Source organism: Hordeum vulgare, chromosome 5H, assembly GCF_904849725.1.
Source record: "Hordeum vulgare subsp. vulgare chromosome 5H, MorexV3_pseudomolecules_assembly, whole genome shotgun sequence".
NCBI lineage: Eukaryota > Viridiplantae > Streptophyta > Magnoliopsida > Poales > Poaceae > Hordeum > Hordeum vulgare.
The window spans coordinates 76,546,909-76,691,087 of NC_058522.1; the positions used below are offsets into that span (position 1 = coordinate 76,546,909).

Consider the following 144,179-nt stretch of genomic DNA (forward strand, 5'->3'; position numbering starts at 1 on the left):
TGTTGGGCCTCCAAGTGTAGAGGTTTGTAGGACAGTAGCAATTTTCCCTCAAGTGGATGACCTAAGGTTTATAAATCCACGGGAGGCGTAGGATGAAGATGGTCTCTCTCAAGCAACCCTGCAACCAAATAACAAAGAGTCTCTTGTGTCCCCAACACACCCAATACAATGGTAAGTTGTATAGGTGCACTAGTTCGGCGAAATACAAGTGCAATATGGATGGTAGATATTGGTTTTTGTAATCTGAAATTACAAAAACAGCAAGGTAACTAGTAACAGAAGTGAGCACGAACGGTATTGCAATGCATGGAAACAAGGCCTAGGGTTCATACTTTCACTAGTGAAGTTCTCTCAACAATGATAACATAATTGGATCATATAACTAGCCCTCAACATGCAACAAAGAGTCACTCCAAAGTCACTAATAGCGGAGAACAAACGAAGAGATTATTGTCGGGTACGAAACCACCACAAAGTTATTCTTTCTAATCGATCCATTCAAGAGTCCGTAGTAAAATAACACGAAGCTATTCTTTCCGTTCAATCCATCATAGAGTTCGTACTACAATAACACGTTAAGATACATATCAACCAAGACCCTAATGTCACCTAGACACTCCATTGTCACCTCAAGTATCCGTGGGCATGATTATGCGACATGGATCACACAATCTCAGAATCATCTATTCAACCAACACATAGAACTTCAAAAAGTGCCCCAAAGTTTCTACCGGAGAGTCAAAACGTGTGCCAACCAATATGCATAGGTTCCCAATGTCACGAAACCCGCAAGTTGATCACCAAAACATACATCAAGTACTCACATGAATATCCAAACGTGTGCCAGCCCATATGCATAGGTTCCCAATGTCACAAACCCGCAAGTTGATCACCACAAATAGACACGTGCAAGACATACATCAAGTGTTCTCAAAGACTCAATCTGATAAGACAACTTCAAAGGGGAAACTCAATTCATTACAAGAAGGGAGAGGGGGAAGAACATCATAAGATCCAACTATAGTAGCAAAGCCCGCGGTACGTCGAGATCAAGACATCTCAAGAACACGAGAGAGGGAGATCAAGCACATAGCTATTGGTACATACCCTCAGCCCCGAGGGAGAACTACTCCCTCCTCGTCATGGAGATCGCCGGGATGATGAAGATGGCCACCGGAGATGGATTCCCTCTCCGGCAGGGTGCCGGAACGGGCTCCAGATTGGTTTTTGGTGGCTACAGAGGCTTGCGGCGGTGGAACTCCCGATCTAGGTTTCTTTTTGGGAGTTTTTGAATTTATAGGAATTTATGATGGTGGAATTACGTCGGTTGGTACCACAAGGAGGTCACAAGCCTGGTAGGTGCGGCCTAGGGGGGGGTCGCCCCTCCCGGGCTTGTGACTCCCTCGTGGCTCTTCTGGCCTTCTTCCAAACCTTGGGGGTCCCTTTTGGTCCAAAAAAATAATCGCAAAGTTTTATTCCATTTGGACTCTGTCTGAAAAAGGGTCAAAAACACACAAAAAAACAGAAACTGGCACTTGGCACTGAGTGAATAGGTTAGTCCAAAAAAAGATATGAAATAGCATATTCATGCATATAAAACATCCAAAGTTGACAAGATAATAGCATGGAACCATCAAAAATTATAGATACGTTGGAGACGTATCAAATATCAATTGTTGGTGGTTAGTAAAACCACTGGTTCCGAGAAGGGCAAAGGGTGAGAAGGGATACTTCATGAATATCAAATTAGTTGCTGCTCTAGTGAAGAAACCCGATGTTGAACCCAAACCTGAGACTAAGTGCTTCTATTATGAAGGGGACAATCACTGAAGCGAAACTACCCTAGATACTATGGTAGATAAGAAGGCTGGCAATGTCAATAGTAATATATTTGACATTCGTGTTATTGATGTGTACCTTACTAGTAATCCTAGTAGCACTTGGGTATTAGATACCGGTTCAGTTGCTAAGTGTTAGTAACTCGAAATAAAAGCTACGGATTGGACGGATACTAGCTAATGGCGAGGTGACGATGTGTGTTGGATGTGATTCCAGGGTTGATGTGATCGACATCGCACGCTCCCTCTACGTGATTAGTGTTGAACTAGAATAAAAGTTATTTGGTGTGTCCATTGAGAGTAAGCATGATTAGATCATGTTTATTGCAAAACGATTGTTCATTTAAGTCAAGAGAATAAATGTTATTCTTTTTTACATGAATAATACCTTCAATGGTCATGCACCCAATGTGAATGGTTTATTGAATCTCTATCATAGTGATACACATATTTATAATATTGATGTCAAAGGATGCAAAGTTAATAATGATAGTACCACATACTTTTGGCACTGCTGCTAAAAGGTCATAGTGGTGTAAAGAGCATGAAGAAGTTCCATGCTGATGGATTTTTGGAATCACTTGATTTTGAATCACGTGATACATGCGGACCATGTCTATTGGTGTAAAACACATGAAGAAACTCCATACTGATGGATCTTTGGGCTCACTTGATTTTGACTCATGTCAGACATGTGAACAATGCCTCACACGCAAGATGACTGAAAGCCTCGTTCCTTCAGTAAGATGAAATGGGCAAGTGACTTATTGGAAATAATATATGTTGATGTATGCAGTCCAATAGGTGTTGTAGCACGCGGTGGATATTTTTATTTTCTAAACTTTCACTAATGATTTGAGTTAATATTAGGATGTTTACTTAATGAATTACTAGTCTGAAAAATGTTTGAAAAGTTCAAAGCAAATTTCAGAGTGAAGTTGAAAGTCGTCATAACAAGAAGATAAAGTTTCTACGATGTGATCGCGGGACTCTATGTCTGAGTTATGAGTTTGGCACTCATTTAAGACATTGTGGAAATTGTTTCACAACTCATGCCACCTGGAACACCATAGTGTGATGGTGTGTCTGTACGTCATAGTCGTGCCCGATTGGTTATGATGCGTACTCTGATGTCTCTTATTGATTTGCCAATATAGTTTTGGGGTTATGCATTGGAGAGAACCACATTCAATTTAAATAGGGCACCATCAATTTCCGTTGAGATGACACCGTATGAACTATGGTTTCACAAGAAACCTAAGCTGTTGTTTCTTAAAGTTTGGGGCTGCGATGCTCGTGTGAAAAAGGTTTCAACCCGATAAGCTCGAACCCAAAGCGGATAAAATGCATCTTCATAGGATACCCAAAAGAGACAGTTGGGTGTTCCTCCTATCTCAAATCCAAAGGCAAAGTGTTTGTTCCTAGGAACGGGTCGTTTCTCGAGAAAAGGTTTCTCTCGAAACAATTGAGTTGGAGGATGGTGGAACTTGATGAGGTTATTGAACCGTCACTTCAACCAGTGTGTGGCAAGGCGCAAAAAGTTGTTCCTGTGGCGCCTACACCAATTGAAGTGGAAGTTGATGATAGTGATCATAATGCTTCAAATCAAGTTACTACAAAACTCATGGGACGACAAGGTCACGTACTACTGCAGAGTGGTACGGTAACCCTGTCTTGATGGTCATGTTGTTGGACAACAATGAACCTACGAGCTATGAAAAGGCAATGGTGGGCCCGGATTCGGACAAATGGCTGGAGGCCATAAAATCCGAGAGAGAATCCATGTATGAGAACAAAGTTTGGACTTTGGAAGAACTACTTGATGGCCGTAAGAATGTTAAGTACAGATGGGCATTTTAAAAGGAAGATGGACGATGATGGTAAAATGTCACCATTAAGATAGCTCGACTTGTCGCAAAAAATGTTTCCGACAAAGTTCAAAGAGTTGACTACGATGAGACTTTCTCACCCGTAGTGATGCTAAAGTCTGTTGGAATTATGTTGACAGTTGCTTCATTCTTAATTATGAAATATTGCAGATGGATGTGAAAACATTGTTTCCTCGACCGTTTCCTTGAGGAAAGGCTGTATGTGATACAACTAGAAGGTTTTGTCGATCCTAAGGATGCTAACAAGTATGCAAACTCTAGCAATCCTTCTTAAGGACTGGAGCAAGCATCTCGGAGTTGGAATAGGTACTTTGATGAATGATCAAAGCTCTTGGGTTTATACAAAGTTTATGAGAAACTTGTATTTCCAAGAAAGTGAGTGGGAGCACTATAGAAGTTCTGATAAGTATATGTGGTTGACATATTGCTGATCGGAAATGATATAGAATTTCTGGAAAGCATAAGGGTTGGTTTGAAAGGAGTTTTTCAAAGGAAAACCTGGATTGAGCTACTTGAACATTGAGCATCAAGATCTATAGAGATAGATCAAGACGCTTGATTGAACTTTCAAATGAATACATACCTTGACAAGATTTTGAAAGAGTTCAAATGGATTAGTCAAAGAAGGAGTTCTTGACTGTATTGTAAAGGTGTGAAATTGAGTAAGACTCAAAGCCCGACCACGGCAGAAGAAAGAGAAAGGACGAAGGTCGCCCCTTATGAATTAGCCATAGGCTCTATAGTGTGCCATGCTGTGTACCGCACCTGATGTGTGCCTTGCCATGAATCACTCAAGGGGTACAGAAGTGATCCAGGAATGGATCACTAAACAACGGTCAATGTTATCCTTAGTAACCAGTGGACTAAGGAATATTTCTTGATTATGGAGGTGATGAAAGGGTTCGTCATAAAGAGTTACGTCGATGCTAGCTTTGGCACTAGTCCGGATGACTATGAGTAGTAAGCCGGATTCGTATAGTGGGGCAGCCACTTAGAATTGTTCTAAGTGGAGCGTAGTAGCAACGTCTTTAGTATGACATAGAGATTTGTAAAATGCACACAGATCTGAATATTTCAGACTCGTTGACTAAAACCTCTCTTACAAGCAAGATATGATCAAACCCCATAACTCTATGGGTGTTAGATTCGTTGCAATCACATAGTGATGTGAACTAGATTATTGACTCTAGTTCAAGTGGGAGACTCTTGTAAATATGCCCTAGAGGCAATAATAAAATGGTTATTATTATATTTCCTTGTTCATGATAATTATCTATTGTTCATGCTATAATTGTATTAACCGGAAACAGTAATACATGTGTGAATATATAGATCATAATGTGTCCCTAGTGAGCCTCTAGTTGGCTAGCTCGTTGATCAATAGATGATCATGGTTTCCTGATCATGGACATTGGATGTTATTGATAACAGGATCACATTATTAGGAGAATGATGTGATGGACAAGACCCAATTCTAAGCATATCACTAGATCGTGTTGTTCGTCTGCTAAAGCTTTTCTAATATCAAATATCGTTTCCTTAGACCATGAGATTGTGCAACTCCCGGTTGCCGTAGGAATGCTTGGGGTGCATCAAACATCACAATGTAACGGAGTGGCTATAAAGGTGTACTGCGAGTATCTCTAAAAAAGTCTGTTGGGTTGGCACGAATCATGACTGGGATTTGTCACTCCGTATGATGGAAAGGTATCTGAGGGCCCACTCGGTAGAACATCATCATAATGAGCTCAATGTGACTAAGAAGTTAGCCACGGGATGATGTGCTATAGAATGAGTAAAGAGATTTGCCAGTAACGAGATTGAACAAGGTATGGGGATACCGACGATCGAATCTCGGGCAAGTTATATACCGGTAGACAAAGGGAATTGCATACGGGATTAAGTGAATCCTTGACATCGTGGTTCATCCGATGAAATCATCATGGATCACGTGGGAACCAACATGGATATCCAGACCCGATTGTTGGTTATTTACCGGAGAGGTGTCTCGGTCATGTCTGCATGCTTACCGAACCCATAGGGTCTACACACTTAAGGTTCGATGATGCTAGGGTTATATGGGAATAGTGTACGTGGTTACCCAAGGTTGTTCGGAGTCCCGGATGAGATCCCAGGCATCATGAGGAGCTCCGGAATGGTCCGAAGGTAAAGACTGATATATAGGAAGTCCTGTTTTCGTCACCGGAAAAGTTTCGGGCTCATCGATAGTGTACCGAGAGTGCCGGGAGGGTGCCGGAGGACCCCCGGGAAGGGTGTGACGACCAAAGGACCTCATGGGATGTTAGAGGAGGTGAACCAACCCTTATTGGTCTGGACAAGGCCTTCCCTAAAGGCCCATGCGGCTAGGTATAATAGATAAGGCAAAAGGGAAGTTTAAAAGGAAGGGATCCACCTCCCTTGTGGGAGGTGGACTCCTCCCTAGCTTCGGCCGAACCTCTCCTCCTTGGAGGAGGGGCCAAGGCAGCCCTCCCTCTCCCTCCTCCTATAAACACTTGAGGTTTTGGGATTTTTGAGAGACAATTATCTCTCTCCCACGGCGCAGCCCTACCCCTCTCTTCTTCCTCCTCCGCAGCGCTTGGCGAAGCCGTGTCGGAGAACCACGTAGCTCCACTGCGACCACACCGTCGTGCTGCTACAGCTCTCCCTCAACCTCTCCTCCATCCTTGCTGGTTCAAGGCGTTGGAGACATCATCGGGCTGCATGTGTGTTGAACGCGGTGGTGCCGTTGTTCGGCACATAGATCGGAATCCACCGCGATCTGAATTGCTGCGAGTACGACGCCATCAACCACATTCATAGCAGCGCTTCCGCTTAGCGATCTTCAAAGGTATGAAGATTCTCTACCCCATCACTCGTTGCTGGTTTCTCCATAGATAGATCCTTGCATGGCGTAGGATTTTTTTTGAAATTACTACGTTCCCCAACAAAATTATCCAAAGGTGAATGAAAAACGTGGCAAATAATCTAATCGCATGTAAAGTGTGCTAAATTATCAAATGCCCAAATAACAAGTTCATCTTTCTTTGGCAGCAGATGGAAAGGCAAAGGAGGGGAATTTTTGGAAGCTGGGTGTATAACATTTTACATAAAAAAAATAACAATTTAATAAAAAAAGTCCAAAATTCTGAAAATATTTCTAAAATAAATTTGACCTTCCATTATACTCATTCTGTTCCTAAATATAAATCTTTTTAGTGGTTCCACTAGGGGACTACACATGGATGTATATAACCATATTTTAGAGTGTATATTCAATCATTTTGCTTCGTATCTAGTCCCCTAGTGAAATATCTAAAAAGACTTATATTTAGGAAAGGAGGGAGTACTTGTTAAAAAAAATCCATAAAAAGAAAATTATACTTTGACCTCTTTTGAAAAAAGATAAATTTTCCGGCAAAATAGTGTGAATAGTGACATATAATAGCAAATAATGTTTTTTTGTTTAGAAGTAAATGTTGACTTTTTTCCATGAAAAGTTATATACTAGTGCAAAACAAAGCCAAATTTAATCTAAAAATACTTCGGAACTATTTTAAATTTTTAATTAATTATTAAAAATTATTCTTTATATAGGGTGCATATACAACGAGGAACCAAAGTTTAATTTTCGAAAGGCAACATCCAATCGCAAGCGAGGCCATGGATCCCTCCCATGGATCAAATCATGACCGTCCACTCCTACTATATCCTCGCTCCAATACACTTCCCACATCCAACACCTATCTCTCTCTTTTCTTCTATTTTTCTCAAAAGTCTTGCACCAAAAACATATTTTTTGCATTGTGTCGTTATATGTGACCAAGTTATCAGGATAAAAAAACTTGAAATACAACAATTATATAAAAAAATGTTCTTAAAATTGAGCTATCATGTGTGAAGATTCATGGCTTTCAAGCCAAATCAGCAATCTTATGGACACATTCATGGCATAGTTTGTTCAAATGATCAAATATTGTGCAAAAGGGTGCATCTTGGACTGGCAAACAATGTTGCCTAAGGAAGTTTTCATTTTATTTGCACAAGAAATTAAATTTCCATTTTTTGAGTGCCTAAAATGAGTTTTTTGTGAAGGATCTACCATATATTTGTTGCAAAATTGGACAAAATCAATTTTATAAACCATGAGGCCATATTTGATGTACGATTAACCAAATAGTTGAGTGTCAAAAGCTTTGATCCACCTCTCGTGAAAAAGACAAATTTCCAATGATTGAGTAGGAAGTGGGTCAAGTTTGAACTACAACTGCTTCATAGTTTGCTGTTGTTTTTTGCAAAAATAATGTATAGGTACAAAAGTATCTATTTAATTAGAGAAACACCAAAAAATTTCCAAGATTCAACCACTAGGTAGAAACGATCATGCCAGACGTTTTGACTACATTTTCAAATGGGCATGAAAAAATTAAAACAAAGCAAACAATTGAAAACCTTCGCATTGTGTCATTATATGTGACAAAGTTACGAGAAAAAAATAATAAACTTGTAATATGGTCGATATTTTAAAAATTATTTTCACAAATGAGCTATCATGTGTGAAGATTCATGGCTTTTCAAGTTAAATGATCAATCTTATAGCCACATTCATGACATAGTTTGTTCAAATGATCTAATATTGTACACAAGGGTGCATCTTCGAATGAAAAACAATACTTCCGACGGAAGTTTTCATTTTCTTTGAAAAAAATCATTTTCCATTTTTTGAGTGCACAAAATGGGTTTTTTTGTGAAGGACCTACCATATATTTGTTGAAAACTTGGAAAAATTATAAAATATTAGGTCATATTTAATGTACAATTGACCAAATTGTTGGATGTAAAAAAGCTTCGGTCCACCTCTCGTCAAAAAGACAAATTTTCACCAATTGAGTAGGAAGTGGGTCAAGTTTGAACTACACATACCTCATAATTTGCTAATGATACAAAAGTATCTATTTAGTTAGAGAAAGACCAAAACTTTTTCAAGTTCAACCACTAGCTAGGAATTGTCATGCTCGCCATTTTGATCGCATTTTGAAATGGGCATGAAAAATTGAAAAAAACAAAAAAATGGAAATACTTTGCATTGTGTCATTATACGTGACCAAGTTACGAGGAAAAATAATAAACTTTTAATATGGTAATTATTTTTAATATATGTTTTGAGAAATGAGTTGTCATGTGTGAAGATTCATGTATTTCAAACTAAATGATCAATTTTATGACCACTTTCATGTCATAGTTTGCTCAAATGATCAAATAGTGTGCACAAGGGTGCATCTTGGAATGGAAAACAAGGTTGCCTAAGGAAGTTTTCATTTTCTTTGGACGAAAAATTCATTTTCCAATTTTCTAGTGCTCAACATGAGTTTTTTTTGCGAAGGACCTACCATATATTTGTTGCAAATTTGGACAAATAAATTTTATAAAACATTAGGTTATATTTAGTGTATGATTGACCAAATGATTGGGTGTCAAAAGTTTTGATCCACCTCTCATGAAAAAGACAAATTTCCTTTGATTTGTAGGAAGTGGGTCAAGTTTGAACTAGTGGTGCCTCATAGTTTGCTCATGATTTTTTGCAAAAATCATTTATAGACATAAAAGTATCTATTTAATTCCTAATATTTAATAAAATGTGAAAAATTAATATAAAATAAACTCTAAGTCATATGAAAATATTTAGAACATCAAAGTTGATCAGTAGAACGAGACGAACCCGGATACGTTGTCCATTTGTTTGTCATGCGTCCCTAGCATAGAAAACGTGGAACTTTTCCATCGTTTTCGTCTCACCGGTAGTAGCCACACACCCGGGAAATATCATCTGATATTTTCCCGACCCGTCTATGACGGATAACACTGTGTTAGCTCATGCCTAACCCTGCTTTGACATGTCATGCTTAGTGTTTGCATTTGTGTTTATATTTGTTGTTTCTTCCCCCCTCTTTTTATCGGTAGACCCCGAGAGTGACGCTCCTGCCAGGTACATATACCCTCCTCACGACTTTGCCGCAGAGCAGCAAGGCAAGCAAACCCCCCTTGATCATCCCTATATCGCCCAATTTTTTCTCCCTCCTTCTTGCATTAGAATTTTTCTACTGTTGTAGATAACTCCTATATCTCATGCATAGCCTGATTTTGATGAACTCCCACTTTCGAGTAACACAATCTTTAAACTTCTTAGTATAGGTGGCTCAACCATTCCCTCTAACCTCTTAGACCACTTGCCCCCGCTTTATCGTGAAGTCTCGATCTTCTCACCGACGAGCCAAGAATCGACACCGCACTTGCACCCCCTTAGTTGTATGACGCTGCAGGGCTACTATTGGGTACCTAGGGTGACACCTCGTTACATACCTCGATGTTAGCATTGTAGTGAAGTTGACCGACGGTGGTTCTCAAGGGTGATTTCTCGTGCCCCACCTCCGATAACGACTCTGTCGTACAACCCTTCAAGATGGTTCAGCGAGGGTGATTCCTCCCTGACCACCTTGACGGTTACATCATACGGCATCCATCGAGGCTGATACCTCGGATCCCTCTGATGTTACAACCACATCGTTACTTGACCGTGCTACTCGGAACATTGATGAACAATGTTTGGCGGGTGGATTCCCGCGTGAATGTGATGAGGCGTGGATGGGCATTCCGGTCCTTGCTACACACCCTTGAGTTTATTTAAAATGCTAATGGATTTGGGTATTTGATCTCAGTTGGTCGGGAGACCTTTTTGCACTAACCTTCACGTGGGAGAAGTTATGGGTACTCGACGTCGTGGTATCAGCCAAATCTCTTCAGACGAAAGCAATGGAGCGGCGCGCGCCCGAGTGGTCTGGATATGCATCACGCTTGTATAAGGGGTGCTAGGACTGACCTCGGCCGCCCATGCATCATCCAGGAGCGTAGAGGGCAACTGGGCCCACGAGGCCTTTGTGCTTAAGATTTAGACGGGTGGGATGGCCTCTGTGTTGAGCTTAGGTGGGGATTGCGATGTGTTGATGTTTCGAGGCCCTACATGACCCAAGAAAGTATGTCTGGCCAGAGTTTATCAAGCATGTTGGGTACTGTGGTGCACCCATGCAGGGAAGAAATAAACTATTCAGATAGTCGTGTCCACGGTTACATGACGATTTGGAGTTGTGCCCCGATCTTATAAAACTACAACTATTACTTAACTGGAATGTTTGCTCCAGGATTGCTTCCTCACAAGGAGTCGAGGGAGGATCTTGATACGTTTCCAACGTATCTATAATTTTTTATGGTTCCATGCCATTATCTTGTCAAACTTTGGATGTTTTGTATGCCTTTTGTATTTTTTTGGGACTAACTTATTAACTCAGTGCCAAGTGCCAGTTCCTGTTTTTTCCGTGTTTTGACCCTTTTAAGAGGAGAATATTAAACGGAGTCCAGACGGAATAAAACTTCCGAAAAGATTTTTTCCGGAACAGAAGATACGCAGGGGGCATGAGAACCAAGGCAGAGGCCACCTTAGGAGGCCACAAGCCCCCTAGGCGCGGCCAGGGGGCGCCTAGCAGGCGTTTGGGCCCCCTGTGGCTCGTCTGCCCTACTTCTCCGCCTATAAATCCCCGAAAAATCCAAAACTACAAGAGAGATCCACGAAAATACTTTTCCGCCGCCGCAAGCTTCTGTCTCCGCAAGATCCCATCTGGGGCACGTTCTGGTGCCCTACGGGAGGGGGGATTCGGATACGGAGGGCTTCTTCATCAACACCATTGCCTCTCCGATGATGCGTGAGTAGTTCACCATAGACCTTCAGGTCCATAGCTAGTAGCTAGATGGCTTCTTCTCTCTCTTGGATCTTCAATACAAATTTCTCCATGATCTTCATGGAGATCTATCCGATGTAATCTTCTTTTGCGGTGTGTTTGTCGAGATCCGATGAATTGTGGATTTATGATCAGATTATCTATGAATCTTATTTGAGTTTCTTTAGATCTCTTTTATGCATGATTTCATATCCTTGTAATTCTCTTCGAGTTGTGGGTTTTGTTTGGCCAACTTGATCTATGATTCTTGCAATGGGAGAAGTGCTTGGTTTTGGGTTCATACCGCGCGGTGACCTCACGAAGTGACAGAAGGGGTAGCGAGCCACGTATCGTTTTGTTGCCATCAAGGGTAAAAAGATGGGGTTTACATCATTGGTTTGAGTTTATCCCTCTACATCATGTCATCTTGCTTAAGGCGTTACTCTGTTCGTCATGAACTCAATACACTAGATGATGCTACATAGCGGTCGATGTGTGGAGTAATAGTAGTAGATGCAGAAAGTATCGGTCTACTTGTCTCGGACGTCATGCCTATATGTATGATCATTGCCTTATATATCGTCATGACTTTGCACGGTTCTATCAATTGCTCGACAGTAACTTGTTCACCCACCGTAATATTTGCTATCTTGAGAGAATCCTCTAGTGAACACTATGGCCCCCGGGTCTACTTCAGATCATATTTTCAGCCTTACACTTTAAATTTGTTGCACTTTCCGCCTTCAGATTTCACTTTGCAATCAATCTTGAAGGGATAGACAACCCCTTTATAGCGTTGGGTGCAAGCTCGTTTGTGTTTGCGCAGGTACTCTCGACACTTGGATTGATTCTCCTACTGGTTGATACATTGGTTCTAAAACAGAGGGAAATACTTACTGCTACTGTGCTGCATCACCCTTTCCTCTTCAAGGGAAAAACCAACGCAAGCTCAAGAGGTAGCAAGAAGGATTTCTGGCGCCGTTGCCGGGGAGGATCAAGTCAAGAATAGTCTCCCGTCAACGTGTCAATTTCTGGCACCGGGGATTATTCTAAGTGGAGCTTATCCAACTAAGTGTCGTAAAGTCATCTCTTGCATTTACTTTTTTGCCTCTCGTTTTCCGCTCCCCCACTTTTGAAAAACAAAATTTTACAAAAATATTTGCCCTTTTCGTTCGCCCTTTTCTTTCCCTTGCTTTCTGTTCACTTGTGTGCTTGTCTGCTTGCTGAAGTCACCATGACTGAAAACACCAAACTTTGTGACTTCTCGAATACTAATAACAATGATTTTATTAGTACTCCGATTGCTCCCGCCACTAGTGCGTAATCGTACGAAATCAATGCTGCTTTGCTAAATCTTGTTATGAAAGAGCAATTATCCGGCCTTCCTAGTGAATATGCCGCATCCCATCTTAATACCTTCATTGAGCTTTGCGATATGCAAAAGAAGAAAGATGTGAATAATGATGTGATTAAATTGAAGCGATTTCCGTTCTCGTTGCGAGATCGAGCAAAAACTTGGTTTTCATCTTTGCCCAAAAATAGTATTGATTATTGGAACAAGTGCAAAGATGCTTATATATCCAAGTATTTTCCGCCGGCTATGATTATCTCTCTCCGTAATGATATCATGAATTTTAAGCAACTTGATCATGAACATGTTGCACAATCTTGGGAGAGAATGAAATTGATGATTAGAAATTGTCCCGCTCATGGCTCGAGTCTTTGGATGATTATACAAATCTTCTACGCTGGTTTGAATTTCGCTTCTAGAAATATCTTGGACTCCGCCTCCGGTGGAACGTTCATGGAAATCACATTAGGAGAAACCACAAAACTCCTAGCCAACATCATGACAAACTATTCTCAGTGGCACACTGAAAGGTAACCTACTAGTAAAAAGGTACACGCTATAGAAGAAATTAACTCGTTAAGTGCTAAGATGGATGAGTTAATGAAATTGTTTGCTAGTAAAGGTGCTCCGTTAGATCCAAGTGATATGCCCTTGTCTTCCTTGATTGAGAGTAGCAATGAGAGTTTGGACGTTAATTTTGTTGGTAGGAATAATTTTGGCAACAACAATGCTTTTAGAGGAAACTATATTCCTAGGCCTTTTCCTAGTAATCCCTCTAATAACTTTGGCAACTCCTACAACAATGTTCATGGAAATTAATATAAATTAGCCTCTGATCTAGAGAGTAATATCGAAGAGTTTATCAACTCGCAAAAGATTTTCAATGCGTCCATAGAATAAAAACTACTCAAAATTGATGATTTGGCTAGGAGCATTGATAGAATGTCTATTGATATTGATGCTTTAAAAGCTATATGTGCTCCTCCCAAGATCAATATGGATGAAACTTTGAAAGCTATGCGTGTTTCCATGAATGAGAGTAAAGAAAGAACCGCCCAAATTCGTGCTAGACATGAATGACTTAAAAAGGCGTGTTCTCATGATAAGAATCACGAAGATCTTAAAGTGCTTGGTGTGACTCCCATTGAATCCTTGTTTTCTAGTGTCAAACCTAATGATGATGGGGCTGGATATGAATCCACCTTGTTTGAAAAACGTCCCAATGATTTGAAGTCTATCTATCTTGATGCTAAAAGCATTGAAAGTGGAGTAGAGGATATCAAAACTTTGAGTAGTAATGAAACTACTACTTTGGATTTCAAGGAATTCAATTATGATAGTTTCTCTTTGATTGAATGTGTTTCTTTGATGCAATCCATGCTAAACTCTCCACATGCTTATAGCCAAAAGAAGGCCTTTACCGATCATATCGTCGATGCTATGATAAAATCTCTTGAAGAGTAACTTGAGTTGGAAGTGTCTATTCCTAGAAAGCTTCATGATGAGTGGGAACCTACTGTCAAAATCAAGATCAAAAACTATGAATGCAACGCTTTGTGTGATTTGGGTGCTAGTGTTTCCGTGATTCCAAAGTCTTTATGTGATGTTCTAGGCTTTAATGAGATTGAGGAGTGCTCTCTTAATTTGCATCTTGCGGATTCTATTGGCAAGAAACCCATGGGAAGGATCAATGATGTTCTTATTATTGCAAATAGGAACTATGTACCCGTGGATTTCATTGTGCTTGATATTGATTGCAATCCTACATGTCCAATCATTCTTGGTAGACCTTTCCTAAGGACTATTGGTGCTATCATTGATATGAAGGAAGGGAATATTAGATTTCAATTTCCTTTAAAGAAGGGCATGGAGCATTTTCCTAGACAGAAAATAAGATTGCCTTATGAATCCATGATGAGGGCTACTTATGGTTTGAGCACCAAAGACGGCGATACGTGATTCTATCACCTTATGCCTAGCTAAGGGCGTTAAACAATAGCGCTTGTTGGGAGGTAACCCAATGAATTTATCTTTGCTTTTTTGCTTTCTGTTTTTTTGCGTCTACACCATCATAATTCTGTTATGATTGTGCCTTTTGTGTTTGAGCCAAGTAAAACCTTTATGACTAGTTTGGTGATGGTTGTTTGATCGTGCTGGAAAAAGACAGAAACTTTTCGCTCACGAAATTATTTTTCATTTTTATCCAGAAAGAGTGTTTGAGTTGATTCGTTTTGCTGCTGGTTGATATGCCAGTTTCCCAAACTGTCGAAATTTTTCATAATTTTTGAGATACTAGAAGTATACGAAGTATACAGATTGCTACAGACTAGTCTGTTTTTGACAGATTCTGTTTTTGTTGTGTTGGTTGCTTGTTTTGATTAAACTATGGATAGTATCGGGGGGTAATAGCCATGGAAAAGTGAGAATACAGTAATCCAACACCAATATAAATAGAAATCAAGTTTGTTACAGTACCTAAAGAGGTAGTAGTTTGTTTTCTTCTGCTAATTATATCACGAGTTTCTGTTTAAGTTTTGTGTTGCGAAGTTTTGAAGTTTTGGATGATGTTCTCATGGACAAAGGGATAAAGAGTGGAAAGAGCTCAAGCTTGGGTATGCCCAAGGCATCCCAAGCCAAATTCAAGGACACCAAAAAGCCTAAGCTTGGGGATGCCCCGGGAAGGCATCCCCTCTTTCGTCTTCAATCCATCAGTAACATTACTTGGAGCTATAATTTTATTCAACACATGATATGTGTTTTGCTTGGAGCGTCTTGTATCATAGGAGTATTTTCTTTTTTTGTGTCACAATAATCCTTGCTGCACACCTTTTGAGAGAGACATGCACTCATTGTGAATTTGCTAGAATACTCTTTGAGCTTCGCTTATATCTTTTGAGTTAGGCAATTTAGCTCACTTGTGCTTCACTTAGATCTTTTAGAGCAAGGCGGTGTCATATTTTGAAGAAATAAGAACTCTCGATCTTCACTTATATCTTTTTGAGAGTGATCTCTCTGAGTAACTTGGTAGTTGGCTTGTGCTATGGAAGTGGTCCCAAAGGTGATAGGCACCCAAAGAGGATACAATGAAACTTCCATCTTCTTGTGCATTGATTAGAAAGAGAAGTTTGATTCCTCTCAATTAGTTTGAGACATGGATTTTGTGATATTAAGAGTTATGTTAGTAGGGTGTTGTGAATCTAGAAATACTTGTGTTGAAGTTATGATTCCCGTGACATGCATGTATGGTGAACCGCTATGTTAGGAAGTCGGAGCATAATTGATCTATTGATTGTCATCCTTTGTGTTGCGGTCGGGATCACGCGATGGTTAACACCTACCAATCCTTCCCCTAGGAGTATGCGTTTAGCACTTTGTTTCGATTACTAATAAAAACTTTTGCAATAAGTATGTGAGTTCTTCATGACTAATGTGAGTCCTTGGTATATATGCACTTTCACCTTCCACCATTGCTAGCCTCTCTAGTGCCGCGCAACTTTCGCCGGTGCACAAACCCACCATATGCCTTCCTCAAAATAGCCACCATACCTACCTACTATGGTATTTTCATAGCCATTCCGAGATATATTGCCATGCAACTCCCACCGTTCCGTCTCATGACTTGTGCCGTCACTCTCATATTGCCATTGGATGATCGTAAGATCACTAGCGAGTCATACGCCAAGCTAGATCGTTGCACATCCCGGTACACTGCCGGAGGCATTTCCTATAGAGTCATCATTGTTCTAGCAGTGAACTTTGAGTAAATTAAAGTGTGATGATCATCATTATTAGAGCATTGTCCCATGTGAGGAAATAAAAGAAAAGAGGCCAAAGTTGCCCACACAAAAAAGAGATATGGAAAGAGGCCAAAGAGCCCAAACAAAAAAAAGAGAGATAAAGAGAGAAGGGACAATGCTACTATCTTTTCCACACTTGTGCTTCATAATAGCACCATGTTCTTCATGATTGAGAGTCTCTTGATTTGTCACCCCATATGCTAGTGGGAATCTTCATTAGATAACTTGGCTTGTCCATTCCAATGATGGGCTTCCTCAAAATTGCCCTAGGTCTTCGTGAGCAAGCAAGTTGGATGCACACCCACTAGTTCTCCTTTGAGCTTTCACATAATTATAGCTCTAGGTGCATCCATTGCATGGTAATCCCTACTATTTTAATGGGCATCTCCATAGTCCTTGATACGCTGAGTCAATGTGACCATCTCCTCCTTTTTGTCTCACAACCTCCACCACACTCTATTCCACCTATAGTGCTATATCCATGGCTCACGCATGTATTGCGTGAGAGTTGAAAAAGGTTTGAGAAAGTAAGAGTGTGAAAACAATTACTTGGCCAATACCGGGGTTGTGCATGATTTAAATTAGTTGTGTGGGGATGATGGAGCATAGCCAGACTATATGATTTTGTAGGGATAACTTTCTTTGGCCTTGTTATTTCGAAAGTTCATGATTACCTTGCTAGTTTGCTTGAAGTATTATTGTTTCCATGTCAATAGCAAACTATTGTTTTGAATCTTACGGATCTAAACATTCATGTCACATGAAAGAAGTTACAAAGGACAAATATGCTAGGTAGCATTCCACATCAAAAATTCATTCTTTATCACTTCCCTACTCGAGGACGAGCAGGAGTTAAGCTTGGGGATGCTTGAAACATCTCCAACGTATCTATAATTTTTGATGGTTCCATGCTATTATTTTGTCAAACTTTGGATGTTTTGTATGCCTTTTATATCTTTTTTGGGACTAACTTATTAACTCAGTGCCAAGTGCCAATTCCTGTTTTTTCCATGTCTTTGACCCTTTTCAGAGGAGAATATTAAACGGAGTCCAAACGGAATAAAACTTCCGAAAATATTTTTTCCGGAATAGAAGATACGCAGGGGGCGTGAGAACCAAGGCAGAGGCCACCACGGGAGGCCACAAGCTCCCTAGGCGTGGCCAGGGGGGCCCACGCCTAGCAGGCTTGTGGGCCCCCTGTGGATCGTCTGCCCTACTTCTTCCGCCTATAAATCCCCGAAAAATCCAAAACCACGACAGAGATCCACGAAAATACTTTTCCGCCGCCGCAAGCTTCTGTCTCCGCAAGATCCCATCTGGGCACGTTCTGGTGCCTTGCCGGAGGGGGGGATTCGGATACGGAGGACTTCTTCATCAACACCATTTCCTCTCCGATGATGCGTGAGTAGTTCACCATGGACCTTCAGGTCCATAACTAGTAGCTAGATGGCTTCTTCTCTCTCTAGGATCTTCAATACAAAGTTCTCCATGATCTTCATGGAGATCTATCCGTTGTAATCTTCTTTTGCGGTGTGTTTGTCGAGATCCGATGAATTGTGGATTTATGATCAGATTATCTATGAATCTTATTTGAGTTTCTTCTGATCTCTTTTATGCATGTTTTCATATCCTTGTAATTCTCTTCGAGTTGTGGGTTTTGTTTGGCCAACTTGATCTATGATTCTTGCAATGGGAGAAGTGCTTGGTTTTGTGTTCATACCGTGCGGTGACCTCACCCAGTGACAGAAGGGGTAGCGAGGCACGTATCGTGTTGTTGCCATCAAGGGTAAAAAGATGGGGTTTACATCATTGGTTTGAGTTTATCCCTCTACATCATGTCATCTTGCTTAAGGTGTTACTCTGTTCGTCATGAACTCAATACACTAGATGCATGCTGGATAGCGGTCGATGTGTGGAGTAATAGTAGTAGATGCAGAAAGTATCGGTCTAGTTGTCTCGGACGTGATGCCAATATGTATGATCATTGCCTTAGATATTGTCATGACTTTGCGCGGTTCTATCAATTGCTCGACAGTAATTTGTTCACCCACCGCAATATTTGCTATCCTGAGAGAAGCCTCTAGTGAACACTATGGCCCCCGGGTCTAATTCACATCATATTTTTAGCGTTACACTTTTATTTCGTTGCACTTTCCTCCTTCAGATCTCACTTTGCAATCAATCTTGAAGGGATTGACAACCCCTTTGTAGCGTTGGGTGCAAGCTCATTTGTGTTTGCGCAGGTACTCTGGACACTTGGCTTGATTCTCCTACTAGATTTATACCTTGGTTCTCAAACTGATGGAAATACTTACTGCTACTGTGCTGCATCACCCTTTCCTCTTCAAGTTAAAAACCAACGCAAGCTCAAGATGTAGAAGATCTCCAGGCATGACCGCATATTAATATTGCTGCAACAATATTACTATTATTGTGTTACCCCTGTTCTACTCTCGTCTATTGCTGCAAGACACGTGAAGATGCTAGTCTTCGATAGGACTAGACTTCTCTCTCTATTCCCACACTGCTGTAGTTAGTCCACATAAACCCTTTCTTTTGATACTGATGCATACTTAGCTTAGTTGTGATGTAAGTCTTGGGAGTACTTTTGATGAGTACTCACCGTTGCTTTGCTCCCCCTTTTCCCCTTGATCCGTTGTTGCGACCAGATGATGGAGCTCAGGAGATGGCATACCCCGCCGATGACGTCGGTTACCTCGACGGTGCCTACTACTACGTGGAGGCCGCTGAAGACCAGAAGTAGTTAGGAGGTTCCCAGGAAGGAGGCCTCACCTCGTTCGATTGTTGTATCTTTGTGCTAGCCTTCTCTAAGGCACCCCATGTTTAATGTATATATTCAGATATTGTTGCTTCCGCTGACTCGTATATTTGTCGAGCTTCCGTATTCTAGCCCTCGAGGCCCCTGGCTTGTAATATGAAGCTTGTTTGTTTTATTTGTGTCTAGTGTTGTGATATCTTCCCGTGAGTCCTTGAGCTTGGTCGTACGCATTTGCGTGTATGATTAGCGTACAATCAAAGAGGGCATCACAAGTTGGTAGCAGAGCCGACTGCCTATAGGTAGGACCCTTTCCAACTCCTTGGACGAAGTTGAGTCTTGTATTTGAAAAACTTACTAACCTTGATGTTGTGGCTTACGTCCCCACATCTCAATCGGGTGGTATTAGTATCTTTTACTCCTTTCCTATACTCTCGGTTCTACTCTGTCTTCTATTTCGGGTTAAAGATTTTGCTAACTCTAAACTTAGGTTCTCGTAAATACTTCCTCCCGGAGAGCCCCGTATTCGAGACGATGGCTTGATTCGTTAGAAGACTAAGAAGATACTCTCCCATGTTCTCTCGAGAACTTGTGCTCATCTCTTTTGTGATTCCCTTCCTCTATCAACCCCTATGGACGACTACATACAAATATCGTTCATATTTTCTTTCGAGTTGCTCTAGTTATACAAGTTACAACGAATTATCTTATTGGGGATTTGTTCGTCCTTAGTTGTCATGGGTTTCGTAACTCCTTTGGATTGTTATTTGATCTTCCGAAATCCTGTGTAGCCTATTGCGCTTGACCTTTCTCACCTGCTTGTATTATGGTTAAATCCATATGTCTACCAGCATTCGTTTTTTTCCTTTGTGATTGTCCTTTGATCTTATTGATTCAACCTTTGTGTGATTGCACACAATCATCAGTTGATTCTTATAAATTATCTTTTTGGCTCAGACGTCCTTCTAGACAGGAGTTGGTTCTCGGCAAATCAACTTTGATTGATTGTCCATCTGAGTCCATTCAAGATACTTGTATTTGATCGGAGCATCTGATTCAAATACACCAACCTAGAAATAATAATAACTTTGGTATTTAATTATCGATATTTTTAAATGTTATATAATCACATGCCTTGCATTCTATCTTCCTTTGACTGAGTACCGATACTCACACCAGGTCCCTTGTGGACCGTCAGACCCATTGTTGGGTTGTTATCCGACGGCATCCCTTACATCCAAAATTCTTGTGATATTGTTCCCCTGATACATAATGCCATTGGTAAATTGTGTCTTCTTCCTTAGATAAGTTGTTTCCTATGCTTTTGACTGTCATGCTCTATTGTCAAGCATGTGTTAATTACTCTCAAAGTTTGTGGTATATGTTCCTAAGATGCCCTGATGGGATGAACCTATGCTTTCCAATCAGCTCGCACTTCCCTCAACTGGCAGTGGCAACAACTAGAACCGCAACAACAATGCCAAACCTTCTTACGTTCGTGGTCACGCCAACAACATTGATATGGGTCAAGCTCAGAACCAGCCTGCTACCATGATGGGTACACTTCTCGTTAACTCAATACCTGCTTATGTATTGTTTGATACAGGAGCATCGCATTCCTTTATGTCACAAAATTTTGCATGCATGCATGACATTAGGAGCGAAGAGATGAACATCCCGATAGTGGTAAACACCCCGGGGGAGAATGCCGAACCTCTATGGTTTGCCCCAATGTTCCTGTTGAAATTGAAGGATTAGAATTCCTTGCCATCCCCATCTTACTAAGGACGTCCAACATTGACCTTATACTGGAATGGACTGGCTAAAGGCTCATACGGCTTCGATCGTTTGTGTCACCAAGACCATCCACCTCTTACACTTGTCAGATGAGTTGCTAAGCTACCAGGATCATCTCGTTCGAGATGCTGAGGCACAGCTATATGCCTTGAATGCATTAAATGCATCGCCTCTTGAAGGGATCGAAAACATTCCAATTGTCCGGGAATTCCAAGATGTCTTTCCAAAAGAACAAGGATGGAACGAATCGTTTGGTTCAAGACTACCGTCCTATCAATCAGGCCACTATGCAAAACAAACATCCTCTTCCTCGGATAAATGATATGTATGATCAACTTGCTGGTTCCTCAGTCTTCTCTAAGCTTGACTTGAGGTTAGGTTACCACCAGATCTGTGTTCGCAAGGAGGATATCCCAAAGACCGCCTTTGTTACTCGCTATGGATCATACGAGTACACCGTCATGTCCTTCGGCTTAACCAATGCCCCAACAACCTTCTCTCGATTAATCAACTATATATTCTTGGACTACCTCGACAAGTTCGTCATGGTATATCTGGATGATATTCTGGTGTTTTCAAAGAATAAAGAAGAACATGCCAAACATCTTCGTCTTGTACTGGATAAGCTTCGGGAGCATAAACTCTATGCAAATATTCCAAATGTGAATTATGGCCGGACGAAGTGACATAGCTTGGTCATGTGATCTCGAAGGATTGTATTGCAGTAAATCCCGAACGAGTTCAAGCTATTCTTGACTGGACTCCCCCGAAGAATGTCAAGCAAGTCAGAAGTTTTCTCGGACTCGCCACCTATTGCTGTCGATTTGTCGAGAACTTCTCCAAGATTGCAAAGCCCTTAAACAATCTGCTACACAAAGGTGTTCAGTATGAGTTGACCGATAAATGTCAGGAAAGTTTCCAAGCACTCAAGGACAAACTGACTTCCGCTCCAGTACTTGCCCCTCCGGATACAAAACGGGATTTTGTCATATATTGTGACGCTTCTCATCAAGGAATAGGCTGTATCCTTATGCAAGATCGCAAAGTGATTGCTTATGCCTCACGTTAGCTGCGTGCTCATGAATAGAACTATGCAGTTCATGATCTCGAACTTGCTGTAGTTGTACATTCACTAAAAGAGTGGCAACAATACCTTCTGAGTAATCAATGTGAGATCTACACCGACCATCAAAGCCTGAAGTACCTATTCACTCAGCCGGATCTGAACATCTGTTAGCAGAGATTGATGGAGCGCATAGCAGATTTTGACTGTGCTATATCATATACCCCCAGCAAGGCTAACGTAATGGCTGATGCCTTCAGTCGCAAGTTACACAGCAACCACCTCCAGGTTCATAAGGTTCACGATCGTCTGCAAGAGGAGTTCCATAAGGTGAACCTCCATATTGTTCCTTAGGGTTACCTTGTTCCCCCTCCTGAGGAGTTTCACAAGATGAATCTTTGTGTTGTAAATCAGCGATCCCTCACTAACCTGGTTGTTGAACCAGATCTCGTGGGCATCATCAAGACTATTCAACTTTGTGATGATGACGTCAAAAGAATTAAGCGTTATCTTACACAGAGTAAACTCTCTTGCTTCACTATGGCTGATGATGGAGCCTTGTACTTCAAAGGTCGCCTATTCGTACCAAATAAAAATGAAAACCTCAGAATGACTCGACGGGTGATGAAAGAAGCTCATGATACCCCGCTGTCTATACATCCGGGCAGTACCAAGACGTACCAAGATATCCGCCAAAGATTCTGGTGGACAAATATGAAGCAATACATTGCCCGATATGTTGCAGAATGTGATATTTGTCGACGAATCAAAGCAGAACATCAAAGGCCTGCTAGAACTCTGCAACCTATCTCTATTCCAGAGTGGAAATGGGACCATGTATAAATGGACTTTGTCACTAGTTTTCCCAAATCTTAGATGGGTAATGATGCCATTCTTGTCGTCATTGACCGACTGTCCAAAGTTGCACATTTCTAGCCGTCAAAGAAACAATTAATGCTAGCCAACCGACAGATCTTTATATGTCAAGAATTGTTTCACTTCACGGTATTCCGTTGGTAATTAGCTTGGACCGTGGCAGCTTGTTCACGTAAAAATTCTGGGAAAGTTTTTAGAAGGCTATGGGGACTCATCTGTCCTTCAGCACCGCGTTTCACCCTCAATCCCAGGGACAAGTTGAACAAGTTAACCAAATTCTCGAGGACATGCTTCGAGCTTGTGTCATTTCCTTCGGTAAGAAATGGGAGGAATCTCTCCTGTATGCCGAGTTCTCCTACAGCAATAGCTATCAAGCTAGTCTCAAGATGGCCCCTTTCGCAGTATTGTATGGACGAAGATGTCGAACTCCTCTGAATTGGTCAGAAACCGGGAACGATCACTCTTTTGTCCGGATATTATCCAACATGCCGAAGATCAAGTCCGCGTTATTCATGAGAATATGAAGGCTGCTCAGTCTCATCAAAAGAGTCAGTATGACCGTCTTCATCAAGATATGGTCTATCAACCCAGTGAAAAGGCTTATCTTCGTGTCACACCAATGAGAGGTGCACACCGTTTTGGGATCAAGGGCAAGTTAGCTCCTCGCTATATTGGTCATTTCACTGTTCTTGAAAGGCGTGGAAGAGTAGCTTATCAATTGGAATTGTCGGTAAACCTTTCTAAGGTTCACGATGTCTTCCATGTGTCTCAGCTCCGCCGCTGCTTCAAAGATCCTATTCGAGCAGTGGATCATGATATGCTTGAACTGCAACAAGACCTCTCTTACAAAGAGCATCCGGTCCGCATTCTTGATCAGGCTGAACGTCAGACTCGGCGCAAAGTCACCAAGTTCCTTAAAGTCCAGTGGTCAAATAATTCTGAAGATGAAGCCACTTGGGAACGCGAGGATCATCTTCGTGATGAATACCCCGTGCTCTTTCCTTCTACCTCTTAATTCTCGAGACAGGAATTCATATTAGTAGGGGAGAGTTGTGACATCCTCAGCTTTTGCTAGAGAGATCTCTGTATTTAAGCTATAGTAATCCTATGCTAATGATGCCGTGTCACTGTGATTACTATTTTAATCTCGCGTTAGTTCAAAACCGTTTCAAATTAAAATTCTAAAATAAAGTAAAACATAAAAGTTCCCAAATATCAAAACTAAAATGTTCAAGTTGTAGCAAATAAATAATGATTAATATTTTCTAAAGCTAAAATGCAGTGAAGTGTAAAATAAGTAAATAAACAAAAAGGTTAAAATAAAACAAAAGGAAAAATAAATAAATAACGAGAAAAGAACACAAAAAACCCTAGCCAACTAGGCAAACCGGCCTAGCCGGCCAGCCCAACTAGCCCCACCGGCCCACCTTATCCCCCCGGGGTATATAAGTCCCACAGAACCCTAGCCCACCAACCATCCCTCCCACTTCTCCCTCCCCCAACCGCCACTCACCCACAGGAGGGGACTGATACGTCGCCAACATATCTATAACTTTTGATGGTTCCATGCTATTATCTTGTCAAACTTTGGATGTTTTGTTTGCATTTTATATATTTTTTGGGACTAACTTACTAACTCAGTGCCAAGTGCCAGTTCCTGTCTTTTCAGTGTTTTTGACCTTTTTCAGAGGAGAATATCAAACGGAGTCTAAACGGAATAAAACCTCCGAAAAGATTTTTTCCGGAACAGAAGATACGCAGGGAGCTTGAGAACCAAGGCAAAGGGTCCCGGGGGAGGCCACAAGCCCCCTAGCCGCGGCCTGGGGGGGGGCGCCTAGTAGGCTTGTGGGCCCCCCGTGGCTCCTTTGCCCTACTTCTTCCGTCTATAAATCCCCCAAAAATCTGAAACCACGGGAGAGAGCCACGAAAATACTTTTCCGCCGCTGCAAACTTCTGTCTCCGCAAGATCCCATCTGGGCACGTTCTGGTGCCCTGCCGGAGGGGGGATTCAGACACGAAGGGCTTCTTCATCAACACCATTGCCTCTCGGATGATGCGTGAGTAGTTCACCACAGACCTTCGGGTCCATAGCTAGTAGCTAGATGGCTTCTTCTCTCTCTTGGATCTTCAATACAAAGTTCTCCATGATCTTCATGGAGATCTATCCGATGTAATCCTCTTTTGCGGTGTGTTTGTCGAGATCCGATGAATTATGGATTTATGATCAGATTATCTATGAATCTTATTTGAGTTTCTTCTGATCTCTTTTATGCATGATTTCATATCCTTGTAATTCTCTTCGAGTTGTGGGTTTCGTTTGGCCAACTTGACCTACATTTCTTGCAATGGGAGAAGTGCTTGGTTTTGGGTTCATACCGTGCGGTGTCGTCACCCAGTGACAGAAGGGGTAGCGAGGCACGCATCGTGTTGTTGCCATCAAGGGGAAAAAGATGGGGTTTATATATATTGCATGAATTTGCCCCTCTACATCATGTCATCTTGCTTAAGGCGTTACTCTGTTTGTTATGAACTCAATACACTACATGCATGCTGGATAGCGGTTGATGTGTGGAGGAATAGTACTAGATGCAGAAAGTATCGGTCTACTTGTCTCAGACGTGATGCCTATATGTATGATCATTGCCATAGATTTCGTCATGACTTTGCGCGGTTCTATTAATTACTCGACAGTAATTCGTTCACCCACCGTAATATTTGCTATCATGAGAGAAGCCTCTAGTGAACAGTATGGCCCCAGGGTCTACTTCACATCATATTTTCAGCCTTACACTTTTACTTTGTTGCACTTTCCGCCTTCAGATCTCACCTTGCAATCAATCGTCAAGGGATTGACAACCCCTTTGTAGAGTTTGGTGCAAGTTTTCTGTTTTTGCGCAGGTACTTTGGAGACTTGCCTTGATACTCCTACTGGATTGATATCTTGGTTCTCAAACTGAGGGAAATACTTACTGCTACTGTGCTGCATCACCCTTTCCTCTTCAAGGGAAAAACCAACACAAGCTCAAGAGGTAGTAAGAAGAATTTCTGTCGCCGTTGCCGGGGAGCATCAAGTCAAGAATAGTCTTCCTCCAACGTGTCAATTTCTAGCACCGGGGATTATTCTAAGTGATGCTTATCCAAGTAACTGCCACAAACTCATCTCTTGCATTTACTTTTTTGCCTCTCGTTTTCCTCTCCCCCACTTCTGAAAAACAAAATTTTACAAAAATATTTGCCTTTTTCGTTCGCCCTTTTCTTTCGCTTGCTTTCTGTTCGCTTGTGTGCTTGTCTGCTTGCTGAAGTCACTATGACTGAAAACACCAAACTTTGTGACTTCTCGAATACTAATAATAATGATTTTATTAGTACTCCGATTGTTCCTGCCACTAGTGCGGAATCATATGAAATCAATGCTGCTTTGCTGAATCTTGTTATGAAAGAGCAATTTTCCGGCCTTCCTAGTGAAGATGCCGCATCCCATCTTAATACCTTCATCGAGTTATGCGATATGAAAAAGAAGAAAGATGTGGATAATGATGTGATAAAATTGAAGCTATTTCCGTTCTCATTGCGAGATCGAGCAAAAACTTGGTTTTCATCTTTGCCCAAAAATAGTATTGATTATTGGAATAAGTGCAAAGATGCTTATATATCCAAGTATTTTCCACCAGCTAAGATTATCTCTCTCCGTAATGATATCATGAATTTTAAGCAACTAGATCATGAACATGTTGCACAATCTTGGGAGAGAATTAAATTGATGATTAGAAATTGTCCCGCTCATGGCTTGAGTCTTTGGATGATTATACAAATCTTCTATGCTGGTTTGAATTTTGCTTCTAGAAATATCCTTGATTCCGCCTCCGGTGGAACTTTCACGGAAATCACATCAGGAGAAGCCACAAAACTCCTAGACAATATCATGACAAACTATTCTCAATGGCACACTGAAAGGTCACCTACTAGTAAGGAAGTGCACGCTATAGAAGAAATTAACTCTTTGAGTGCTAAGATGGATGAGTTAATGAAATTGTTTGCTAGTAAAGGTGCTCCTTTAGATCCAAATGATATGCCCTTGTCTTCCTTGATTGAGAGTAGCAACGAGAGCTTGGATGTTAATTTTGTTGGTAGGAGTAATTTTGGCCTCAACAATGCTTTTAGAGGTAACTATATTCCTAGGCCTTTTCCTAGTAATCCCTCTAATAACTTTGGCAATTCCTACAACAATTCTCGTGGAAATTACAATAAATTACCCTCTGATCTAGAGAGTAATATTAAAGAGTTTATCAACTCGCAAAAGATTTTCAATGCGTCCATAGAAGAAAAAGTGCTCAAAATTGATGACTTGGCTAGGACCGTTGATAGAATGTCTCTTGATATTGATGCTTTGAAATTGAGATGTGCTCCTCCCAAGATCAATATGGATGAAACTTTGAAAGCTATGCGTGTTTCCATGAATGAGAGTAAAGAAAGAACCGCCCAAATTTGTGCTAGTCATGAATGGCTGAAAAAGGCGTGTTCTCGTGATGAGAATCACAAAGATCTTAAAGTACTTGGTGTGACTCCCGTTGAATCCTTGTTTTCTAGTGTCAAACCTAATGATGATGGGGTTGGATATGAATCCACTTTGGTTGAAAAATGCCCCAATGATTCGGAGTCTATCTATCTTGATGCTAAAGGCATTGAAAGTGGAGTTGAGGATATCAAAACTTTGAGTAGTAATGAAATTACTACTTTGGGTTTCAAGGAATTCAATTATGATAGTTGCTCTTTGATTGAATGTATTTCCTTGATGCAATCCATGCTAAACTCTCCACACGCTTATAGCCAAAACAAGGCCTTTCCTGATCATATCGTCGATGCTATGATGAAATATCTTGAAGAGAAACTTGATTTGGAAGTTTCTATTCCTAGAAAACTTCATGATTAGTGGGAACCTATTATCAAAATCAAGATCAAAAACTATGAATGCAATGCTTTCTGTGATTTGGGTGCTAGTGTTTCCGTGATTCGAAAGTATTTATGTGATGTTCTAGGCTTCAATGAGATTGATGAGTGCTCTCTTAATTTGCATCTTGCGGATTCTACTCTTTAGAAACCCATGGGAAGGATCAATGATGTTCTTACTATTGCAAATAGGAACTATGTACCCATGGATTTCATTGTGCTTGATATTGATTGCAATCAGACATGTCCTATCATTCTTGGTAGACCTTTCCTAAGGACTATTGGTGCTGTCATCGATATGAAGGAAGGGAATATTAGATTTCAATTTCCATTAAAAAGGGCATGGTACATTTTCCTAGAAAGAAAATAATATTGCCTTATGAATCCATGATGAGGGCTACTGTGATTCTATCGCCTTATGCCTAGCTAAGGGCGTTAAACAATAGCGCTTGTTGGGAGGCAACCCAATGAATTTATCTTTGCTTTTTGCTTTCTATTTTGTTGCGTCCACACCATCATAATTCTATTATGATTGTGTTTTTTGTGTTTCTTTTTGTGTTTGTGCCAAGTAAAACCTTTATGACTAGTTTGGTGATGGTTGTTTGATCTTGCAGAAAAAGACAGAAACTTTTCCCTCATGAAATTATTTTTCATTTTTATCCAAAAAGAGCTTTTGAGTTGATTCTTTTTGCTGCGGGTTGATATGCCAATTGCCCAAATTTTGATACTGGTTTAGAATGTTTGAGATACCATAAGTATACGAAGTATACAGATTGCTACAGACTGGTCTGTTTTTGACAGATTCCGTTTTTGTTGTGTTGATTGATTATTTTGATGGAACTATGGATAGTGTCGGGGGGTACTAGCCATGGAAAAGTGAGAATACAGCAATATAAATAGAAATCAAGTTTGCTACAGTACCTAAAGAGGTGGTAGTTTGTTTTCTTGTGCTAATGATATGACGAGTTTCTGTTTAAGTTTTGTGTTGTGAAGTTTTCAAGTTTTGGGTGATGTTCTCATGGACGATGGGATAAAGAGTGGAAAGATCTCAAGCTTGGGGATGCCCAAGGCATCCCAAGCCAAATTCAAGGACACCAAAAAGCCTAAGCTAGGGGATGCCCCGGGAAGGCATCCCCTCTTTTGTCTTCAATCCCTCGGCAACGTTACTTGGAGCTATATTTTGATTCACCACATGATATGTGTTTTGGTTGGAGTGTCGTGTATTATAGGAGTCTTTTCTTTTTGTTGTGTCACAATCATCCTTGCTGCACACCTTTTTGAGAGAGACATGCACTCATCGTGAATTTGCTAGAATACTCATTGAGCTTCGCTTATATCTTTTGAGTTAGGCAATTTAGCACACATGTGCTTCACTTATATCTTTTGAGCTAGATAACTTTGCTCTAGTGCTTCACTTAGATCTTTTTAGAGCACGGCGGTGTCATATTTTGGAGAAATAAGAACTCTCTATCTTCACTTATATCTTTTTGACGGTGCTCTCTTTGAGTGACTAGGTAATTGGCTTGTGCTATGAAAGTAGTCCTGAAGACGATAGGCATCCAAAGAGGATACAATAAAACTTCCATATTCATGTGCATTGATTAGAAAGAGAAGTTTGATTCCTCTCAATTAGTTTTGAGACATGGATATGGTAATATTAGAGTCATGCTAGTAGGGTGTTGTGAATCTAGAAATACTTGTGTTGAAGTTAGTGATCCCCGTAACATGCACGTATGGTGAACCACTATGTTAGGAAGTCGGAGCATAATTGATTTATTGATTGTCATCCTTTGTGTTGCGGTCGGGATTGCGCGATGTTTAACACCTACCAACCCTTCCCCTAGGAGTATGCGTTTAGCACTTTATTTCGATTACTAATAAAACTTTCGCAATAAGTATATGAGTTCTTCATGACTAATGTGAGTCCATGGTATAGATGCACTTTCACCTTCCACCATTGCTAGCCTCTCTAGTGCCGCGAAACTTTCGCCGATACAGAAAACCACCATATACCTTCCTCAAAACAGCCACCATACCTACCTATTATGGCATTTTCATAGCCATTCCGAGATATATTGCCATGCAACTCCCACCGTCCCGTCTCATGGCTTGTGCCATCACTTTTAGATTGACATTGCATGATCGTAAGATAGCTAGCGAGATGTTTCAACGTCATACACTAAGCTAGATCGTTGCAAATCCCGGTACACTGCCGGAGACATTTCCTATAGAGTCATCATTGTTCTAAGCATTGAGCTGTGAGTAAATAAAAGTGTGATGATCATCATTATTAGAGCATTGTCCCATGTGAGGAAAAATGAAAAGAGGCCAAAGTTTAACACAAAAAAAATGAAAAAAAGAGGCCAAAGAGCCCAATCAAAAAAATGAGAGAAAAATAGAGAAGTGACAATGCTACTATCCTTTTCCACACTTGTGCTTCATAATAGCACCATGTTCTTCATGATTGAGAGTCTCTTGTTTTGTCACCACCTCATATTAGTGGGAATCTTCATTATATAACTTGGATTGTCTATTCCAATGATGGGCTTCCTCAAAATTGCCCTAGGTCTTCGTGAGCAAGCAAGTTGGATGCACACCCACTAGTTCTCCTTTTGAGCTTTCATAGATTCATAGCTCTAAGTGCATCTGTTGCTTGGTAATCCCTACTCATTCACATTGATATCTATTGATGGGCATCTCCATAGTCCGTTGATACGCCGAGTCAATGTGACCATCTCCTCCTTTTTGCCTCACAACCTCCACCACACTCTATTCCACCTATAGTGCTATATCCATGGCTCACGCTCATGTATTGCGTGAGAGTTGAAAAAGTTTGAGAAAGTAAGAGTGTGAAAACAATTACTTCGCCAATACCGGGGTTGTGCATAATTTAAATTCGTTGTGTGGGAATGATGGAGCATAGCTCGACTATATGATTTTGTAGGGATAACTTTCTTTGGCCTTGTTATTTCGAAAGTTCATGATTACCTTGCTAGTTTGCTTTAAGTATTATTGTTTTCATGTCAATAACAAACTATTGTTTTGAATCTTACGGATCTGAAAATTCATGTCACATGAAAGAAGTTACAAAGGACAAATATGCTAGGTAGCATTCCACATCAAAAATTCAGTCTCTATCACTTCCCTACTCGAGGACGAGCAGGAGTTAAGCTTGGGGATGCTTGATACGTCTCCAACGTATCTATAATTTTTGATGGTTCCATGCAATTATCTTGTAAAACTTTGGATGTTTTGTATGCATTATATATATTTTTTGGGACTAACTTATTAACTCAGTGCCAATTGCGAGTTCCTGTTTTTTCCGTGATTTTGACCTTTTTCAGAGGAGAATATCAAACGGAGTCCAAACGGAATAAAACCTCCAAAACGATTTTTTCCAGAACAGAAGATACGCAGGGAGCTTGAGACCAAGGCAAAGGGTCCCGGGGGAGGCCACAAGCCCCCTAGGCGCAGCCTTGTGGGGGGGGGGGGCGCCTAGCAGGCTTGTGGGCCCCCCGTGTCTCCTTTGACCTACTTCTTCCGCCTATAAATCCCCTAAAAATCTGAAACCATGGGAGAGAGCCACGAAAATACTTTTCCGCTGCCGCAAGCTTCTGTCTCTGCAAGATCCCATCTGGGGCACGTTCTGGTGTCCTGCCGGGTCCATAGCTAGTAGCTAGATGGCTACCTCTCTCTCTTGGATCTTCAATACAAAGTTCTCCATGACCTTCGTGGAGATCTATCCGATGTAATCCTCTTTTGCGGTGTGTTTGTCGAGATCCAATGAATTTTGGATTTATGATCGGATTATCTATGAATCTTATTTGAGTTTCTTCTGATCTCTTTTATGCATGATTTCATATCCTTGTAATTCTCTTCGAGTTGTGGGTTTCGTTTGGCCAACTTGATCTACAGTTCTTGCAATGGGAGAAGTGCTTGGTTTTGGGTTCATACCGTGTGGTGTCCTCACCCAGTGACAGAAGGGGTAGCGAGGCATGCATCATGTTGTTGCCATCAAGGGTAAAAAGATGGGGTTTATATCTATTGCATGAATTTATCCCTCTACATCATGTCATCTTGCTTAAGGCGTTACTCTGTTTGTTATGAACTCAATACACTACATGCATGCTGGATAGCGGTCGATGTGTGGAGTAATAGTAGTAGATGCAGAAAGTATCGGTCTACTTGTCTCGGACGTGATGCCTATATGTATGATCATTGCCTTAGATATCGTCATGACTTTGCGCGGTTCTATCAATTTCTCGGCTGAAATTCGTTCACCCACCATAATATTTGCTATCATGAGAGAAGCCTCTAGTGAACACTATGGCCCCCGGGTCTACTTCACATCATATTTTCAGCCTTACACTTTTACATTGTTGCACTTTCCGCCTTCAGATCTCACCTTGCAATCAATCGCGAAGGGATTGACAACCCCTTTGTAGCGTTGGGTGCAAGTTTGCTGTTTTTGCGCAGGTACTTTGGAGACTTGCCTTGATACTCCTACTTGATTGATACCTTGGTTCTCAAACTGAGGGAAATACTTACTGCTACTGTGCTGCATCACCCTTTCCTCTTCAAGGGAAAAACCAACGCAAGCTCAAGAGGTAGCAGGGACCGAGCCCCCTCAACCCCCACCTCGCTCGCACCTGCCCTCTCCCTCCCAGTGCGGCAACCACCAGCCCCTCACCGCCAGTCCGAGCCCCAGCGCCACCAGGGGGCTCGTGCGCCCCTTCCCGGTCGGCGCTGGCCCTCCTCGCCCCCGGCTGCCTCCGCTCCGCACCGACCCTTTCCCCCCACCGGCCGGCCTCTACCTTGCCACCACCTCGCCGGCCACCTTGGCGCCCCCCGGCCTCCTCCTTGCCCCGGCCACCTCGCCGGCCACCTCGATGCCTCCCCCAGCCTTCTCCTCACCCCGGCCACCTCGCCACCACCCGCCGCCCCCAAGGCTGCCCCGCGCGAGCCCCTCACCGGATCCGGACGCCTCCTCCCCGACCTTCCCCGAGCCTCTGCATCCTCTACAAGCACGGTGAGCACCCTTTGGATTTTCCCCTCGCCCTCTAGTCGTGCTCCGGCGTGGCCAGCAATGCCCCGACTCGCCCCTGGCCTCACCCTCCCCACCATGGCTCCAGCCGCCATGCCCCTGCAACCCCACACCCCACCCAATGACAGGGGCGCTGACAGGTGTATGCACCTGCATGGAGTGAATACCCATGAGTTTGACAAAGCCTTGGAGTTTCTTGGTAGATCAGTGAAAGTTTTAGAAAAACACCAAGGATTTTGGCAGAATGAATACCCAGGTTCAAAACGAATACATACCACTTGAAGTATATGTATGTGCAGATGCATGTATGTATGCAAAAATGAATGTATGAATGTATATAAGTATGTAAATATGTGTGTATGAATATATATGTTTGTACATAATGTGTGTGTATATAGTGTATGTGTGTGCTCGTTGTCCCAATGACATGCGAGACCCACGCCCCTAAAAGCAAAAATTAGAATAAGTAAAAAATAGTTTATAAATATTTAATATTAATTAATTAATTAATTGGATTAGTTATTTAGTTAAAACAGTAATTACTATTTTGGATAATTAGGATTTAATAATAATAATAATAAATAAATAAGTATCTAGTTAATTATAATGATTAAGATTAGGTAAGTTAATTAAATAAACTCTTAGCTAAATCTGTTAATTATAAGTGTATGACAGGTGGGTCCCATCCCACTCATTAACTTGATTAAGTACTTATTTAACCTTAATAATAAATGTGCCTATGACACATGGGACCCACTCGTCATATTTGACTAGTCAAAGCCCCGTTGACTAGTGATGTCATGGTGACATAACAATGATGTCATATTAAATTACTGAATTATTTAATTCTGTTTAATTCCTAATATTTAATAAAACTTTAAAAATTAATATAAAATAAACCATAAGTCGGATGAAAATATTTAGAATATAAAAGTTGATTAGCAAAACGAGATGAACTCGGATACGTTACCCATTTGTTTGTCACGCGTCCCTAGCATAGAGAACGTGAAATTTTTCCACCATTTTCGTTTGACCGGTAGTAGCCACAGACCCAGGGAATATCATGTGATATTTTCCCGACCTGTCTACGGATAACATTGTGTTAGCTCATGCTTAACCCTGCTTTGACATGTCATGCTTAATGTTTGCATCTGTGTTTATATTTATTGTTTCTTGCCCCTCTTCTTACCGGTAGACCCCCAGACTGACGCTGTTGCCGGGTACATCTACCCTCCTGACGACTAACCCTTTGCCGTAGAGCAGCAAGGCAAGCAACCCCCCTTGATCATCCCTATTTTGCATATTTCTTTCTCCCTCCTGCTTGCATTAGAATTTTGCTACTCTAGTAAATAGCTCCTATATCTGATCCATAGCCTAACTTTGATGAGCTGTTACTTTCTAGTAACGCAATCTTTAAACTACTGAGTATAGGTGGCTTAGCCATCCCCTCTGAGCCCTTAGACTAGTTGCCCCCGCTTTACCATCAAGTTTTGATCTTCTGATCAACGAGCCAAGACCCGAGACCACACTTACACCCCCTTAGTTGTACGACACTTTAGGGCTACTATCGGATACCGAGGGTGACACCTCGTTACGTACCTTCATGTATAGTGAAGTTGACCGGCGGTGGTTCTCGGAGAGTGATTCCTCGTGCCCCACCTCCGATAACGACTTTGTCATACAACCCTTCAAGCTGGCCAAGTGAGGGTGATTCCTCCCTGGCCACCTTGACGGTTACATTGTACGACATCCATCGAGGGTGATACCTCGGATCCCTCTGATGTTACAACCACACCGTTACTTGATTGTGCTACTGGGAACATTGATGAACAATGTTTGGTGGGTGGATTCCCGCGTCAATGTGACGAAGCATGGCTGGGCATTCCGGTCCTTGCCAGACATCATCGAGTTTATTTAAAATGCTAATGGATTTGGGTATTTGATCTGAGTTGGTCGGGAGACCTTTTCGCACTAACCTTTACGTGGGAGAAGTTATGGGTACTCGACGTCGTGGTATCAGCTGAATCTCTTCAGACGTCAGCAATGGAGCAGCGCGCGCCCGAGTGGTATGCATATGCATCACGCTTGTATAAGGGGTGCTAGGACTGACCTCGGCCGCCCACGCATCATGCAGGAGCGCAAAGGGCAAGTGGGCCCACGACCCCTTTGTGCTTAGGATTTATACCGGCGGTCTCTGTTGATCTTAGGTGGGGCTGCGCCGTGTTGATGTTCCGAGGCCGGGCATGACCCAGGAAAGTATGTCCGGCCAGAGTTTATCAAGCATGTTGGGTACTGTGGTGCACCCCTGCACGGAACAAGTAAAATATTCGGATAGTCGTGTCCACGGTTACAGGACGATTTGGAGTTGTGTCCCGGTCTTATACAACTACAACTATTACTTAACTGGAATGTTTGCTCCGCGATTGCTTCCTCGCAGGGAGTCGAGGGAGGATCTTCGGGCGTGACCTCATATTAATATTGCTGCAAAAATATGACTATTATTGTGTTACCCCTGTTCTACTCTCGTCTATTGCTGTGAGACCCCTGAAGATGTTAGTCTTCGATAGGACTAGACTTCTCTCTTTATTCTCGCATTGCTGCAGTCAGTCCACATAAACCCCTTCTTTTGATACTGATGCATACTTAGCTTAGTTCTGATGCAATTCTTGCGAGTACTTTGGATGAGTACTCACCGTTGCTTTGCTCCCCCTTTTCCCCTTGATCCGTTGCTGCGACCATATGACGAAGCCGGGAGATGGCGTACCCCCCCTGACGATGCCGGCTACCCCGACGCTGCCTACTACTACGTGGAGGCCGCTGTAGACTAGGAGTAGTTAGGAGGTTTCCAGGCAGGAGACCTCGCCTCGTTCGATCGTTGTATCTTTGTGCTAACCTTCTCTGAGGCACACCATGTTTAATGTTTGTATTCAGATATTGTTGCTTCCGCTGACTCGTGTGTTTTTCGAGCTTCTGTATTCTAGCCCTCGAGGCCCCTGGCTTGTAATATGAAGCTTGTTTGTTTTATTTGTGTCTAGTCTTATGTTGTGTCTAGTCTTGTGTTGTGATATCTTCCTGTGAGCCCTTGAGCTTGGTCGTACGCATTTGCACGTATGACTAACGTACGATCAAATTGAGGGCGTCACAACATGGCAGAAGGTTCTCCAGTTGTATGTTAATGCAGTTCGTGGGCGCGCGGACATTAGAAGCAAATTCAATGCTCATGTGGATTGGGGGCCTTTGCAATTTAAAATATGCACAAGACAAAAAATATGAACGTTGTTTATTTTTACAGCATTTTCTTAGTGGAGTTAACTGTTTGTTGTTTCTGTGTTTACTTTGTTGTTGTATTGCGGAAGACAAGCAACAAAAAGCACAAACTTAAAATGTACCTCACGAAAGAAAAATCTTAAGAAATCATGCAGTTGATCTTTACTGTTTAATGCAGTATAGTTTTTTATTTGAAGCACTGCAGTCGACTGTCTAATGTTGTTCATCTCATGCAATAAGTTGTTAGGGAAACGATAAAAAAATGGTTAGCTTTCCGATATTGTTGAGGTTCACTTACGCCTAACGTGAAGTGAGGTCCACTTCCACGTCTTCAAAAACTTACGCTTGACAAAAATAAAATCATGAAGTTCACTTGCCCGTCCGATGAAGTGCGTTTTTTAGTATGACACAATGTGTTTTCTGTCCGATGTAGTTTACTCGTCTATTTTGGGGTCATACAAAGCACAATGTCCGCATTTTAGTAAAATCAAAGCTGCTCCTAAACCTTAAGGAATGAGAGAGAGTGTTCTAAATAAAAAAGTTGCGTCTCATCGATATCTTTCCAACACCGTATCATTTGCATCGTGTCGAGCGGGCGGTTTGATAAATTTTACGAAAATACGCTCGATGCCACTCGTAGCACTCCCATCGTTTTTAAAATTCATTTAAAACCGTGAGGAATCTCAACAAATGACCAACATATGAAAGTTGCGCCTATTCCATAGATTTCCAACACCATATCACACACATCCTTCCAACAAACCCTTAAAAAACTGCTGCGAAAACCGCACCTAAATAAATAAAAAAATTGAAAAACAGAATTTCACATTTCGGTAAATTGAAAAGTGCTCTTAAATCATAAGGAATTAGAGAGTGCAATCCGCATGAAAAATGTGCTCCTCAACGATATCTTTGCAACGCCATATCGTTTGCTTTAGTCCGACGAGTGGCTAAGAAAAAATCGCGAAAATACGCTCGCTGCCACCCGTAAGGCGTCCACCATTTTTGAATCTGCTCTTAAACCGCGAGGAATCTCGAAAAGTGTTCAACATGATGAAGTTGAGTTTTTTTCATAGCTATCCAACGGTATATTATATGTCTCGTTCCGACAAAACGTCTAGAAATGGAGTGAAAACAATGCAAAAAATGCAGTTTTTTCTGCTCACATTGCAGTGCTGGTTCGATAGGGACGCAGTGCACTCGTGTTAACCATGCAGCTCGAAAGTGATGTGAGAATAGTTATTGTGCACCCGGGTCGGAATAGACGGTCTATAATGTTGTGATGAAATTAAATTGTACAGTTAAAACGCCATTTACCTGAAGGCTTCACGTGTCTCATTTTATTTATTTATTTTAAAACCTATTAAATTCTCCACTTTGATTCCTACCCAATTATGGGTAAGTTTATGCAAATTTAATATTCATGTTTTGTAGCTTGGTTTATTTAAAATTTAAAATTTCCTTTTATTATGTGAGTTTATGAGTAAATTTGCTTCTATTATTACCTATCATTTTATTGTCAAAATGAATGGGTGCGGCAGCACATGCCATCAATGATCTAGTCTATTTGTATATTTTGGTTGAAATATTAGAGAAAATCTTATGTATGAATTCGCCTTCACAAGTACATACTTTGCATCTTTCCATATCAATGGTGATACACACTTTGCATCTTTCCATATCAATGCATAGTCGGTTGATGCACTCCATGTGGCTAATAGCAAGAAAGTGAAGAAAGGACGATCGTTAAAAAAAACCCAGAAGCGTAGGTTGCATCAAGCCCAACCAAACTCTCGCTGGTTAAAGTATTGAGTTGTATGGTTGTATGACTTGCATGTAAAAACAGACTCGTATGAAACTTCAAGCGCTCTTAATCAGGCCCGCCAGGAATGCTTAGATCGATCGTGTTTCCAGATGCAAGCTCGGCCTAGTCCAATTTACACTACGTAGATGTTGCGAGCTGACATAAATATATGCGACCAACGACATGCAAAACATGGCCCACCATAGGTATATCCTTAAAGAGGCTCCAATCGACCAACCTGCATCGAGAATGTAACCAAACAACGTCCTTAATGTCTATTCTATTTGTGTATTTTGGTTGAAAGATTAAAAAAACCTTATGTATGAATTTATCTTTATAAGTACTTTTCAGAGAAATTTTTTTTGCGGGATTTTTAAAATATTATAATCGTGTTAGGTTTTGTACATATGTTGCAACAAAAACTAGTGGTTAAATTACATTTTTAAGATGGTGCCAATATTGAAATCATCATTTATTTGTGAACATAGAAGTATGAGTCTGCAACAATGACCAACACAACTTGCAACATAGTACTCCCTCCATTCCTAAATATAAGACCTTTTAGATATTGCACTATGAACTACATACGGATGTACATAGACATATTTTAGAATGTAGATTCACTCATTTTGCTCCGTATGTAGTCTCCTAGTGTAATCTTTAAAAGGTCTTATATTTTGAAACGGAGGGAGTACAAGTTTTCTTAACGCAAAAATACAGTGTAAACACACCCGGTTTCGTAAAATGTAATCACACAATGACACAACAGCACACCCCTGTCAAGCACAGGTACAACCTCGTTGTAGGACGAACAGCAGAACATAATACAGCTTCACACAATCACACATCCGTCTTGACGTAGAGGTCCAACTTTAAGACAGCAGTGCTCGACGTGGCGCCGAACTTGCTCATCAGGCTGTACCCCCTCGCCAGCCGGAACCTTCCCGTACCACCGACCACGGCCCGCTCCGCTGCCGCCTTCCCGTCTGGGCCGAAGTCGACGCGGCCGTTCAGCACCAGCGTGCTGCCTTTGTAGTCCCCGTTCGTGAACACCACGGTGAGGAGCGTGGAGAACACCCCGGAACTCTGCAGGTCGGTCTGCATTGTGATCCCCTGTGCGCGGCCGACGAGCTGCGACGCCGCGTCGGACCCTTGACGGAGCTCGTCGTCGAAGACGCTGAGCGTGCCGTACGTGGAGTTGCCCCCGAGCGGGGAGGCCGTGACATGGACCGCGGTGGCGTTGGCGCCAGAGAACGTCTCGTGGATGTAGAGGTGGAGGTGCGTCGTGCCGTCGTCCCCGGCGCCGGCAGCCAGCGTCCCGGTGGTGGCAGCGAGAATAGCGGCGAGAAGGCAGAATGTGGTCGCCGTCATGGTGATAGCTAATGATGTGAGGTTTGGATTTAGCATGGATTTATCTACGTGGGTCTTGCATATGCATGCTCTGCATATATATACACACACAAAAGAGGTAAGTCCTGTGTTGGCAGTTGTTGGTGGTTTAGGTATCGCTAGCGGATGCTGCTGCACGTGGTACGGTAGGTGCAGTGGCATCAGCGAACACCAAACAGCGAAAGTGGGTGATTTGTAGCAGCTCGAGTAATCGTCCCGCATTGTCCTCCTTTTGACGCCAAATAGTGGACACCAACAATGATAGGCCACCAGCAGTCCTACGTACACCTTTCGACACAATAGTGCAGGGTTAATTTCTGTAAAGAGGAGAAATCGATACGTGATCTAAATTTGAAAAACGCCACTTCATTGTGATGAGCATGGCTATATTCTTGTTGGGGTTTCTTTCGGTAGACCCTCCCCTTCATAAAACGTAGAAGGAGAAACGTATTGTACACTACAGACCGTTATACGTATACCCAACTCATATTGTATATTATAGATCATCATCATACATTTTTTATGAAGGGATATCGTGCAATCTCAGCCACCTTTCTATGTTTTCTAAGGGGAGGGAGGTCTATCAAAGTAAAAGTGATTTTTTATTTTGCGGCTAGAGCATGACTATAATCTGGAGACCTATAAATCTAGGGGGCACTATAATAAAAAGTATGGGAATCGGTCCTATATCAATCAATTTAAAATTATCTAATTTCAAATAAGCGAGACATGAAAATGTTAGTATTACATTTAAGTAGTATTCTATCACTATCATGCCGTTTACCGTGATGTTACAAATTATTTCAATATCATGTCGGCCAATAATTCCTGTAGCTATAATATAAGCGTGAAAATAAAGGACATAGCTACACAACACCCAATCACTCGTTGTCATTGGACGCCGCGAGCAGACCTATAGGAAAATAAAGTCCTGACTTTATTTTGAAAAAAGCACATGATCTACGTCTCTCATTGCTTGCTTACTCTGCAGATTCCAACCAAGATAGGGAAAAAATCTTGTCCCATGTGCATTTGATTCGAGCATCAAAATTCAAAATGCAAATCCGTTTTCACCAACTCTGCAGATTCCAGCCGAGAAAGGATAAGGTCTTGTCCCATCTGCGTTTGATTGGAGCATCAAAATTCAAAACTCAGATTCATTTTCACTGTCAGGTTTATTTCGACAAACTCTTCAAAGTTAGCCATCATGACTACCGAGTTGACTAGTTTCACCTCTAAGTTTTCTACTATAATTAGCGAGTATCCTAACACTGTGCTTCCGAGATAGATGAATTAAACAACAATGATAGAAAACTAATCATGGTATTGTAGGAAACTAACTAATGATGACATGTAACTGGGAATCATCGGTAGTCAACTGTAGAAATGCCGATCAACACATAGTACCCACAATAAGAAACTAACTAGCAATAAAAACACCACAACATCAATAGTAGATGACTTTACATTGTTATAAGAAATTTAGAAGCAACGTCATACAAACACTAAAGGTAGGAAACTTAGAAGTACCAGTGATAAAGTTAGGAGAGTGTTAAACAAAGTTAGCTATGACACAAAACATGATGAAGTTGCCTATTCGTAGCACTAAAGTTGTCTCTCGTAGAAGGAAAGTTGCTTATGAAAAGTGATGTGATGTTACATAGCACTATTTCGAAGTTGTTCACTTTTGCTAATTAGTTGCATATCATTGCTAATTAGTTGATTTTAAATGGAGTGAAGTTACCCACCTTACGTTTTCTCACATTAATCATAATTTAGTCCACATATGCTATCGACAACTTTATAACCATGGTAGACAACTTAGGAGAAATATTTATCATGCATTTACAAAACATAGATATACGATTATATGATTGTGTATGCATAATGTATGTTGTATGCACCATAACACAAGTTGCCTCCTTTAGTGCTGAAAGTTGCCTCGATGTAATCCCAAAGTTTCATACCGATAATGCTTAGTTGCCTATATACGATCGCGATGACAAGTTGTCTACCCCGGTTTTAAAGTTTTCCAAAATATACTTGCCAACACTACTAGAAAAAATATTATAGGTAGAATATTACCAGTAGCAATGGAAGTACGACCAGCGCTACTATTACTTAGTAGTAGCGCTGGGCAGCAACACGCACTACGCGTAAGTTGTAGCAGTAGCGCACTCCCTTTTATCCAGCGCTACTAATATTTGAGGCACACCATACGCACAACGGCTAGCCACAGTAGCAGCACGGGCCCATGACTAGCACTACTGTTAATCGTGTTAGCAGTAGCAGTGGTCATGGGCCAACGTTGATACCGTGGCTAGCCGAGACCCACATCTCCCTTGCCCAACTTAGCAATAACACATGTTGCCAACACGCACTACTACTAAGTCGTATCTCATCCACTCACCTTCTTCTTCCACATGTCCCTCTCACTCTCTCCTCACTTTCTCACTTTGCACTCTCCCCTCTCCACTTCTCCCGCATGCCCCGCCCCATGCTCATCGGCCCGCCCCCGCATGCTCGACCTCCCTCCCCCGCGTAGCCACCCTCCCCTGTCCCCGCCCTCCCAGCACAGTGACCCTTCCCCGTCCCGGCCATCCACCGTCATCGTAGGTATCCTCCCGTCCGCTGCAGGTAGTCTCCTGTCCTCTATCACTCTTCTTATTTGTTTTAATCGGTAGAACTTGCACTAGTAGAAAAAGGGCCTTTTGTCCCGGTTCGTAAGGGCCTTCTGTCCCGGTTTTCGAACCGGGACTAAAAGGTCGTTACTAATGCCCTCGGCCTCTAGTCCCGGTTCTTACACCAACCGGGACAGATGGGCCTCCACGTGGCCGCTGCGGCCAGGCCAGGCAGGGGGGCCTTTAGTCCCGGTTGGTAACACCAACCAGGACCAAAAGGCATCCACGCGTCAGCACCTGGTTGAAGCTGAGTTTTTTTTGATAGGGGCTGGTTTAGGGGTTAATTTAGGTTGTTATATACATCAACCAAGGAGCATCCATGAGCAAGCACAAAAATAAATAATTTTATCTTTCATCAATGAGCATCCATGAGCATGCACAAAATTTCATCAGGCACACCACCATCATACTTAAAAGTGCAGTACCAGTTCAACATTATCGTACTTAAAAGGTTTACACTATAAAGATTAAAGCTCCATCAGGTTCTTAAGATCTTCACTCCTGCTTCTTCACCTTCTCCTTCATCATCCTGATGCGCTTAGAGCGGCGAAGCCCCAGGCCAGGCTGTGGGATGTACTCCTCGACCAGAATTGGTATGGCCCTGTCGCCCAGCTGTGGGATCACCATCGCGAGGCCATCGTCGCTGCTACTTTTGCTATAGCCAAAGTCGCAGCTACTTTTGCTATAGCGAGAGTTGCTGCTGCCGTAGACATAGCACCTGTCGCAGTACTCGCTACTCGTGCTCCCATTTCCTTGCCAAATGCAAAAAAGTTTTTTTAAAAATGGGTGTGAGACATAGCCTAATGGATAGGAAGAAGAGACAGAGCGTACTGGCATCGTCGTTGTCCTGGTAGCGCCTCCGACACATAGTCGTGTCGAACACCTTCACGGCGAACGTGGCGTTGTCGTCATACCTGAAGACAAGGAAGTACCCGTGCCGCAGGTCGTAGGCACGGACGAACTGCTTCCAGCCACGATCTAGGTACATGCTTCCATCGGTGTCGAACGCCACCTCCACGTCCCACAGCTTGCGAAGACCGTTGCCGGCCTGCCTCAGCTTCATGTTCTGTGGCCGACGACCGTCCAACATCTTCACAAAATTGTCTGACAACACCTGCCTGCTGGAGGATTTCTCAAGTATAATCGTGAAGAACTCCATCTCTGAAAAGCAGCAGAAGAGACCAATTACTACCCTTTACAACATTGTCAGTACTCGCTGCTCCTGCTCCCATTGCCTTGCCAAATGCGAAAAAGTTTTTTTAAAAATGGGTGTGAGACATAGCCTAATGGAGAGGAAGAAGTGACAGAGCATACTGGCATCTTCGTCGTCCTGGTAGTGCCTCCGACACATAGTCGTGTCGAACACCTTCACGGCGAACGTGGCGTTGCCATTGTACCTGAAGACAAGGAAGTACCCGTGCCGCAGGTCGTAGGCATGGACGAACTGCTTCCAGCCACTATCTAGGTACATGCTTCCATCGGTGTCGAACACCACCTCCACGTCCCATAGCTTGCGAAGCCCATTGCCGGCCTGCCTCAGCTTCATGTTCTGTGGCCGATGGCCGTCCAACTTCTTCACAAAATTGTCCGGCAGCACCTGCGTGCTGGAGGATTTCTCAAGTATAATCGTGAAGAACTCCATCTCTAAAAAGCAGCCGAAGAGACCAATTACTACCCTTTACAACATTGTCATACAACATTTACAGCAACATGATCATCAGTATTAGGTAGGACCTAATTAAATACCCTCTTTAAGGTAAAATAGCATAAAACAATATAGACCCTGACTCGAGGTCGGAGGGTGGTCGGTGACGGGGACGACGACGTGGATGATGGAGGGGGCTCCTAGATTTCTGCATAGTGCCCTCCAATTTTAGCATTCAAAGAAGGAGTACTTTTCCAATTTGAGCATTCAATAAGCAAAACCAAATCGTAAAATAAAGTAGTATTCAAATTAGCATGCAATCAATTATAAGCAAAAGTACATCATCTCTTGTCATACATATAGCATCACTAATACAGCTAGAACCGTAGGGCCCGACGGGTATCATCGCGGGCGGTGGACACCCAAAGATAAGGAACCATCACAGGATCATAGTTCCAGTGAGATCCCTGAAGAACCTGCCAGGTATTGTCGAACCTGCCCTCCAATGCAACCATGTAGCGACGGACGTGCTCGTCCTCCTCGCTGACACGGTGACGTACCACCTCAGCGGTGTCCGGAAGCCTCGGCACCGTCACTGTCCCACGTGACCGCCACCAAACAAGGATCGGGTCAACAACGGGCTGCCTCCTCACCAACCTACGTTCCCCGGAAGGTAGCACCTCCCAATACGAGCCCGGCGGAGCCCGGTCCCGAACATGGCCCTGATCAAGCAGGCCTCCACCGCCGAGTCGACGACGACGAGGATGCGGGATAGGCATCGTCGACGTCGATGCGGGAACTACTTCTATATATAGTTAAATAAAGTAGTTTTATTAATTAAATCAACTAGTTCAACTACTAAGCACTTACTATAAATCAATAAAGTAGTACTTACTAAAAACAAACTACTTCTATATATAGTAAAATAAAGTAGTTTATTAAATCAACTAGCTAGTTCAACTATATATGAAGCACTTACTATAAATAAAATAAAGTAGTACTTACTAAAAATAAAGAACTACACATCTAAATTACTACACATCTAACAAAAAAAATCTATGAACTACAAAAAAATCTAACAAAATCTAACTCAATTTAGTACACATCTAAATTATACTACACATCTAAATTAACTACTACTAACATCAAATTAAATTAGCAAATTTTTTGCTCACGGCGACGGTGTCGGGGACAGCGACGGCGACGACGACAGCGAGGTGCGGCCCCGGGCGGGGGCGCGGCGACGGTCGACGGTGAGGTGCGGTGCGGGCCGGGGCGGGGTGGCGACGGGCAGGGGCCGGCGGCATCGCGGGGCACGGGGCGCGGGGCGGCGACGACGTCGGGGCGGCACGGGGCGACGACGGCGACGGCGAGGCGGAGACGGACTGGTAGCCTGGCGGCGTCGGGCGGCGGGGAAGAACGAACTGAACCAAATTTTCGCGAGTGCTGCTTATATAGGCAGAGCATTGGTCCCGGTTGATGGCACCAACCGGGACCAAAGGCCTCTTTTCAGAAGTCCAAAGGGCAGGAAACAGAGACCTTTGGTCCCGGTTGGCGCCACAAACCAGGACCAAAGGCCTCTTTTCAGCAGCCCGAAGGGCGGGAAGCAGAGGCCTTTGGTCCCGGTTGGTGGCACCAACCGGTACCAATGCCCCCCTTTAGTCCCGGTTGGTGCTACCAATCGGGACCAAAGACCTTGCACTGGCGCGGTGCGGTGCTATGTTTAGTCCCACCTCGCTAGCCGAGAGGGGCTCGGAGTGGTTTATAAGCCGTGCCGAGCCAACCACTTCGAGCTCCTCTCTACTACAGGCTTACGGGCCTAAAATCACTCTCTGTGCTTGTGGGCCTATTGGGCCTACTGCGGGCCTGCATCCTGGCCCTAGTAATGGGTTTCTAGTCATATGCACGCCGTGGTGGCCGTGTAGGTGGCACTTTTTTAATTTTTTTTCCTATTTTTTGCTTTCTTTTTTGTTTCTAATCACTTATTTATTTTTCTTTTACGATAATTCTTTTTGCTATTAAAGTTTGTAACAAAATTCTAATTACTTATTTATTTTCTTTTATGATAATTCTTTTTGCTTTTAATGTTTTGAACAAAATTCTAATTACTTATTTATTTTCTTTTATGATAATTCTTTTTGCTATTAAAGTTTGTAACAAAATTCTATATAATTTTAGTTTCAATAATACTAGAGGTTTATAAAAGCTTTTTAGTTGATTCCTTTATTTTAATTTTTTCCCAGTTTTTTTTGCTTTCTTTTTTGTTTCTAGTTACTTATTTATTTTCTTTTACGATAATTCTTTTTGCTATTAAAGTTTGTAAAAAAATTATAATTACTTATTTATTTTATTTTATGATAATTCTTTTTGTTTTTAATGTTTTTAACAAAATTCTAATTACTTATTTATTTTCTTTTCTAATAATTCTTTTTGCTATTAAAGTTTGTAACAAAATTCTATATAATTTTAGTTTCAATAATACTAGAGGTTTATAAAAGCTTTTGAGTTGATTCCTTTAGTACCAGTTCTAAGGCTGTTACAAAGGCATTTTATTTGCTACAGGTTTTAAGGCTGGAGCCTCACGAGCACCTTTTAGTACCGGTTCGTGGCATGAACCGGTAAAAGAGTTTTTAAGTTGATTCTTTCTGCAGCTGTTTTTTAGTCCCACATCGCCAAGCGAGAGGCACTCGCAGCGGTTTATAAGCCCTGAGTGTAGAGATGATGAAGGGAGAAGCGCAATGCTCACCTGCATGTTGGCCTGAAGCTAAGCAACGTGCAGGTGAGCATTGCGCCTCTCTTTTATTTTGGCATGGTATCATCATTTCATCCACATAGCATATGCAAGAAAGTTGAGAGGGTTACGACAAAAATTGGATGCACTTCGTGTACAAAATGGACAATCTCTTTCGAAGTATCAGGATTTCATACGGGAACTTGTCTGTTACAACATGCATTTCAAATGAACTACAAAAAGGTTGAAAGTTGGCATGGTATCATCATAATAGTTGTGGAGAAAGTCTTCACTTTTTCTTCGCTTGTGTCCTTTCCTTATTGCGCCGTAACCATGGATAATCTTCATCATTTATCAGGATGCTTGGGTCAGCCTTGACTTTGAAGGGAGGAATTTCATGAAACTTTTCATAATCTTCGGACATGTCTGTCTTGCCCTCCACTCTCACGATGTCCCTTTTTCCTGAAAGAACTATGTGGCGCTTTGGCTCATCGTATGATGTATTCGCTTCCTTATTTTTTCTTTTTCTCGGTTTGGTAGACATGTCCTTCACATAGATAACCTGTGCCACATCATTGGCTAGGATGAACGGTTCGTCAGTGTACCCAAGATTGTTCAGATCCACTGTTGTCATTCCGTACTGTGGGTCTACCTGTACCCCACCTCCTGACAGATTGACCCATTTGCACTTAAACAAAGGGACCTTAAAATCTACTCCGTAGTCAAGTTCCCATATGTCCACTATGTAACCATAATATGTGTCCTTTCCCCTCTCGGTGGCTGCATCAAAGCGGACACCGCTGTTTTGGTTGGTGCTCTTTTGATCTTGGGCGATCGTGTAAAATGTATTCCCATTTATCTCGTATCCTTTCCAAATCGTAACAGTCGAAGATGGTCCCCTGGACAACGAGTACAGCTCATCACAAAAAGTGTTTTCATCTGTGAGACGTGTTTCCAACCAACTGCTGAAAGTCCTGATGTGTTCACATGTAATCTAGTCGTCGCACTGCTCCGGGTGTTTGAGCGCAGACTGTTCTTGTGTTCATCGACATAAGGGGTCACCAAGGTAGAGTTCTGTAGAACTGTGCAGTGTGCTTGAGACCAAGAATATCCGTCCCTGCATATTATTGTCTCCCCTCCAAGCGTGCCTTTTCCAGTCAGTCTCCCCTCATACCGCGATTTAGGGAGACCTATCTTCTTAAGGTCAGGAATGAAGTCAACACAAAACCCAATGACATCCTCTGTTTGATGGCCCATGGAGATGCTTCCTTCTAGCCTAGCGCGGTTATGGACATATTTCTTTAGGACTCCCATGAACCTCTCAAAGGGGGTACATATTGTGTAGAAATACGGGCCCAAAATGACAATCTCGTCAACTAGATGAACTAGGACGTGTGTCATGATATTGAAGAAGGATGGTGGGAACACTAGCTCGAAACTGACAAGACATTGCACCACATTACTCCTTAGCCTTGGTATGATTTCTGGATCGATCACCTTCTGAGAGATTGCATTGAGGAATGCACATAGCTTCACAATGGCTAATCGGACGTTTTCCGGTGGAAGCCCCCTCAATGCAACCGGAAGCAGTTGTGTCATAATCACGTGGCAGTCATGAGACTTTAGGTTCTGAAACTTTTTATCTACCATATTTATTATTCCCTTTATATTCAACGAGAAGCCAATCGGGACCTTCATACTAAGCAGGCATTCAAAGAAGATTTCCTTCTCTTCTTTGGTAAGAGCGTAGCTGGCAGGACCTTCATACTGCTTTGGAGGCATGCCGTCTTTTTCGTGCAAATGTTGCAGGTCCTCCCGTGCCTCAGCTGTATCTTTTGTCTTCCCATACATACCCAAGAAGCCTAGCAGGTTGACGCAAAGGTTCTTCGTCACGTGCATCACATCTATCGAAGAGCGAACCTCTAGGTCTTTCGAGTAGGGTAGGTCCCAAAATATAGATTTCTTCTTCCACATGGGTGCGTGTCCCCCAGCGTCCCTCGGAACAGCTAGTCCGCCGGGACCCTTTCCAAAGATTACGTGTACATCATTGACCATAGCAAGTACGTGATCACCGGTACGCATGGCGGGCTTCTTCTGGTGATCTGCCTCGCCTTTGAAATGCTTGCCTTTCTTTCGACATTGATGGTTGGTCGGAAGAAATCGACGATGGCCCAGGTACACATTCTTCCTACAGCTTCCCAGGTATATACTTTCGGTGTCAGCTAAACAGTGCGTGCATGCGTGGTATCCCTTGTTTGTCTGTCCTGAAAGGTTACGGAGAGCGGGCCAATCATTGATGGTTACAAACAGCAACGCGTGCAGGTTAAATTCCTCCTGTTTGTGCTTATCCCACGCACGTACACCGTTTCCATTCCACAGTTGTAAAAGTTCTTCAACTAATGGCCTTAGGTACACATCAATGTCGTTGCCGTGTTGCTTAGAGCCTTGGATGAGAACTGGCATCATAATGAACTTCCGCTTCATGCACATCCAAGGAGGAAGGTTATACATACATAGAGTCACGGGCCAGGTGCTGTGATTGCTGCTCTGCTCCCCGAAAGGATTAATGCCATCCGCGCTTAAACCAAACCATACGTTCCTTGGGTCACGTGCAAACTCAACCCAGTACTCTCTCTCGATTTTTCTCCACTGCGACCCGTCAGCGGGTGCTCTCAACTTCCCGTCTTTCATACGGTCCTCACTGTGCCATCGCATCAACTTGGCATGCTCTTTGTTTCTGAACAGTCGTTTCAACCGTGGTATTATAGAAGCATACCACATCACCTTTGCAGGAACTCTCTTCCTGCGGGGCTTGCCGTGAACATCACCAGGGTCATCTCGTCTGATCTTATACCGCAATGCACCGCATACCGGGCATGCGTTCAAATCCTCTTACGCACCGCGGTAGAGGATGCAGTCATTAGGGCATGCATGTATCTTCTGCACCTCTAATCCTAGAGGGCATACGACCTTCTTTGCTGCGTACGTACTGTCGGGAAATTCATTATCCTTTGGAAGCTTCTTCTCCAATATTTTCAGTAGCTTCTCAAATCCTTTGTCAGGCACAACATTCTGTGCCTTCCACTGCAGCAATTCCAGTACGGTACCCAACTTTGTGTTGCCATCTTCACAATTGGGGTACAACTTTTTTTTGTGATCCTCTAACATGCGATCGAACTTCAGCTTCTCCTTTTGACTTTCGCATTGCGTCCTTGCATCAACAATGACCCGGCGGAGATCATCATCGGGCACATCGTCTGGTTTCTCTTGATCTTCAGCAGCTTCCCTCGTTGCAGCATCATCGGGCACATCGTCTGGTTCCTCTTGATCTTTAGCAGCTCCCCCCATTGCAGCATCACCGTATTCAGGGGGCACATAGTTGTCATCGTCCTCTTCTTCTTTGCTGTCTTCCATCATAACCTCTATTTTTCTGTGCCTCGTCCAAACATTATAGTGTGGCATGAAACCCTTGTAAAGCAGGTGGGTGTGAAGGATTTTACGGTCAGAGTAAGACTTCGTATTCCCACATTTACTGCATGGACAACACATAAAACCATTCTGCTTGTTTGCCTTAGCCACTTCGAGAAAAATATGCATGCCCTTAATGTACTCGGAGGTGTGCCTGTCACCATACATCCATTGCCGGTTCATCTGCGTGCATTACATATAATTATGTGTGTCAAAATTAAGAAAATCAGACAAATATCTATCTAAAGTAAGAAAACCAGACAAGTATCATAAAGAAGATAGGAACAAGAGGCTCACCACGGTGGTGCCGACGACGAGATCGGCGCGGGCGATCAACGGCGGTGAAAACGGGGACGGGGCGTGACGGACCCCTAAATCTAGACAAATCTCGAAAAAATGGAGCTCCTAGGTCGAGCTTCGAGAGGAGAAAGCTTAACTAGTGTGGCTCGGGCATTTCATCGAACATCTCATGTGCATAGGAGGTGAACACCTCATGTGCATAGGAGGTGAACGAGAAACCTCGCCGGATTGAAAAAACAGAGCACTGTGGAGTGCTCTCCCGCGGCGGTGGGTATATATAGGAAAGTTATTTGTCCCGGTTCATGGCACGAACCGGGACTAAAGCCACACCTTCTGTCCCGATTCATGCCACGAACCGGGACCAATGGTTCTGGGCCAGCAGCGAGGACCATTGGTCCCGATCCGTGGCTCGAATCGGGACAAATGGTCCTACACGAACCGGGACCAATGCCCACGAGGCCCCGGCCGGCCCCCTGGGCTCACGAACTGGGTCTAATATCCCCCATTGGTCCCGGTTCTTGAAGAATCGGGACTAATGGGCTGGCCAGGGCCGAACGATAGCCATGTTTTCTACTAGTGTTGCTTGTAGGACGTAGTTCTTGTAGTATAGAATAGACAATTTTAGGTATCAAATTTCATAGGAATTCACTAAGAAATGTATTGCAATGGTATATGAGAAATTTTTAGGTATCAAATTTCCTAGGAATTCACTAATATAAATTTGTAGTAGAAATATCAGGTCTAGAAATTTGTAGTAAAAAAATTAGGTCTAGAAATTTTTAGTAATTTTTTTAGGTCTATTTGGACATGTGTGTATGTTATTGCAGGGAACACCTCCGAGTGGCCTATGTTTTGATGGAATGTTCATTCATTTCCATTCCAGCAAATTTCAGGCGCTCGATGACGGGGATAAAGACCTAGGGTAGGGTCATAGGGGCGGAATGCGCTTCCTCCTCGGTACCATCATGATGATCGCCACCGAACGCGTTCTCCTCTACAGAGTGGATCGTACGTGCCCCGGAACTACGACGGAAGACGCTTGGTCGGTGATGAACGCGACCCGAGGCACGACGCAAGGGACTATCGCACCCAGAAGCGAGTTGATAGAAGTTGAGCCCATAGAGACGGCTACGACAGAGATCGTCCGAGTGGAAGTGGAACTGTCATCTCCGGCCCCGAGTGCTTCAGCCGAGCGATTCGCTCCGCTGATATCCCCCCAACTTCAGGTTGGCGGCTGGAATAAGCAAGTTCATCGGAGAGTCTAAGCCTGAAACATGGTTGGATGACTACCCAGTCGCAGTGCAGATTGGCGGCGGCAACGACAATGTCACGATGAAGCATCTGCCTTTGATGTTAGATGGTTCGGCCCGTGCATGGCTGAATCAGTTGGCTCCCTCAAGCATATACTGTTGGGCAGATTTGGCCCGAGGGTTCAAGGATGATCAATAAAGTGAGAAATATCCACACAAGGAAGATGAAGAGGGAAAATATAGTTTTCCAGAGATACAGGCAACACTGATGATTTTTGCTGACGTAGAAAGCAAGAATCGGCTGAAGGTTGTCAATCGAGAAATCAACATGGTAGCTCCTTCCACCCCCACGTACCTCAAGTGGTTACAGACTGCAATCACATTCGATTAGTCGGATCACCCCGCTCATGTCGCCACGCCTGGTCGGCAAGCTCTGGTGGTCGACCCGGGTGTGGGAGGCATTCGGCTTCGCAAGGTGCTGATGGATGGAGGGAGTGGCCTCAATATTCTATACGCAGATACTCTCAAGGGAATGGGCATTCCGATGTCCAGACTCAGCGAAAGCAACAAGGTTCCACAGAGTCATCCCTGGAAAGAAGGCCAAATCACTCGGTCAGATCGCGTTGGACGTCGTTTTCGGCTCCGATAAAAACTTCCGCAAGGAGAAACTCACGTTTGAAGTGGTGGACTTTCAGAGTGCTTACTATGCTATCCTCGGCCGCCCAGCCTATGCACGTTTCATGGTCCGACCATGTTATGTGTACCTCAAGATGAATATGCCAGGGCCGAAGAGAGTTATCACGATCGTTGGCAATCGGCAAAGAGCAGAGGAGTGCCTACAACACGGCCCCAAAATCACCGATCAGTAGATGGCAAAGGTGGAGCTCGACGAGTACAGGAAGACTGCAGACCCTGCCGACCTGATGTGCTCCAAGAAGTCCGCTTACGATTCCACTTTTCAGTCAGCGGGAGACGTAAAGAAAGTGAGCATCCACCCGACGGACCCCAATGCTGCCCCGACCAACATATCAACAATGCTCGATGCCAAATAGGAAGCCGAGCTCATCCAGTTCTTCCGTGAGAACTGGGACATCTTCACATAGAAGCCCGTTGACATGCCTGGTGTACCTAGGGAGCTGGCTGAGCACCGACTGAGATTCGACCCGAAGGCTAAACCTGTGAAGGAGCTCTTGCATCGGTCGACGACAGAAAAAAGAAAAGCAATCAACGAGGAGGTGGCTCGCTTCTTGGAGGCAAAGTTCATTCGCGAGGTCTACCACTCCGAGTGGCTCACGAATGTCGTCATGGTCCCCAAGAAGGACAAGTCACTCCGCATGTGTATAAATTGCAAGCATATCAATCGGGTCTGCCCGAAGGATCACTTCCTACTCCCCCTTATCGATCAGATTGTTGACTCGACTGTGGGATGTGAGCGTTTACCCTTTCTAGATGCTTATTCTGGCTACCATCAGATTCGTCTGTTTGGTCCAGATCAAATAAAAACGGCCTTCATCACCCCTTTCGGGTGTTTCTGTTACATCATCATTCCTTTTGGTTTGAAGAATGCGAGCGCTACATTCATGTGTATGATCCAGAAATGCCTGCTCGATCAAATCAGTCGGAATGTTGAAGCATACATGGACGATATCATTGTCAAGTCGCGCAAAGGTTCCGACCTGCTGACTGACTTGGCTGAAACAATTGCCAACCTGAGGACGTACGATACCAAACTCAACCCAGCTAAGTGCACTTTTGGTGTTCCTGGCGGCAAGTTACTTGGTATTCTCATTTCCGAGCAAGGGATCGACGTCAACCCCGAGAATATCGGCGCCATCATCCGAATGAGAAGACCCGAGCGTGTGCACGATGTCCAGAGGCTTATCGGGTGCTTGGCAGCACTAAGCAAGTTTATATCTCGCCTTGGAGAGAAAGCTCTACCTCTATACGGGCTCATAAAGAAGTCAGACACATTCGAGTGGACCCCAAGGCTGAAGCTGCATTTGTTGAGTTAAAAAAACTGCTTTCCACCTAGCTAGTGCTTGCTGCTTCGCACAACAAAGAACCTCTCCTCTTGTATATCGCATCTACGAATCAAGTCGTCAGCACAATCCTGACTGTCGAGCGAGAGGAGGAAGGTAAAGCTTACAAATTTCAACGCCCAGTCTATTACATCTTTGAAGTATTAACCCCTTCCAAGCAAAGGTAACCCCATTACCAGAAGCTCCTTTATATAATTTATTTATCAGCGAAGAAGGTGGCACATTATTTTCAAGATCTCTCAGTATCAGTCGTCAGCGATGCTCCGTTGTCAGAAATCCTTCACAATTGGAACACATCTGGTCGAGTGGGGAAAGTGGGCTATGGAGCTATTATACTGTGACATCAAGTTCGAAGCTAAGAAAGCCATCAAGTCACAATCTCTTACAGATTTCATGGTCGATTGGGTGGAACAGCAGCAACCAGTCCAGATTCACTAGGCGCATTGGACCATGTTCTTCGACGGCTCCAAAATGCTGAATGGTTCCGGTGTTGGCGTGGTTCTGATAGCCCCCCAAGGCGACAAGCTTAGTTATGTTCTCCAGATTCACTTCGATTCGACCAACAACGAGGCTGAGTATGAAGCACTCCTCTATGGGTTGCGTATGGCCATCTCACTTCGCATCCGGCGCCTCATAGTATAGGGCGACTCAGATTTGGTGGTCAATCAGGTGATGAAGGAATGGGATATTAGAAACCCCACTATGACTCTATACTTCAATGCGGTAAGGAAGTTGGAGAATAAGTTTGAGGGTTTAGAACTCCACCAAGTACCCCGACGGAAAAACCAAGCGGCTGATGAGTTGGCTAAGATCGGATCCACTCGGAAGCCTGTGCCCAGCAACGTGTTTGTGAAACACTTACACACCCCTTCGGTGCAGAAATATCCTTTCACTGAAGAGCCCCCACAACCTATAAGCACTTCCAATCCGACTGAGGTCGATGTTCCGCCAGTCATCGATTTAATCATGGAAATTATGGTAGTTACGCCCGACTGGACAGTGCGATACATCGCATACATTCCGAGGCAAGAACTACCAGAAGATAAACATGAAGCTCGACAGATTGTCCGCATATCAAAGGCCTTTACAGTGATGGGTGACCAGCTCTACGAGAAAGTGTTACTTGCGTAGCTCAACGGTGCATCTCCCCTGAGGAGGGCCGACAGATTCTGGAGGAACTTCACTCGGGGACCTGTGGCCATCATGCCTCCTCTCAGACCATCGTTGCCAAAAGCATACCGAGCTGGGTTCTTACGGCCACGCGCCAATGAGATGGCCAAAGATATCGTTGATCATTGCGCAGGCTGCCAGTTCTATTCCAACTTGTCCCACAAGCGTGCATCTGCTTTGAAGACTATCCCTCTCATCTGGTCATTCGCTGTTTGGGGCCTAGATATGGTTGGTCCTTTCCGAACGGGTCAGAATGGGTTCGCACATTTGCTCGTTGCAGTCGACAAGTTTACCAAATGGATCGAGGACAAACATATCAAGAAGCTGGACTCTCTTACTACCATCAAATTCATGAAAGAAATAACATTCCGGTACGGAGTCCCACACAACTTCGACTCATACGAGTTCAGGAGTTTTTGCTCCGATCAAGGCACACAAGTGGATTATGCATCTGTTGCTCATCCTCAAATTAATGGTCAAGCTGAGCGAGCGAATGTACTTACCCTCCAAGGGTTGAAGCCTCTACTCATGCGAGACTTGGAGCATGTCGCATGAGCTTGGGTAACCGAGTTGCCTTCTGCTCTGTAGGGCTTGAGGACAACTCCGAACCAGTCGACTGGACACACACCATTCTTGTTGGTGTATCGAGCTGAAGCTGTTCTACCGAGTGACTTACTTAATAATTCCTCTCGAGTGGACCTCTATTCAGAAACTAAAGCCGAACAAGCCCGATAGGACGGGATGGATCTTTTGGAGGAAAAGCGCGAGATGGCATTGATTTGGTCGACGATATACCAAGAATATCTGCGGTGCTTTCATTCGAGGCATGTCAGGAGTCGGGCATTCCACGAAGGTGATCTGGTGCTCCGAGTGGATAAACAACGACCCCACAAGCTAGCTCCTATGTGGGAAGGACCTTTCATTGTCACCAAGGTGTTGAACAACAGAGCCTATCGACTCTGCAATCTCCGGAAGAGGATCGATGAGCCGCGCGCGTGGAATGTCGACGTACTTAAACGCTTTTATGCTTGATCATCAATTGGTGTGATGTAACGGAGAAACTTTGTTCTGAACAATATATTTGCCGAAGTCATGATTCCTGCAATTTTTGTCGACTCGGGGACTTAGCCCCCGAGTGACGAGCAACCCTCTCACTCGGGGACCTAGCCGCTAACACGCTTAGCCTAAGTACAAATTGACTCCGAGTGACGAGAAATCCTCTCACTCGGGGGCTTAGCTGTGAACCAGTTTTCGCCTAAGTATTAAACATACTCCGAATGACGAGCAATCCTCTCACTCGGGAACTTAGCCGTTAGCACGCTTAGCCTAAGTACAAATCAACACCGAGTGACGAGCATTCCTCTAACTTGGGGGCTTAGTTGCGAACCAATTTTGGCCTAAGTATTAAACATACTCCTAGTGACGAGCAACCCTCTCACTCGGGGGCGTAGCCACTAACACGCTTAGCCTAAGTATAAATCGACTCTGAGTGATGAGAAATCCTCTCACTCGGGGGCTTAGATGCGAACCAGTTTTCGCCTGAGTATTAAACATACTCCGAGTGACGAGCAACCCTCTCACTCGGGGGCTTAGCCGCTAACTCGCTTAGCCTAAGTACAAATCGACTCCGAGTGAAGAGCAACCCTCTCACTCGGGGGCTTAGCTGCGAACCACTTTTTGCCTAAGTATTGAACATACTCTGAGTGACGAGCAACTCTCTCACTCGGGGGCTTACCGCTAACATGCTTAGCCTAAGTACAAATCAACTCCGAGTGAAGAGCAAGCCTCTCACTCTGGGGCTTAGCTGCGAACTAGTTTTTGTCTAAGTATTAAACATACTACGAGTGAAGAGCGATCCTCTCACTCGGGAGCTTAGCCACTAACACGCTTAGCCTAAGTACAAATCTACTCCGAGTGACGAGCAACGCTCTCACTCGGGGGCTTAACCGCTAACACGCGTAGCCTAAGTACGAATCTACTCCGAGTGATGAGCAACGCTCTCACTCGGGAACGTATCCGCTAACACAGTTAGCTTAAGTACACAGTACATCCCAAGTGATGAGCAATCCTCTCACTTGGAAACTTAGCAGCGAATCAATCCTTCTCCTAAGTTGACCCCAGCGTAGCGAAAAGTAATCTTTTCACTAAGACACTTAACTGCGAATCAGAGTTCGCTTAAGTGTGGGACTTAACGTATGTCAGGAACATTCAAAAAATCAAACAAATCCAGCCAAATAGGGATAAACTTAAAGATATTCAGCATAGATCAAGGTTATCTATGCGAGCGAACGTACTCGGGTTAAACACCCGAACGAAGTTTTAACGGATACAAGATCACTCGGTATACTGAGGTGAATAAAAGTTTTTTAAGGATGTTGATATTCTTCTTCATGGCTCACCTGGACTTGCTGGCTCAACAAAGGTGTCAAGGTCAATCCCGTCGGCGATGCGAGTAGCCGTGTCGATGAAGGTCTCCATAAAGTCCTCAAAGCGGAGCTTCTTCGTGTTGGCCACCTAGAGTGTTTTCAACTTGTTTTCTCGGGCTTCCTTGCAATGGACCCTCACCAATGTAAGAGCAACGTCCGCTCCGCAACGAGCAGCAGATTTCTTCCTTGCATGCACTCTGTTGGGGATTTCATCCAAGCGGCTGTCACAGCCCCAGATCTAGAATTGTTTGTCATTGCATCTCATGCATGCATTTCTATTTTTTTTCTTTTGGAAATGAAATGAGGAGTGATCAATCCTCAACATTTAAATTTTTGTCAAACAAGCAACATAAAAATTGCTTCAAATTGATTCAAGGAAATGTCCCTGATTTTCCAATAAAATATTGGACTGAAATAAAAATGTCAACCAATATTTTGGATCAAAAAACATTTTATATTGGTTTTTGAATTAATCAAACAACTATTTTAAATGGAATTATATTTGCTATATATAAAATATAGTTTTATAAATACTAAAACTATTATGTGGCATTGGACATTTATATTTATGCCACATAAAAATATTATCAGGATTTTGCAAAAGGATTTGGAATTATTTTCAAAGGAAAAAAAATGTCAGAAAAATAAATAAATAAATAAATAAATCAGGAAGGAGATTACCTGGCGCCAAGGGCAGGCCCAGCCCACTAGGAGCCCCTCTGTCGTCTTCCTCCTCCTGCTAATAGGCACACGAGAAGTCGAGCACGGCGGCCACCCTCACCACCTCCTGCTTGCCGTGGCGCCATCCCCTTGCCTCCCCACGCCAACGCGACACCTCCCCCCCGTGCCTCTCTCATCATTTCTTCCTCTCCCTCTCGGTCTATTCCCATCCTGGATCTCTCTCCCAGGAAGCGAGCCGTCGTCGATCCGCCGGCCACAGATCGTCCCCGACCCCTCCGTCAGCTCCAGGAGCTTCGCCGTGAGCAACTAGTTCCATTCACCCTCTCCTCGTCGAGCTCCCCCTCCTCTATCCTCCTCCCACCGCCGGTCCCGCGATCTCTTGCCACCGGCAATGGCCGCCATGGACTCGGCTTCTCCCTTGGTACTAATTTCATGCATGATAGAGCAACCTAAATAGGAGTTTTTGGACATTTTGTTCAAATTACATTATGTGACATCACATGTGGAGTTGAGTTTGAACCTAGAGTTCAAACCTACTTCATTTAAATATGTTGCTAGGTTCATTAGGTGAAACCACATCATATTGGCATGCCATATTCATGCATTATACTGTCGCATTTGATGTGTATTGATTTGTTCCCCTTCGCTGGTTGTTCTTCGTGTTAGGCACTATTCCGGAGGGTACGGTCGAGTATCCATGTGAGGAGCAGTAACGTATCGTCATCTTATCAGGCAAGCAAACCCCCCTTGATCATATTGATATAAACCCACTCTCTCGGTCCTGCTCTCTTTTATTGGATTAGGACGAACACGATTCAACTGTTACATGTTCTCGGTAGTTGAACCCATTCCTCTGCATGTCCTGATTTTGCCACAGTAAATAGTTGAAACCACTTAGCATGAGTAGCAACTGTTTGAGCCTTATTGTGCTTACTCATCTATGCTTGCTTACTTTGCCTGCTATGCTTAGAGTCGTGTCAGGTCTGATCCATATAGACGATGAATCGGAATGGTGGTGTTCATGTTCTACAGTGTGAGAGTAAAGGTGTGAATCCGATTTGGTAAAGGTACTGATGAGAGGCTGTGCAGGAGTACATGGCAGGTTGTCTCATTGGGACCATCCTTAAGAACCGAGTCCCGTGTATGTTATCCAAGACTAGCTACTACCACACATTGGGATCCTTAATTGACTCTCTCGACTTATTAATCACCTAGATCTCTGTCCAGGAGTTGCAACTAGTTTCTGGTGTTTGTAGGACATGTTAGTAGTCTACCGAGTTGCACCCCGTACAGGTGGGCTTGGGACAGACTAGGCATCGTGGCCCGGTGTACCAAGTATAGTACCATCCGTCAAGGTGGGGTTGGGAACCCTGTACACATCGTTTGGGACCGTAGAGGAAACTTCGGCTGGACTTCTTGCGGGTTCAGTCTCAGATAGGCGATAAACCTGGACTAGAGTCTTGTGTGGTTAGTAAGGTCCTGGCCGACACTCACGCCGGTGCTTCCGCTGAAGGTTACCGAGATGCATGACGTGCATATGGTGATAAGTGGTGGGAACATGTGTGAAGAGGTACACCCCTGCAGGGAAATCTAATCTATTCGAATAGCCGCGTCCGCGGATATGGACTACTTGGAAACTTATATGGTCATAGACAACTTGAATGAATACTATAAAATATTCAAGATAAGTGTGAGTGCTATGGATGGCCTTCTCGTAGGGAGACGAGAGTGGATCCATAGTGGTGTATTGAATTGGTGAATATGTGGACTCGTGTGCGCTATCCGACCTCAAAGAAAGTACTTGTGGTCGTAGTACAGGTTAGCCAAAAGTCAAAGCTGGCTTGCTGCAGTCAAACCCCACAATCCTTTCATTGATACTGATGCATATGTAGATAGTTCTGATGTAAGTCTTGTTGAGTACCTTTGTACCCATGTTTGCTTAATTTATGTTTTGCATAGAAGATTTTAGTCTCACTAAAGGTTTCTACTCAATGTTTCGATGTTGACCGGAATAGCTTGGGAATCCCAGACAGAGATCTGGTTCCTTTGGTAGGGTCGTTGTAGCTTTTCAGGCTCTTCCAGCCACTTTTAGTAGATGTGTGTACCCAGACATGTTGTGCTTCCGCTTGATGTTTTTTTTGACTTGAGTGATGGGTCACGAGACCCCTGTTTGTAATATCATACTATGTAGACTCTTATGAGTCTTTAATAAAAGCTTGACTCATAGAGTTATTTTGTGATGCCATGTTGTATCTACACATATCATGCATATTGTGTGTATGTTATGAAATGCATTATATGTGTGGGATTCAACACCTAGTTGTGTGCCTTTAGTAGTACTCTTTACGGGGAAATGCCTCTTTGTGCTTCCACCGAGCTTTGGTAGCTTGCTACTTCTCCGGACACATTGATTGACCGGCATGTATCCTTCTTTGCTGATCTATCTGTCCCTTCGGGGAAATGTCACGCGGTGTAATGGAGTCCTTGTAGCTTGCTACGACTCGTCTACACACGCTGATGACCGACACCTGCTTTGCTGGGTTATATGCCTGTCCCTGTACGGATGTACCACTTAGGTTTATAACTAGTTATGTCGACCCGGATTCATTGTCGTTTGAATTCTAGAAACACATTCATATACGTGAGCCAAAAGATGCAAACGGTCCCGGCCAAGGTAAGGTGGCAGCCGTGGAGTTTACCGTGCGTGACGCCGCAATGTGATGTGATGTGTTATAGGCTGGGTTCTTATGATTCAGGATCGGGGTCCTGACAGCTTTGGTATCAGAGCTTGACTGCCTGTAGGATAACCAAGCCAAACTAGTCGATGTTGTGTCTAGCAACTCTTTAGTTATATAAGGGAATTGTTTGTGGAAGGGAACGTAAGGCTTTTTTACTCCTTTCCTTATGTCATTCTTATTCTGAGTTACCCTCTTCTTTATTCTACGGGGTTTAAGAATTAGGCTTTCTCATCTATTCATTAGGATGACGAGTTACTATGCTGGAGACTTATAGAAAAGTTGTTGTCTTCCTGGATCAGTGTCTCCATAAGAATTCAATTGTTATGTTGTCAGTTTTCTTGCAGGTTGCCTCATATTTCATGCCCGTACAACCGTTATGTTGTCCGAGTTTTCCAAGGTTTCTAAAAAAATCTGATGCAATTGCAAATTCCTTCCTCCTATTCCCGATGTCTTTTGGCCAGACAAAGCACACCAATTATTGCGTTGAGGTACTTTATTACCTCGACGTATTGTTGATGTATCAGGAAACAATGTTACCTCCGAAAACCAACAAATAGTCTAGATGTGTTTTGGTTCCCAGTGTGATAATTCTAGCCATCATTTTTTAAAACATCTCGTGATGTTATTTAGCTAGTAGGTATTCTATTTCTGGGTTCTTGAACCGAAGGATCATTCTGCTCACTTCTGTTGATAGTGTTGCTAGTTCCTTTAGAATGATTAGTAACCTTGTTGTAGTTTCCAATGTTCGTGGTATATCATTCTTCCAACACCATGGATCATCTCTGGCAGAAGTTCTTCGTGAACTAAAGATCACAACAAGAGTGCTCGTGATGAGTTCTCTACTCCATATTGTGACTCTGCCAACTCCGCTTTTCTGCATGGGTTATCTGGAAGAATTATGTTGAACTTGTTCGACATGCTAATCTATGCATCTACAACGCAGAAACATCATTTGCACTTGATTGGCCCTCTTCAATTGTTTCTGACCTTCATTTATGAGAGGATAGTCAAGAGTAGTTGTGCATTCGTGTCATCGATGTCTATTATTTCTGTGGTCTGTCAAGTTGTTCTATTTCCGAATGACTGGGAGAAGCAAACTCCAGTACCTCATCCATTTCTTGGGTTGGGTCAAAGTATTTGTATTCCGCAAATCAAAATTCCAATCCAGCTTTTGTTCTGTTCTATCTTGGACTATTACCTTCTTTTGTCAAGAATGTCATGAGAATTGCACCATCTCTTATGAGCTCTTGAGGTAGTGATACTTTTCGCTATCATTGTTCATCCCTCGGTTTCTGTGTTGGTCATAACCGGATTATCGACAAGTGAACCATGATGTGTGAAATCAATACTCCTAGCAATGCCATTGCTTGGTAGTTAATGGACAATAAATTCACTCTTATGGTGATGGTGATTGAATCGTCATCTTAAGATTGACCGTGCTACCTAGTCCATGTTTAATGGTGCACTTTTCGATCAATGGGTTAGGATTGTGTCAATCCTTCGTTCTTTGATCATATCATCTTGCCCTGAAAAGCGAGATTGCTCCCGAGCTTAATAACATATCGGTGGTTCGTGATTTTCCGAATATCTTCTCAGAAGTATTACCAGGTTGTTTCCTGACTTTTATGATAGAGCTCGTGATCAAGTTGGTTTCCCTATAAGCCACCCTTCTCCAAGAATTCGTGTTGGATACCCCCGAGCTAGTTGGTTAAGCTAAACAACAACTTGGAGAGTTGGAAGATAAAAGCTTTGCCTAACTCAGTTCATTTTAAAGGGATATCTTGTGTGTGATCGAGTGCGTTGAAGAAAGAAGATATTTTCATTGATTGATTCTTGTGATCAATTGTTGCACCTGTCATCTTGTCCAATTTTGATTTGAGTATGGGCTATTATCAAATCAAACTCAGAACCAAAGATTTTCGTAACGGTGTCTTACTCATGGATTTCCTTGAGCATACACCATTATATTCTTTGATCTGACCAATGCTATTATCTTGCTCAAATAGTTGTGGAAATCCATTTATATGGATATCTCGATGCATTGTTGTTGAGTCCATCGGCAACATTTTCATTTGCTCCATGATTTATGTTGGACATTAAGCTAGTGTTGGAAACTTTTTTAGACATTGCCTTCGTGTATATTCATGAAGTATATGTTAGGTGTAAGAAGTGACTTCCTCTAATTCACGTGCATTTAATGCAAGTTGCCTCCATGAATTTGAGAGAAGTTATTTTGCTTCCTGTGGAATCATCCCAAGTCAGTCATGCATGTGGGAAGTATACTGTGGTTTGATAGCTTTGCAACCTACCTCTCCATATGTATTTCCTAGCACACCAAGCAACTGATTGATTTGTATAAGGAAAATAGATTCCCTCATAAGAGCTAATCTGGACTTATATAAGGACTTGACATCCGCAATGATGATTCCCACCCAGAACTCGGTAGTGTTTTGTTGTAAGATTTATATGTGTTCACATTTGTCTTGGACACTGTGTTCACGTGGGTCTTGCAATCCAGCTCGTGTTTTGGAGTTGTCTTCCGTAGTTCATTTCCTGAGAATCTCGCAACGTTATCTCGTCGATTTGTGTTGCAAACTTTCTTTTCAGACATGCTGAGTCTGAAACATTATGTCACCAACCAGAGCTGAATCTCAGGCAGTTATAATGGTTGGAACTTTTCCTAAGAATTATAATATTAGTCTCTCTGTAACCCGGTAAAGTGATGTCGTGGATAGCACACCTAGCCGGAAGACTTAATATTATAATATCTTGCATCAGCTAAGGTTGGAAAACTGAGTATGCTCACGTCGTGGATAGAACTCTAGTTTGTAAAATAAGTCATACAAACTGAGTAACTCTAGTTTCTTTCCAAACTGAGTATGCCGTTCTTTCAATTCCTTCAATCGATCAATTGTGAATTGCCTTACCCTGGTATGAAAAATTTCAATGATCTTTAGATCAAAAGTATTTCTTTTTAACACTTAAGGGAATAACTCTACGAGTCACCTTCCTAAGGTGCCCCGCTATGGTATGAAGGGCAACTTAACTCCTCGCTACTTTCAAACCTCGTCTCCCTCTATTTTAAGCATGGAATTGTTGCCTACCAATTGAACCTCTGTCATATGCCTCATTTCCTCATTCCTGCTATGTGTTTTGTGTCTCAGCTCAAGGGACATTCCTACGTCTCATTCTATGAGTTGATCATGAGTTGCTCGATCTATGAGGAGATCGAATCTTGTAGAGTCTTCCTGTCCTTTTGTCATCATGTTAGATGAAGACCTCAAAGACAAATATGTAAAGATCAACATGATGCAATGAATCAACATCTCCGAGAAGGGCACTTGGATCATGAAGATTGTGATAGCTAGTGTCCCATCTTACTCCTATCCTACGCTTCAATCTCGGGATGAGATTCTTGTTTAGTGGGGGTGAGCTGTCACAGCCCCATATTTAGAATTGTTTGTCATTGCACCTCATGCATGCATTTCTATTTTGTTCTTTTGGAAATGAAATGAGGAGTGATCAAGCCTCATCATTTAATTTTTTGCCAAACAAGCAACATAAAAATTGCTTCAAATTGATTCAAGGAAATGTCCGTGATTTTCCAATAAAATATTGGACTAAAATAAAAATGTAAACCAATATTTTGGATCACAGAAACATTTTATATTGGTTTTTGAATTAATCAAACAACTATTTTAAATGGAATTATATTGGCTATATATAAAATATAACTTTATAAACACTGGAACTATTATGTGGCATTGGACATTTATATTTATGCCACATAAAAATATTATCAGGATTTTGCAAAATGATTTGGAATTATTTTCAAATAAAAAAAATGTCAGAAAAAGAAATAAAAAAAGAAATAAATCAAGAAGGAGATTACCTGGCGCCACGGGCAGGCCCAGCCCACTAGGAGCCCCTTTGTCGTCTTCCTCCTCCTGCCAATAGGCAGAGGAGAAGATGTGCACGGCGGTGATCCGTCTCAAACGTATCTATAATTTTTGATGGTTTCACGCAGTTATCTTGTCAACTTTGGATGTTTTGTTTACCTTTTATATATTTTTTGGGACTAACTTATTAATCCAGTGCCAAGTGCCAGTTCCTGTTTTTTCTGTGTTTTTGACTCTTTTCAGATCTGATTTTGGAACGGAGTCCAAACGGAATAAAATCCCCGAAATAAATTTTTCGAGAACGGAAGAAGATCGGGAGGCTTGAGGGCCAAGGCAGTGGGCCCACAGGGAGCCCACAAGCCCTGTTGCCGCGGCTAGAGGGGGCCTGCGGCAACCAGGCTTGTGGTCTCCCTGGCGCTCCCGTGCCCTAGCTCTTTGGCCTATAAATTCTCTAAAATCCCAGAAAAAATCAAGGAATCCACGAAAACACTTTTCCGCCGCCGCAAGCTTCCGTTTCCGTGAGATCTCATCTGGAGACCTTTCCCGGTGCTCTGCCAGAGGGGACTTTGCAGTTGGAGGGCTTGTACATCAACATCATCGCCTCTCCAATGACTCGTGAGTAGTCCACTTCAGACCTACGGGTCCGTAGTTAGTAGCTAGATGGCTTCTTCTCTCTCTTGGATCTTCAATACAAAGTTCTCCATGATCTTCATGGAGATCTATCCGATGTAATCCTCTTTGGCGGTGTGTTTGTCGAGATCCGATGAATTGTGGATTTGTGATCAGATTATCTATGAATTATATTTGAGTCTTTGCTGATTTCTTATATGCATGATTTGATATCCTTGTAAGTCTCTCCGAGTCTTGGGTTTTGTTTGGCCAACTAGATCTATGATTCTTGCAATGGGAGAAGTGCTTGGTTTTGGGTTCATACCGTGTGGTGACCTCCCAGTGACAGAAGGGGCAGCAAGGCACACATCGTGTTGTTGCCATCAAGGGTAATAAGATGGGCTTTTATCGTAGATATGAGATTGTCCATCTACATCATGTCATCTTGCTTAAGGCGTTACTCTGTTCTTTTGGACTTAATACACTAGATGCATGCTGGATAGCGGTCGACGTGTGGAGTAATAGTAGTAGTTGCAGAAAGTATCGGTCTACTTTGTTTTGGACGTGATGCCTATAGATATAATCATTGCCTTAAATAACGTCACGACTTTGCGCGGTTCTATCAATTGCTCGATAGTAATTTGTTCACCCACCGTCTACTTGCTTTCATGAGAGAAGCCACTAGTGAACACTACGTCCCCCGGGTCTATTCACAACTATCGTTTCCACTTTCAATTTTACTTTGCTTTGTTTACTCATTGCTTTCAGTTCTCACTTTGCAAACAATCTATAAGGGATTGACAACCCCTTCATAGCGTTGGGTGCAAGCTCTTTGTGTTTGTGCAGGTACTTGTGAACTCTCCTGCTAGTGGATTGATACCTTGGTTCTCAAAACTGAGGGAAATACTTACCGCCGCTGTGCTACATCACCCTTTCCTCTTCAAGGGAACACCAACGCAAGGCTCCAAGGCCGCGGGGAAATCCTTTGCATATTTGCCAAGGAAGTCCCTATAGGCGTAGCTGCAGCAGCAGGATTCCTGGCGCCGTTACCTGGGAAGGTCTGTTGTCGCAGTAGCAGAACGAATTCTGGCGCCGTTGCCGGGGAGGAGATTTATCCAAGTAGGTGTCACAAACTCATCTCTTGCATTTACCTTTTTTGCTAGTTGCCTCTCGTTTTCCTCTCCCCCACTTCACGTTTGCTGTTTTCATTTGCCTTTCTCCTTTGCCGTTTCCTTTTGCCCTTTGTCGTTTTCCTTTGCCGGTTTTCTTGCTTGCTTGTGTTCTTGTTGGTTTGTTGAAGTCATCATGCCTGAAAACACCAAACTTTGCGACTTCTCGAGTACCAATAATAATGATTTTATTAGTACTCCGATTGCTCCCGCCACTAGTGCGGAATCTTATGAAATCAACGCTGCCTTGCTGAATCTTGTTATGAAAGAGAAATTCTCTAGCCTTCCTAGTGAAGATGCCTCATCCCATCTCAATATCTTCATTGAACTTTGCGATATCCAAAATAAAAGAGATGTGGATAATGACATGATTAATTTGAAGCTTTTTCCTTTCTCGTTGAGAGATTGCGCAAGAACTTGGTTTTCTTCTTTGCCTAAAAATAGTATCGATTCTTGGGATAAGTGCAAAGATGCTTACATATCCAAGTATTTTCCGCCGGCCAAGATTATCTCTCTACGTAACGATATCATGAATTTCAAGAAACTTGATCATGAACACGTTGCACAATCTTGGGAGAGGATGAAGTTAATGATTAGAAATTGTCCCGCTCATGGCTTGAGTTTGTGGATGATTATACAAATCTTTTACGCTGGTTTGAATTTCGCTTCTCGCAATATCTTGGACTCCGCCTCAGGTGGAACGTTCATGGAAATCACGTTAGGAGACGCTACGAAACTCCTAGACAATATCATGACCAACTACTCTCAGTGGCACACTGAAAGGTCACCTGCTAGCAAAAAGGTACATGCTATAGAAGAAATTAGATTCGCTTAGAGCTAAGATGGACGAGTTGATGAATTTGGTTGCTAGTAGAAATGCTCCTTTAGATCCTAATGACATGCCACGATCTTCCTTGATTGAGAGTAGCAACGCTAGTTTGGACGTTAGTTTTGTTGGTAGGAACAATTTTGGCGAGAACAATGCTTTTAGAGGAAACTATGTTCCTAGGACTTTTCCTAGTAACTCCTCTAACAATTATGTCAATTCCTACAACAACACTTATGGAAATCATAACAAATTACCCTCTGATTTAGAGTGTAATATCAAAGAGTTCATCAACTCTCAAAAGATTTTCAATGCGTCCATAGAGGAAAAACTACTCAAAATAGACGATTTAGCTAAAAGCATTGATAGGATGTCTTGTAATATTGATGCTTTGAAAGTTAGATGTGCTCCTCCCAAGGTCAACTTGGATGAAACTTTAAAAGCTATGCGTGTCTCCATGAATGAGAGCAAAGAAAGAACCGCCCAAATTCGCGCTAGGCATGAATGGTTTAAAAGGGTGCGTTCTAGTGATGCAAATCACGAAGATCTTAAAGTGCTTGGCGTGACTACTCTTGAATGTTTGTTTTCGCGTGTCAAACCTATTGATGAAGGGGCTGGATATGAATCCACTTTGGTTGAAAAACGCCCCAATGATTCGGAGTCCACCTATCTTGATGATAAAGGTGTGGAGAGTGGAGTAGAAGAAATCAAAATTTTGGGTAGTAATGAAACTCCCACTTTGGATTTCAAGGAATTCAATTATGATAGTTGCTCCTTGTTTGAATGCATTTCTTTGATGCAATCCATTGCAAACTCTCCACATGCTTATAGCCAAAGCAAAGCCTTTACCACACATATCGTAGATGCTATGATGAAATCTCTTGAAGAGAAGCTCGAATTAGAAGTCTCTATACCTAGAAAACTTCATGATGAGTGGGAACCTACTATCAAAACCAAAATCAAAAACTATGAATGCAATGCTTTGTGTGATTTGGGTGCTAGTGTTTCCGCGATTCCAAAGTCTTTATGTGATATTATTGGTTTTCATGAGATTGAAGAGTGTTCTTTAATTTGCATCTTGCGGATTCTACTGTCAAGAAACCCATGGGAAGTATCGATGATGTTCTTATTGTTGCAAATAAGAACTATGTACCCGTGGATTTCATCGTACTTGACATAGATTTCAATCCTTCATGTCCTATTATTCTTGGTAGACCTTTCCTAAGGACTATTGGTGCTATCATCGATATGAAGGAAGGGGATATTAGATTTCAATTTCCCCTAAAGAAGGGCATGGGGCATTTTCCTAGAAAGAAAATAAGTTTGCCTTATGAATCTATGATGAGGGCTACTTATGGTTTGAGCCCCAAAGATGACTATACGTGATTCCATCACCTTTTGCCTAGCTAAGGGCGTTAAACAATAGCGCTTGTTGGGAGGCAACCCAACGAATCTATACTTTTTCTTTCTATTTTGTGTTTTCCACACTTCCATAATTCTGTTATGATTGTGTTTTTTGTGTTTCTTTTTGCGTTTGTGCCAAGCAAAACCGTTATGATTAGTCTTGGGGATGATCGTTTGGTTATGCTGGAAAAGACAGAAACTTTCTGCTCACGAAAAGAATTTTCACTTTTTTATGTAAGATCTTTTGAGTTGATTCTTTCTGCTGCTGATTGCTACGAAAATTCGTCAGACTGTCGTAATGTTTCAGAATTTTTGAAGTACCAGAAGTATACGAAGTATACAGATTTCTACAAACTAGTCTGCTGTTAACAGATTCTGTTTTTTGTTGAGTTGGTTGCTTATTTTGATGAAACTATGGATAGTATCGGGGGGTATTAGCCATGGAAGATTGAAACTACAGTAACCCAACATCAACATAAGTATAATTTAAGTTTGCTACAGTACCTAAGGAAGTGGTGGTTTGCTTTCTTATAGTAATGTTATCACGAGTTTCTGTTTAAGTTTCGTGTTGTGAAGTTTTCATGTTTTGGGTGAAGTTCTTATGGACAAAAAGATAAAGAGTGGCAAGAGCTCAAGCTTGGGGATGCCCAAGGCACCCCAAGTTGATTCAAGGATGCCGTAAAAGCCTAAGCTTGAGGATGCCCCGGGAAGGCATCCCCTCTTTCGTCTTCAATCCATCGGTAACGTTACTTGGGGCTATATTTTTATTCACCACATGTTATGTGTTTTTGCTTGGAGCATCTTGTATCGTAGGAGTCTTTTATTTTTGTTGTGTCACAATATTCCTTGCTGCACACCTAGAGAGAGACTCACCGTGATTTTGTCGAGCTTCACTTATATCCTTTGGGTAGACAATTCAGCTCACATGTGCTTCACTTATATCTTTTGAGCTAGTTGATTTTGCTCTATGTGCTTTACTTATATATTTTAGAGCACGGCGGTGCGTGGCTTGGTAGTTGATCTATGCTATGAAAGTAGTCTCAAAAGTGGTAGTTGTCCAAAGGGATATGAAAACTTCCACCTTCATTTGCATTGAATAGTTAGAGAAGTTTGATTCATCTCAATTAGTTTTGAGTTGTGGTTGTGGTAATATTGAAGTGATATTAGTAAGGTGTTGTGGATCTAGAAATACTTGTGTTGAACTTAGTGATTCCCATAGTGTGCACGTATGGTGAACCGCTATGTGATGAAGTCTGAGTATGATTAGTCTATTGATTGTCATCCTTTGTGTGGCGGTCGGGATCGCGGGATGGTTTGTACCTACCAACCCTTCCCCTAGGAGGATGCGTTGAATGCTTTGTTTCGATTACTACTAAAACTTCTGCAACAAGTATATGAGTTCTTCATGACTGATGTTGAGTCCATGGTTTAGATGCACTTTCACCTTCCACCATCACTATCTTCTTTATGTGCCATGGAACTTTCGCCGGTGCACAAAACCACCCATATAGCCTCCCTCAAAACAGCCACCATACCTACCTACTATGGCTTTTTCAAAGCTATTCCAAGATATATTGCCATATGACTACCACCATGACATGTGCCACCACTTCTACATTGCCATTGCATGATCGTAAGATAGCTAGCATGATGTTTCCATTTATGTCTATGTCATGCTAGATCATTATCACGGTACACTACCGAAGGCATTCCATATAGAGTCATCATTGCCCTGAGTTTTGAGTTGTAAGTGTGATGATCATCATTGATGGAGCATTGTCCCATGTGAGGAAATAAAAGAGGACAAAGATGCCCACCAAAAAAAAGAGGGCAAAGAGCCCACACAAAAAAATGAGAGAAAAAGAGAGAAGGGACAATGCCACTATCTTTCCACACTTGTGCTTATTAAGCACCATGATCTTCATGATTGAGAGTCTCTCGTTTTGTCACTACCATATAGCTAGTGGGAAATTTTCATTATATAACTTGGCTTGTATATTCCAATGAGAGGCTTCCTCAAAATTGCCTTAGGTCTTCGTGAGCAAGCAAGTTGGATGCACACCCACTAGTTTTATTTACGAGCTTTCCAATACTCTTAGCTCTAGTTCATCATTTGTATAGCAATCCCTACTCATTCACGTTGATATCTATTGATGAGCACCTCCATAGCTCATTTATATGCCTAGTCAATGTGACCATCTTCTCCTTGTTTGCCTTGCAACATCCACCACACTCCACACCACTTATAGTGCTAAAACCATGGCTCACGCTCATGTATTGCGTGAGAGTCGAAAAGGTTTGAGAAAGTAAAGGTGTGAAAACAATTACTTGGCCAATACCGGGGTTGTGCATGATTTAAATTTGTTGTGCAATGATGATAGAGCATAGCCAGGCTATATGATTTTGTAGGGATAACTTTCTTTTGGCCTTGTTATTTTGAAAGTTCATGATTACCTTGCTAGTTTGCTTGAATTATTATTATCTCCACGTCAATAGAAAACTATTGTTTTGAATATAATGGATCTGAATATTCACATCACATAAGAGGAGTTACAAAGGACATCTATGCTAGGGAGCATGAAAGCATCAAAAATTCATTCTTTATCACTTCCCTACTCGAGGACGAGCAGGAGTTAAGCTTGGGGATGCTTGATACGTCTCAGACGTATCTATAATTTTTGATGGTTTCACGCTGTTATCTTGTCAACTTTGGATGTTTTGTTTACCTTTTATATCTTTTTTGGGACTAACTTATTAATCCAGTGCCAAGTGCCAGTTCCTGTTTTTCTGTGTTTTTGACTCTTTTCAGATCTGATTTTGGAACGGAGTCCAAACGGAATAAAATCCCCGAAATAAAAATTTCCAAAACGGAAGAAGATGAGGAGGCTTGAGGGCCAAGGCAGTGGGCCCACAGGCAGCCCACAAGCCCTGTTGCTGCGGCCAGGGGGGGGCGGCAACCAGGCTTGTGGCCTCCCTGGCGCTCCCCTGCCCTAGCGCTTTGGCCTATAAATTCCCTAAAATCCTAGAAAAACCAGGGCATCCACGAAAACACTTTTCCGCCGCCGCGAGCTTCCGTTTTCGCGAGATCTCATCTGGAGACCCTTTCCGGTGCCCTGCCGGAGGGGACTGTGGAGTTGGAGGGCTTCTACATCAACATCATCGCCTCTTCAATGACTCGTGAGTAGTCCACTTCAGACCTACGGGTCCGTAGTTTGTAGCTAGATGGCTTCTTCTCTCTCTTGGATCTTTAATACAAAGTTCTCCATGATCTTCATGGAGATCCATCCGATGTAATCCTCTTTGGCGGTGTGTTTGTCGAGATCCGATGAATTGTGGATTTGTGATCAGATTATCTATGAATTATATTTGAGTCTTTGGTGATTTCTTAGATGCATGATTTGATATCCTTGTAGGTCTCTCCGAGTCTTGGGTTTTGTTTGGCCAACTAGATCTATGATTCTTGCAATGGGAGAAGTGCTTGGTTTTGGGTTCATACCGTGTGGTGACCTTTCCCAGTGACAGAAGGGGCAGCAAGGCACGCATCGTGTTGTTGCCATCAAGGGTAACAAGATGGGCTTTTATCGTAGATATGAGATTGTCCATCTACATCATGTCATCTTGCTTAAGGCGTTACTCTGTTCTTTTGGATTTAATACACTAGATGCATGCTGGATAGGGTCGACGTGTGGAGTAATAGTAGTAGATGCAGAAAGTATCGGTGTACTTGTTTTGGACGTGATGCCTATAGATATAATCATTGCCTTAAATAACGTCACGACTTTGCGCGGTTCTATCAATTGCTCGATAGTAATTTGTTCACCCACCGTCTACTTGCTTTCATGAGATAAGCCACTAGTGAACACTACGGCCCCCGGGTCTATTCACAACTATCGTTTCCACTTTCAATTTTACTTTGCTCTGTTTACTCTTTGCTTTCAGTTCTCACTTTGCAAACAATCTATAAGGGATTGACAACCCCTTCATAGCGTTGGGTGCAAGCTCTTTGTGTTTGTGCAGGTACTTGTGAACTCTCCTCCTACTGGATTGATACCTTGATTCTCAAAACTGAGGGAAATACTTACCGTCACTGTGCTACATTACCCGTTCCTCTTCAAGGGAACACCAACGCAAGGCTCCAAGGCCGCGGGGAAATCCTTTGCATATTTGCCAAGGAAGTCCCTATAGGCGTAGCCGCAGCAGCAGGATTACTAGCGCCGTTACCAGGGAAGGTCTGTTATCGCAGTAGCAGCGGCCAGTGATGACCCACAAGTATAGGGGATCAATCATAGTCCTTTCGATAAGTAAGAGTGTCAAACCCAACGAGGAGCAGAAGGATGTGACAAGTGGTTTTCAGCAAGGAAAAATCTGCAAGCACTGAACTTGTCGGTAACAAGTGATTGTGTGGTGAGATGATTCGTAGCAAGCAACAAGTAACAAAAGTAGCAACGGTGCAACAAAGTGGCCCAATCCCTTTTGTAGCAAGGGACAAGCCTGGACGAAGTCTTATAGGAGGAAAAACGCTCCCGAGGACACACGGGAATTTCTGTCATGCTAGTTTTCATCATGTTCATATGATTCGCGTTCGTTACTTTGATAGTTTGATATGTGGGTGGACCGGCGCTTGGGTACTGCCCTTACTTGGACAAGCATCCCACTTATGATTAACCCCTCTCGCAAGCATCCACAACTACGAAAGAAGAATTAAGACAAAGTCTAACCATAGCATTAAACTAGTGGATCCAAGTCAGCCCCTTACGAAGTAACGCATAAACTGGGGTTTAAGCTTCTGTCACTCTAGCAACCCATCATCTACTTACTACTTCCCAATGCCTTCCTCTAGGCCCAAATAATGGTGAAGTGTTATGTAGTCGACGTTCACATAACGCCACTAGAGGAAAAAACAAAATACAACATATCAAATTACCGAACGAATACCAAATTCACATGACTACTATTAGCATGACTTATCCCATGTCCTCAGGAACCAAAGTAACTACTCACAAAGCATAATCATATTCATGACCAGAGAGGTAATGAGTAGCATCAAAGATCTGAACATAAACTCTTCCACCAAATAATCCAACTAGCATCAACTACAAAGAGTAATCAACACTACTAGAAACCTTACAAGTACCAATCGGAGTCGCGAGACGGAGATTGGTTACAAGAGATGAACTAGGGTTTGGAGATGAGATGGTGCTGATGAAGATGTTGATGGTGACGAGTCCCCTCCGATGAGAAGAGTGTTGGTGATGACGATTTCCCCCTCCGGGAGGGAAGTTTCCCCGGCAGGATCGTCCTGCCGGAGCTCTAGATTGGTTGTGCTCAAGTTCCGCCTCGTGGCGGCGGCGAAACCATGAAAAAGCTCCCTTCTGATTTTTTCTGGACGAAACCCTCCATATAGAAAAAGAGGGGGGCCAGTGGTCCAGTGGGCTGCCCACAAGCCCCCATGGCGCGGCCTGGGGGGGTGGCCGCGCCGTGCAGGCTTGTGGGCACCCCCTGGTGCCCTTCCGGTACTTCTTCGGCCCACTATTTTTTATATATTGGGAAAAAAATCTCCGTTGATTTTCACGGCGTTTGGAGTTGCGCAGAATAGGTATCGCAACTTTGCTCCACTTTCAGGCCAGAATTCCAGTTGCCGGTATTATCCCTCTTCATGTAAACCTTGCAAAATAAGAGAGAAAAGGCATAAAAATAGTACCGTGAAGTGAAATAACAGCGAATGAAGCGATAAATATCAAGATGAAAACATGATGCAAAATGGACGTATCAACTCCCCCAAGCTTAGACCTCGCTTGTCCTCAAGCGAAAGCCGAGCTCAATAAATATGTCCACATGTTTAGGGAGAGAGGTGTAGACAAAGCAAGATACGAACATGCATGTATCCTTATCATTATGAGAACAACAATACCAACATATAATATCTCATGCTAAAGTGATAATTCCTTCACAGTGTAAAGCATGGATCAAGAACCTTACCGAGAAGTAACAACCGATAGCCTTTAGTCATTGAAGCAATTGCAATTTATCACAACATCAGAAAGAGTCAAATAAGAGCTTGTAAAGGAAATCCACATACTCACTCATTCTTTCATTCTCTACAATTGCTACAACTCATGGGGTACTCATGAGATCAAAGTTTCAGCTGGACACAGAGAAAGATAGGGGCTTATAGTTTTGCCTCCCAACTACTTACCTCAAGGGTAATGTCAACAATAGTAATTCATGAATACTTACCTCAAAGTTGACATATGAATATAGATCTTTCCCAAGCATGTGATGGTAGCCAAGACAAAGGCAAAATAGGGAATTGGTGAAGATCACCATGAATCTTTCAAGGGCAAAAAGTATAGGTACAAGATAGGCCCTTCGCAGAGGGAAGCAGAGGTTGTCATGCGCTTTTGAGGTTTGGATGCGTGTCCTCTTAGTGCGGAGGAACGTCACTTTATATTGCCCCCTATGATAAAGAACTTTATTATGCAGCCTGTCGCTTTTATGTCTTCCTCATCACAGGTTCGTATAAAGCTTATTTTCCACACACTAATAGATCATACATATTAGAGAGCAATTTTTATTGCTTGCACCGATGACAACTTACTTGAGGGATCTTATTCAATCCATAGGTAGGTATGGTGGACACTCAAGGCAAAACTGGTTTGAAGAATTTGTTGGAATTATGCCCTAGAGGCAATAATAAATATGGTTATTATTATAATTCCTGTATCAAGATAATAGTTTATTATCCACGCTATAATTGTATTGAATGAAGACTCATTTACATGTGTGGATACATAGACAAAACACCGTCCCTAGCAAGCCTCTAGTTGGCTAGCCAGTTGATCGATGATAGTCAGTGTCTTCTGATTATGAACAAGGTGTTGTTGCTTGATAACTGGATCACGTCATTGGGAGAATCACGTGATGGACTAGACCCAAACTAATAGACGTAGCATGTTGATCGTGTCATTTTGTTGCTACTGTTTTCTCCGTGTCAAGTATTTATTCCTATGACCATGAGATCATATAACTCACTGACACCGGAGGAATACTTTGTGTGTATCAAACGTCGCAACGTAACTGGGTGACTATAAAGATGCTCTACAGGTATCTCCGAAGGTGTTAGTTGAGTTAGTATGGATCAAGACTGGGATTTGTCACTCCGTGTGACGGAGAGGTATCTCGGGGCCCACTCGGTAATACAACATCACACACAAGCCTTGCAAGCAATGTAACTTAGTGTAAGTTGCGGGATCTTGTATTATGGAACGAGTAAAGAGACTTGCCGGTAAACAAGATTGAAATAGGTATGCGGATACTGACGATCGAATCTTGGGCAAGTAACATACCGGAGGACAAAGGGAATGACATACGGGATTATACAAATCCTTGGCACTGAGGTTCAAATGATAAGATCTTCGTAGAATATGTAGGATCCAATATGGGCATCCAGGTCCCGCTATTGGATATTGAACGAGGAGTCTCTCGGGTCATGTCTACATAGTTCTCGAACCCGCAGGGTCTGCACACTTAAGGTTCGACGTTGTTTTATGCGTATTTGAGTTATATGGTTGGTTACCGAATGTTGTTCGGAGTCCCAGATGAGATCACGGATGTCACGAGGGTTTCCAGAATGGTCCGGAAACGAAGATTGATATATAGGATGACCTCATTTGATTACCTGAAGGTTTTCGGAGTTACCGGGAATGTACCGGGAATGACGAATGGGTTCCGGGAGTTCACCGGGGGGGGGGGGGGGCAACCCACCCCAGGGAAGCCCATAGGCCTTTGGGGAGACACACCAGCCCTTAGTGGGCTGGTGGGGCAGCCCACAAGTGGTCTATGCGCCAAGAGAAGAAAAATCAAGAGAAAAAAAAAGGGAGGAGGTGGGAAGGGAGGAGGACTCCCTCCCACCAAACCTAGTCCAACTCGGTTTGGGGGGGGGGGGGGAGAGTCCTCCCCCTTGGCTCGGCCGACCCCTTGAGGGTCCTTGGACCCCAAGGCAAGGCCCCCCTCCCTCCCACCTATATATACGGAGGTTTTAGGGCTGATTTGAGACGACTTTTCCACGGCAGCCCGACCACATACCTCCACGGTTTTTCCTTTAGATCGCGTTTCTGCGGAGCTCGGGCGGAGCCCTGCTGAGACAAGGTCATCACCAACCTTCGGAGCACCGTCACGCTGCCGGAGAACTCTTCTACGTCTCCGTCTCTCTTGCTGGATCAAGAAGGCCGAGATCATCCTCGAGCTGTACGTGTGCTGAACGCGGAGGTGCCGTCCGTTCGGTACTAGATCGTGGGACTGATCGCGGGATTGTTCGCGGGGCGGATCGAGGGACGTGAGGACGTTCCACTACATCAACCGCGTTCTCTAACGCTTCTGCAGTACGATCTACAAGGGTACATAGATCACTCATCCCCTCTCGTAGACGGACATCACCATGATAGGTCTTCGTGCGCGTAGGAAATTTTTTGTTTCCCATGCGACGTTCCCCAACAGTGGCATCATGAGCTAGGTTCATGCGTAGATGTCTTCACGAGTAGAACACACAAGTTTTTGTGGGCGGTGATGTGCGTTTTGCTGCCCTCCTTAGTCTTTTCTTGATTCCACGGTATTGTTGGATTGAAGCGGCTTGGACCGACATTACTCGTACGCTTACGAGAGACTGGTTTCATCGTTACGAGTAACCCCCTTTGCTCAAAGATGACTGGCAAGTGTCGGTTTCTCCAACTTTAGTTGAATCGGATTTGACCGAGGAGGTCCTTGGATGAGGTTAAATAGCAACTCATATATCTCCGTTGTGGTGTTTGCGTAAGTAAGATGCGATCCTACTAGATACCCTTGGTCACCACGTAAAACATGCACCAACAAAATTAGAGGACGTCTAACTTGTTTTTGCAGGGTATGATTGTGATGTGATATGGCCAACGATGTGATGTGATATATTGGATGTATGAGATGATCATGTTGTAATAGAAATATCGACTTGCACGTCGATGGTACGGCAACCGGCAGGAGCCATAGGGTTGTCTTTATACTAACGTTTGTGCTTGCAGATGCGTTTACTATTTTGCTAGGATGTAGCTTTAGTAGTAATAGCATAAGTAGCACGACAACCCCGATGGCAACACATTGATGGATGATCATGGTGTGGCGCCGGTGACAAGAAGATCGTGCCGGTGCTTTGGTGATCGAGATCAAGAAGCACGTGATGATGGCCATATCATGTCACTTATGAATTGCATGTGATGTTAATCCTTTTATGCACCTTATTTTGCTTAGAACGACGGTAGCATTATGAGGTGATCTCTCACTAAAATTTCAAGACGAAATTGTGTTCTCCCCGACTGTGCACCGTTGCTACAGTTCGTTGTTTCGAGACACCACGTGATGATCGGGTGTGATAGACTCAACGTTCACATACAACGGGTGCAAAACAGTTGCGCACGTGGAACACTCGGGTTAAGCTTGACGAGCCTAGCATGTGCAGACATGGCCTCGGAACACATGAGACCGAAAGGTCGATCATGAATCATATAGTTGATATGATTAGCATAGGGATGCTTACCACTGAAACTACTCTCGACTCACGTGATGATCGGACTTGGGATAGTGTAAGTGGATCATGAACCACTCAAATGACTAGAGAGATGTACTTTTTGAGTGGGAGTTTAGAATATAATTTGATTAAGTTGAACTCTAATTATCTTGAACATAGTCTAAGTCCACTTTGAATATATTTGTGTTGTAGATCATGGCTCACGCGACAGTCATCCTGAATTTTAATACGTTCCTAGAGAAAGCTAAGTTGAAAGATGATGGAAGCAACTTTGTAGACTGGGCTCATAATCTTAAGCTAATCTTACAAGCTGGGAAAAAGGATTATGTCCTTAATGCTGTGCTAGGAGATGAACCACCCGCTACGGCTGATCAGGATGTTAAGAACGCTTGGTTAGCACGTAAGGAGGACTACTCAATAGTTCAATGTGCAGTCTTGTATGGCTTAGAACTGGGACTTCAACGTCGCTTTGAGTGTCATGGAGCATTTGAGATGTTCCAGGAGTTGGAGTTTATCTTTCAGAAGAACGCCCGGATCGAGAGGTATGAGACCTCCGATAAATTCTATGCTTGCAAGATGGAGGAAAACTCGTCTGTCAGTGAACATGTGCTCAAAATGTCTGGGTACTCAAACCGTCTAGCTGAACTGGGGATTGAACTCCCGCAAGAAGCTATCACTGACAGAATCCTTCAATCACCGCCGCCAAGCTATAAAGGCTTTGTGTTGAACTACAACATGCAAGGGATGAACAAGTCTCCCGGCGAGTTGTTTGCGATGCTGAAAGTCGCAGAGTCTGAACTCCGTGAAGAGCATCAAGTGTTGATGGTGAGCAAGACCACTAGTTTCAAGAGAAACGGCAAAGGCAAGAAGGGAAATTCGAAGAAGAGCGGCAAGCCTGTTGCCAATCCGCCGAAGAAACCCAAGGCTGGACCTAAGCCTGAAACAGAGTGCTTCTATTGCAAGGGTATGGGTCACTGGAAGCGCAATTGCCCCAAGTATCTGGCAGATAAGAAGGCGGGCAAAGAAAAATCAGGTATATTTGATATACATGTTATTGATGTGTACTTAACCGGCTCTCGTAGTAGTGCCTGGGTATTTGATACCGGTTTTGTTGCTCATATTTGCAACTCGAAGCAGGAACTGCAGAATAGACGAAGGCTGGCGAAAGACGAAGTGACGATGCGCGTAGGAAATGGTTCCAAGGTTGATGCAATCGCCGTCGGCACAGTGTCACTTCAGCTACCATCAGGATTAGTGATGAACTTAAATCATTGTTATTTAGTGCCTGCGTTGAGCATGAAAATTATATCTGGATCTTGTTTATTGCGAGACGGTTACTCTTTTAAGTCTGAGAATAATGGTTGTTCTATTTCTATGAGTAACATCTTTTATGGTCATGCACCGAATGTGAGAGGATTGTTCATATTGAATCTTGATAGCGATACGCATATACATAACATTGATACCAAAAGAGTTAGAGTAAACAATGATAGCACCATATTTTTGTGGCACTGCCGCTTAGGTCATATTGGTGTAAAGCGCATGAAGAAACTCCATGCTGATGGACTTTTGGAGTCACTTGACTTTGATTCACTTGACACGTGCGAACCATGCCTCATGGGCAAGATGACTAAGACTCCGTTCTCCGGAACAATGGAGCATGCAAGTGACTTGTTGGAAATCCTACATACCGATGTGTGTGGTCCAATGAGCGTAGAGGCACGCGGCGGATATCGTTATTTTCTCACCTTCACTGGATATTTGGGTAGATATGGTTATGTCTACTTGATGAAGCACAAGTCTGAAACATTTGAAAAGTTCAAGCAATTTAAGAGTGAAGTGGAAAATCATCGTAACAAGAAGATCAAGTTCCTACGGTCTGATCGTGGGGGTGAATATGTGAGTTTCGAGTTTGGTGCTCACTTAAGACAATGTGGAATTGTTTCGCAGTTAACACCGCCTGGAACACCACTGCGTAATGGTGTGTCCGAACGTCGTAATCGTACTTTGTTAGAGATGGTGCGATCTATGATGTCTCTTACTGATTTGCCGTTATCGTTTTGGGGTTATGCATTAGAAACAGCTGCATTCACTTTAAATAGGGCACCATCAAAATCCGTTGAGACGACACCATACGAACTGTGGTATGGCAAAAGGCCAAAGTTGTCGTTTCTTAAAGTTTGGGGATGTGATGCTTATGTCAAAAAGCTTCAGCCTGAAAAGCTGGAACCCAAAGCGGAAAAGTGCGTCTTCATAGGTTACCCAAAAGAGACAGTTGGGTACACCTTCTATCTCAAATCCGAGGGCAAAGTGTTTGTTGCTAAAAACGGAGCTTTTCTCGAGAAGGAGTTTCTCTCGAGAGAATTGAGTGGGAGGAAGATAGAACTTGACGAGGTTGTCGAACCTTTCATCCCTCTGGATGGTGGCGCAGGGCAAGGGAAACCTCTGTCATTGCGACGCCGGTTGAGGAGGAAGTTAATGATGATGATCATGAAACTCCAGTTCAAGTTTCTGTTGAACCACGCAGGTCGACGAGATCACGCGCTGCTCCAGAGTGGTACGGTAATCCTGTCTTATCAATCATGTTGTTAGACAACAATGAACCTGCAAATTATGAAGAAGCAATGGTGGGCCCAGATTCCAACAAATGGCTAGAAGCCATGAAATTCGAGATAGGATCCATGTATGAGAACAAAGTGTGGACTTTGGAGATACTACCTGAGGGCTGCAAGGCTATTCAGAACAAATGGATCTTTAAGAAGAAGACGGACGCTGACGGTAATGTGACCGTTTATAAAGCTCGACTTGTGGCAAAGGGTTTTTCACAAATTCCAGGAGTTGACTACGATGAGACTTTCTCACCCGTAGCGATGCTTAAGTCCGTCAGAATCATGTTAGCAATAGCTGCATTTTTCGATTATGAAATCTGGCAGATGGATGTCAAAACGGCGTTCCTTAACGGTTTCCTTAAGGAAGAGTTGTATATGATGCAACCCGAAGGTTTTGTCGATCCTAAAAATGCTCACAAGGTGTGCAAGCTCCAGCGATCCATTTATGGACTGGTGCAAGCATCTCAGAGTTGGAACAAACGCTTTGATGAGGTGATCAAAGCATTTGGGTTTATACAAGTGGTTGGAGAATCTTGTATTTACAAGAAAGTGAGTGGGAGCTCTGTGGCGTTTCTAATATTATATGTGGATGACATATTACTGATTGGAAACAACGTAGAGCTTTTGGAGAGCATAAAAGGTTACTTGAATAAAAGTTTCTCTATGAAGGACCTAGGAGAAGCTGCTTACATTCTAGGCATTAAGATCTATAGGGATAGATCAAAACGCCTGATAGGACTTTCACAAAGCACATACCTTGATAAAGTTTTGAAGAGGTTCAAAATGGAACAGTCCAAGAAAGGGTTCTTGCCAGTTTTACAAAGTACAAGATTGAGTAAGACTCAGTGCCCAGCAACTGATGAAGATAGAGAGCATATGCGCTCCGTCCCTTATGCTTCAGCCATAGGTTCTATCATGTATGCGATGTTGTGCACTAGACCGGATGTTAGCCTGGGCATAAGTATGGCAGGCAGGTTCCAGAGTAATCCAGGAGTGGATCACTGGACAGCGGTCAAGAATATCCTGAAGTACCTGAAAAGGACTAAGGAGATGTTTCTCGTGTATGGAGGTGACGAAGAGCTCACCGTAAAAGGTTACGTCGATGCAAGCTTTGACACAGATCCGGACGACTCTAAGTCGCAAACCGGATACGTATTTATTCTTAATGGGGGTGCAGTAAGCTGGTGCAGTTCCAAGCAAAGCGTCGTAGCAGATTCTACATGTGAAGCGGAGTACATGGCTGCCTCGGAGGCGGCTAAGGAGGGTGTCTGGATGAAGCAGTTCATGATGGATCTTGGAGTGGTGCCAAGTGCGCTGGATCCAATAACCTTGTTCTGTGACAACACTGGTGCCATTGCCTTAGCAAAGGAACCACGGTTTCACAAGAAGACCAGACACATCAAACGACGCTTCAACCTCATCCGCGACTACGTCGAGGAAGAGGACGTAAATATATGCAAAGTGCACACGGATCTGAATGTAGCAGACCCGCTGACTAAACCTCTTCCACGGCCAAAACATGATCGACACCAGAACTGTATGGGTGTTAGATTTATTACAATGTAATTCACATGGTGATGTGAGGGCTGGATTATTGACTCTAGTGCAAGTGGGAGACTGTTGGAATTATGCCCTAGAGGCAATAATAAATATGGTTATTATTATAATTCCTGTATCAAGATAATAGTTTATTATCCATGCTATAATTGTATTGAATGAAGACTCATTTACATGTGTGGATACATAGACAAAACACCGTCCCTAGCAAGCCTCTAGTTGGCTAGACAGTTGATCGATGATAGTCAGTGTCTTCTGATTATGAACAAGGTGTTGTTGCTTGATAACTAGATCACGTCATTGGGAGAATCACGTAATGGACTAGACCCAAACTAATAGACGTAGCATGTTGATCGTGTCATTTTGTTGCTACTGTTTTCTGCGTGTTAAGTATTTATTCCTATGACCATGAGATCATATAACTCACTGACACCGGAGGAATACTTTGTGTGTATCAAACGTCGCAACGTAACTGGGCGACTATAAAGATGCTCTACAGGTATCTCCAAAGGTGTTAGTTGAGTTAGTATGGATCAAGACTGGGATTTGTCACTCCGTGTGACGGAGAGGTATCTCGGGGCCCACTCGGTAATACAACATCACACACAAGCTTTGCAAGCAATGTAACTTAGTGTAAGTTGCGGGGTCTTGTATTACGGAACGAGTAAAGAGACTTGCCGGTAAACGAGATTGAAATAGGTATGCGGATACTGACGATCGAATCTCGGGCAAGTAACATACCGGAGGACAAAGGGAATGACATACGGGATTATACGAATCCTTGGCACTGAGGTTCAAACGATAAGATCTTCGTAGAATATGTAGGATCCAATATGGGCATCCAGGTCCCGCTATTGGATATTGACCGAGGAGTCTCTCGGGTCATGTCTACATAGTTCTCGAACCCGCAGGGTCTGCACACTTAAGGTTCGACGTTGTTTTATGCGTATTTGAGTTATATGGTTGGTTACCGAATGTTGTTCGGAGTCCCAGATGAGATCACGGACGTCACGAGGGTTTCCGGAATGGTCCGGAAACGAAGATTGATATATAGGATGACCTCATTTTATTACCGGAAGGTTTTCGGAGTTACCGGGAATGTACCGGGAATGACGAATGGGTTCCGGGAGTTCACCGGGGGGGGGGGGGGGCAACCCACCCCGGGGAAGCCCATAGGCCTTTGGGGAGACACACCAGCCCTTAGTGGGCTGGTGGGACAGCCCACAAGTGGTCTATGCGCCAAGAGAAGAAAAATCAAGAGAAAAGGAAACAAAAGGGAGGAGGTGGGAAGGGAGGAGGACTCCCTCCCACCAAACCTAGTCCAACTCGGTTTGGGGGGGGGGGAGAGTCCTCCCCCTTGGCTCGGCCGACCCCTTGAGGGTCCTTGGACCCCAAGACAAGGCCCCCCTCCCTCCCACCTATATATACGGAGGTTTTAGGGCTGATTTGAGACGACTTTTCCACGGCAGCCCGACCACATACCTCCACGGTTTTTCCTCTAGATCGCGTTTCTGCGGAGCTCGGGCGGAGCCCTGCTGAGACAAGGTCATCACCAACCTCCGGAGCACCGTCACGCTGCCGGAGAACTCTTCTACCTCTCCGTCTCTCTTGCTGGATCAAGAAGGCCGAGATCATCGTCGAGCTGTACGTGTGCTGAACGCGGAGGTGCCGTCCGTTCGGTACTAGATCGTGGGACTGATCGCGGGATTGTTCGCGGGGCGGATCGAGGGACGTGAGGACGTTCCACTACATCAACCGCGTTCTCTAACGCTTCTGCTGTACGATATACAAGGGTACGTAGATCACTCATCCCCTCTCGTAGATGGACATCACCATGATAGGTCTTCGTGCGCGTAGGAAAATTTTTGTTTCCCATGCGACGTTCCCCAACAGTGGCATCATGAGCTAGGTTCATGCGTAGATGTCTTCTCGAGTAGAACACACAAGTTTTTGTCAAATAGAAAAAAGAGAAAACTGAAAAGGAAAACTAAAACAAAGGTAAAGGGAAAAGGTGTGATGGTGATACGATACCGGGGCAACTCCCCCAAGCTTGGCACAAGCCAAGGGGATTGCCCATACCAATGCTCAGTTGTCTTATTTTGGTGGTGGTGGAGGAGTTGTTGCACTGGTCTTGAGCTTGTCTAATTTCCACTTGAGCATAAAATTCTGCTCTCTCAGATCATCATTTTCCTCCTCAAGCTTCAACAACATTTGACATAATTTCTGCTTACTCTCCTGCAAGAAATGAGAAGGGATAAACAAGTTCTTGGACTTCTTCCTTGAGTCAGGGAGGCTCGACTTCCTGAACTCCACATGAGTGCGTCCAGGTTGAGGTAGATGAGCCTCCTCTTCATCGGAACTCATTTGTTCCTTCCCCTTGGGATCATAGTCTTCTTCATCATCAGTGGTCCAGCCATATGGTTTCAAGTCCCCATAGACCTTGGGGTTAGCAAAGTAATCTGCCACATAGCTCTCCCCCTCTGAATCCTGAGAAGACATCTTGACCTAGATCTGCGGCAGAAAACAGGCTCGAAACAAAAAAACAGAGGAAATCTGCGTGATGCAGGGGTCAGACCAAACGGAAGTATATATAATGATTTTTTCCAGACCAGAAGGAGTCCCCTGCACGAAAACGGAGTCCGGCAGGCGCACGAGGTGGCCACAAGCCCTCACGGCGCGACCAGGGGGTGGGCCCACGCCGTGCAGGCTTGTCGCCTCCTCGCGCACTTTCCGGACTACTTCCAATTTTTGTATTTTTTTCAAATATTCCAAAACGGAGAAAATTACCTACTGGAAAAGTTTTGGACTCTGTTTTCTTACCGAATCACATACCTCTTCGTTTTCGGAGTCTGAAACAGGCTGATAAATATCCCTTAGGTATTCTTCCGGAGTTATGGTATTGATGATATTGCTTTCAACATTTATGGGAGTACCTGAGTTATAATGCTTGATTCTCTGCCATTTACCACTCTCAGACAATTACCTTCCGTGTTGTTGATCTTGATAGCACCAGAACGATATACTTCCTCAACAACATAGGGACCTTCCCATTTAGAGAGAAGCTTGCCTGCAAAGAATCTTAGACGAGAGATATATAGCAAGACATAATCACCTACATTGAACTCACGCTTTTGTATCCTCTTATCATGCCACCTCTTAAAATTCTTTTGAAGAGCTTGGCATTCCCATATGCTTGAGTTCTCCACTCATCAAGCGAGCTAATGTCAAATAACCTCTTCTCACCGGCAAGTTTGAAATCAAAGTTGAGCTCTTTGATTGCCCAGTAAGCTTTATGCTCTATCTCAAGAGGTAAGTGACATGCTTTCCCATACACCATTTTGTACGGAGACATGCCCATGGGATTCTCATAGGCAGTTCTATAAGCCCACAGTGCATCATGGAGCTTCTTAGACCAATTCTTTCTAGACCTGTTGACAGTCTTTTGCAGAATCAGTTTAATCTCTCTATTACTTAGCTCTACCTGACCACTGGACTGAGGGTGATAAGGAGACGCAATTCTATGGTTTACATCGTACTTAGCAAGCGTTTTACAGAAAGCACCATGAATGAAGTGTGAACCACCGTCGGTCATTAGATATCTAGGGACTCCAAATCTAGGGAAGATAACTTCTTTCAGCATCTTGATAGAGGTGCTGTGATCAGCACTACTAGTGGGGATAGCTTCTACCCACTTAGTGGCATAATCAACATCAACCAAGATGTGAGTATACCCGTTGGATTTGGGAAAAGGTCCCATATAATCAAAGCCCCAGACATCAAATGGTTCAATGACAAGTGAATAGTTCATAGGCATTTCCTGATGTTTGCTAATATTACCTATTCTTTGACATTCGTCACACGACAAGACAAACTTATGGGCATCCTTGAAGAGAGTGGGCCAATGAAACCTGATTCCAATACCTTGTGTGCAGTTCTATCTCCCGCATGGTGTCCTCCGTAGGCCTCGGAGTGACACTTCTGTAGGATCTGTCCCTGTTCATGTTCAGGTACACAACGTCTAATAACACCATCTACTCCTTCCTTATAAAGGTGAGTATCATCCCAAAAGTAATGCCTCAAGTCAAAGAATAACTTCTTCTTTTGCTGGTATGTGAAACTAGGTGGTATGTATTTGGCAACGATATAGTTTGCATAATCAGCATACCACGATGCACTACGTGAAGCATTGATGACATTCAGTTGCTCAGCGGGAAAGCTATCATCAATAGGTTGTGGGTCATCAAGAACGTTCACCAACCTAGACAAGTTATCTGCTACAGGGTTATCAGCACCCTTCCCGTCGACAACGTGCAAATCAAATTCTTGTAGAAAGAGAACCCACCTGATAAGTCTAGGTTTAGCATCCTTCTTCTCCATGAGGTACTTAATAGCAGCATGATCAGTGTGAATAGTGACTTTGGAATCAACTATGTAAGACCTAAACTTTTCACATGCAAACACGACTCCTAAAAATTCCTTCTCCGTAGTAGCATAGTTTCTCTGGGCATTGTCTAGAGTTTTACTAGCGTAGTGAATAACATTCAACTTCTTATCAACTCTTTGCCCTAGAACAGCACCAACAGCATAATCGCTAGCATCACACATGATCTCAAAAGGCAAGTTCCAATCAGGTGGTTGAACAATAGGTGCAGTTATCAAAGCCCTCTTAAGTATTTTGAAGGCTTCCTCACAATCATCGTGAAAGACAAAAGGAATATCCTGTTGCGAGAGATTGGTAAGAGGCCTAGAGATCTTAGATAAGTCTTTAATGAACCTTCTATAGAAACGAGCATGACCAAGGAAGCTTCTTATACCTTTGATATCTGTGGGGTATGGCATTTTCTCGATTGCATCAACCTTAGCCTTATCGACTTCAATTCCTCTTTCAGAAATTTTGTGTCCTAAGACAATGCCTTCATTAACCATAAAGTGGCACTTCTCCCAATTCAAGACAAGATTGGTGTCTTTACATCTCTGTAAGACTCGATCAAGGTTGCTGAGGCAATCATCAAAGGAAGACCCGTAAACGGAAAAGTCATCCATGAAAACCTCGACAATCTTTTCACAAAAGTCACAGAATATAGCCATCATACATCTTTGAAAAGTGGCAGGTGCATTACATAAGCCAAAAGGCATACGTCTATAGGCAAAGGTACCGAAAGGGAAGGTGAAAGTGGTTTTCTCCTGATCAGATTGTGCAACTGGTATTTGAGAGATACCAGAATAACCGTCTAGAAAGCAGAAGTGTGTGTGTTTAGAAAGTCTTTCTAGCATTTGGTCGATAAAAGGCAAAGGTTAATGATCTTTCCTAGTGGCTTTATTCAATTTCCTAAAATCGATCACCATCCTATAGCCAGTAATAATCCGACGTGGGATCAATTCATCCTTATCACTAGGGACAACAGTAATGCCTCCCTTCTTAGGAACGCAATGCACCGGACTCACCCAATCGCTATGAGCAACATGATAGATAATACCCGCTTCTAGGAGCTTTAGTATTACTTTTCTTACTACTTCTTTCATCTTAGGATTTAATCTCCTTTGATGATCAACAACTGGTCTGAAATCAGGATCAGTTTTAATCTTGTGCTGGCATAGAGTGGGACTAATGCCCTTAAGATCATCAAGAGTATATCCAATAGCAGCACGGTGCTTCCTCAGAGTTTTTAGTAACTTCTTTTCTTCATGCTCTGAGAGGCTATCACTAATAATAATAGGGTATACCTCTTTTTCATCTAGATAAGCATACTTAAGAGTATCAGGCAACTGTTTAAGCTCGAACACAGGATCACCCTTTGGTGGAGGTGGATCCCCAAGCAGTTCAACATGCAGATTATTCTTAAGGATGTGATATTTTTCTAAGACAACTCTATCTATTTCATCCCTTTCATCCATATGCATATCATTTTCATGCTCAAGCAAGTATTGCTCTAAGGGATCAGTAGGAGGCACGGCAATAGAAGCTAAGGCAATAGTTTCATCCTTACTAGGCAACTCCTTTTCATGAGGTTGTCTACCAAACTTGGAGAAATTGAACTCATGTGACACACCTTCAAAACCAACAGTGACAGTTTGCTTCTCACAGTCAATATGAGCATTGACCGTATTGAGGAAGGGTCTGCCAAATATGATGGGACAAAAGCTATCTTGTGCAGTAGCAAGAACGAGGAAATCAGCAGGATACTTCGTTGTACCACACAATACTTCAACATCCCTAACAATTCCCACAGGGCAGATAGTATCTCTATTGGCAAGCTGAATAGTGACATCAATAGGCTCTATCTCAACAGGTGCAATCTCGTCTTTGACTTCATCGTATAAGGATTGAGGTATGCCCTAAAACTAGCACCCAAGTCACATAAACCATGGTAACAATGATCTCCTATCTTAACAGAAACCACAGGCATGCCAACAACAGGCCTATGTTTGTCTCTAATGTGAGGTTTAGCAATTCTAGCAGCATCTTCACAAAAGTGAATATTGTGTCCCTCAATTTCTTCAGACAAAAGATCTTTGATAATAGCAATGCTAGGTTCAACTCTAATTTGCTCAGGGGGTGTAGGTGTTCTAATATAGCCTCTACGTATCACAGTTGAAGCTTTAGAATGATCCTTTATCCTAACAGGGAAAGGTGATTTCTCAATGTAAGCACTAGGTACCATAGGACCATTATAGGCAATGACTTTCTCTTCAACTGGAGTGGGTTTAACTACATTGATTTCTAAAGGAGGATGAAATTTAAACCACTTCTCTTTGGGGAGATCAATATGAGCAGCAAAAGATTCACACAATGAAGCTACTATCTCAGAGTCAAGTTCATACTTAGCGCTAAAATCACAAAAAGTATTTGTCTCAACAAAGGATTTAACGCAATCAAAAGTGAAATTCATATCTGACTCCTTACCTTCTTCAAGCTCCCAATCTTCAGAGTTGCGTTTAATTCTCTCCAATAAATTCCACTTGAAGTCAATGTCTCTCTTCATAAAAGAACCGGTACAAGAAGTGTCAAGCATGGTGCGATCATCATGAGAAAGCCGAGCATAGAAGTTCTGAATGATAATTTCTCTCGAGAGATCATGATTGGGGCATGAATATAGCATTGATTTAAGCCTCCCCCAAGCTTGAGCGATGCTTTCTCTGTCACGAGGCCAAAAATTATAAATATAATTCCGATCACGATGTACTAAATGCATAGGATAAAACTTTTGATGAAATTCCAATTTCAACCGATTGTAGTCCCATGATCCAGTATCATCACATAGCCTATACCATGTCAACGCCTTATCCTTCAAATATAAAGGAAAGACCTTCTTCTTGACCTCATCCTCGGGCACACCTGCAAGCTTAAATAAACCACAAACTTCATCTACATAGATTAGATGCAAGTTTGGATGTGATGTTACATATCCTGTAAAAGGATTAGCCAGCAGTTTCTCAAGCATACCTGAAGGAAATTCAAAGAGAATAATTTTAGTAGGTGCAGCAACTTGAGGAGAAACTCTTTGTGCTTCCGTTCGAGGTGAATATACCCCGAACAAGCCCCTCAAAGGATTAGTATCCATAGTGACAAGTGACAAGAAATTTCAGCACACTATATGAATGTTTCCTTACCAAGTTCCACTTACCAAAGGCGCTTCGCTCCCCGGAAACGGCGCCAGAAAAGAGTCTTGATGACCCACAAGTATAGGGGATCAATCGTAGTCCTTTCGATAAGTAAGAGTGTCGAACCCAACGAGGAGCAGAAGGATCTCACAAGTGGTTTTCAGCAAGGAAAAATCTGCAAGCACTGAAATTGTCGGTAACAAGTGATTGTGTGGTGAGATGATTCGTAGCAAGCAACAAGTAAAAAAAGTAGCAACGGTGCAGAAAAGTGGCCCAATCCATTTTATAGAAAGGGACGAGCCTGGACAAAGTATTATAGGAGGAAAAAACGCTCCCGAGGACACACGGGAATTTCTCTCATGCTAGTTTTCATCATGTTCATATGATTCTCGTTCGTTACTTTGATAGTTTGATATGTGGGTGGACCGGCGCTTGGGTACTGCCCTTACTTGGACAAGCATCCCACTTATGATTAACCCCTCTCGCAAGCATCCGCAACTACGAAAGAAGAATTAAGACAAAGTCTAACCATATCATTAAACTAGTGGATCCAAATCAGCCCCTTACGAAGTAACGCATTAACTAGGGTTTAAGCTTCTGTCACTCTAGCAACCCATCATCTACTTACTACTTGCCAATGCCTTCCTCTAGGCCCAAATAATGGTGAAGTGTTATGTAGTCGATGTTCACATAACACCACTAGAGGAAAAACAACATACAACATATCAAATTACCGAGCGAATACCAAATTCACATGACTACTATTTGCATGACTTATCCCATGTCCTCAGGAACCAAAGTAACTACTCACAAAGCATAATCATATTCATGACCAGAGAGGTAATGAGTAGTGTTACTGCAAGAAAAGACCTTCCAACGGCGCCATAAATAGGTGTGTTGACGGCACCAGGAATCCTTCTGCTACGGCTATGCCTTAAGGGACTTCCTAGGCAAATATGCAAAGGATTTCCCCCGTGGCCTTGGAGCCTTGCGTTGGTGTTCCCTCGAAGCGGAAAGGGTGATATAGCACAGCGGTGGTAAGTATTTCCCTCAGTTTGAGAACAAAGGTATCAATCCAGTGAAGGAGTATCTCAAGTGCGTGCGCAAACACAAAAAGCTTGCTCCCAACGCTATGAAGGGGTTGTCAATCCCTTATAGATTGTTCGCCAAGTGAGAACTAAAAGCAACAAAGTAACATTGCAAAGTAAAAGCGAAAGTGGAAACGATAGGTGTGAATAGACCCCGGGGCCGTAGTGTTTACTAGTGGCTTCTCTCATGAAAGCAAGTAGACGGTGTGTGAACAAATTACTGTCGAGCAATTGATAGAACCGCGCAAAGTCGTGACGGCATCTATGGCAATGATTATATCTATAGGCATCACGTCCAAAACAAGTAGACCGATACTTTCTACATCTAGTACTATTAATCCACACGTCGACCGCCATCCAGCATGCATCTAGTGTATTAAGTCCGAAAGAACAGAGTAACGCCTTAAGCAAGATGACATGATGTAGATGGACAATCTCATATCTACGACAAATCCCACCTTGTTACCCTTGATGGCAACTACACGATGTATGCCTTGCTGCCCCTACTGTCACTGGGAAAGGTCACCACACGGTAAGAACCCAAAACCAAGCACTTCTCCCATTGCAAGAATCACAGATCTAGTTGGCCAAACAAAATCCAAGACTCGGAGAGACTTACTAGGATATCAAATCATGCATATAAGAAATCAGCAAAGACTCAAATATATATCATAGATAATCTGATCACAAATCCACAATTCATCGGATCTCGACAAACACACCGCCAAAGAGGATAACATCGGATAGATCTCCATGAAGATCATGGAGAACTTTGTATTGAAGATCCAAGAGAGAGTAGAAGCCATCTAGCTACTAACTACGGAACCGTAGGTCTGAAGTGAACTACTCACGAGTCATTGGAGGGGCAATGATGTTGATGTAGAAGCCCTCCAACTCCAAAGTCCCCTTCGGCAGGGGACCGGGAAGGGTCTCCAGATGAGATCTCGTGGAGACGGAAGCTTGCTGCGACGGAAAAATATTTTCATAGGCGAAGGATCTAGGTCAGGGGGTGCACCAGGGAGGCCACAAGCCTGCCCACCGCCGCCCCCTGGTGGCGGATAGGGCGCTTGTGGGCCCCCTATAGCCCTCCTGGCTTGGCCCTCAAGCCCCCTGATCTTCTTCCGTTCGGGAAAAAATTATTTCGGGGATTTTATTCCGTTTGGACTCCGTTCCAAAATCAGATATGAAAAGAGCCAAAAACACAGAAAAAACAGGAACTAGCACTTGGCACTGAATTAATAAGTTAGTCCCAAAAAAGATATAAAAGGTACATAAAACATCCAAAGATGACAACATAACAACATGAAACCATCAAAAATTATAGATACGTTTGAGACGTATCAAGCATCCCCAAGCTTAACTCCTGCTCGTCCTCGAGTAGGGAAATGATAAAGAATGATTTTTTGATGCTTTCATGCTACCTAGCATAGATGTCCTTTGTAACTCCTCTTATGTGACGTGAATGTTCGGATCCATTAGATTCAAAACAATAGTTTGCTATTAACGTGGAAACAATAGTAATTCAAGTAAACTAGCAAGGTAATCATGAACTTTCAAAATAACAAGGCCAAAAGAAAGTTATCCCTACAAAAGCATATAGTCTGGCTATGCTCCATCATCATTGCACAACGAATTTAAATCATGGACAACCCCCGTATTGGCCAAGTAAATGTTTCACACCTTTACTTTCTCAAACCTTTTCAACTCTCACGCAATACATGAGTGTGAGCCATGGTTTTAGCACTATAAATGGTGTGGAGTGTGGTGGAGGTTGCAACACAAAATAAGGAGAAGATGATCACATTAACTAGGCATATCAATGAGCTGTGGAGATGCTCATCAATAGACATCAATGTGAATGAGTTGGGATTTCCATACAAATGATGCACTAGAGCTAAGAGTATATGAAAGCTCTTAAAGAAAACTAGTGGGTGTGCATCCAACTTGCTTGCTCACGAAGACCTAAGGCAATTTTGAGGAAGCCTATCATTGTAATATACAAGCCAAGTTATATAATGATAATTTCCCACTAGCTATATGGTGGTCACAAAACGAGAGACTCTCAATCATGAAGATCATGGTGCTTAATATGCACAAGTGTGGAAAAGTGGTAGCATTGTCCCTTCTCTCTTTTTCTCTCATTTTTTTTATTAATTTTTTTTGGATGGGCTCTTTGGCCTCTTTTTATTTATTTTGGTGGGCATCTTTGGCCTCTTTTATTTCCTCACATGGGACAATGCTCCATCAATGATGATCATCACACTTTCAACTCAAAACTTAGAGCAATAATGACTCTATATGGAATGCCTTCGGTAGTGTACCGTGATAATGATCTCGCATGGCATAGACATTAATGGAAACATCATGCTAGCTATCTTACGATCATGCAATGGCAATGTAGACGTGGTGGCACATGTCATGGTGGTAGTTGCATGGCAATATATCTCGGAATGACTTTGAAAAAGCCATAGTAGGTAGGTATGGTGGCTGTTTTGAGGGAGGCTAATGGTGGGTTTTGTGCACCGGCGAAAGTTGCACGACACTAAGAAGATAGTGATGGTGGAAGGTGAAAGTGCATATAAACCATGGACTCAACATTAGTCATGAAGAACTCATATACTTGTTGCAAAAGTTTTATTAGTAATCGAAACAAAGCATTCAACGCATACTCCTAGGGGAAGGGTTGGTAGGTATAAACCATCGCGCGATCCCGACCGCCACACAAAGGATGACAATCAGAAGACTAATCATGCTCATACTTCATCACATAGCGGTTCACCATACGTGCATGCTACGGGAATCACTAACTTCAACACAAGTATTTCTAGATCCACAACACCTTACTAGCATGACTTCAATATTACCAAAACCACAACTCAAAACTAATTGAGATGAATCAAACTTCTCTAACTATTCAATGCACATGAAGGTGGAAGTTTCGTATCCCTTTGGATAACTACCCCTTTTGAGACTACTTTCAAAGCATAGATCAACTACCAAGCCATGCACCACTGTGCTCTAAAAGATATAAGTGAAACACATAGAGCAAAAGTATCTAGCTCAAAAGATATAAGTGAAGCACATGTGAGCTGAATTGTCTACCAAAGGATATAAGTGAAGCTCGACAAAATCACGGTGAGTGCATGTATCTCTCTCTAGGTGTGCATCAAGGATGATTGTGACACAACAAAAATAAAAGACTCCTACGATACAAGACTCTCCAAGCAAAAACACATAACATGTGGTGAATAAAAATATAGCCCCAAGTAACGTTACCGATGGATTTAAGACGACAGAGGGGATGCCTTCCCGGGGCATCCCCAAGATTAGGGTTTTACGGCATCCTTGAATATCTTGGGGTTCCTTGAGAATCCCCAAGCTTGAGCTCTTGCCACTCTTTATCTCTTTGTCCATAAGAACTTCACCCAAAACTTGAAAACTTCACAACACGAAACTTAAAAAAAACTCGTGATAACATTAGTATTAGAAAGCAAACCACCACTTCCTTAGGTACTGTAGCAAACTGAAATTCTACTTATGCTGATGTTGGGTTACTGTATTTTCAATCTTCCAAGGCTAATACCCCCCGATACTATCCATAGTTTCATCAAAATAAGCAACCAACACAACAAAAACAGAATCTGTTAACAGCAGACCAGTCTGTAGCAATCTGTATATTTCGTATACTTATGGTACTTCAAAAATTCTGAACAATTACTACATTCTGACGAATTTGCGCAGAAATCAGCAGCAAAAAGAATTGACTCAAAAGCTCTTACAGACAAGAAACTAAAAATCTTTTCGTGAGCAGAAAGTTTCTGTCTTTTCCAGCATGACCAAAGGATCATCCCCAAGACTAATCATAACGGTTTTGCTTGGCACAAACGCAAAAAGAAACACAAAAAACACAATCATAACAGAATTATGAAAGTGTGGAAAACACAAAACAGAAACAAAAAGGATAGATTCGTTGGGTTGCCTCCCAACAAGCGCTTTTGTTTAACGACCTTAGCTAGGCATTGATAATTCAATGATGCTCACACAAAAGACAAGAATTGAAGCACAACGAGAGCATCATAGAGCATGTAAAAATCACATCTAATTCTAACATACTTCCTATGCATAGGCATTTTATAGGAAAACAGATTGTCAAGACAACCAATAGTTTCCATATGCAAGGAAGAAGAAAGAAACAATAGCAATCTCCACATAACGAGAGGTAACTTGGTAACATGAAAGTTTCTACCACAATATTTTCCTCTCTCATAGCAATTACATGTGGGATCATATTCGAATTCAACAATGTAACTATCACAAAGGATATTCTTTTCATGATCCACATGCATGCAAAGTTGACGCTCTTCAAAAATAGTGGGATTGTCATCAACTAAAGTCATGACTTTTCCAAACCCACTTTCAATATTATTGCAAATATCATATTCATCATGAGGTTTGAACCAATTTTCAAGATCATAAGAAAGATCATCACCCCAATCATGATTATTGCAACAAGTAGTGGACAAAGCAAAACTAGCATCCCCAAGCTTAGGGTTTTGCATAATTTTAGCATGATTGTCACTAATAGGATTTATAGTGAAACCATTGCAATCATGCTTTTCATTCAAGGAGCCCTCGTGAATCACTTCATAAGTTTCTTCATCACAATTTTCAGATTCACGCATCTTAAGCGAAACTCCATAAAGATAGTCAAGTGCCCTCAACTTACTAGCAATTGGATCAACATAATTGGATCTCTTAAAGAGATTAGCAAGTGGATGAGGATCCATTTCACTAGATTTTCAGCAAGCGAAGATGCAAGAATATTGAAAGCACATAGCACAAAAGCAACGGAAAGTCAAACGAAGAAGGCAAACGAAAAAGGCAAAGGAGAAAGGCAAATGAAAACGGCAAATGTGAAGTGGGGGGAGAGGAAAACGAGAGGCAACTGGCAAAAAAGTAAATGCAAGAGATGAGTTTGTGAGATCTACTTGGATAGATCTCTCCTTCCCCGGCAACGGCACCAGAAATACTTCTGCTACTGCAACAAAAGACCTTCCAACGGCGCCAGAAATAGGTGTGTTGACGGCACCAGGAATCCTTCTGCTATGGCTACGCCTTAAGGGACTTCCTAGGCAAATATGCAAAGGATTTCCCCCGTGGCCTTGGAGCCTTGCGTTGGTGTTCCCTCGAAGCGGAAAGGGTGATGTAGCGCAGCGGTGGTAAGTATTTCCCTCAGTTTGAAAACCAAGCTATCGATCCAGTGAAGGAGTATCTCAAGTGCCTACACAAAAACAAAAAGCTTGCTCCCAATGCTATGAAGGGGTTGTCAATCCCTTATAGATTGTTCGCCAAGTGAGAACTTAAAGCAACAAAGTAACAAAGCAAAGTTAAAGCAAAAGTGGAAACGATAGGTGTGAATAGACCCGGGGACCGTAGTGTTTACTAGTGGCTTCTCTCATGAAAGCAAGTAGACGGTGGGTGAACAAATTACTGTCAACCAATTGATAGAACCGCGCAAAGTCGTGACGTCATCTATGGCAATGATTATATCTATAGGCATCACGTCGAAAACAAGTAGACCGATAATTTCTGCATCTACTACTATTACTCCACACGTCGACCGCTATCCAGCATGCATCTAGTGTATTAAGTCCGAAAGAACAGAGTAACGCCTTTAGCAAGATGACATGATGTAGATGGACAATCTCATATCTACGACAAATCCCACCTTGTTACCCTTGATGGCAACTACACGATGTGTGCCTTGCTGCCCCTACTGTCACAGGGAAAGGTCACCACACGGTAAGAACCCAATACCGAGCACTTCTCCCATTGCAAGAATCATAGATCTAGTTGGCCAAACAAAACCCAAGACTTGGAGAGACTTACAAGGATATCAAATCATGCATATAAGAAATCAGCAAAGGCTCAAATACATATGATAGATAATCTGATCACAAATCCACAATTCATTGGATCTCGACAAACACACCGCCAAAGAGGATTACATCGGATAGATCTCCATGAAGATCATGGAGAACTTTGTATTGAAAATCCAAGAGAGAGAAGAAGCCATCTAGCTACTAACTACGGACCCGTAGGTCTGAAGTGAACTACTCACGAGTCATTGAAGGGGCGATGATGTTGATGTAGAAGCCCGCCAACTCCAAAGTCCCCTCCGGAAGTGCACCGGGAAGGGTCTCCAGATGAGATCTCGCGGAAACGGAAGCTTGCGGCGGCGGAAAAGTATTTTCCTGGATCCCTTGATTTTTTTATGTATTTTAGGGAATATATAGGCAAAGGATCTAGGTCACAGGGCGCCATGGAGGCCACAAGCCTGCCCACCACCGCCCCCTGGTGGCGGATATTGGGCTTGTGGGCCCCGTGTATCCCTCCTGGCTTGGGCCTCAAGCCCCCTCATATTCTTTCGTTCGGGAAAAATTTATTTTGGGGATTTTATTCCATTTGGAATCCGTTCCAATATCAGATCTGAAAAGAGCCAAAAACACAGAAAAAACATGAACTGGCACTTGGCACTGAATTAATAAGTTAGTCCCAAAAAAGATATAAAAGGTACATAAAACATCCAAAGATGACAAGATAACAGCATGAAACCATCAAAAATTATAGATACATTTGAGACGTATCTAGTAGCATCAAGGATCTGAACATAAAATCTTCCACCAAATAATCCAACTAGCATCAACTACAAAGAGTAATCAACACTACTAGCAACCTTACAAGTACCAATCGGAGTCGCGAGACAGAGATTGGTTACAAGAGATGAACTAGGGTTTGGAGATGAGATGGTGCTGATGAAGATGTTGATGGTGACGAGTACCCTCCGATGAGAGGAGTGTCGGTGATGACGATGGCGATGATTTCCCCCTCCGGGAGGGAAGTTTCCCCGGTAGGATCGTCCTGCCTGAGCTCTAGATTGGTTCTGCTCAAGTTCCGCCTCGTGGCGGCGGCGAAACCACGAAAAAGCTCCCTTCTGATTTTTTTCTGGACGAAACCCTCCATATAGCAAAAGAGGGGGCCAGTGGGCCAGTGGGCTGCCCACAAGCCCCCATGGCGCGGACTGGGGGGTGGCCGCGCCGTGCAGGCTTGTGGGCACCCCTTGGTGCCCCTCCGGTACTTCTTCGGCCCAGTGTTTTTTATATATTGGGAAAAAAATCTCCGTTGATTTTCACGGTGTTTCTAGTTGCGCAGAATAGGTATCTCAACTTTGCTCCACTTTCAGGCCAGAATTCCAGTTGCCGGTATTCTCCCTCTTCATGTAAACCTTGCAAAATAAGAGAGAAAAGGCATAAGAATAGTACCGTGAAGTGAAATAACAGCCAAAGAAGCGATAAATATCAACATGAAAACATGATGCAAAATGGACATATCAGCCAGCCTCGCCACCTCCTGCTTGCCGTGGCGCCGTCCCCTTGCGTCCCCGCGTCAGCACGACGCCTCCCCCCCGTGCCTCTCTCTTCCTCCCCCGATCTCATTTCTTCCTCTCCCTCTCGCTCTTTTCCCCTCCTAGATCTCTCTCTCTCTGAGGAAGCGAGCCACCGTAGATCCGTCGGCCACAGGTCGTCCCCGACCCCGCCATCAGCTCTAGGAGCATCGCCGTGAGCACCTAGTTCCATTCCCCCTCTCCTCATTGAGCCCCCCCTCCTCTATGCTCCTCCCGCCGCCGGTCCCGCGAGCTCTTGCCGTCGGCAATGGCCGCCGCGACCAGGGCTTCTCCCTCGCCTGTCTGGGTGCGCCGGCATGCTCCTCGGGGCCCGTAGTGCCGCCCCGGCCCCCAGCTCCTTCTTGTGCACCTCCTGGCGACGAGCCCGAGCTGGCCGAGCTCCGGCCGCTGCCCCGTCGTTGCTTCCGCCGTCTCTGGCGACCCCCATGCCCCGAGATCAACCGGAATGGGTGCGGGCGAGCTGGGGCTACGCCCTCGTGCCCCTGGTTGCCGTTCCCGTGGCCGGCAGCGTGGACACCGCTACGTCCACGCGTCACCGGCGACGAGCGCCGTCGTTTGAGCCACTGGCCGCTGGGCTCCATCGGTCAGTGTGCTTAATTAGCTAAATTAGCAATTAGTTAACCCGAGAGACGCTGACATTTGGGCCCCATCTAAATAACTAGCAAGATTAATCTAAAACAAATCTGTTAAGACTTGAGTCAATGACAGGTGGGTCCCAGCCACCAGGTTTGACCTGGGCTGACGCCTTTGACCTGCTGATGTCACTATGACGTCACGCTGATGCAATAACTCATTTTCTGGATTTTAAATAATTCCAGAAAATTTCTAAAACTTGTAAAAATCATAGAAATTTAAATATAACTCGTATGAAAATAATTTATATATGAAGAAGTATCAGAAAAATCCAAAGAATCCATTGGTACTAATTTCATGCATGATAGAGCAACCTAAATAGGAGTTTTTGGACATTTTTTCAAATTACATTATGTGACATCACATGTGGAGTTGAGTTTGAACCTAGAGTTCAAACCTACTTCATTTAAATATGTTGCTAGGTTCATTAGGCCAAACCACATCATATTGGCATGCCATATTCATGGATCATATTGTCGCATTTAATGTGTATTGATTTGTTCCCCTTGGTTGGTTGTTCTTCGTGTTAGGCACTGTTCCGTAGGGTACGGTCGAGTATCCATCTGAGGAGAAGCAACGTATCATCGTATTATCAGGCAAGCAAATCCCCCCTGGTCATATTGATATAAACCCACTCTCTCGCTCCTACTCTATTTTATTGCATTAGGACGAACATGATTCAACTGTTACATGTTCTCGGTAGTTGAACCCATTCCTCTGCATGACCTGATTTTGCCATAGTGAATAGTTGAAACCACTTAGCATGAGTAGCAACTGCTTCAGACTTGTTGTGCTTACTCATCCATGGTTGCTTACTCTGCCTGCTATGCTTAGAGTCGTGTCGAGTCTGATCCATCTAGACGATGAATCGGAATGGTGGTGTTCATGTTCTATAGTGTGATAGTAAAGGTGTGAATCCGATTTGGTAAAGGTATTGATGAGAGGTTGTGTAGGAGTACATGGCGGGTTGTCTCATTGGGACCGTCCTTATGAACTGAGCCCCGTGTATGTTATCCAAGACTAGCTACTACCGCACATTGGGATCCTTAATTGACTCTCTCGACTTATTAATCGCCTAGATCTCTGTCCAGGAGTTGCAACTAGTTTCTGGTGTTTGTAGGACATGCTAATTGTCTACCGAGTTGCACCCCATATAGGTGGGCTTGCGACAGACTAGGCATCGTGTCCCGGTGTACCAAGCGTAGTACCATCCGTCGAGGTGGGCTTGGGAACCCTATACCCATCGTTTGGGACCGTAGAGGAAACTTCGGCTGGACTTCCTTGCGGGTTCAGTCTTAGGTAGGCGATAAACCTGGACTAGAGTCTTGTGTGGTTAGTCAGGTCGTGGCCGACACCCACGCCAGTGCTTCCGCTTGAAGGTTACCGAGATGCATGACGTGCATATGGTGATAAGCGGTGGGAACATGTGTGAAGATGTACACCCCTGCAGGGAAATCTAATCTATTCGAATAGCCGCGTCCACGGATATGGACTACTTGGAAACTTATATGGTCATAAATAGCTTGAACGAATACTATAAAATATTCAAGATAAGTGTGAGTGCTATGGATGGCCTTCTCGTTGGGAGACGAGAGTGGATACATAGTGGTGTATTGAATTGGTGAATATGTGGACTCGTGTGCGTTATCCCACCTCAAAGAAAGTACTTGTAGTCGCAGTACAGGTTAGCCAAGAGTCAAAGCTGGCTTGCTGCAGTCAAACCCACAATCCCTTCATTGATACTGATGCATATGTAGATAGTTCTGATGTAAGTCTTGTTGAGTACCTTTGTACTCACATTTTCTTAATTTATGTTTTGCAGAGAAGATTTTAGTCTCATTAAAGGTTTCTACGCGATGTGTTCGATGTTGACCGGAATATCTTGGGAATCCTAGACAAAGATCTGGTTCCTTTGGTAGGGTCGTTGTAGCTTTTCAGGATCTTGCAGCCACTTTTAGTAGATGTTTGTACCCAGACATGTTGTGCTTCCGCTTGATGTTTGTATGACTTGAGTGATGGGTCACGAGACCCCTATTTGTAATATCATACTATGTTGACTCTTATGAGTCTTTAATAAAAGCTTGAGTCATAGAGTTATGTTGTGATGCCATGTTGTGTCTACACATATCGTGCATATTGTGTGTATGTTATGAAATGCATTATATAAGTGGGATTCGGCACCTAGTTGTGTGCCTTTAGTAGTACTCTTTACGGGGAAATATCTCTTTGTGCTTTGATACGTCTCCAACGTATCTATAATTTTTGATCGATCCATGCATGCTATTATATTATCCACTTTGGATGTTTTATATGCATGAATATGATATTTTATATTATTTTTGTGACGAACCTATTGACCTAGAGCCCAATGCCAGTTCCTGTTTTTTCCTTGTTTTTGACCTTTTTCAGATAGGAATATCAAATGGAGTCCAAACGGAATAAAACTTTCGCCGTGATTTTTTATGGAAAATATCAAAAATACCAGAAGAAAAAGATACCGGAGAGGAGTCCTGAGGAAGCCACAAGCCAGGTAGGCGCACCCACCCCCCTAGGCGCACCAGAGGGGCTCGTGACTCCCTCGTGGGCCCCCACTACAAGAAATAAGGTCAATTATGACTACCAATATTGGTCGTTGATTCGTCATTGTTGACGTTTATTGACCTTTTTTTGACAAAATTTACAAGGTCAACTGTTGGCCGTCAAGAATGAACAAACATGACCTTTCTAAAATTTTGGTCATAGATCTCTATTGACCAAAATTTTGGTTTGGTCACTACCCATTTGTGAGCGCCACGTACGATCTGACTTGGCCAAGCTGACGTGGCATTGCTAGTGACCAAATAGAATCATCATCAATTTCACAGCCCAGTCCAGCAATTTAGCCTACATGGGCCTGGCCCAATACCTATTTTACTATTAAAAATGTCTGATTTGTTTGGGTTGATGCATTATTTTCCCAGAAGCACGCATATCTTAGGATAGGCCCATTAAAAAACAAGTACAACAAAATAAAAGATTGTAAATAAAATGTATATTTTATTTCAATAGCACATCACATGACATACAATACATCATCCACGACTCCACACATCAAGGTTCAAGGCCTAACAAGTGCACATCAAAATAATTATACAAGTGCACAAAAGAATACTTTCACAAGTGCAAGTGCACAGAAAAAAGACCCAACAAGTGCACAATCAGACATCAAGAGAGTTCTACAAAGATTGCTTGTGAAGCACAAGTTTCTTCTCATCCTCTTCCTCCGCACAATCTGCCACTCCTATCATTGCCGCCTGCAAAAATAAAATGATGGCAAGGCTCAGAAAGCAGACCAAGGAAACTAACATGATAGAGCATCAAATACTAATGCATAGATAAGCCTGTAGACAACGAGCCACATATAATAATAAAAAGGGCAACAGATAATAACCCATTATAGGTTCGTGCACATGTACTACAAAAAATCCCATTATATTATTTATCTAAAGACTTCCATGTAGATGTTAGACATGCTTGAAAAGAAACCTAGCTTAAAGAGAAAATAAATACACAACCTTAGGATAATCAGGACAATCTTGGTATAACAAGAATCTGCCCACGAGCAACAGATCAGGCTACATATAGATAAAATAATTAACGATTGTAATTTTAGCTCATAACCAGTTCTAGAAATTCTAGTTAAGCACTTGCTGCTAACAATGGATAAATACTACTGTATTAAACCGGCTAAGCTAGGGTCTCCCTCGCTTTTTTCATTTTTTTTCAAATGCTTTGTGAAATTGACATGTGGCAATCAATGGAGAGCAGCTTTAATGCACACTAACTCCACTTATTAACTAAATATAAATAGTAACCTTCCCGAACATGAAAACGGGTGAACATCGCTCTACACGCTAGGCGAAGCATGGTAGTTAGTGAACAGTATCTGTAATGAACAGTAGATCCACTTATTAACTAAATATGAATAGTAATCTCACATGAATATTCTGCTTCCCGAACTTTAAATGGGTGAACAGGGCTCTACGCGTCCAGTGTTTCTAGAAAAAACGGAAACGCAGTTTCTTTTCTGAGAAAAATGTATATACAGTTAAAAATATGATGCAAACAAATAATTAGTTGTTAACAATATTACATGTTAACAATATTTACAAAAAAGTATTTTCGAAAAAAAATAGTAACAATTTTGTGAAAAAAAAAGATACTTGTCCTTTCTTCTAGCCTCGGCCTCACACCAGTTTTTCTTTTTTGAATTTTAGACTAATAATTTATCACGTGTTCTGGTTGTTCACAACATAATAATACTACTTATGTATATACCCTCATAAATCTGCACTAATGGAGAAAAAACATCAATGAAACTGCATACATTTGCAATACTTGATTCTTGAGATATATTAATAAAGCAATAGTTCAATTAAAACATGACAATATTAAACCGGTCACGCTAGCCTTCACCGGGTGCATTTGTTAGATGCCGGTCTAGCCGGTCCACTTTGTGTGTGTGCTGCTTTACTTCGTGTGCCCATGCCTTACAATACGTGTATATTTTAATTCCTGTGCTACTCAACTTGAGTCACAATTGACCGTATTTCTTGTAGTGTGAACATCCATTTTAGACTTATGAGTATTTCAATGAGATGGAAAATACTACTTCCTGTGTTCACAAATGTAATATGTTTTTGCACACATTTGTGAATAGGTGGAGTACTTGTGAAGGATGCACTCAGTACACAAAGATCACTTGATTATTCAAAGGAGCATAGTAAGATTTACTACAAAGGATGTAATTGTAATTATTTCAAGGATTAACTATACAAAACAATAGGAGGTACACAAATTCAGAAGTGCTAGAGAGCCACCAAGTGTGTACCCCATATTAGTCAGTATACAACTAAAACTGGTGAGAAGCAAAGGGCATATGGCATTCCCATTAAAGTATATGTCCTGATACAACGCATAACTCCTCCACTCAATAGATTGGTATTGTATAAGACTGGAAACTTAGAGTGAAGGGGATGAGGACAATCAGTTTTGTTAACCACCATGATGTTGACCACGGCGCTGCCCTGGCTATTAGAACTTCATCAAACCTATAAGATCCAAAGTTGAGGTTTAAAGTAAAAAAGAACTTGCAGATAATGGTGGTCTAATAGGAAGAGTATACATATAACATGACAAGTGAGTTTGATTAAACATAAATATCAGGAAACTCTGACGTTAAACAAAAATGTGTTATTGGGTCTTAGAATCATGGTCTAGGCCACGTAAACATAACTTTATGTTGTCTTCTAATGCAGAAAAACAACTAAATAAAAGCATAATTAGCATCTCACAAACTGAATGATAAGAACTCAAGATAACCATTAAACATACATGCATATACTCCTCATACAACTTTCATCTACACAATTACTTAACACATAAGAAAAACAGAGAAATAGTAGTAGAGAAAATGTCTTGTTGTAGCGATCATTGTTATGTACTTCATTTTATAGAAGCACTACAATTTGAATTTAGGTCGCTGACAAAATGGCACAATGGTATTCATCAGTAGGCATTCTCCTATTAGTTGCTAAAATATAAACGCAAAAACAAAACCCCAATGTTGCCAAAGACTAGATAGATGCATACAAGGCTAGATAGTGTTCATCATATGACACAGACGGATTGTGAGAGTGAAACCTTAGTTGGCCAGCAGTCGTGGTTGTCCAAGGCATCATGCGAATGCATCATTCTCCTTGAGCTCTCCCATCCTAAAAACTGACAAAAAACACAGAAATAATCAATTAGTATGTTTAAAACCTTCTGAGATAGCATATGTTCTGCAGTTTAAAGTACTTCCATTAGCATGGTAACACCACATCAGTGAGCCTCCGGACACTCCTTCGGCACTCATCAACTCTCCTCGTGCCCACCATCATCTTGAGAAACTCAAGCGGATGCACTTGCAATTCATCCATGTTGTAGTCGATTAACATACATTCGTGGAGCTGACAGGGTGACATGATAGGTAAACAATTAGAAGTTGGAAAGGTAACATAAGTGCTTTTATGTTTAGACAAACTAAGATAGTAGAATATTACAAGTGAACTAAATTTTCTCTTCTAGCAGATGCAACATTGATGTTAAACAAAATGGACACTAGTATAGACCCCTGAGAGTAGAATATATACTCAACTGATTAGCTCGCTGACAATGATCGACATGATCCCTCCTAGCCACTACATCCAATGGCAGCACGCCAAAATTCTAGATATCACTCCTTGTTTAATAGACCAAATTACATGGACAATTAATATCTTAAACAACTAATTTATATTTTTTACCATAAATCTCATGGATCTATGAATTTGTGATAGTGGATTATGCATTCCTAGATTTCTATATTATGGAAATTAGATAGCCCAAAGCAACTCGCATATCAACCAACATGGTTTGAATAAATCAGTTTCATGCTTGAACTAAAGTCTATTTTTTCAGCTAATCATAGTTTGCAACAATTAACACATTTGAGTGAGACCGTTCGACAAATTGATTTATATATGTGGAACAATGCAAAGTGATTATTCTTTTAGCTAATCATCTATGTGAGGAAGCAAGTAGGTCATGCATGCATACATCCAGTGCCAACTTTATTTGGTCAATCAAACAGTTAGGAAATGAAAAAGGTAGACTGCAAGAGGAGAAAACATTTCAAGGGTTACATAGGAGAGAGAAGTACATGTGAAAGGTTAGGAAGCAACGCCACCAACATGAGAAGGAGGCCAAGCCCGAGCACAATTCGGTGTTACATGTAAAACAAAGGCAACACTCATACAAACCAGCATTGGCAAGATCTGGACCCTAGATATGCATTGAAATAGCTATCCATCAAATTTTTGTGATTTATAGTGTTGAGTAGCCTGGGATGGTAGCGGCTTTTTTGTGGCTTCCTACGGATTATGAATATAAAAACACATTCCTACGAGACATAGCCCGTTGTGTTGTTTGCAGATTATTTGCAACTGCCACTTATAACATTATTGATATTAGTTATGACTGAATTCAGTAATCCACTAGCTAACTCAGCTGGTGAAAAGAAGTTGATTATACATGTTTGTGCTGGTACACTGACTGAGGTTCCCATGGAACAATCTCAACTAAAAAAACTTGTTCTCGGTGATGGGAGTATGCGTATTTGCACTACTCATGCATGCCTAGAATTTGTTTTTTGTACACTAGCTGAAGAAGGGTGAGACTGTTAAGGAAATGGCATGACGAGCATGTATCTAGTCTGGCTGAAAACTATGTAGCAGCAGATTTGAGTTACTACTGAACTTCATCACCATCGCTCGCACCTTCAAAGCAGCAAATATTAGTTACTAGTACATAGCAGCAGATTTGGCACATCAGACATTATTTTGAGCACCCACAAACACCTCATCGATTGATATTGTTTAGAAAGAAAAGAAAAAACTAGCGATGCTAAACTCAAAGGCGGCCATATGGAGCTTAGTCCTTAGTTTACAGGATCAACAGATTTATCGGAACCTTGGCGACCACTAAAATGGCAGCATGAGTCCTTGGTTTACAGGATGCCAACCTGACCACTAAAATGTAGTGTGCGTGTGGTCTAGCTAGAAATTGGACAATAGCAGCAGAGCATTTATAAGGAGACGAGAGCAGGTAGCGGGTACCTTGCCTTGTGGAGAGTCGTCAAGCTCGAGCTCGGACTCAACCATGTCTTCCTGGTCGAGCTCAGGGGTGGGGTCCTGCATGATAGGGCTGTCGGCTCCCCTCGAGCAGGACAAGGCTGTCGGCTGGGCACGCCCCTACTATCCGCCTCCTCGAGCAGGACAGAGCTGCCGGCTGGGCGCGTCCCTATTATCCGCCTCCTCGAGCAGGACAGGGCTGCTGTCGTCGCCGTCCCATTCGTGCCATGCATAACTAGAACATTCTTACCTAAGAAAAAAATTAGAACCATAAATTTTAAAAGAAGTGTTGTTTAAACTAATTGACAGATATTACATGTCATACTGTGTTGGCTTCCATGTGGATGAAATAAATTTATTTTAATAAATACATTTATACCTACTATTTATCATCCCAAATTATAATTTATATGTAAAGTCTGGGACCAGGGGTTAGTAAATATATAGAGGATATTAGTCAATATTGGTATTTCCTTTAATTATATAGCAAGAGTCTAAATATTGTGTGCTCCTAATAGTAGTTGTCTAGGAACCTGATTTTTAACTATACCTATTTGTTTGGGTACTAATTGCATCAAATACCCTAGTTGCTGCTACAAGACGTACATGGGCTTCAGAATCGCTTACGGAAAAGAGAGTCGTTCCCTACAATGTTGTAACCCTGAAAGAATATACAGGTAGTGGCTGATTCTAGCTAGTGATGCTTGCCAGGCAGCAACATAGTGGGTGTTTCGCCATGGCTGCAGGCCACGCCGACCTTCCCAGACTCAACGCATGCATCAAGACCCAGTGCAACATGTAGAGAAGGGGGGAGAGAGAGAGGACGAACCCAAGGGAGGGTATGCACTCACCGGATGACACGAGGACGGCATAACCACCGGAGCCGGAATCGACGCCCGAAACCCTAACCATGAGGGGTGGGCCATGGTGGGCTCTGGATGCCGCAAACATTGGATCTAGCAGGATGGGAGGGCGCCGCAGAGAAAGGGGAGCTCGGGCTGTGCTTCGCGGTGGCGGGATTCGCCGGACATCGCCTGAATCAGCCGCCAAAGGTAGCGCGACGAGGAGCAGCGTGAGGAGAGCAGGATGTGATGCGAGAGGGACGGTTGGGTGGGGATGTGGCGGATCCGGTAGCATCCAGAGTTGCCAGGTTGGAGGAGGAGAGGGGGAGGGTCGGCGGCAAGGGAGACGAGGCGGGTCGGAGGAGGGAGACGAGGCACTGGTGGCGAAGATTTGGGAGAGACGAGGGGAGTCGTGTGTTGTGTTTCTCCTTTTCTCTATGGATGGATGGAGGGATGTGGGGGTGGAGAGCTAGATGGATAGATGGATGGATATGCGCCACGTCATCGATCCGTGAAATAAATGCTTCCACAAATAGGAATCAAGCTCATGCAATTGTGTTCTTCTTTTTATTTTTCTTCTAATTTTTTCTACCCTCTTGACCGATGAAGGAGGGCAAGTACTAACTGCATCCATATCGGTGAAGGATCCAGCGGCCTCGGGCCTTGTCTCCATCGAAGAAGCACTGAGGTGAAGGCCACCGAAACCCTAGCCACAAGGTAGGTGTGTGGGTGGACGGGAGGAGTGGATCCTGATGGATGGATGGAAGTGGCAGCGTGAGGTGCGGTGAATCCGGCCGCTAACCATCTATGAGGGGAGAGAAGGGCGGCGACAAGGAGATGATGATGTGAGGTGGGGGAATGGATCGGGGAAGGTTGTCTTTGGTATGACGGTGATGAGTGTGGACGGGGACGTTCGTCTAGGACCACGTGAACCCGCCCGACTGCTACCACACATGAATATCGGATGGATGTGCGACATTTCATCGATCTAAGGCATAAATATTTCCACAAATGAGAAGTCATCGATCGAAGGCAAAAATACAAGACGCATAGGCGAAATTGTTGAGTTTTCTGCCGAGTCACCTCTATTTAAGCCTATGACCTTCTTAATTTTGTCATGGAGGACCTACAATGCGGGCATAAATAGAGCTACACATGCCAGTGACCATTTTGGGCAATGGGATTATGACCTTCTTGATAGAGATGGTCAAAATTTTCTACTGTTTGGACCCTCTTAGACACCTCATGACCTTTTTGTAGATTTTAGTCATAGATCTATGACCAATAAAACCGCCGTCAATATATTTTGTCATAAACAAGCTTATTTCTTGTAGTGCCCCCTGACTTGTTCTCGATGCCATCTGGTCTTATAAATACAGAAACCTCCAGAAATAAACCTAGATCGAGAGTTCCGCCACCGCAAGCCAGTGTAGCCACCAAAAACCAATCGGGAGCCCATTCCAGCACCCTGCCGGAGGGGGTATCCATCTCCGTTGGCCATCATCATCATCCTGGCAAATCTCCATGACGAGGAGAGAGTAGTTCTCCCTTGGGGCTGAGGGTATGTACCAGTAGCTATGTGTTTCATCTCTCTCTCTTGTGTTCTTGAGATGTCATGATCTCGATGTACCGCGGGCTATGCTACCATATTTGGATCCTATGATGTTCTTCCCCCTCTCCCTTCTTGTAATGAATTAAGTTTCCCCTTTGAAGTTGTCTTATCGGATTGAGTCTTTAAGAACACTTGATGTATGTCTTGCACGTGTCTATCAGTGGTGACAATGGGATATTCATTTGCGTACTTGATGTATGTTTTGGTGATCAACTTGCGGGTTTCGTGACATCGGGAACCTATGCATATGGGTTGGCACATGTTTGGACTCTCCGGTAGAAACTTTGGTGCACTCTTTGAAGTTCTATGTGTTGGTTGAATAGATGGTTCTGAGATTGTGTGATGCATATCGTATAATCATGCCCACGGATACTTGAGGTGACAATGGAGTATCTAGGTGACATTAGGGTCTTGGTTGATGTGTGTCTTAAGGTGTTATTCTAGTAGGAACTCTAGGATAGATTGATCAGATAGAATAACTTTGTGGTGGTTTCGTACCCGATAATAATCTCTTCGTTTGTTCTCCGTTATTAGTGACTTTGGAGTGACTCTTTGTTGCATGTTGAGGGCTAGTTATATGATCCAATTATGTTATCATTGTTGGGAGAACTTCACTAGTGAAAGTACGAACCCTAGGCCTTGTTTCCACGCACTGCAATACCGTTCGTGCTCACTTTTATTATTAGTTGCCTTGCTGTTTTTATAATTTCAGATTACAAAAACCTATATCTACTATCCATATTGTACTTGTATCACCATCTCTTCGCCGAACTAGTGCACCTATTCAACTTACCATTGTATAGGGTGTGTTGGGGACACAAGAGACTCTTTCTTATTTGGTTGCAGGGTTGCTGGAGAGAGACCATCTTCATCCTATGCTTCCCACGGATTGATAAACCATAGGTCACCCACTTGAGGGAAAATTTCTACTGTCCTACAAACCTATGCACTTGGAGGCCCAACAACGTCTACAAGGAGAAGGTTGCGTAGTAGACATCAAGCTCTTTTCTGGCGCCGTTGCCGGGGAGGTTAGCGCTTGAAGGTATATCTTTAGATCTTGCAATTGAATCTTTTAGTTTCTTGTTTTATCACTAATTTAGCTTATTAATAGAAAACTACAAAAAATGGAATTAAGGTTACCTCATATGCTTCATCTTTTTAATGTCTTTCGTGAAAATGATGGAAAAGAAAATTGTGCTCAAGTGCTAGAAGAAGAATTACATAGAATGCTTGGCATAAAATATGTGAATGATGAGCATGATTGCAATGTTGTTAGTATGAATTCTTTGAATACCCATGATGCTAATGATATGCAAAGCCACAAGCTTGGGCATGCTATGTTTGACGCAGATGATCTTTTTTACTTCCCCCACTTCGAATGATCAAAATTATTATGATGAAAGCATGCCCCCTATCTATGATGATTATTGTGATGATACTTATGCTATAAAGAAGAATGATAATAAAACTTGTCACAATTATGAGTACCCTCTTACTGAACATTACACTTTTAATGTGGAAACAATTCGTAGTGTTCAAGTCTTTTACGATACTCCCACTACTATTGATGAGAATAAATTTCCTTATGTGGAGATTAGTAAAATTTATATGCTTGTAGATCATGAAAAGAATTTTGTAGGTTCTGGTTATATTGTTGAATTCATTCATGATGCTACTGAAAATTATTATGAGAGAGGATCATATGCTTCTATGTATTGCAATAATATCAAGTTTCCCCTCTATGAGTTGAAAATTTTGAAGCTATGCTTGTTTTGCCTTCCTATGCTAGATGATTCTTGCTCCAATAAATTGTTTGTTCACAAAATCCCTATGCATAGGAAGTGGGTTAGACTTAAATGTGTTTGTCATATGTTTCATGATGCTCCCGCTATGTTTCAATTCTTATCTTCTATGTGAGCATCATTGAAATCATCATGCCTAGCTTGAAAGGCATTAAAGAGAAGTGCTTGTTGGGAGACAACCCAATATGTATCCTTACTGTTTTTGTGTGTTCACATGATTAAGCTACTATATTAATCATGTTTTATTGCCTTAGTTTCAATAAAGTGCCAAGTAAAGCCTTTATGATTAGTTTGGGTGATAGTTGTTTGATCATGCTGAAAAAGACAGAAACTTTGCGCTCACGAAATTATTTTTCATTCCTATCCAGAAATAGATATTGAAATGATTATTTTTTCTGCTGATTGATATACAAATTTCCTTAATTTGCATAAAAAAATTCAGAATTTTTGGAGGTGCAGAAGTATGGTTATCATTCAGATCATTACGGACTGTTATGTTCTTGACAGATTCTGTTTTCAATGCATAGTTTGCTTGTTTTAGTGTTTACATAGATTATATTAAGTGATATAAATTGTGGAAATGATAAGATACAGTAGGCATTGTGTGGAACATTTATGAATCTTGTCTTGACAGTACCAAAATGAATGATTTGCCTTCATTATACTAACCCATCTCACGAAGTTCCGTTGAGTTTTGTGTTGTGAAGTTTTCAAGTTTTGGGTAAAGTTCGGATGAAAAAAGGAACAAGGAGTGTCAAGAGCCTAAGTTTGGGGATTCCCAAGGCATCCCAATCCATATTCAAGGATACCAAAAAGCCTAAGCTTGGGGATGTCGTCTTCAATCCATCGATTACTTTACTTGGGGCTATAATTTTATTCACCACATGATATGTGTTTTGCTTGGCGCGTCATTTTATTTTATTAGTAATTTATTTATTTTATTTATATTAATTTTTTTAATCATTTAGTTCAATAAAAATGTCAAGGATAGCCTTTACCATGCTTAATTTGCAAGTTTAGGAGTTGCTGTTCCAAAACAGAAAGTTTGCTTGTAGTGTAAAAATTCCCTAGAATGTTCTGTATGTGAGAATGACTTGAAATTTGGACACAGTATGATCTTATAAATTCTATACAGCTTGGAATTGTTTCAGATATTTTGGACTTAATTAAGTATGGATCTTTCTGCATTCTTCACAGACTGTTCTGTTTAGGCAGATTGCTGTTATGTTTGCATTGTTCGCATATGTTTGCTTGTTTAGTGATTCCATTTGAGGATGGGAGTTTTAAATATGAAGAGGAATTTATTATTCAATGTCAAATAATGATTTTAGTGATTTTCTACAGTATAGGATGATAAAGTTTTGCATCGATTTATACTAACCTATCTCACGAGTTCTTGATTGAGTTTTGTGTGGATGAAGTTTTTAAGATTTCGGAAACCGTCATAGACAAGAAAAGCTCAAGCTTGGGGATTCCCAAGTCATCCCCAATCCATATTTCAATAAGTCTCAAGCGTCTAAGCTTGGGGATGCCCCGGTTGGCATCCCACCTTTCTTCTACAACAATTATCGGTTAGTATCGGTTGAACCTAAGTTCTTGCTTCTTCACATGTTTCGTGCTATACTTGAAGTTTTTATTTTATTTTATTTTGTTTGAATAAGGTATTTAGGATCAGAAATTATTAGATGGGAGAGTCTTCACATAGACAAATAATTATTCAACTACTCATTGAGCTTCACTTATATCTTGTGGAGTAGTTTGTCTTTTGCTCTAGTGCTTCACTTATATCTTTGTAGAGCATTGAAATGGTTTTATTTTATAGAAATAGTTGAACTCTCATGCTTCACTTATATTATTTTGAGAGTTTTAAATAGCATCGTAATTTTCTTAGGTTATGAATGTAGTCCTAATATGATGGGCATCCAAGAGGGATATAATAAAAACTTTCATATAGAGTGCATCGAATACTATGAGAAGTTGGATTCTTTGCATATAGTTTCGAGATATAAAGATGGTGATATTAGAGTCATGCTAGTGAGTAATTATGGATTGGTAGAAATTCTTGTGTTAGAGTTTGTGATTCCTGTAGCATGCACGTATGGTGAACTTCTATGCTAATAAGTCGGAGCATGATGTTTTTATTGATTGCCATCCTTTGTGTGGCGGCCGGGATCGCGCGATGGTTAAGTCCTACCAACCCTTCCCCTAGGAGCATGCGTCTAGCACTTTGTTTTGATTACTAAAAAAACTTTCGCAACAAGTATGTGAGTTCACTTTGACAATGTGAGTCCATGGTATATACGCACTCTCACCCTTCCACCATTGCTAGCCTCTCTAGTGCCACGCATTTTTTGCCGATGCATAAACCCACCATATACCTTCCTAAAAACAGCCACCATACCTACCCATCATGGCATTTCCATAGACATTTCGAGATATATTGCCATGCAACTTCCACGGTTCCGTTTATTATGACATGCATCATCATTGTCATATTGCTTTGCATGATCATGTAGTTGACATCGTATTTGTGGCAAAGCCACCGTTACCTTTCATACATGTCACTCATGAGTCATTGCACATCCCAGAACACTGCCAGAGGCATTCATATAGAGTATATCTTTGTTCTAAGTATCGAGTTGTAAGTAAATAAAAGTGTGATGATCATCATTATTAGAGCATTGTCACATGTGAGGAAAGGACGGAAGCTATGATTCCCCCACAAGTTGGGATCAGACCCCGGACTTAAAATAAAAAGAAAATAAAAGAGGACAAAGATCCCACCAAAAAAAATGAATGAAAAAAATGAAAAAAGAGGCCAAAGAGCCCAAACAAAAAAATACAGAAAAAGAGAGAAGGGACAATGCTACTATCCTTTACCACACTTGTGCTTCAAAGTAGCACCATGATCTTCATGATAGAGAGTCTCATATATTGTTACTTTCATATACTAGTGGGAATTTTTGTTATAGAACTTGGCCTGTATATTCCAATGATGGGCATCCTCAATTGCCCTAGGTCTTCACGAGCAAGCGAGTTGGATGCACACCCACTTCATTTCATTTTGAGCTTTCATAAACTTATAGCTCTTGTGCATCTCTTGCATGGCAATCCCTACTCACTCACATTGATATCTATTGATGGGCATCTCCATAGCCCGTTGATACGCCTAGTTGATGTGACCATCTCCTCCTTTTTGCCTCACAACCACCACCATATTCTATTCCACCTATAGTGCTATGTCCATGGCTCATGCTCATGTATTGCGTGAGAGTTGGAAAGGTTTGAGAAATTAAAAGTGTGAAAACAATTGCTTGACTAATACCGGGGTTGTGCATGATTTAAATACGTTTTGTGGGGAAGATGGAGCATAGCCAGACTATATGATATTGTAGGGATAACTCTCTTTGGCCATGTTATTTTGAGAAGAGATGATTGCTTTGTTAGTATGCTTGAAGTATTATTGTTCTTATGTCAACATTAAACTTTTTGTCTTGAATCATATGGATCTGAATATTCATGCCACAATATATGTTAGGTAGCATTCCACATCAAAAATTCTGTTTTTATCATTTACCTACTCGAGGACGAGCAGGAATTAAGCTTGGGGATGCTTGATACATCTCCAACGTATCTATAATTTTTGATAGTTCCATGCTATTATATTATCAACTTTGGATGTTTTATACGCATGAATATGCTATTTTATATTATTTTTGGGACTAACCTATTGACCTAGAGCCCAGTGCCAATTCCTGTTTTTTCCTTGTTTTTGACCTTTTTCACATAGGAATATCAAACGGAGTCCAAACGGAATAAAACTTTTGCCGTGATTTTTTAGGGAAAATATAAAAAATACGAGAAGAAAAAGATACCGGAGAGGAGTGCCGAGGAAGCCATGAGCCAGGGAGGCGCGCCCACCCTCCTGGGCGTGCCTGGGGGGCTCGTGACTCCCTCGTGGGCCCCCCTGACTTTTTCTCGATGCCATCTCGTCTTATAAATACAGAAATCTCCAGAAATAAACCTAGATCAGGATTTCCGCCGCCGCAAGCCTCTCTAGACACCAAAAACCAATCGGGATCCCATTCCGACACCCTGTCGGAGGGGGAATCCATCTCCGGTGGCCATCTTCATCATCCCGGCGATCTCCATGACGAGGAGGGAGTAGTTCTCCCTCGGGGCTGAGGGTATGTGATACGTCCATTTTGCATCATGCTTTCATGTTGATATTTATTGCTTTATGGGCTGTTATATTACTTTGTGGTACCATATTTATGCCTTTTCTCTCTTATTTTGCAAGGTTTATTTGTAGAGGGAGAATTCAGGCAGCTGGAATTCTGGACTGGAAAAGGAGCAGATCTTAGTCCACTATTCTGCACATCTCCAAATGCCCTGAAAAGTTACATGGATTTTTTTGGGATTATATAAAAAATACCGGGCGAAAGAAGTACGGGAGGGGGGCTGCCAGGGCGCCACAAGCCCTGCCACCGCCACCACCCCCCTGGTGGCGGAGTGGTGGCTTGTGGGCTCCTTGACGGCCCACTAGCCCCCCTCTTTTGCTATATGAAGGGTTTTGGTCCAGAAAAAATCATACGGGAGATTTTTCGTGGTTTCGCCGCCGCCACGAGGCGGAACTTGACTAGATCCAATCTAGAGCTTCGGCGGGACGATCCTGCCGGGGAAACTTCCCGCCCGAAGGGGGAAATCGTAGCCATCGTCATCACCAACACTCCTCTTGTCGGAGGGGAGGCATCTTCATCAACATATTCATCATCACCATCTCCTCTCCAATCCCTAGTTCATCTCTTGTAACCAATCTCCGTCTCACGTCTCCGATTGTTACTTGTAAGGTTACTAGTAGTGTTGATTACTCTTTGTAGTTGATGCTATCTGGATTACTTGGTGGAAGAATTTATGTTCAGATCCTTGATGCTATTCATTACACCTCTGATCATGATTATGATTATGTTTTGTGAGTAGTTACTTTTGTTCCTGAGGACATGGGATAAGTCATGTTAATAATAGTCATGTGAATTTGATATTCGTTCGGTATTTTGATATGTTGTATGTTGTCTTTTCCTCTAGTGGTGTTATGTGAATGTCGACTACATAAAACTTCACCATACTTGGTCCTAGAGGAAGGCATTGGGGAGTAGTAAGTAGATGATAGGTTGCTGGAGTGACAGAAGCTTAAACCCCAGTCTATGCGTTGCTTCGTAAGGGTTGATTTGGATCCACTAGTTTAATGCTATGGTTAGACTTTGTCTTAATTCTTCTTTTGTAGTTGCGGATGCTTGCGAGAGAGGTTAATCATAATTGGGATGCTTGTCCAAGTAAGGGCAGTACCCAAGCGCCGGTCCACCCACATATCAAACTATCAAAGTAACGAACGCGAATCATATGAACATGATGAAACTAGCATGACAGAAATTCCCGTGTGTCCTCGGGAGCGTTTTTCCTCCTATAAGACTTTGTTCAGGCTTGTCCCTTGCTACAAAAGGGATTGGGCCACTTGCTGCACCGTTGTTACTACTTGTTACTTAGTACTTTTTTCTTGCTACGTTTCACCTCGCTAGACAAACACTTGTTACCGCTACTTTCAATGCTTGCAGTTATTACCTTGCGGAATTCCGTTTATCAGAGCTTTCTGCTCCTCGTTGGGTTCGACACTCTTCCTTATCGAAAGGACTACGATTGATCCCCTATACTTGTGGGTCATCAGTATGTACCAGTAGCTATGTGTTTGATCTCTCTCTCTCTCGTGTTCTTGAGATGTCATGATCTCGATGTACCGCATGCTTTGCTACCATAGTTTGATCCTATGATGTTCTGTCCCCTCTCCCTTCTTGTAATGAATTGAGTTTCCCCTTTGAAGTTGTCTTATCGGATTGAGTATTTAAGAACACTTGATGTTTGTCTTGCACGTGTCTATCTGTGGTGACAATGGGATATTGATGTGAGTACTTGATGTATGTTTTGGTGATCAACTTGCGGGTTTCGTGACATCGGGACCCTATGCATATGGGTTGGCACACGTTTTGACTCTCCGGTAGAAACTTTGGGGCACTCTCTGAAGTTCTATGTGTTGGTTGAATAGATGATTCTGAGATTGTGTGATGCATATCGTATAATCCTGCCCACGGATACTTGAGGTGACAATGGAGTATCTAGGTGACATTAGGGTCTTGGTTGATGTGTGTCTTAAAGTGTTATTCTAGTACGGACTCTAGGATAGATTGATCAGAAAGAATAACTTTGTGGTGGTTTCGTACCCGACAATAACCTCTTCGTTTGTTCTCCGCTATTAGTGACTTTGGAGTGACTCTTTGTTGCATGTTGAGGGCTGTAAGTGCATCTAGTGCCCCTTAGTGATTGTGGTGGTTTGAAGACTTATAGGTTAAGTATCTAACGTGTTTATGAGTGTACACAGGATCTATAAGTCACTGAGGAGTTTGAGATATTTGATGAATATCAACCCCTAAAAATGTATATCTTCACTTGAAGAAATTGGTTTGAAGCTGAAGAAATGAATCGCGAGGAATCTGTGATGAAATAGATATTCCTCATGAAGATACTGAAATTGAGGAATTCGGTGTGTCCTGAAGAAAATCATTTTGAAGACTTTGAAGCATGAAGATTTACTCTTTCTGTTTTGGTTTCTTCACACTTGAGTAATAGGAACACCGTACTGTTAAAGGGGGTCGAAATTACACTCTGGAATGAATTTCCTCATGATGCTCAACCCAAGCCTAATCCTACCAAAAGCCTCAAGTGAGGAATACAAGTGACATGAGGACTCTCACAGTTGAGGGTTCTGACCGTTTCTATCGCCACGCCACATCATTGGTCTTATCCACACCAACGGTCATATTATTTAAGGGCATTAGTGTCAAATCATGTCGGGATGCTCCTAGGCTATAAATAGCCGCCCCCCACAACCATTAGCTGGTTGGCTGCTCCGTTAGAAACTGACACTTGTCATAAGAGCAACCCAATTCCTCAGAGCCTTCGAGAGTAATTCATCAGTGAGGAAATACCCCAAACACCGAAACCACAAACCAAACCTAGTGATTGAGCATCACTGAAGAAGTTGTTCCTGTGTGGGATTGAAGCCTTTTACCTTTGAGGACTGTGCATCCTCCAGACGGTTAGGCGTCATGGTCTAGAGCTTTCCAGCAGTCAATTGTGGATCGCCGGGTGACCAAGTTTGTGAGGGTTTGGAAGTCTGCCCTGAAGACTTACCACGAGTGTCGGGCGAGGACTCTGTGTTCTTAGCCCAAGGAGAACACGGTAGGGACTGTGTGTCCCGGGACTGTGTGTCCTTTGGTTTCAATACCAAGCCGCTCCAAACCAGATGTACGACTATCACAACAGTTGGAACTGGGTCATCAACTACTGTCTTCACTGAGAAACGGGTTCTAATTCCTCAACTCCTTACTTTCCTCAGATTATGTGTTGGTGACTTTCACTGCTACTGTTTGAAGAATTTGCTGAAGACTTTCTCGGAATTTCTTCAACCCCAAATTCTTCACGCCAGTTAATCCTTATCTATATTTTGCGTGCCTGCTCACTGTGCAATCTGTTTTCACATTCCTCACTCTGAAAAACTGCTGTTGTGAAACTTTGCACTTCTGATCTTTTACTGTTTCCGCTGTAAGTTAGTCATCAGTGAGGAATTTACTCAAAAAGAATTTCCTCAGTGATAAAATTCTAAAAATCTCCTATTCACCCCCTCTAGTCGATATAACGCACTTTCAATTGGTATCAGAGCAAGGAACTCCCTTGTTCTGTGTGATTTTGGTTTAACCACCTGGAGTTTTAGTTATGTCGACTGCAGGCATGTTTAAGGTGACTGCAGCATGTCCTACCTTCGAAGGAAAGAACTTTCCCTTCTGGAAGAACAAGATGCAAATGCATCTACAAGCTATTGATAATGATCTCTGGTATATTGTGGAACATGGCGTCCCTATCATCTCTGCTAGTGTCTCTGCTGCTGATGTGAAGAAATTCAAGAAACTCGATTCTCAAGCGAAGAATATCATCTGTGGCCATCTGAGCCCATGCTAGTTTGGAAGAGTAAGTTCTTTAGGCTCTACAACACTGATCTGGGAGAGACTGTGCAAAGTAAATGAAGGAGTATCAACCCAGCGTGACTCTCGTGTTGATATTCTTCGCAATCTCTTCAATCGCTTCAAGAGGCATGACAATGACAGCTGCCAAGACACCTTTGATCGCCTCACTGACATATCAAATGAACTGCAAGCATTGGGAGCTCGAGACATTACTGATCACGAAGTTGTGAAGAAACTGCTGAGATCTTTGGATTCTTCATTTGATACTTTAGTTCTGATGATTCAAGAAAGACCAGACTACAAGATGCTTGATCCAGCTGATATAATCGAAAGGCTAAATACTCATGAATTCTAGCTAGAAGAAAAGAAATATCTATATGGACCAAGCTATTCCAGACCACGTGCGCTGAAGGCTAGAGCAATTTCCTCATCTGAAGAAGAAGATTCAGATGACAACATTGGTGACCCTGAAGAATTTGGACAGGAGCTTGCAATGCTCATGAGGAAATTCCAGAGGTTTACACGACGTGGCCAGTTCGGGAAATCTTCAAGAAGAGACATGAGGAAATCAGAATCTTCATCTGAGGACTACAGGAAAAGAACCTGCCACAAGTGCAAGAAATCAGGTCATTACATTGCTGATTGTCCCCGTTGGGGAAAGGAATCAAAGAAGAAGAAATACAAGGACGACAGTTCTGATGACTCGAAGAAGAAGAAGAAATCTTCAAAGTCCTCATCTTCAAAGCCCTCATCGCACAAGAAGACTAGTTTCAGAAAGGCTCAGGCACTTATTGGCAAGGAAATGGACTCCGAGGCGGAATCAGAGGAATGTGATGAAGAAGAGGGTTCTGATGAAGACTCAGAATCCGGACAGGCTAGTCTTGCACTGGCAACCACTTTCGTCAGCAAGTCAATCTTCAATCTTGAAGAAAATGATTGCACCATCCACGCTGATGACTATGCTGATGACTTCGCTCCAACCTATTGCTTCATGGCAAAAGGTTCAAAGGTACCAAATAATGCCTCCTCCTCTGATTCAAGTGAGTAAACTTGCTATCATTGCCACTAAACAACAAACTGCCGTGGAAAAGCTTCAGAAACTGCTAGATAAAAGTGATGGTCTGTTGAATGATGAAATGAACCTTACCCAAATCCTCACTGAAGATGTGAAAAGTCTTCAGTCTAGATTTGATAATCTTCAAGATCGTTATGATACACTCCTCACTGATCATGAGAAGCTTTCCTATGAATTTCTTCAAAGGAAGCTTGATCTAGAGAAGCTGAGGATGTCTCATGATGATCTTCGTATGGAAAAGGATTCATTACTAGCTCAACAGATCAACGCTGGTCAAGTTGAATTCATTCCTCCATGTCTTAAATGCATTAAACGCGAAACTGCTAATTCCTCACCAGAATCATCAAATGCTTCTATTGCTGCAAATTCTTCAACTGCACCTGTAGTGTCTATTTCCTCACTTGAGGAAAACACAAATGTTACTGATGAAAATGCAGGGTTGAAGGAATCGTATGTGACAGGCATATACAAAAGCCTCAAAGGACATCAAACCCTTTGTGATGTGCTCAAAAAGCAGATCTTGAAGAGGAACCCAAGGAAAGAAGGAATTGCCTTTGAGAGGAAATTTAATGATGATGGAACTTATTGGAAACCTGAGCAGTATCCCAAAACCTCATGGGTTGTTGCTACTGGGCCTCCTTTTGATCCATCTAATCTAACTACCTTTTCATGTGAATTATCCTATTCCTCAGATGAGTCATTTGACTCCAACTATAAACTGTTCAAAAATCAATCTGGTGAAGTATTTGCTCGACATGTTGGAACTAACTGCAGGAATGGCCCTCCCTTGAGGAAAATCTGGGTTCCCGAAAGCTGTCTTGAAAATCTTCAGGTGAATGTTCTCATGACACCACCACTGAAGAATCGGAACCCTAGATCAAATTCCTCAGGAGGACCAAAGTCTTCAAGAGGATCAAAATCATCAACTCATCAAAATTATGCTCGTACCCGTGCTAATGCATCTAACATGCAGGAAAACTACAAGGAATATGAATATGAGCGTTACTCTTCAAATCAATATGTTCATAAATCCTCAAAACAGTTCTCTGCATATTCATATGAGTACTTTAACCCCCCTACTGTTAAGAGAAGTGCATTAGCTTCAATGCCACCTTTCTCATATGGTGTTCGCATGATGATGAATGCTTTGCCACCCCTTCAGATGTGGGTGGTGAAGAATCGAACTAATCACTTCTGCAGGTCAGGTCTCCACATGAAAATCATCATCTGAAGAATTTGCTGGAGACCTGAGGAAATGCTTGATAGGACGCAAGCTAATTTTGATGAAATAGAAATATTTCATACGTCCTTATAATTCTGTTGTGATGAAATTCTTATCTGATGAAATGATATCATATTCTTCAAATCTGAAGCATATGAGATGGTAAGCTGTACTAATTCATCTGTAGGATAACAAACCCAAGAATACTGAGTGGGTTCTTAATAGTGGCTGCACACATCACATGACTGGTGATAAAAGCTTGATGATGAATATGCCACTAACTCCATCACCTCTGAAGCAAATCACATATGCTGACAAAGGTAAAAGCAAGGTATTGGGACTTGGCAAAGTGGCTATTTCCAAGGATAGGCATATGGACAAAGTGATGCTTGTTGAATCCCTTGGTTTTAACGTCATGTCAGTCTCGATGCTTTGTGATCTTGATATGATTGTTAACTTTGGTAGATATAGATGTGTAGTCATCATGGAATCTGACAGATCCAAAGTCTTCGAAGGTGTAAGAAGAGGGGATTTGTACATTGTTGATTTCTCTACAGGTCCTCAACCAGCCACTTGCTTACTAGGAAAAGCCTCAGAAGGATGGTTGTGGCACCGAAGACTAGGTCATGTAGGCATGAGGAATTTGCACATGCTCGTGAAGAAGAAGCATGTCATCGACATCGAATCAGTAAAATTCCTCGAGGATCATCTCTGCGGTGCTTGTGAATCTGGGAAAATGACCATATCCAAGCATCCCTCGAAGACTATCATGACCACTACACGTCCATTCGAATTGCTTCATATGGATCTATTTGGACGTACTCACTATGCCACACTAACCAATGCAACATATTTATATGGCTTCGTCATAGTTGATGATTATTCCAGATATACATGGGTGCATATCATAGTGTATAAAACTGAAGTGCAGGAAATCTTCAAACAATTTTCTTCAAGGGCCTCGACGAACTTTGGCATCAAGATCAAACATATCAGGAGTGATAATGGAACAGAGTTCAAAAACACTGGTCTTGATGATTATCTTGATGAACTTGGTATTACTCACGAATTATCTGCTCCTTATACTCCTCAGCAGAATGGTGTCGTCGAAAGGAAGAACAAGACTCTGGTTGAAATTGCAAGAACTATGCTTGAAGAATATCAGACTCCTCGTCGCTTTTGGCCTAAAGCAATCAACACTGCATGCCATATCATCAACAGGGTATATCTTCACAAATTCCTCAAGAAAACCTCATATGAACTTCTCACTGACAAGAAACCCAAAGTAAGTTATTTCAAAGTCTTCGGTGCAAAATGTTGGATTAGAGATCCTCACCATAGCTCAAAATTTGCACCTAAGGCACATGAAGGTTTTATGCTCGGTTATGGAAAGGACTCGCACACCTACAGAGGTTTCAACAACTATCACAACAAAGTTGTTGAGACTGTAGATGTGCGGTTCGATGAAACTAATGGCTCGCAAAGAGAGCAATTGCCTTCTGATCCAGATAAGCTATCTCCTCAGGAAGCAATAAAGCACAAACTTACTGAAGACATTTTGTCCACTGAGGAAATTGGTGAAGAAACAATCCCCATCACTGATGAAAATCAAGAAGATGCTCCTGAGGAAATTGCACCAGAACCACTTCCTCAACCCAGACGAAATCCTCAACCAGCTCATCCGAGGATTGCAAATGAAGTAGAACTTGACAAAATCCTCAACGACATCAACCCGCCAGGTCCTCTCACTCCCTCAAAAGCTTCACACTTAGTTAACTTTTGTGGGCATTTTTCCTTTGTATCCATCACAGAACCCTCAAAAGTTGCTGAGGCTTTTCTGGAACCGGACTGGATCCAAGCTATGCAAGACGAACTTCTTCAATTCAAGCTGAATGACGTATGGGAGCTCGTCAAACGACCAGATCCTCGCAAGCACAACATCATCGGCACCAAGTGGATTTCCGAAACAAGCAAGATGAGGACGGTCAAGTGGTGAGGAACAAGGCACGACTTGTAGCCCAAGGCTACACCCAGGTTGAAGGAATAGATTTCGATGAAACTTTTGCACCTGTTGCTAGAGTTGAAGCTATTCGAATACTACTTGCTTATGCTAATCATCATAACATCATATTATATCAAATGGATGTGAAAAGTGCATTCCTCAATGGTAAGCTTGAGGAAGAAGTATATGTTGCTCAGCCCCGAGGTTTTGAGGATCCAAAGAATCCCGACAAAGTCTTCAGACTCAAAAAGGAGCTCTATGGTCTCAAGCAAGCCCCTCGGGCATGGTATGATACATTAAAGGAATTCCTCATGAAGAAAGCCTTCAAACCTGGTTCACTCGATCCAACTCTTTTCACTAAGTCCTATGATAATGATCTATTTGTGTGTCAAATATATGTCGATGATATCATATTTGGCTGTACTGACAAACGATACAGTGATGAATTTGCTTACATGATGAGTGAAGAATATCAGATGTCTATGATGGGGGAGCTGAAATTCTTCTTAGGTCTTCAAATTCGTCAACAACGCAATGCAATCTTCATATCACAGGAGAAATACCTCAAGGGTGTTCTGAGAAAATTCGACATGCATGAATGCAAGGGTGCCAAGACTCCAATGCCTACCAACGACCACCTCGGTAGTGATGAAAATGGTAAAGATTTCGATCAGCAGGTATATCACTCTATGATTGGCTCTTTATTGTATCTATGTGCATCTAGGCCAGATATAATGCTTAGTGTTTGCATGTGTGCACGTTTTCAAGCAAAACCGAAGGAATCACACCATAAGGTTGTGAAGCATATTCTTCGATACTTAGCTCACACACCAACACTAGGATTATGGTATCCCAAGGGCTCAAATCTTCATCTGGTAGGGTATTCTGACTATGCTGGTGACCGTGTGGATCGCAAGTCAACTTCTGGCACATGCCATTTCCTCGGAAGATCACTAGTTTGCTGGTCCTCAAAGAAGCAGAACTGTGTATCCCTCTCCACTGCCAAAGCTGAGTACATTGCTGCTGGTTCATGCTGTGCTCAATTACTATGGATGAAGCAAACCCTCAAGGACTACGGCATCAACATGAAGAATGTGCCTCTCTACTGCGACAATGAGAGTGCAATCAAGATTGCATACAACCCAGTACAGCACTCGAAGACCAAGCACATCCAGATTCGTCATCATTTTCTTCGGGACCATGTCCTCAAGGGCAATATCCTCATCGACCATGTGAAGACTGATGATCAACTGGCAGATATCTTCACTAAGCCCTTGGATGAGAAAAGATTTTGCAAGTTGCGGTGTGAGCTAAATATCTTAGAATCTTCAAATGTTTTGTAAAAACATGCAGACATCCTAACACTTATGCAAAATTGATGATTATATGTGCAACACATGATGAATCGATTTTCTTCAACCTATGAAGAATATCACTATGAATGTGAAGAAATCAACAAAGAAATTGATTCTCAGGGCCCTACGACAATTGTACGTGGCGTCTGTTGTGAACATTCTTATATGGTGGGTCACACCAGCGCCCAATGTGAAATTCCTCAAGTTGATTTTCTTCAAATATTCCAATTCCTCAAAATGTTTTTTAACAGTTGTTCTTCATTGTGAAGATTTATCACAAAATCTTCAAAAACACTTGATGACTTTCATTTGACTAGATAGACTGTGATTTCAAGTCCTCAACAACATTCACTTATAGCTATTTCTTCAAGTTGATATTTCTTCTGAGTGAATGTGATCGGACCCTACCTTCCCTCTATGCTATTCTCATCCAGTCTATTCGATTCTTCATATGCGTTCTACTTGAAACTTTGTTCAAAATCCTCATTGCATCCTTGTCAGCTGATGATTTTGTAACAAAAATCCTCAAATCTTCAAAAATTGTTTCTTTAATGCACAGTAACTGAACCCCACTTCCCACGTTCGGATAACCACGATCTCCACTATCTCCACCGCCTTGTTCGAGAACTACACGTGCCCTGCGGAGATGTAGAGGGAGGGGCTGCTTGGTTCGAAATCTTCGCGCCAACAGTAACTGTCTGGCTATAAATATGTCCTTATCCCCCTCGACAAACTCTTCTTTGCCCCATCGCTCTCTTGCTATAGCAAAAAGCACCGAACCCTAGCGCCACCGCTGGAAGTCTCGTCGCCGGTGAGGAAGAGCTTCACTACCTCGACTTCTCCGTCGCCGGAACCACGCCAGAGTCGGACCATCCTCGACCGCCGCCACCGTAGACGTCCTCTGCCGACGGGTTAGGGTGCATTGGACACTCGACCGAAGAGCTTCTCTACACACCTTTTCTGTGTTCTTCGTGCGCACCTTCCAGGGTAAATAAAATCCCATTTTTACTGCAAGTTAGATCTACTATTTTACATCTCCTATGTGAAATATGTTTTTCCTCAAGAGTCGATATGCACTTGATTCCTCAAACACTGCCTATCATCACACCATTGATGAACTTCACAAACATCTAAGATTTCCACGAGATTCCTCAATGGTGCGAATTTTCAGATCTGTACAACTCTGAAACCCAAGAACAGTATGCTTAGGCAAATTCCTCAACCACTGGTTAAATTCCTCACGTGTCAAACTTTTTCATTTTCTTCAAATCTGAGAACACATATGACCTCTCCAAATTCCTCGCAACTACAATCTGTTCACAGGTACACACATGTCAGCTGATGAATCTCTCGGTTCTCATCACATTAACTCATTTGCAGCGTTTCTTGAAGAAAATCTTCAAGTCTCATCAGAATCCTCAAGAGTTCAATCTCATCAGCAAAATCCTCAACTGAAGAAAATGGAGGATGACAGAAAATAGAAGGGAGGAAAGAAACTTGAGCAGAACACAGCTATGGATATCCCTGAGGATATTTACTTGGACTATTGCACACCTGATGAAAATGAAACAATGCCCAAGAGAAAGATTCGGGTGCAGAAGATAGAACGCCGATGGGCGAAGGAGTGGAAGGAATACAAGTTTTTAACTTCAAAGTATGCGAAGAAATTCGCTCTGAAGCCTCCTGGCAAACGGGCCCCACTTGAGGCTCATCAAGTAGCACATCCCTCAAGCCTCAAGACCCTTGATGACTATCCAGATGAGAAGGAAATGCATCTGGCTAAGCTCAAGAAGCAGGCAGATGCTGCAGTGAGGAAATTCAATGAATCCTCAGCTGCTGCCTCAGCTGCAGCTACTTCCTCTGCCGCTGAGACCTCTGGTTCAACAATTCCTCAACCACAGTCTGTGACGTCAAAGCGAAAGGCTCCAAAGCCTCAAGAGAAGTCTGCTCAAGCATCAGTTACAAAACCCTCAACGCCAAAACCCTCAGCTCCAAAATCCTCAGCACCACCACCAAAGCCTCAAGAGATACCGGAACAGAAGCAAGTCATGAAGCCAATGACCGCCACCTCCAGCTCCTCACTCCCGGCTACAACCAGCTCGGAGACAAAGTCTTCACCACCTCCGGTGAAGACTCAGGTGTCTGCTGAAAGAGCAACTCTGCCGAGCCCCAGCAAAATCATCACCATCCCGTCTGCATCAGAGGGCAGTGATGAATATGATGATCAAACCCTGCAAGCCATAATCAGAAACAAGCAGGAAAGAGTAGCTCAAGCATCAGGAAGCGCCATTCCTCTGGCCATGGACCCCAAGGTCCTCCTAGACTACATCAACTCTGCTTGATGATTTGAAACTTCCCCCTGGCATCAGCCACATGGTGGCCACTTTCATCAATGAAGCCAAGTGGAAAGAACAGCAGGCCAAGCAGGCCAAGGTTGCGAAGCTTAAAAAGGAGAAATTCCTCAAGCAGAATCTCCTCAGCTTGACGCCTGATGCACTGGTGTCAACACAGGTTGAGCTGAAGAATTTAACTGACAAGTACTCCAAGCTGTCAGATCGTAAGAGTCTCAAGAGCAATTTCATCAAGCTGGCCACTAAAGCTGTTGATGACTACACCAAGAAGGCTACACCTCCAGCACCAACTCCTCACCCCTTGATTGAAGAGCCAGCAGATGAATCTCCTCAAGCTGAGGAAATACATCAAGAAAGCTGTGTAGATGTACCGGCTATTGAAGAAATCATCATGGAAGCTCCAGCTGATGAACCTGCTGCAGCTGATGAGACTGCCCCTGACCCAGCTGCTTCATCAAAGCAAGCTGATGACTCTGCTCCAGCTGGTTCCTCAAAGCCAGCTGAAGAATCTGTCGAGAGAACCCCTTCACCAAAAGCTTCAAAGGTGAAGAAGATGACTCCGTCTGCATCAGACGTGAAGAAAACCAGGGCTGCTGAGAAGGAAGCCAAAAAGAGAAAGGCCTCCTCAGTAGAAGAAGAAACAGAGGCCAAGCACCTCAAAGCGCTAGAAGAGACTGCTCCTCTGGACCCTGTGCCCCTAAATGTCGCTCCGTCTTACGGAATGGTCATCCTTGATGATCAAGCGAAAGGGGCAGATGAGGAAATGAAGGATGCCGCCTCTGAGGAACACACTGACGAAGAAATTCGTATTGACGACAGTCCTCAGCCCTTCATCCCTCAGAGAGACACTACTCAAGGATCAGCTGCACCAGCTGATGAAACTGCCACTGCCACCAAGCCAGCAGTGGAAGAACAAACTGAAAATCCTCAAGCTGATGAAATTCAAAGCTCTGAGCAAAATCTTCAAGATGAGGAACAGGCTGACCCAACTCCTCCACCTGAGCAAGATGAACCTATTCCTCAGCCTGATGCACAGCCAGAGCAAGCCCCTCAGCCTGACGCCCAGCCAGAGCCATCTCCTCAGCCTGAAGCCCCAGCAAATGAAATTCCTCACCCTGAGGAAAATGCTGAGGAAAATGCACCAGATCAAGACAATGCCTTCGTCGTGCTCAACCCCGAGACTGCAATTGTTGTCTCCCCTCCCGTTCCTCAGCAAAATATTCAGCCAGTTCAGCATCAGCCATTCTCCAAGCGACCACAGTTTCAAAAGGAGAATTTCTTTGAAGAACGCGTGTACTTCATTGGAGAGAACCCCTATGACAAGCCTCAAATGAGGCATCTTAAGTTTTGGACCAGGACACAGCTGAATTACTATGCATCTGTGCTGTGTGGAAGAAACAAGATATTCCAGCACAGGCATATTCCTCACGTTGAACTTGAAGCTATACCGTGCCTAGAGCCAGTCCTCAATGTACTCCATGATGCTGGTTTGCTGCCAATGTGCTCCGACATCTCTGACTGGAACAGTGAGCTCATTCTTCAGTTCTATGCCACTCTTCACATCTCTGGCAACCCTGAAGACATTAACACTTGGGTGTTTGACTGGATGACACAAAACACTCACTACAAGGCTTCTGCTACTGAGCTCCTCCGTGAACTGCCTGTACCAATTCCCTCAGAGGAGGCTCTGAAGCTTTACGGTGAGCGTGAGCTGCCAAACGGGATGATGGAAATCCTCATGAAACCTTTGGCTGAAGGAAAATCACCGAGAAAGACCTTCCTTGTCCATGAGCTCAAATATACACCAAGGTCTGTTTACAGAATCCTCTGCAGTGTGTTCGCGCCGATCAAAGGCCATGACGATGAAGAAGATGTCGTAGGCCTCATGAAGAATATCCTCTTCAACATCATCCATGATATTCCTATCAACATCCATGATTTCTTCTTGAGCACTTTGGCCGACAATGCTATGTGTCCATTTGATCACAAGATATATGCCCCATGGATCATGAGATTCATCACGACAAGGACAGGCATCAACTTCCACGCTGATTTCCAAAACCATGTTGGTTATATGCCTCCTATCCGGGTCAACAAGAAGACTTTCGAGCCCATTGAAGGAAAAGGCAAGTCAGTGATTGATGAAGGCAGTAGGCCCCTTGATGGCCAGTTCAGAGAGCCAGAAGCTTATTCTTCATGGGATGATACTGAGACTCGTCCGGCAAGCCCCGTTCCTCCTCGCGTGATGAATACAAGAGAGCTCCTCCTCAGTCTTCACCAGAAGGTGGATCGCAATCACAAGTGGGTCAAATGCTAGTTTGGCGCCATTGTGAAAACCCTCACTGAAACACAGAACTCTATGAAGCTTAACGATCACTATCTACATGAGGTTTTTGATCGCACCTCGGCTACACTTGCTCATCTGAAGACTCAGACAGAGCTTGAAGAAATGGACTTTGAGCGAGACTTTGACAGGTCGTGGCCTCCCAAGAAGAAGTTCAGGCCCATTCCAGTTCCAGACCTTGAAGACAGCTCCTTTTCTTCATTCCGCACTGTTGAAACTGATGAAGAACAGCTCGACACTGCTACCGGACCAAGGAAGAAGACTACTCCCAAGAAGCATCACGGCTCTTCATCAACCGCCAAGAAGTGAAGTCTTCACGGGCGTTAGTCCTCAGTTTGTCCCTCTTCGTCACTTGATGACAAAGGGGGAGAAACTTGAGAGTTAGTCTTCAAGCAGGATATTTTGGGGCTTATGAACTATATTTAAGTTACAAACTCTTGGCTTTTCTGAAGTTTTTATGTAATGAGTTGTAACTTAAGCCCGATGGTACTCTGACGCTTTTGAACGTTTTTCTTCGCATGCTTATTCCTCAAGTTTTAATGCACGCATGCTGGAATTCGTCAGATACCATTTGCCATCATGCATCTTCATTATCTTCATATGATATGTTACATGTACGCATGATTTACAAGACTCAGGGGGAGATCTCCATGATATAAATCATCAATGTGCATTTGTTGTGAAAAGCAAAATCCTCAAGATATGCACATCTTCAGGGGGAGTCTCTCTGAATCTTGATTTCAAATTCCTCAAATGAGTATTTACACTTCATATTTTTGATCCCTGTTGAAGACTTAACCTAATTGTCATCAACCACCAAAAAGGGGGAGATTGTAAGTGCATCTAGTGCCCCTTAGTGATTTTGGTGGTTTGAAGACTTATTGATTAAGTATCTAATGTGTTTATGAGTGTACACAGGATCTATAAGTCACTGAGGAGTTTGAGATATTTGATGAATATCGACCCCTAAAAATGTATATCTTCACTTGAAGAAATTGGTCTGAAGCTGAAGAAATGAATCGCGAGGAATCTGCGATGAAATTGATATTCCTCATGAAGATACCGAAATTGAGGAATTCAGTATGTCCTGAAGAAAATCATTTTGAAGACTTTGAAGCATGAAGATTTACTCTTTCTGTTTTGGTTTCTTCACACTTGAGTAATAAGAACACCGTACTGTTAAAGGGGGTCGAAGTTACACTCTGGAATGAATTTCCTCATGATGCTCAACCCAAGCCTAATCCTACCAAAAGCCTCAAGTGAGGAATACGAGTGACATGAGGACTCTCACAGTTGAGGGTTCTGACCGTTTCGATAGCCACGCCACATCATTAGTCTTATCCACACCAACGGTCATATTATTTAAGGGCATTAGTGTCAAATCATGTCGGGATGCTCCCATGCTATAAATAGCCGCCCCCACAACCATTAGCTGGTTGGCTGCTCCGTTAGAAACTGACACTTGTCATAAGAGCAACCCAATTCCTCAGAGTCTTCGAGAGTAATTCATCAGTGAGGAAATACCCCAATCACCGAAACCATAAACCAAACCTAGTGATTGAGAATCACTGAAGAAGTTGTTCCTGTGTGGGACTGAAGCCTTCTACCTTTGAGGACTGTGCATCCTCCAGATGGTTAGGCGTCATGGTCTAGAGCTTTCCAGCAGTCAATTGTGGATCACCGGGTGACCAAGTTTGTGAGGGTTTGGAAGTCTGCCCTGAAGACTTACCACGAGTGTTGGGCGAGGACTTTGTGTTCTTAGCCCAAGGAGAACACTGTAGGGACTGTGTGTCCCGGGACTGTGTGTCCTTTGGTTTCAATACCAAGCCGTTCCAAACCATATGTACGACTGTCACAGCAGTTGGAACTGGGTCATCAACTACTGTCTTCAGTGAGAAACGGGTTCTAATTCCTCAACTCCTTACTTTCCTCAGATTATGTGTTGATGACTTTCACTGCTACTGTTTGAAGAATTTGCTGAAGACTTTCTCTGAATTTCCTCAACCCCAAATTCTTCACGCCAGTTAATTCTCATATGTATTTTCCGTGCCTGCTCACTGTGCAATCTGTTTTCACATTCCTCACGCTGAAAAACTGCTGTTGTGAAACTTTGCACTTCTGATCTTTTACTGTTTCCGCTGTAAGTTAGTCATCAGTGAGGAATTTCCTCAAAAGGGCATAACGCACTTTCAAGGGCTAGTTATATGATCCAATTATGTTATCATTGTTGAGAGAACTTCACTAGTGAAAGTATGAACCCTAGGCCTTGTTTCCACGCATTGCAATACCGTCCGTGCTAACTTTTACTATTAATTACCTTGCTCTTTTTATAATTTCAGATTACAAAAACCTATATCTACTATCCATATTGCACTTGTATCACCATCTCTTCTCCGAACTAGTGCACCTATACAACTTACCATTGTATAGGGTGTGTTGGGGACACAAGAGACTCTTTGTTATTTGGTTGCAGGGTTGCTTGAGAGAGACCATCTTCATCCTACGCCTCCCACGGATTGATAAACCTTAGGTCACCCACTTGAGGGAAAATTGCTACTGTCCTACAAACCTCTGCACTTGGAGGCCCAACAACGTCTACAAGGAGAAGGTTGCGTAGTAGACATCATGCTTCCACTGAGCTTTGGTAGCTTGCTACTGCTCCGTACACATTGATTGACCAGCATGTATACTTATTTGTTGCTGTGTTTGTCGCTTCAGGGAACTGTCACGTGGTGTAATGGAGTCCTTGTAGCTTGCTACGACTCGTCTACACATGCTCATGACCGACACCTGCTTTGCTGGGTTATGTATGAATGTCCCTGTATGGATGTACCACTTGGATTTATAACTAGTCATGTCGACCCGGGTTCTTTGTTGTTTGAATGCTAGCGACACCTTCATATACGTGAGCCAAAAGACGCAAACGGTCCCGGCCAAGGTAAGGTGGCACCGTGGAGTTTACCATGCGTGAGGCCGCAACGTGATGTGATGTGTTACAAGTTGGGTTCTTATGATTCAGGATCGGGGTCCCGACAGCGGCCCATCATCGCTTCCAGATCAGTCTGGAGAGCATCTTCGGGCCACAACTCCTTGTCAATCTTGCTTACAGCAGTTCTCAGTCAGGCGATGTAAGCTTGCACCTTCAGGAGGTGAGAGTTGAGGCGGAACATATGCAAGTACACAACATCATAGATAGGCGCATTGATAGGGTCGAGACGTGGCTCCACTTGTTCAGTTTCCTTCTCCAGGTCTTGGTAGAAGTCTGTGTGAAAGAAAAATAGCAAAGTCAGCCTTGAGACAGTTGGTAGTGCATGAAGGAATTCAGTCGACGAAAATCACGTACCAGTGAGTGTGCCAAGCATCTTTACTGCAAAGTCCCCAACGAACTTCTCGTGAGCATTTCCCCTTTCAGTCATCCTCTCGAGCTGTTTGGCCCACTCACTTCGCTCCTTCTTGAGTTTGGCATTATCCGCCTCTAACTTACTGACTACCAATAGCTTCTCCTTGGCCTCTGCCAGAGCCTTATCCTTGTCCTCAAGATCCTTCTTCAGGGCGTTCAAATCGTTGGTGGCAACCTCCAGATTCACAACGAGCTGATTTTTCTCCGCCTCTAAGTTGGCATATTTGGTTCCTATCTCACAGGTTTTCTGGAAACATCAAAGAAAAAGGGCTGTTGGCACTAATATTCTTTCACTTCCGAGTGGAAAAGCGTGGTTCAACTGATACTAAAATACTCGAAAACAAATACTCAACCAGGTCTGTCCTGACCGGGTCTAATAAAGAAATAGTGTTCTTTGTGTTCAGACCCATGCCGATGCAAGCACTCGACAACGGTCTTAGGACTACACCCAGTGGGTTCACTCAGCATGACCCCACTGGATTCTATAACACTTGACAAGGTCCGTCCTGGCCGAGTCAAAAGGACCTTGCGTCCAAGTTCTTGAGACTATTGCCCTTTGTAAACAATCGACAATAGTCTCGGGGACTACACCTAGTGGGTGCACTTAGCGTGCCCCCACTGGATACAAAAAACGTGTGCCTTCTGATCAGACCCCTGCTGATACAAGCATTCGACAGCGGTCTTGGGGACTACACCCAGTAGGTTCACTCAGCGTGACCCCACTGGTTTCTAATACACTCGACCAGGTCCATCTTGGCCGAGTCAAAAAAAGAAGAGAAAAATATTTCTTCCAATCAGACCCCTTCCGATGCAAGCACTCAACAGCGGTATCGGAGACTACACCCAGTGCGTTCACTCAGCGTGACCCCACTGGACCAGAAACAAACAACCATGCGACACTACAAAACTCCTAGTGGGTGTGAAGTCAAGATTCAACCGGAATGTTGAACTTACTGTCGCACTTACTCGGATGTTGTCTCGAAGCACAGAGTTGCTGTCATACACCGATTTGATGGCTTCGTAGGCCCCTTTAGCTTGAAGCATCATCAGGTCCACCTGGATCATGGCCTCCTTAGCGGCGCTAGTTTGGTCCTCCGGGACTCGGCGCCTTGTGTATGCAGGCACCGGAGGAGTCGGAGCCGCGACAGATGCGACTGGAGCTTCCAACTGCGGTTCAGTCGACGATGTAGTGACAATGACTAAACTAACAGGAGGAGCATTCACATCAGGCGTCTCGGAGGCGGTCTGAGCCAACTCAACAGCCGACCGCTGCTAATCATCATTGTCCAAATGGATGACATCTGTGGCTCGCACACAATAATATCCAAAATTCCAAACGGAAGATTCTATGAACAAAAACACAAAGCAGAGTGAAAAGCTGATCACACCTTGTTGGGAGGTGGCAACATCCACGGTATCCACGTCCATGTGGTCCTCCTATCCTTACGGCAGCGACGTACAGAAGTTGCAGCTCTAACAAACAAATTCCATTCGATCAACAACAACAAGGAAAGTTCTTCACTCGGATCAAACGGAAAAGATGGACACTTACGTCGAGGCAACTGGTACGGGGATCCTCATCTCACGCAGAGCCTTCCGACGCTTCAAAGCGCCACGCTTTGGTTGCTTCGTGGATTTCTTTGCCGACTCGCTGGATGCTCCACTGACCTGCTTGACGCTTCGACTACCCGATGCCAAAGTTTTGGTTGGCACGACTTCTGGATCGTGACATTGCTTAGACCGGGGCTCGACGCGGGAAGGAGATGAGACCTCTTTCTCACTCTCTTCCGAGTCCTCCTCGCTCTCCTCGCTGCCTTAGAGATAGTCACCTATGGCGCTGTCTTCCATGCTCCCTTCTTTGACCTCAAGCTGGGTGTCGTTCGGTACTGGCGAATGCAGGTTTGTCCACGCGTGCAAAATATGGATCACAAAGTCAGTCGACAAAAAGTTCAGTCGTTCAATGATACGTCTCCAACATACCTATAATTTTTGATGGTTCCATGCTATTATCTTGTCAAACTTTGGATGTTTTGTATGCCTTTTATATCTTTTTTGGGACTAACTTATTAACTCAGTGCCAAGTGCCAGTTCCTGTTTTTTTCGTGTTTTTGACACTTTTCAGAGGAGAATATTAAACGGAGTCCAAATGGAATAAAACTTCGGAAAAGATTTTTTTTCAGAACAGAAGATACGTGGGGGCGTGAGAACCAAGGCAGAGGCCACCAGGGGAGGCAACAAGCCCCCTAGGCGCGGCCACGGGGGCCCGCGCCTAGCAAGCTTGTGGGCCCCCTGTGGCTCGTCTGCCCTACTTCTTCTCCCTATAAAGCCCCGAAGAATCCAAAACCACGGGAGAGATCCACGAAAATACTTTTCCACCGCCGCAAGCTTCTGTCTCCGCAAGATCCCATCTGGGGCACGTTTTGGTGCCCTGCCGGAGGGGGGATTCGGATACGGAGGGCTTCTTCATCAACACCATTGCCTCTCCGATGATGCGTGAGAAGTTCACCATAGACCTTCGGGTCCATAGCTAGTAGCTAGATGGCTTCTTCTCTCTCTTGGATCTTCAATACAAAGTTCTCCATGATCTTCATGGAGATCTATGCGATGTAATCTTCTTTTGCGGTGTGTTTGTCCAGATCCGATGAATTGTGGATTTATGATCAGATTATCTATGAATCTTATTTGAGTTTCTTTTGATCTCTTATATGCATGATTTCATATCCTTGTAATTCTCTTCGAGTTGTGGGTTTTGTTTGGCCAACTTGATCTATGATTCTTGCAATGGGAGAAGTGCTTGGTTTTGGGTTCATACCGTGTGGTGACCTCACCCAGTGACAGAAGGGGTAGCGAGGCACATATCGTGTTGTTGCCATCAAGGGTAAAAAGATGGGGTTTACATCATTGGTTTGAGTTTATCCCTCTACATCATGTCATCTTGCTTAAGGCGTTACTCTGTTCGTCATGAACTCAATACACTAGATGCATGCTGGATAGCGGTCGATGTGTGGAGTAATAGCAGTAGATGCAGAAAGTATTGGTCTACTTGTCTTGGACGTGGTGCCTATATGTATGATCATTGCCTTAAATATAGTCATGACTTTGCACGGTTCTATCAATTGCTCGACAGTAATTTGTTCACGCACCGTAATATTTTCTATCTTGAGAGAAGCCTCTAGTGAACACTATGTCCCCCGGGTCTACTCACATCATATTTTCAGCCTTACACTTTTACTTCGTTGCACTTTCTGCCTTCAGATCTCACTTTGCAATCAATCTTGAAGGGATTGACAACCCCTTTATAGCGTTGGGTGCAAGCTCGTTTGTGTTTGCGCAGGTACTCTGGACACTTGGCTTGATTCTCCTACTGGATTGATATCTTGGTTCTCAAACTGAGGGGAATACTTACTCCTACTGTGCTGCATCACCCTTTCCTCTTCAAGGGAAAAACCAACGCAAGCTCAGGAGGTAGCACTCAACTACACTGCAAAGATATACAACAAAGTATGACTTACCACGTTCTTCGGCGGATTCTGAGAGGAATAAGGTAAAACCCGCTTGGGTCCCAAAGGGTTGTCACAAGGACCAGTGATGCTTAGGATCCCCTTCGCCACTGTGTCCTTGTACACCTCCTTCGGATGAGACCGAGTGGAGTCCCGAGGACCCAAATGGTGCCACATGGCATGATCTCTAGCCTAGAGAGGCTGGATGCACCGTCCAAGGAACGTTTCTAGCAAATCCACCCTGGTCACCCCGCCATAGACCAAGCCAATACACACATTCACAAAAGGCTCTACTTGGCTCTTCTCGTCATTCGACGTTGTCAGAGTCCTAGGAGCAGTTGGTTGCTCTAAAGAAAAAGGAGGAAGACCACTCGATATGCCTGGAGAGGCAAGATCGTTGCAATAGAACCAAGTTGATGGCCAATTGCGAACTGACTCGGGAAGGGTCTTATGGGGATAGGTGCTTTTGCTCCTCTTCTGGAGCCCCAAACCCCCGCACAATTGTATAACTTGAGTTTTATCGTCAGTCGGTTTGCCTTCTTCATCGACTGGGACCGCACAGTGAAGAGGTACTTAAACAGCCCCCAATGGGGAGGACATCCCAAGAAACACTCATGCGGAGTCACGAAGGCGGAAAGATGAGAAATTGCGTTGGTAGGAAAGTGATGCAATTTCGCCCCAAAAAGTTCATGAACCCATGAATAAAAGGGTGGGGAGGAAGAGAGAAACCTCGCTCGATGTGGGTCAGGAGGAGGACCCATTCCCCTTCGCGCGGCTATGGGTCAACCTCATCGCCGGACAACCTCCACGATTTGTCTTCCACCATCCCATGCTTGACGAGCTCCAAGATATCTTCTTTCTGAACGGTGGAAGGGAGGAAATCCCCCTAGATCCATCCTGGTGGCAGCGCGCCCGACCGCCTGGCTTCTTCGGCTTGCCTCCCTTCTTCTTGGCACGCTCCAACTTGCTAGTCTGACCTTTGTTTATCTTGGCAGCGATGAGATTTAATCAGGAGGCAGATCTTGGAGGGCGAAGGTGGAGGAAGAACAGAGGAGAACAGGAGCAATGCCATTCAAACCCTAGTGCTGGCTGGTTTTATAATCCGCCGATTGAACCACTGGCAGGTAGGGCCACCGAATCTTTGCCTATCCCGTTATGAGAGGGAGCAAGATACGTGGCGAAGAAAACGGTGTGATAATCGAGGCGTCGCCTCCCACTTGCCCTAACAGTTGCGTCATCACCGCGAGGCGCCCGGTAACCAAAATTTCGAATCGCGTAAAATTCGGAACTAACAAGGTGATCCGTCACATCTCAAGATCCTGTTGTTCACTCAAATCTACTAGAACTCTCAAGTTCACTCGGACGTACTTCTCAGCGGAATCGATCAGGGCGGATGACGAAGACTTCAATCGACGCACAATTCTGCAAAACCCCGAAGCATGTTCAAGTTCAGTCCGCTGCAAGAAGATTTACATCGATCCCTTCACCACTCGGACCCTGATCCATTGGGGGCTAATGACGGGGATATAGACCTAGGGTAGGGTCCTAGGCCTGGCCTATACATCCTACCTAAGGCACCTCATTATTATCTTAAAGACTACAAGGTAAATTCCGACTGGATGACGACATCGTCTAATCCACTCGGTATGGGATCACTCGGAGGTTTACTCATTCACTCGACGGTTAACTTCCACTCGGAGGGACCCGAAGCCAGTCAACACAGAAGACCAGAAGCCACTCTAGGGAGGCCGACACGCGAGCGTTCTGGTGGTTGTAGTAATCACCATTTATTACATATGTTATCAATAACGTGCTCCTTTAAACCCCTCTTATCGAACCCTTGGTTCTAGGATATTGATGAGAGGCAGCGCACTCTATATAAGCCACCCCTCCCCTCTGGCACAAGGGTTCACATCCCTGTAACATTCATATTTCCAATCGACACTAAGCTCCAAGAGCACTGAGGCTGTTACCTCCACGCAGAGGGGCCTGAACTCATACAACCTTGGCGTAGCTAGGACTCTGCCCTCTCCTTTCGTACCCTACACATCTACTGTCAGGCTTGTACCCACGACACTCGATATGTTGTTTTTAGAAAAGGTCATGCCAAAATTTTGGCATGACTTTTGCTAGAATGTAGGAAATATCGAGTGCCCGTGATTTGGTAGAACAGGAACTAGATGACATTCCTGCAAAACATAGGCCAGTTTTATGCCATTACCCCATAAATGCATTGTTAATTGTCCCGCATTATCCTCCTTTTGACGCCAAATAGTGGACACCAACAATGATAGGCCACCAGCAGTCCCACATTGTCCAACCTTTCACACAATAGGGTAGGGTTAACTTCTGTAAAGAGGAAAAATCAATACATGACCTCAATTTGAAAGACATCACCTCTTTGTTAAACATTTGTTGTTTGAATGTACCTTAACAGTGCTAGTGTGGAAGCTCATTGGGATTTATGATATTATCAAAACGCAATTAAGGGCGGCAGGGCCGGTGAAGCAATCTTAAAACATTTGGTTTGCCTTCCTGAATAGAATATCCATGTTCCCGGGCTTCCCAAGCTAAAGGAGACAATGGCCATTTGTGCGATCCCAGTTTTTTTCCAAATCTAGTATGTTACAATTTTCACTAGGATTTACTTTTTTTCTAAGAAAACTCTCGATTGATTGCTTGATAGTTAAAATTAATTAGTTGTTTAGTCACAAGGTATAACATCTCAATGCAACCAATAGAAACTTAGCTAGCCATAGTGGGTATCCAAGCCAATTGAAATATAGTTGGGCAAAAGAATTCTTAATAAGTCCCAAGAATATACAAGGCAAAATGATTTTCGAAAAAGGATTTGAATTGGTTTTATTTTGAAATCAGTTCAAAAGCCAAATGGAATTCTTTAAAATGGCCTTGCAATTATTTTGGCAGGACATGATAATTCATTAGTCAAAATAATGACCTTGACCCTATGCCTATTTTCTAAATTGACTTCGCAACACATTTGGTTATGAAACTAAATTCAAATTTAAAAGGTAAATCAAAGTGCAGAAAATATATATCCAAAAGGCCCAAATAAAATGTGCATCAATTCCCAAATATTTCATTTGGAATATAGGAGTTATTCGTTGTTGGTAGAAAATTCAAATCCAAATCCCTTTTGAACTTAGAAAGAAAACAGAAAATAAAAAAGAACAAAAACAAAAAAGGGAAAGGAAATAAAAACAAAAACAAAAGAGCCGACCAACCAGGCCGGCCCACCTAACCTAACTCACTCCACCTCACCTAACCCCACGACCACTCTCTCTCTCTCACTGACTTGCAGGGGGGCCATGTCGCGGGTATAAGCCAGATAGTATATGTGTAGGGTACGAAAGGAGAGGGCATAGTCCTAGCTACGGAAAGGTTGTATGAGTTTAGGCCCCTCTGCGTGGAGGTAACAACCCTATGTCTCAGTGCTCTTGGAGCTTAGTGTCGAGTGGAAATATGAATGTTACAGGGATGTGAACCCTTGTGCCAAAGGGGAGTGGTGGCTTATATAGAGTGCGCTGCCCCTCATCAATGTTCGGCAACCAAGGGTTCGATAAGTGGGGTTTAAAGGAGTACGTTACTGATAACGTATGTAATAAATGGTGATTACTACGACCAGAAGCATGCTCGCCTGTCGGCCTCCCTGGAGTGGCTTCTAGGTCTTCTGCGTCGACTGGCTTTGGGTCCCTCCGAGTGGAGGTTAACCCTCGAGTGAATGAGGAATCCTCCGAGTGATCCCATACTGAGTGGATTAGATGATGTCGTCATCGAGTCGAAATTTCCCTCATAGTCTTAAAGCTAATAATGAGGTGCCCCTGGGTAGGACGTATAGGTCAGGCCTATGACCCTACCCTAGGTCTATATCCCCATCATTAGCCCCCTAATGGATCAGGGTCCGAGTGGTGAAGGGGTCGATGTAAATGTTGTTGCAGCAGACTAAACTTGAACGTGCTTTAGGGCTTTGTAGAATTGTGCGTCGATTGAAGTCTTCGTCATTCACCCTGATCAATTCCGCTAAGAAGTACATCCGAGTGAACTTGAGAGTTGAAGTATATCCGAGTAACCAACAGGATCTTGAGATATGACATATCACCCTCACATTACGGATTTTACGGGATTCAAAATTTTGGTTACCGCGCGCCTCGCGGTGATGACGCAACTGTGAGGGAAAGTAGTAGTCGATGATACGTCCATTTTGCATCATGCTTTCATGTTGATATTTATTGCTTTTTGGGCTGTTATATTACTTGTGCTACCATATTTATGCCTTTTCTCTCTTATTTTGCAAGGATTATTTGAAGAGGGAGAATTCAGGCAGCTGGAATTCTGGACTGGAAAAGGAGAAAATCCTAGTCCACTATTCTGCACATCTCCAAATGCCCTGAAAACTTACGTGGATTTTTTCTAGAATATATTAAAAATACCGGGCGAAAGAACTACCGGAGGGGGGCCACCAGGGCCCCACAAGCCCCCACTCCGCCACCACCCCCGTGGTGGTGCAGGGCAGGCTTGTGGGCTGCCTGAAGGCCCACTAGCCCCCCTCTTTTGCTATATGAAGCGTCCTGGTCAGGAAAAAAATCAATAGGGAGTTTTTTCGTGGTTTCGCCGTCGCCACGAGGCGGAACTTGAGCAGATCCAATACTCCGGCAGGACGATCCTGGCGGGGAAACTTCCCTCCCGGAGGGGGAAATCGTCGCCATCGTCATCACCAACACTCCTCTCGTCGGAGGAGAGGCATCTTCATCAACATCTTCATCAGCACCATATCCTCTCCAATCCCTAGTTCATCTCTTGTATCCAATCTTCGTCTCGCGACTCCGATTGGTACTTGTAAGGTTGCTAGTAGTGTTGATTAGTCTTTGTAGTTGATGCTAGTTGGATTACTTGGTGGAAGAGTTTATGTTCAGATCCTTGATGCTATTCATTACACCTCTGGTCATGATTATGATTATGTCTTGTGAGTAGTTACTTTTGTTCCTGAGGACATGGGATAAGTCATGCTGATAATAGTCATGTGAATTTGATATTCGTTCGGTATTTTGATATGATGTATGTTGTTTTTCCTCTAGTGGTGTTATGTGAACGTCGACTACATAACACTTCACCTTATTTGGGCCTAGAGGAAGGCATTGGGAAGTAGTAAGTAGATGATGGGTTTATGGAGTGACAGAAGCTTAAACCCCAGTCTATGCGTTGCTTCGTGAGGGGCTGATTTGGATCCACTAGTTTAATGCTATCGTTAGACTTTGTCTTAATTCTTCTTTTGTAGTTGCGGATGCCTGCAAGAGAGGTTAATCATAAGTGGGATGCTTGTCCAAGTAAGGGCAGTACCCAGGCGCCGGTACACCCACATATCAAACTATCAAAGTAAGGAACGCGAATCATATGAACATGATGAAACTAGCATGACAGAAATTCTCGTGTGTTCTCGGGCGCGTTTTTCCTCCTATAAGACTTTGTTCAGGCTTGTCCCTTGCTACAAAAGGGATTGGGCCACTTGCTGCATTGTTGCTACTACTTGTTACTTGTTACTTTTTGCTCGCTACGTTTCACCTCGCTACACAATCACTTGTAACCGCTACTTTCAGTGCTTGCAGTTATTACCTTGCTGAAATCCTTTTATCAGAGCCTTCTGCTCCTCGTTGGGTTCGACACTCTTACTTATCGAAAGGACTATGATTGATCCCCTATACTTGTGGGTCATCAGGCGACGCCTCGATTATCGCGCTGTTTTCTCTACCACGTATCTTGGTACATGTGATAACGGGATAGGCAAAGATTCGGCAGCCCTACCTACCAGTGGTTCAGTCGGCGGATTATAAAACCAGCCGGCGCTTGGGTTTGAAAGGCATTGCTCCTGTTCTCCTCTATTCTTCCTCCACCTTCGCTGCCGCCAAGATGACCAAAGGGCAGACTATCAAGTAGGAGCGCGCCAAGAAGAAGGGCGGCAAGCCGAAGAAGCCAGACAGCCGGGCGACACTGCCACCAGGATGGATCTAGGGGGATTTCCTCTGTTCCGCTATTCAGAAAGAAGATATCTTGGAGCTCATCGAGCATGGGATGGTGGCGGAGAAACCGTGGAGGTTGCCCGGCGATGAGGTTGAACCCGAGCAGCACGAAGGGGAATGAGTCCTCCTCGTGACCCACATCGAGCAAGGTTTCTCTCTGCCTCCCCACCCTTTTATTCGTGTGTTCTTGAAATTTTTTGGGGCGCAATTGCATCACTTTCCTGCCAACGCAATTGCTCATCTTTCCGCCTTCGTGACTCTCTGTGAGTGCTTCTTGGGATGTCCTCCCCATTGGGGGCTGTTTAAGTACCTCTTCATTGTGCGCTCCAAGTTGGTGAAGAAGGCAAATCCGACTGACGATAAAACTCATTTTATACACCTTTCCGGAGACAGTTCGCAATTGACAATCAACTTGGTTCTATTGCAATAATCTTGACTCTCCAGGCATGTCGAGTGTTATTCCTCCTTTTTCTTTAGAGCGGCCGAATGCTCCTAGGACTCTAACAACGTCGAATTAGGAGAAGACCCAAGTAGAGCCTTTACTGAATGCGTTGATTGGCTTGGTCCACGGCGGGGTGACCTGGGTGGATTTTCTAGAAACATTCCTCAGACGACGCATCCGGCCTCTCCAGGCTAGAGATCATGCCATGTGGCACTATTCGGGTCTTGGGGACTCAACTCGGTCTCATCCAAAGGAGGTTGAAGAGGACACGATGGCGAAGTGGATTCGAAGCATCACTGGTCCTTGCGACGACCCTTTGGGATCCAAGCGGGTTTTTCCTTATTCCTCTCAGAATCCACTGAAGAACGTGGTAAGTCATACTTTGTTGTATATCTTTGCACTGTAGTTGAGCGATTGAGCTTTCTGTCGACAAACTTTGTGATTTGTATTTTGTAGGCGTGGACGAACATGCATTCGCCAGTACTGGACGTCACCCAGCTTGAGGTCGAAGAAGGGACCGTGGAAGACAACATCGAAGGTGACTATGTCGAAGACAACGAGGAGAGTGAGGAGGACCCGGAAGAGAGTGAGGAGGAGGTCTCGTCTCCTTCCTGCGCCGATCCGCAATCTAAGCACCGCCACGATCCAGCAGTCGTGCCAACAAAACTTTGGCATTGGGTATTCGAAGCGTCAAGCGGGTCAGGGGAGCATCTACTGAGTTGGTGGAGAAATCCGCGAAGCAACCATAGCCTGGCGCGCCGAAGCCTCGGAAGTCTCTGCCTCGGATGAGAATCCCCATACCAGTTGCCTCGACGTAAGTGTCCATCTTTAGCGTTTGATCCGAGTGAAGAACTTTCCTTGTTGTTGTTGACCGAATGAAATTTGTTTGTCAGAGCTGCAACTTCTGTCACGTCGTCGCCGGAAAGAGAGGAGGACCACATGGTTGTGGATACCGTGGATGTGGCCACCTCCCAACGAGGTGTGATCAACTTTTCACTCTGCTCTGTATTTTTGTGCGTATAATCTTCCGATTCGAATTTTTGATGTTATTGTCTGCCAGCAACAAATGCCATCCATTTGGACGATGATCATCAGCAGCGGTTGAATGTTGAGTTGCCTCAGACCGTGTCCGAGATGCCTGTGGTGAATGCTCCTCCTGTCAGTTTAGTCGTTGTCACTACAACATCGACTGAACTACAGTTGGAAGTTCTAGTCGCATCTGCCGCGGCTCCGACTCCTCCGATGCGTGCATACACAACGCGCCGAGTCCCGGAGGACCACACT

At 43.2% G+C, this 144,179-nt stretch overlaps 1 protein-coding gene across 1 annotated transcript; it reads right to left on the minus strand.

The window, feature by feature from the left end:
- Positions 1 to 38,868: 38,868 nt before the first annotated feature.
- Positions 38,869 to 39,620, minus strand: LOC123398958 (dirigent protein 1-like). Its single transcript, XM_045093395.1, has one exon. It carries the CDS (start codon positions 39,584 to 39,586, stop codon positions 39,056 to 39,058), a length of 531 nt encoding a protein of 176 aa, XP_044949330.1. The 5' UTR covers positions 39,587 to 39,620; the 3' UTR covers positions 38,869 to 39,055.
- Between the last annotated feature and the right edge of the window lie 104,559 nt (positions 39,621 to 144,179).

What these genes read in the sequence shown, in the direction of transcription:
- LOC123398958 (XM_045093395.1), bottom strand. Translation starts at nt 39,586, where the DNA reads ATGACGGCGACCACATTCTGCCTTCTCGCCGCTATTCTCGCTGCCACC.